Genomic DNA, 144,179 nt, shown 5'->3' on the forward strand with positions numbered 1-144,179 from the left:
TTATATGTACACTGTATGGTATACAGCATGCAGGGATAATGCATTTCATAAAAATTTGGTGACCCCTGAAAGACTTCCGGCGACCTCCAGTTTGCGCACCACTGTTTTAGAATACCATAATCGTAATGTAAGACACGTACTTCGTACAATAACTCTCCACACGCTAATAGTGAAAGAATGTGAAATATTACCATGGGTAGAGAGTTTTGCTCTACGCCACCTGTAGCTCATTTCGACCAATAAGGTTGCAACTCGGCAAATTATAAGGTTAACAGTTACTGGCTTAGTTTAGCTTTGTTTTCAGGAAGGAAATATAAATGTCATTGTAACCGTAACTATTTTATTGCGGTTTGTTTATTTGCGTTCCGCATCTGATTGTTTTTGATCTTTATAAAGTTTTGTAAAGAATTTTTTTCATTACTATCTATCAATCAGAATGGTTATGGGAGATGACTGTGAACTATTGTTTTTTGACACATTCTCTCATGATTCATGTGAAGTAAGTTAACATTTTCACGTTCGTTTCAAAGTGTTGTAAGAAATTTATATTAGTGAGTTGTTGATCCACCTTCACTCTTATCAGAATAAATCAATATATTAAGTGCTTTAATGTGAAATAAAGTAAATTCATCTTTAAAATAAGTTGTTGTTTTAAATTTTTATTTGAATGATACTCTTTAAATTGAATTATATTTCAAAATAGTTGGACGTTATTTGCCCAATTAATTTTGTTAACAGTTATTGATGTTCATCGTCTACTCCAGATTAACCTATCGTAGTGGATGCGAAATTTAGATGTATGATATCATAATCAAAGTGTTCAGATTTGTTCAAAGTGCTCAAAATTTAACAGTTTTCCCTTGAGAATCCGCGTATATTTAAAGCATAGCAGTTTAGTTAATTTCGGTAAGTTTGAAGGTATAAATTGCAATGTAATTGATGCTTAGAGATTTTGTATTTTGATATTTTGTGCAATTAAAGTTTTGATTAATGCAAATTTTAGGAGCTCAATCTTGATTTAGTCCAGTTCCCTCTGCCTGTTTATATATTTGAAATTAGAGTTGTTCCTCTTGGTGCAAGAGTTCAAGCTGATTTTCCTGGTGGACATCGTCTTGGGTAAATAATTTATGATATTATTTATGAATCATGATCTGTCGCGCCAACTACAATCGCCAAAGTGCTGAATAGATATTAAACTTTTAAAATTTTTTTGAAAGAAAGCATGTAGATATTTCCTTGGGGGTGGCTATGAGTTATACCCTTTGAGTTGATCCCTTTCTGTGATTTTTTTATAATGTTTTGTAGGCCCCTTCCCCTGAAATTGCCAGTCCTTGGCGATTTTTCTGCCACAGATCACGATACGGAAATCTCACCTTATTTCCATTATTCATTTTTTACTGAAATTCATTCATTTTTCTTAAGTAATCATGCATTACTATAATTCTTAACATTAAATATAACATCATAAACATTAAATTAATAAGTTTTTTCTGTGGGAAGTATTTGTTTTAAAGACACTACGATTTTCACAGGGTTTCCATGGTATGGAAATTTTTTTAAAGTGGTAGCAAAAGGGAGATGTTTTAATCTATCAATACATATATAATTTGAAAGAAATATATTTGAAGGAAGAATGAATAACTCTGGAATAATTTCGTAATTTACAAATGAAAGATAAATTTAGGTATTTTTCAGTGGTTTTGAAAAATCTTAGTAATTAAATTACTTATTTGTTTTTTTCCAGGTCATGGAAACCTTGTTTCAAAGTTTTGGATACAATATTAACTTGTTTATCAATAACAGACATAATAAGTTTTGATAACAAGTTTTATTCCAAATTCTGTTGTTCGTAAGAACTAATTATCTAAGACAAAATTAGAATAAAAAATCCTTAAAAGCAACCTTTCTGTATTAAATAACATAGAGAAAAAAGTTTCAAGATTGTTTTCTTTTAGGTTATTGTTATATACTTAGATTAATGAATGTAAATCTATTGTTATTGGTTTGTATCATTAAAAGGTATTTTCAAAGCTGTTATAGAAATTTGTTTTGTTACTTTTAATAAGGAAACTGTCTTTGAATAAGTAAATAAAGCTTACAAATTAAGCACAGAAAAAAATAATGCAACTAAAATTTTTGCATTTCTTAAGAAACAATAATTAATAAGTTATAAACATCAATTTATATTCCTTACTTTCTCAAAAATTTCTTAGTAGCCATCCATGAATGCAGGGTTTTATTGATTTTGTTAATCACCAATTTAATTTTAAAATTTTCCAAGAATTTTACTATTTCTGTTACAAAGTAAATATTTTGTGTTTAAGTTTAAAAAACTATTTTTTTTAAATTTACATAGTAAATTCCCTACTCTAGGAAACTGAATTTGTTGCAAAGAATTATTGAATTACTTTTGTTGGTCCATAACAGTGTTATCTATGAAATACATACATAACTGGAAGGAAATCCTGTGTTTATAATTCGTACAATCAAGAGTCACTTTGCATTAACCTCTTGCAATCCAATATCACCTCTAAGTGTACATCAAAAGTTACCACACTAAAATATAAATTTTTTATATCTTATTAATAAGTAACCACATTATTTTATAAATTATATAAAAATATTGTATTCTGTAGTTTTATGTTGTATTACATTAGTTAAAACATCATAAAGTACTCAGAGAACAAACAGTTTCTCTTTTCTATCTTCCATTTATTTAATTTTTTTGTTGTCGTTGGAAAACCGCCTTGATCTTAATATTTGTTGGGAGTAGTCGGAATTTAATTTCAAAACATATTTTGCATAAGGCTGTGATAGTAATTTAAATAGTAATGTGTTCAGATTCATTGTAAAAAGTTCTGTAAATATAATTTATTCATTATGATAAGAATGAAAGAAATATTAATAAAATCTGTTTTAAAGCTATGTTAAATTTTTTCTTTACACTTTTCAATTTAAGTGTATATTGATTACCAGGGCCCCATCTTCAAGAAGACCCCATTATAACAGTTAGGGCCAAAGAGAAAAATTGCAATTTCAGGTCGATGGCCAGTCTGACCCTAAATGAATAATGTAACGCTTGTTGGGAGAAAGTGGTAATCGTAAAAGTGATATCCCACATTTTTGTTAAAATAAAAATTTTAGCAGACTAAATGTTTTTATGCTTTAATTTTTCATTTTTTATTCCAAAATAAGTACACATCCAATAATGCTCATCAATGTCATTAAAAGACATAGCTGAATTTTAAGCATAACTTTGACTTATAGTTTATGGTAATGTCACTCACAGTTGGCTATATTTTTTGTTATCTCCTATTAAGACAAAAATGACAATGTTTTTACAAATTAACATTACTTAATGATGCTATTTAATCTTCTAAACTAGTTTTTCTGTAATTATACTGTAAATTTCTCAATCAAATAAATTAGTAAATTTCCTTAATTTGGGAGCAAAACTAAAATAATATAACTAAAATAAGTCAGTTAGCAAAATGAATGAAAATGTAATAGGAATTAATTACTTTTGAAATAAAACAGTGTTACAAAAATATAAGAGGCATAAATAATAATTTGAAAATAATATAGTATGTAAAAAAATAATGAATGAAAATATGAAACAAATCATTGAAATTGAAAGTAGTACATACTATTTTAAACCCCTGCAAATCCAATTTCCCTGCTTTTATTTCAGCAAAATGTATCAGCCCTATTCCACCCCCCCCCCCCCCCCCCGAAGTTTATTTGTTCTCATATTTCATGTTCATTGAACGTGAGTCAGGTTAAGTTGGTTCATGTGTATTGAGACGTGTATAGTTTAATTGGTGTTTTTTTTTTTTTTTTTTAAATTGATTTATCACTATGTGTAACAATTATGGTTATGATTAAAATTCTGAAACTATTTTTTAGAGCTACTAATCCTTCATCTTTTCAACTGGAGTTCTTTGTTAATGACCTTAGTAAAAGAAGTGCTTCTACTTTTGAAAGGTTAGGAAGGTAAGAGTAAAATTTTATTGACTTTTTTCTGTTCAAGATATTGCATTACACTAAATATTTTTTTTCTAATAATATTTGTAAAAATTTCTGTTGTGTTAAAAAGAGTACAGTTAATGTACAGTAATAAATCGCCATACCATGTTTATAATTTAAAAATTAGATTATATTTCTTTTAATTTTCACCTCAATATAGTTGCTAATATCCTTTTTCCAGCAAGTTTCTCATTGAGCCGAGCTGTAACTTCTATTTTTAGAGATATTTTCTTCAACTGTTTAATTAAATTTAAAAATCAGCTAAAATGAAAAATTATTATATGGTTGTTGTAATGTTTTGTTTTTATAAAAAAAGAAGACATTTTTGATTACATTATCAACACATTTTGAAGACTTAAGGCTAAAAAAATAGACCTTGACAATAATTTATTATAGCTAAATCGTGGATTCTTTACCCTTGCTTCATAAAAGTTCATAGTGTCTAAAATAACCGATATCTTTTTATAATTTCATGAAGACATGAGTTTTCTTTCTTTAAATTCATTTTTACTCAAATGATACTATAGTCTGTACATGATACAATAGTCTATATACATATCGATTTCTTGTGATAAATTTATATTGAATTTTTCTTTTATTTTCCTTTAGTCTAGATTACAAGCAGAATGTAGATATTCAATTTCCCGTTCCTAACAAGGTAAATTTTAATTTTATAAAGTTTTACTTTGAGTTGAATTTTAGTGTCTTCTGTGAAACTGTGTTTTTACCTTTTTAATAATGAAAAAAAAATGTCTTGTAAATTCATTGGTTTTAATTTTTAAAAAAAATATTTGTAGAATTTTTAATTTGTAGTTATGCACTAAATATTTTGTTTTTGTTCTGCCAAATTTGATCATCAATAATCTCATTCTGAATATTTAGCCAGGTTAGATTTTATACAAAAACTTAAATGTTTACACATTAATGTATGAAAATTTTTAAATGCTGACACAAATGAAATAAATATTTTTAAAAGCACTATTATCCAGAAAGTACATCTAGCTTTAAATTATAATATTTAGCCAGGTTAGATTTTATACAAAAACATATATGTTTACACATTAATGTATAAAAATTTTTAAATGCTGACACAAATGAAATAAATATTTTTAAAAGCACTATTATCCAGAAAGTACATCAAGCTTTAAATTATAATATTTACCATAGCTCATAAAAATTTTATATGAACAAGTATTACTTACAATTTTTAAAAATATGTTAGTGAGCCTTACATATTTTTAAAGGGTATATTTTTTGTACAAACATTATGTACCTCATTTTTTGATTTATGCAGTTAAAAACTGTAGAATTAAATTTAATAAATTCATTATGCAGAATTCATTTTAATAAATAATTTTTTATTGACACTGTGGTGAAAGTTTTTCAAAAATTTTATTTTACTGCTGTTAAGGGCTCTGAAGACATCTATAAAATATTAGTAATTCAATTCTGTTAATAAATACATTCTGTTGAGAAATTTTGAAAACACGCTAGTTTTTTAACTTTGAACGGTTATTTGAAAAGTCCATTTTTTGAAACTATAATTATTCCACTTGAAATTTATTATATGTTTTTATAATGGATTAAAGTTGTAAGTTCTAAAAAATAAATTGAAAATATCATAAAAAAAATTAAAATTTTTTAATTCAAATTTAATGGTGTGTTAATGCACTATAGGCCGAATGCATGAGAAATATTCAAAATTTGAAAACCCTTTTTTTACGTAAGGTTTCTGAGTTTTATTGCATATTCAGAGTTTTATTATTTTTATTGTGTTAAGGCTAACAGTGATCAACAAAATATGCCATTAGGAACAAGCGTCAAGCGTTCTGAAATTACTTAGCGTTGTTTCAAAACTTGAGATGCACAAAATTTATTTTGATAACTTTTTCTATTTCTATAGTTTATTTGAAATTTTGAAACAAAAGGGTTTCTTTGCATCTGGCACAGCTCGTGAAAATCACATAGCTGGTTGTGCATTGGATGACGCCAAAAATATGAAAGAAAAAAAAACATTGTGGTTCCTACGATTTTGTATTTAGCAAGGATGCAGAAGCATGTACAATAAAATGGATAATTGGGAGTTTACTGTTTTTTGTTTGTTCTTTTCACTTGTTCAGTTTACTATGAAAATGTTTACCTAAAAAGCAGTAAACATCAATAAAATATCTTTAAGTTTCGCTTAATGACTCAACTTGTGCTCCCTTATTTAATTTATATTAAAGCTATGTCCCTGTTCAGTAACCCGACTCGGTTCACCAAACTTTAAAGTTTGATGTATAGTTCCTTTCAGATTGCTTTGCTTTCTGATCTCATCTATTCAAAAATTCAAAATAAAATTATAATTATGTATTAAATTTAATTTGAAGCTTGAACTGAAACATTTTAAAAACTAAATTTACTTGTTTAATTATTAAGTGGTAGTAAATACATTTAAATTATCTAACTCGATAAAAAATTTTTTAAAAATAAAGTAAACATGTTTAAAAATTCAAATTAAGACTATTTAAATTTAAAAATAATTCTTTGAAAGTAAATGAAGATATGGAAAAGAGGTAAGAAGAGTCTGACTTTTCACATGCCTCATTTAAGTGAGTAAGGGAAGAGATAAACATTTTTAGAAACATATGAAGAATTAAAGATATTTGTTTATATAAAAATTAATATGTCCTGATAAAATAATCCAATAATTTTTTTTTTAATTGTAAGAAGAACATTTGGCTTTGGTCTTTCTCATACTATGGAAAAAATATCTTTCGTTTACCTTTCAGAATTATATAAAAAAAAATTTAAAATCTAATAACTCTGAAATTAAATCAAAATTTTTGAAAAAGTCAAAAGTTTTTTACCATCTGTCATGTGGTGTCAGTATGTGGCTATAAAAAATTAAAATTTTAATGCAAGTTTTTCTTGTACATAAAAATTTTTTTAAAACCTTTAAGACTAATTTGGAACTTAAACAAAATGAAACAAGTTACACATTTTATGCATTATTCTTGGCTGTAAAAAATTCACAATGATCATGCTAATAATTTGCGCTAAACTGATTTGCTGCGCATGGAATAGTGTTCAACTTTGGCATAAAATAACTTAAAAAATTATGCTGGCATTAATAACATTTTGATGTCAGAATGTTTTTTTTTTAACCATTTCTTTGAAAAGGTGCAAAATTTCATATTAGTTTTATCGAATAGTTTTTCATTTGTAACAGTAAAAAGCCTGCTCAGAAAAATTTTCTTGTAACAGAACTTTTTTTTTTATGGAGAGATAAAATGCCTAAAATACTTTTTTTAAAATTAATAATAATATAAATGTTTGAACTCTGCTTGTATGGAAGTTTTGAAGGAAACAAAATTGCCTATGAATTTTTTAATCAATAATTTATTGTTTCTTTATGTTTATAAAAAATAAAATATTTTTTAAACTATTTTAAGGTAAGAATACTAGATTTATAAATATGTAAAGAAATCTAAAATGTAAATTGAAAGCATAAATCTGAGGGGGACATGCAGTGATATGTTTCTTCCCTATAATTTCAGATCCCTACAGATGGATTAGTTTTACGAGGATGGTATAGTGCTGTCACTTTAGCTGTATATGGTGTACTAGCAAAAACAACTAGCAAAGAACGATCATCTCCGCCTCCCCCTCCTCCCCCACAAGCGACTTCTAGAGGATCTTCACAAGGTTTTACATCTGTTGTTTTTTGTTTTAATACAATACCTTTATTATGTTGCCTTTATTGTTAATATTATTACACAAATATTTTGGTGCGGTTTGATTCACATTTTTTTCTTTTATACTTATTTAATCTAATCCTTTTTTTAAAAAAAAATATTTTTAAAAGCTTTTTATGATAGTTTATGAATTTTTCATGAACTTTTGATTTCCAATTTACTATAAAGGCTTTTGTAACAAAAGTTTTTGACTTCTTTTGATGCTAATATACTCAGTACATTTTATAATCTTTAAAACATATTCCCATTACTGTGATCCTTCATAATACATATTATTCCACATGTTGGTAATTGTATTTTAATATCTATGGCAAGTGCTAATTCAACTGTTCTTCACTTAGAAGTAATGTTCAAATATTAATAAATTTTTTTTCAATCCCAGGAAAATCACTTGAAATTATCAATTCAAAAATTAGTTACCTTGCATAAAAATCTTAATGATTCTTTCTCTTGTACAGAATGTCTTTTGAAAAGGAGTTGAGATTTCAGATTAATACAGTGATTTTGGACTCATTAGTTTTGAAAAACAGTCTTTTAACTTCAGGAAACAATGCTATGAACAAAAATTTTTAATAATATTTTTAGCTAAAATAAATACACCATTATAATTTAGTAATAAATATTCATTATTATAATAATTTATTATTACACTAGGAGGCTCTGCCCCCTGCTTGCTAACGCTCGCCAACCCCCTGCTTGCTAACGCTCGCCAACCCCCCAGAATTGCTACGCAATCCTATGTGGTTCACGCCGTGAACCATGGCTCGCTGCGCTCGCTCGCCAATGAACACAATGTTCTAGCACAAAGACATAATATATTATCATCAAAGACATAGTATTTTATCATCAAAGACATAGTATTGTACTTATGTAGAAGAATTCTACCAATGTTCTTATTGGCTTTTAAAAAAGTATATTAGTTATTTAGATTGTACACGGGGAAAAAATCAAAACATTAGCTAAATAAGAAACATATTAGCAAAATAAATTATCAAATATTGCTTCACTAATATTCTGCATTTTAAAGCGTGAAAATTCAATGCATAAATAAACGCGAAATATAAAAAAATGCAATGCATTCAATACAAACACTTAAACGTTTTTTAGACGTTTAGGTAGCTCCCAGTAGAAAAATATCAATTCAACAGCGACCTTTTAAAGCATTCTCACTTCAATTAATTAATTAATTCCTAATTGAGTTTAAATTAAATATAGTCATGTTTTTAGTGCATGAATCTGAATTGAACAACCTGATAATGCTCACTCTGGTTATTGTTATCTGGTTGCTCACTACGTGCTCTTGAGCGCCGAATCCAATCAATTAAAAATGAAAACTGTTGCCAGCGCGAGAAAAGAAATATCATCGGTTTTATTGATACATATGTACGTATTAGCGTTTTATATAATATAGATTTCTTATAGCATTTTAATTAAAATTATTTAGAACAATAGAATTTCTCAGTCAGTGAATCCTTTCCTAAAAGGGAAACCTTTTATAAACATGCAATTTTCATGATCCTGAGGGTGCCTGTTTTACAAAGATTTCAATGTATATATGAATACTTTTTTACTTGATTTTGAAGCAAATTTTTTGTATTATAATTTTCATCTTTCATCAATTTTCAATTTTTCTTCTTAAATTTTTTCTTATGATTTGAAATCTTTAATTATTGTATATTGTCAAATCTTGATATTACAAACTGGAACTAAGTACACTAGAAATTTTGTACTATCGAAAATTCAGGCTATCAAAAATTAAATATTTTAATCAGTTATTGTCTGATCAGCCAAACAATACATAAACTTGTATTAACTATAAACATTTTAAATGTTGTTGAGTAGGCATTTATTTCCAAAAATATTTATCTCAATATCTTTGCTTTTTCATTTGATTTTGCGTTTTGCTGTTCTTTTATTTTGCTATAATCTTTTTCTGATATATCGCCTGATGACTTTGTTTCTTTAGATGTTCCTGATTTATCCCAATCACCACAATTTTACGGAAAGATTATTTTCCATTGTAACTATCTCCTCATAAATATTAGCTCATAAACTTAATTCATAAAACTTCTTGGAACTTTTTCAAGAATTGCAATTAAAAAAGGAATTTAAAATTTTTCAGGAATCAGGAAAAAAAGTTTTGCAATCAAAAATATTTCATGAAATTGAGGGTTATTTAAAAATTTATTCAACTTTAAAAAGTTTTTTTTCTTCAAATAGCTAACATGTTGGGAATCCAGATTTTTTTTGTGATGTTTAAAAAGTCATTTATTGAAATATGTGACATCGAGAATTAACTGTATTATTTGTTTTAAATCTTTAAATCAAATACTTGATTTAAAGATTTACCACTGAAAGTGGAAATTGAAAGAAAATTTAAATAACAAATTGAAAGAAAATAATAAATTCTAACATTGCAATGATATTTTTAGATTTATGTTCAAATAAGGATTTTGATTCACCAGCCGCAGATGGAACAATTAGTGATTGGGAGCGTAACTCCAGAATTCCAGAAGTGCCACCAGAACCACCTCCTCTGCCAGTTCGATCTCATTCTTCTGTTGTTGACACTCCTAGATTTGTAGATGTTCCCCCCTTAGGTCATCAGCCTGAACAACATGTAGCCTACCAATCAGAGATTCCAAGTGTCATTACAAACTTCTCAGAACCACCACCCCCAATTGTATATCAAGAATGTGTCCCTGCTCAAGTACCACAGGTTGTAGCAGCTCCTGCAACCTATGGACAGTATGAGTCACATTATTCTAAACCTTGGCCACCCCAAGAGGAGCAATATCAAGCCTCAACTGATCAGTATGATCATCAATTATACAATAGACCCACAGACAATAATATATATCAGCCACCACCTGATAACAGCAGACAATTGTGGGATCCTAAAGACCATCATGGTCCTGGTGATGCTCCTAGCCACGAGCATGACTCCTATCCTAGACCCGCCCTTCTTGAAATTCCCTCCTTACACAGAGATAAGGATAAGGATCGCAACCGAGATCGGCCTTGGGACAGAGATATTCACGATTATAAAGACGATGATATAAGGTCGAGAGATCATGATTCAAAGAGAAAAGACAGGGGAAGGAGATCTCGAGAAACTAGCTGGGAGAGAAATTCTGCCGATTTGGATAGGTACAGAGATGGCAGGGACAGAGATCGGGATCGAAACAGAGATCCCAGTAGTCGTGACAGAGATAGAGACAGGGATAGAAATAGAGATCGTCCATACGTAGACCGAGGTAATCGCAAAGATGTGAGAGACGTTAAGAGGCCTACAACGCCGCCGTCCCCACGAAAGACGAGACCGCGTAGTCCTCAAACGCCACCTGACACTGAAAAATTGATATCTGGTCCTAGAACTCCTAAAGAGGATGAACCAATGGATACGTATGAGGACAGAGGTGCGGAAGAAATCATTCATACCAATTATTTTGAACCTGTTCAGCGGGAGCGTGTTCCTGGGGAGCATTTATATAATTTATCCGAAGGTGAAATTCAAGAAGGTGATAACACGGAGGAAGATGATGGTTATGAAGAAATTGTGAGTGAAGAGGAAGATATGTCTGATGTTGAAGATAGAGTTGTATTAGATATGGTAATTTTTTGTATGCTTTATTTTTCTAGTTTAAAGTGTATATAATATTTTTACTTAGTGACTACAGTTATTTTTTTTTTCCAACAGTGTATATATTTTTACTTTTGCTACATTTAATTGTGAAATATTACAATAGTAGTTGCAAAAAAAGTAGTAAATTCTTTCAGATTTTTATTTAAATTTTGAAGTAAAAGAAGATGGTAAATAACTGCGCTTTGATTGGAATTTTTGATCGATATGCCAGTGGTTATTTTGTTTATATATTGTCATATTGAGAAATTATACATAATTTCTCAGGTAAAAAACCCTATGCATATACCTCCATGTGCATAAGTATATTTTAGAAATAAAAATTCTTAATAAAAATGCTTCTGTTGAAATGACGATAAGTAGAAAAGACTGCTCTTAAATGTAGGGTATTTAAATCAGTGATTTGTCAGTACAGTACAGAACCCGTTATCCGGAAATCAGAAAACCGGAAAACCAAAAAACCGGAACGAAATTCGCTAAATTTTCTCGCCATTTAAAAATTCCTCATAAGATTTTACGATTTTTCTTTCTTTTTTTAAAGATGTTTACGTTACCATCATTTTGCAAATAATCATTAGTGTATTACTTTATCGTTTTTTTTTATTTTTAAGATTATTTCCAAATATTATTTTTTTTAGTTGGGTTTAACAATAAAAAAAACTGCTTTTTGTAGCAATTCAGAAAACCGGAAAAACCAGTTATCCGGAATAGCGATGGTCCCGACCGTTCCGGATAATCGGTTCCCTACTGTATTTTATTCACTTGATTTTTTTTGTTGTTGTCAGAGAAAAAAATACATATATTAAGAATTTAGTAAAAAATATAATCTTTCTAAAATAATTTAAACATTAAAAGAAAGTTTATACAATTAAACATTTACTGTTAAAAAACTTAATAAAACTCTATATTAAATCTGCTTTTTTTGTACAATTGTAGGATGTTTGATTCAGGCACAGAAGTGTTAAAATCATTCTTAAATAAAATTTTATGTTTTAAAAACTTGTAAAAAAGTTATATTATTTTCATTCATGTATTTAAAATTAATTAGAATGCATGATCTTACAATTCTGGTACCTTTGATTATAATTTCAATTAAGATTATTCACCATACTTAGTGAGCTTTTTCCATGTGATTTTTGAACATATTTATTTAGAGATTGAGCTTGTTCAAACATATCTTCGTGCTTGTTGAGAATTTCTTACTTTGAGTAAGGAAATTTTCTTTTTTGTTCAAAATGAAAGTAATATCAATATGAAGTAAAATTTCCTTTAACTTTTGAGTAATGTAAGAAAATATTAATTCTATTTCAAATTTGCTGTTTAGTATAAAAAATATTGTGGTTTTCTACTCATAATGACCTTTTTTCATTTAAATTTTCAGCAGCTATAGAATTTCATTTATGTTTAATTAAATAAATTGTAAAGTTAGGTCTTTTTTAGTGTAAAAAAAGTATTAGTAATTTCAAGAATAAAGTTATTGTATATATTAGAGTATAAGTCGAGCCCTTAAAATTTAACGAAAATCTGGGTTTTGACTTATATATTAGTAATAAAGTTGAATATTCTTTGATTGTGAAATATCGGTGCATTATAAGCAATTATATAGGTATCAGTATCTCTGTATCAATTTACCTTTTTCAAGAACTATTTTTAATATGTTAATTAATTGATTTTGGGACCATCATCTGTTTTGGATTCAAAAATGTTCTCAGTGTCATCAGATGAATCACACTCTGCTATGGATTCTACATCATCCTCATTCGCTGTCTCCCATAAAAAAATTGTCTTCACCCTCATCCAAAAAATTTAAAATTCCAGGATTTTCAAAAATTTTTACAATAACATCTACATCCACCTTTTGCAATGTGCCTAATATCATTTAACGCATGATATCTCTAAGAGCAGTTCAGAAATCTCCTGTTTTTGTAAGCGTTTTTGATGCGATTTTTTACTTGAGACAATTTTTCAGACTTTTGAAAATTTTTTTTATGCATTTTAATTTCAGAAATTTTCCCAATTGGTTTGTTCTAGATCAAACCACTTATACACCTGACAGATCAGAAATTCGCTATCTCGTAATCAATAATATGGGGTCGACTTATGCACTGAGACATAGGGTATTTCATTATTATTAAAACAATAAAAAGGTTGTGTTTGAAAAAAAGGAAATATTAATATTTTTATTTAATCTTCAGTAATTTTAGCTGTTTTTTTTTATTACATTGCAGGCTGATATAGATTATGATTTAGGTGATGAAACAGAGTTTATGTCAAGCTTTTCACCTTATAATTGTGAGCTCACAGCTTCTCAAGTATGTTATTACTGAACTCTTTTTAAAATTTATTATAACTATGAGCTTGATTTCTTTTTGTTTTGCATTTTAATAATTTTATTAGGTAGTTATACTTCTTTAACCAAATATCTGTTGTGACTTGTGATTAGAGTTTTTCTTTACAATATATTTAGATTTAAAATGAAATTTTATTTAATTTTAGTTTTTTATGATCGATGTTGCAGTTGAGTTGTATAGATGTGTTTATTTTCTGTAATTGAACTCAATTAGTGTTATTTTTTTAGAAGTATAATCTTTTTGTCCTAATTTATGAATTTTAGCTAAAGTAACTGAGCCTCTAAATAGTTGCCTAGATTTCCAATTTTTTTTCTAATTCTTATTTTTTCAATGTGATTTTTAATAATTACTGCTTTCTATTCTTTTTTTCTTCTTTAAGCAAGCATATCCTTATTCTGTGGGCATTCTTCTCAATTCCCTAGGCCAATATTATGATATTGATTAATTTTGTTCAATGATCTTTCCTGGGTCCTAATATTGAAGATATTGCAAAATTAAAAAATAAAAAGTTGATTATTCTATATGATGGCCATCTTATCACCATGTCTATTTATTGTTTTTTATTTTATTTTAAACCAAAAAGAGAGATTTCAAATTTATTTCTTTATATTTTGGAAACTTTACAAGCCACTTGTTTAACTGAACTGTAATATAAATTTTGTTTTATTTAATTTTGAAAGAATAAAAAGGTAACAGAAGGTATTTAGTACTTTTATTGTTTCTAGTTTTTTGAAATAATTTGTGTTTTTGGAAGAATATTGTTTTCTAACCATTGAATTGATTGTTATTTAGTAATATTTCTGTAAAAGAAGCTGTAAGTTATAAAAAGTAACTCTTATTTTTTAACTTTTGAACACAATATTTTATTCTTTGAGTTTAATTATTAAATTTTCTTTGCATAATAGATATTTCAAAAAGAAAAAAAAGTATTTTTATTTGTAAAAAAAAGAAAAATTTGAAAAAAAAGTTTTATTTTTTCTTCACTTAACTGCTTAACAGCTTCTTTTTTCTGGCAAATTGGGTCAAAAAGTAAGCATATTTTTAAGAAACAAATTTCTGTTAAAATCTATTATATAAACTCAAATCAAGAGTCAAAACTATTACAATTATTGATTTTATGAAATAATTTTAATTTTTATTTAGAGCAAAAACAATTACATTTTTACTTAAGGTTGGCTTTACTACTAAGCTAGTGAAAACAAAATTCACGTCTTTTCCCGCATAAAAGAAAAGCGCCAAAACCTTTTGCAATCATACCTCTACTGGACTACCAGAGCCATCTGTTAGAAACATTGTAAACTAAAGAAAGAAAAAATTTGGGCAAATCATTGCAATAGAGTAAAAAAATCAGTCGCACGAGCGGCGCTCTGGCAAAACAGGGAAGACTCCTTTTCAAGTACCCAAACGGTGTTCGGGCAAAACTGGGAAGTTGTTAAACAAGCATTAAATTTTTGTAAAATTTTCGTACAAAAATTAGAAATTTAAAAAAAAAAACTATTTTGTCCTTTCCCAACTCTCTTTCATTCACTCAAATTTATTTTTTTAATAGCATTTTTCAGATCCTACATTATTTCTGTTTGAAGCTTCTGAGAAGGAACAGATTAAGAAGTCAGTTGAAACAGATCAAGTTGAAGACACTGAAAGCATTCTTGCACCATTCATTTACCCTGATGATCAACCTCATGATGAAAGGTGTCATATTTTTGATAAAATTATTTTTTCAGCAGTACTTATGTGAAAAGTGTTATTAATTTAAGTCAACTATTTTAATTCTGATTTGATTTTAATAAAATTTTTTAAAGCAAATCTGTGATTTAGAAGATAAAAGTAATTTTTTTTTTAACTCTTTCATTTTTTTGTTTTATTTGGGGATTCACAAAAAGGTTTCACAATTTCCACTTTTTTTTTATTGCTTCGAATATTTCTGATCTGAATTCTATTCAAATTCTCAGATACTCTTTGTAAAATATTGTTACTAAGTAAATATTCATTTCAACTTTTATATATTTTTTTCACCAGCTTCTTTTTTTATTTAATTTTTTCTGCTCGGTTCCTTTTTAACACCAGATTTTGTTTACAATATTGTTTGTTTAGTTTAAAATGACTTCTCTCTAGAATTAATAATGATTATATGACATGAAATTTAATGACTCTACTATAGTTATACTCTAAATCTTTCAACATTGAAATGTTTCATTGAAATATTATAAAAAATCACTGTTTTTTAGATAAATTTTTGTGAAACAACTCAATCATTTTTAATTTTTTATTTATTTTTAATTGATATTTTGAATTACGAAGTTTTCATTACTTTTATTAGGTGGGTTGATGTTTTAGAAGCAATTAATGAAGAATCTCTGTTTGGCTTATTAAGTTTAAAAAACTCAGAAAAAATAAAAGGTAAGTTTGCTGATAATGTTAAGAGTAATTTCTTAAATTCTCTTCAAAACTTGCTTTTTTAACCAAATAGTGATTTACTATATTTTCCTGAGTTAGAGGCATAAGAATAGATCTATCTAGTATCTTGGTTCCTCTTTAATACCTGTAACATACTTCTCATGGTTCATAATATATGTATGTTTGTGTGTGGCTAATTTTTTTATAAAGCTCACTACTAATCTTTGAAATATTGCTATCTGTATCAATTATTGCTTTATATATTTTATCAAAAATTATTACATTTTCATCAATTTATTTACAGTTTTCAAAGGATAATCTGCACACATTTTACTAGAATTTCTACTTTCCATAAAATTATTTTGTTTACTTATTTTATAAACTAAAGTCTTGTAAAGGACTGCCGTCACATTCTCATTTACACAGTAGCAATGCAGTCACTATAATGAATATGATAGCAGCAGTAATCATACTACTTCTGCTTCTTATATTCTTTTTTCATATCCATGACATTTGAGAAAAATAGATGACATATAATAAGGTAACATTGCAAATGTTTTTTGTTTGAAAAAATTTTTTTTCATTAATTTTTCAACTTATTTTGTATTTTAGAAATTAAAATTTTATTTTCATGAATTGTAAATTAATGTTCAAATAAAATGCGTAAATTTGAAGTATAAAATAGAGAATCAGTGTGCATAACAAATAGATTATATGCTTAAAATCAGGGTAATTGAATATGGGATTATGTAACAGCCTATAAAGACCGCAATTGAAGTTCAAAGGGAAAGAATGGTTTCTGTCCACTGTTTAAAAAAGTGACGTTTACTCCGAAATCTGTTGCATTTTAGGGATTATTAGGATTTTATTTTGGCGAATCAGAATTGTAGAAAATCAGTTTTCTCTAACAGTTATTACACAGTGAAAATTGGCCTAGGTAGGGACACAAGGTTATTTCCACCTTGAAATTCATTGTTTCACAAAATCAACTTTCATGAACATTATTCTTTTCTCTTGATCTTCAATTATTTTCTATGAAATGTAATCGTTCAATGTGACCTTTAACTTTTCCCACACATAAACTTATAATTTTAGATTTTTTTAAAACTTGCTCTAAACAATTATACAGAGCATTTCTATATAGGAAAATTTTTCTCAATAGATATCATCAAGGTGATTGTTGATTGGATTGTTGAAGGACTTGATTTTGATTTAGCATTGAAGCAACCCCAAACGGCGTACAAAGTTCGTCACCTGAAGGCAGGCATTCGATTAGCAACTTTAATGTTCCAAACAAATAAAGAAGTCATCAATATGCTTATGGTATTAGTTAACTGCGCTTCTGCATCTACCATATTTTTTTTTCCTTTTTTGCTGTTGTGAATCTGTAATGAACATTAAAAATGTGTTTAATTTAGTTAAAATGACTATATTAAATGTATTTATCATAAAATTACCAAATTTCAGACATAAGTATATATATATATATATTTAAATTTTCAATGTAAACAAATATTTTTTTAGCAAAAATATGTTTGTTTTGAGATTATTACTTTTAAAACTAAATCTTTTTTAATAATATTATGTTTTAAGTGTCCTAAAAAATTTGAAAATAGTCCTGATAAGTATGCTTACCTGCCAACTTCTGCACTTTTCAAATAAGTGTTTTCCTAGTGATATTCTTTATTTTATTTTATTACCAACTTACTACCTTATTTTATTATTCTGAGTTTATAACTATCAATGTTCAGCTCTGTAGCTGTGTAATTTTGAACCCTATCCAAATACAAGGGAACTCGTGAGTCAAGTATTGGGACAAACTAGACTTTCTGGAGAAATTAACCTGCAATTGCATTATATGGAAAGGAATAGTATGAAAACCTCCTACGGTTATCCCGACGGCCAAAGGATTCTAACCCATAATCCTTCTACCATTCACTTCTAATCAGTGCAAACAGGGAACGGAATTCGTATTGACCAGCCCACGTTGAGACTCAAACCTTGGTCATCTCATTGGAAGGCAGGCACTTCTTTCTACTGGTTTTGAAATGCCAATTGAACCAATTGCCTTGAAGTTATTCTTATTTAGTAAACACAGAATAAAATAACTAGCAGACTTGCTATAACTATGTTTAAACTATTTAAATCTAATGATAGGTAAAATCAATTAAAATTTTTTTGAAACTGGAAAAAAATTTATGTAGAAATTTCGTGTTACATTATATATAAAATCTTTCGTGAAATCCTGAAGAGTTGATAGGTATGCCTTAAAAAGCCGTAAATTTAAATGTTAGTTATTAGTGACAATCTTATTATTGAAATAATGTATATTTTCATTTCATTTTTTAGGAGAGAGATATTCCCAAAAAATTACTACAGTTATTTGATCAACCATATATGGTTCTGCCAGTCAAGCTGCTGATTTTACGAGGCATAGATGCAGTAATATCCACAAAAGCTGGACTTCAATATGTGGTTCACAAAACTTTGCAGATACCTCCAGCTAAAAGTTTTGCTGTGAAGCAAACAACTGAGATACCAAAAAACGGTTATTTTAATCATTTATATGTTTGTAATATCACCCATTGTTTTCCCACATTTTTATTAAAGATTTAAAAAAATATTTTGTAATTGTCTGTTTAAAAATTTTCTATGAATTTAAAATTCTGATTTAAATTGTTTATACTGTAAGGGAATTTAATACAAACCAATTGATTGTTTATTTGATAGGTTTAAAAAAATATTTGAACTTATTTTATTCAAGAGGTTATTTTTTTTGGTCTAATTTTTTGTTCCTTATTTTAAGTAATTTTGTTAGTATTTATAATTTAAACCTTCAATTATTAAGTGGATTTTAGTGGTTAATTGTGTTAATTGTTTTTTATAATCCTTTTTCTTCATATCTTTATATTATTGAAAATGATTAATCAGTAGTTATTTTATACAATTTTATTTTAATGACAAAGATTGCATTGTTTTTTAAAAATAAATTATTTTTAATTATTTGATATTAAAATTTCAACCTTTTTCTATATTTATGTAGTAGTTTCTATGCTCTTTAAGATATGATGTTTAGTAATATTAACTACTGAAATAGAAATTTGTTGTTATTAAAATTGTTCAAAGTAGTAAAATGAAGAACAGTTTATTTGTGTTGATAGTTTATCTGTATTTAATATAAAAAAAAGAAAGAAAATCAAAATATAGTGTATCTGTTAGCTTATATTTAGATGCAATAAAATATTTGTATATGTTTTACTTTTTTTAATTACCTTTAATAATTTTATGTAACTTTTTCTTTCATTTTCATTCTTTAGATATCACCTTGAATATTTCAACCAAAACATGCTATCAAAGGCTTTTGGATTTATTATTATCTAAACCGGTATGTATTTTAAAAATTTGAGTATTTAAAAAAGTTAAAATGAAAACTCCTTTTGTCTTTATTGGATTTTTTCCTTATTATTAATTGTTGTAAGTTGATGTATGTTATGTTACGTTTATTATTTCTTATATCACACACACATATCACACATTTAATTTCATACATATTCATTTACATATCATTTATTCATTAAAATCTTTTATTTGGAGGGGAAAATGGAAGAAATTTGTATTTGTTTATTTCATATTTGTTTATTTCAGATAATAATTGTTAAAGAAAACAAAATAAGAAAAATACTAATTTGTTCGCAGTTGAGTAAAGTTGTGTTTTATGTACTTTAAATCTGTGTTTCAATATACTGTGCTTGTATGGTACTAGTCTTTTTTAAAAAAAGGCAATATTTGTAGGTATTTGCAGTAGAATAAGTATGCTTTATTTATGAACACTAAAAGAGAAGTTTCCTACACAAATTGGTAATTAAAGATGAGAAAAAACTTCAGTTGTCTATACCCTAGTTTATTTGCAGCTTCGTAATTGTTATTAACTATGTAATTAAAAAATAATGTTCTGTTGTGTGCTTCTTTATATTTACTGAATAACTTTTTCTATTTAAAACTTTTTCCTGTTTAATATTGAATTGACTTTTAATATATTTTTAACCAAGTATGTACATAGTTTATAATTTAGCTTTCATTGTTAATTATTTTGTGAAAAAAGCATCGTTTAATATGGTTCTTTATTTTCAGTTAACAAGAGCTGTGGTATCGATATCTGCTTTATTGAATAAAATCCATCTTTATGAATTACTTATTGAACTATCAGATTCTGTAGAAAAGTTAGTATTCAAATTCATTAAAATTTGCATTAGTAGTATTGATTGTATATTTTAAAAGTTTTCTGCGATTTTCTTTTTCAATAGTGATTACATGCTATTCTGAGTCTTTAAAGACAAAAGTTTTTAATCATTGCGTATTACTAGAGCCCATGAATCATGTGGAAATATTTTTAAAACTATGAAACAAAGGTTTGGCAAATTTTTGAAATAATGTGGACAAGTTGCAAATGAGATAGAAAACAAGTAAAACAGAGCAAAAAAGGAAAACTCAATTTGAAAAGGAAAACTCAATTTCATATTCAGCATCTCAATAATTATTAAAGTGAAGTTAAGTTAGTAGAGAAGTTGAACATTAATTCAAATTTTGTTTTGTGAAATTCGTTCGTTACATGATACAGCTCTTTAAAGTTAGTATTTCTGAATCTAATTGAGTATAGTTCTTTAACATATTCTTTTTGAATAACAAATTGGATTTTTATGGATAAATCACTCATTCTTAGAATATTTTTAAGTACTTAGTTGCCCTCAATATTTAAATTAGCTGTTGGTTCTGGGTCAGAAAAAAGGGATCAAAAAACTGCAAGCATGACAGTTTAATGAAATTAGAAAAGTAGCAGGTGTAAACTTAAAGGCAAAAGCAGCAGATCAAATTTTTTGTAAAAGTTTGGCAAAGGCACCTTCATCCAGTGTTGGATTGATAATGGTTAATGATGATTATCATAAACTTTTCTAAGTTACTTTGCTAGCCTCTAGAGTATCTTTTGTTCACTTCTGTCTTTTAAATTAAGAATTATTTTGTGGTTCAGTTAAAAAGATGTAGTTTAGCATTGAAATAAATTTGTACCAAATTTTAATTTAAAAGCAATGTCTTAGTTTGTCAGGATATATCTACGATCCCTGTCAGTTTAATTATATTTCTGCATACAAAAATTTATATTGTAAAATGCATATTAAACCCATCTTTTTTTAAATTGGTTGTAATTGTTTTTTTCTGAATACATTTTCAACCTGAATATCCTTGATTGTAGCAAATTGAAAGATATTAGCCATAACATCACAGCTTTTTGACATTGTCCTTTTATTGATTTATACCTTTTACTTCTTACAAATTTTCTAAAATTACCCTTGGTAGAAATGATGATAAATAAATTTGATTATTTTAACGTTTTGTATTGTATTTCTTTTTTCGTTTTCTTTATTATATTGCTGGAACTGATTTATTTTTTGCTTTAAAATTATTATTAAGTCAGTGCATGCAAATAGTTAAAGTCATTTTATAAAGGAATGCTTAATTTGGGATATTGATGCAACATAAATGTAACTTAAGTAATTTTTCTGATGTATTCAAGCAAGTTATAAATTATCAAAAACCAAATTTTAAAATTTTATTTATTCCATGTAGTTTCAATTTTACGACTAGCCGCACAAAACCCAATGTGTGATAATATTTTTGTGTCTAAATTTGTTGAGCTTACTAAAATAACATGCTAAGCAACATTTTTAAACATTAAAATTTTGATTTTTAAGAACAAGTCATGGTTAGTTCAGTTAAGTTGTAAATCCTTTTTGGAAATCCTTAAGTTCCTGAGTTCCTTAATTTCATTTTCCAATTAATACTATCACGCTATCGTGCCACAGGTCATGGGTTCGATCGTCGAGGCCGGGCAGGGTTGACTCAGCCTTTCATCCCTTCAGTGGGTCAATAAATGAGTACCAGGCATGCTTGGGAACTAAACACTGGGGTTCCCCGTTCGGCTGACCACCTGACCGGAACATCTGCTCCTGCACCCCAGAGCCCAAGGTCAAGAAAACTGAGATGGGCACAGTAGTCCTTGGCCCTCAATGGGCTGTCGCGCGACTGAGTCTAGTTAAATTAATACTATCATTAAATGATTTACGTTTAGTTTTTTCTACAAGTTTACTTATAAACAATTTTAGTAAATTATTGTGAAGTCGTGAATAAAATAATGTGTTAAGTGAAGCTCTTGGAACTCCAATTGCAGAGTTTAGGAGCCTTTTATAGATTCTTCCATGCTTTTAAATTAATAGTTTTTAATTGAAAAGAATTGTTTTCTTAATGACTTCCTGATGTAACTACTCATTCCAAAGGAAATATCTTATCACTTATTTCCATTTACTAGAGTCATCCAGAGCACTCAATTACCTGAATCGAAAATTACTGTTTCCGAGGACTCAGTAGATGCGGGTGAGCCTAGGGCAGCTTCTGTTGAACCAGATTTAGAAGTTCTGGAAGCAGTCTCCAATTCTGGTGAGAACTTAATTCAGGTGATCGTGTCCTGCTTGCAAGAAATGACTTCCTCATATCATAACGCCTGGATGAATGTGGTTAGTTTTTTATTTCTTTACATTTAGATTTTATTGAGACCCAAGGCTGATCCAAAATTTGTTGTGTATAAATCCTCACTACTGAAAAATGACTATTGCAAAGAGAGATGTTTAGATTCTCTGTGCTAACTCTGATTGAATGCCCTAAAAGAAAGAAGTATAAATGCTGCAAGGAAAAAAACTAGTTTAGTTAAGAAAAATATTTTATACATATTTCTTCTTCTTGGGCACTACATCCTATGACAGGCCAAGGCTGTCCCAATAAGTACATATTTATGTACAATAAGACTTATTTCAAGGTAAATTTATTATTTCCCCTAAAATATTAAATTTTTTTTTTCTTCTTAAAAGAAATGAATTTTTAAATTCAAAAATTATATTACTTTAGGCAAATATTTCTTTGTTAATTTTTTTTAAAATTTCATAATAAAACAAGTAATACATTTAATGCTTTTTTGAGCATAGTCATCAATTGGATGCTAGGGCCGTAACCTCCACTATGCACCTCACTGTACCAAATATCATTAGCATTTATTTTTGATTATAAAAAACAAAGTTTTGAAATTAATAAAACAAAATGCAAATTTTAAAATAATTTATAATGTATTACAATAAAATATTATTTGCATGCTACCAAAATGTAACATATAATTTTATAATAAAAATAAAATATTAAGTAACTCATTAAAAAGGCAAACAAATAATAAAAAAAGAGAAAATTCCTACTATGTTTCATATTTTATCTATGAATCTTTTTTTTTTGATGGAGGGCAACCATTGCAATTCTTTTTATGATTATTCAAACAGTTTTCATAAAAATAGTAGGAGATTTTTAAATTTTGTTTTAAATTTCAGAAAATACATTACTATTAGATTTGCAAAGCTATGTATTATATTTGTAAACATTTTTATGAATGGCAACAAACAGCATACCTTGATTTCGGATTTACTGGTGTTGCTGTAATTCTGGTTAATCAAAATGTTACCACTTCTGGCAAGTGTGCGACATTTTCTCTGAGTAAAATGATGATGCAATTACCTTTTGCCACTAAAATTTATGTAATTTTGCATTGTTCAGATTTGGATTCTTCCATCTTAACATGACTTTACATTCACTTGTCAGCTAATTTATTAATCACATGTAGTCTAGGTACAATCCTTTTAGTTTCCTTTATAACTCTGAATGGTATCTCTGTCATTGCTACTGTATTTCTGATTCTATGACACCTGTCCTTGTCATTTGGGCAATCCTATTTATTTTTCATAAGAATCGCAGTATAGTTTTCTAAACATCTTTAAAAATAAACTGAATGTAGTTATCTCTCTCTTTCTTTTCTTCTTTTTTTAAATTTAATTTAATTTTATTTTTTATTTAAGAAATCCCACTTTATCTATGTATTTTAAGTTAATCAAGAAAGTTTAATTATTTGGTGTAAACTTAGAGTAGTTATCTCGCTTTCCTTTTCTTTTCTTTTTTAAATTTTTTTTTATTTTATCTATGTATTTTTAGTTAATCAAGAAAGTTTCATTATTTGGTGTTTGCCATAAACTGTCTTTTATTTAAGGCTCAAATGAAACGATCCTTGCCAGCCAGATCTCAGTTTGAATTTCAGAAATCTCCTGATAATCCTCAGCCTGCATTGCTTCGAATGTTTAAAGAAAAGTAAGTATTATTTGTATGAATATAATCTTTTATTGTTGAAGTTGTTAATTTTTAATGCATAGCATAGATATGTTTCTTTTGAATTCTGTAATGATCTATGTTTTAATGAATGTATAAAACAATAAATATGAAAATATTCATTATTTAAAAATCTGACTTTTATCGTTTATGATAAAAAAATTTATACAAGTTTTCTTTCTTATAAATATTTTATAAAAATTATGTTCTGGCTATAATAACTATATCAATTGCAAGTACTTAATTTCTTTTAAACTACTTACATAATCGACATTTCTTCTTTGTATAAACAAAATATCTATACATATAGAATGAGTTTTTGTATTATTAAGAAAGGCAGAAACTGGAGTAGATAGAAGAAAGAATAAATCACATAGATTTCTCTCTTCTTTTTTTGCTATTAAGAACATTTTGCTCAATTTATTCTTGATTACCAAATCTAACTTTAAATTTTTTTAAAATTCTTGCTTTTTTAAAATTTTTTTAATTTGTATAGATATTTTAACAATTGAGGTCGATATATTTTTTTATTATCCAGAAATGCACAAACTGGTTTAGACAGAAGAAATAATATTATGGGGACTTTTTTTCTCTCATTCTTTTAGCTCTTAAAAACTTTTAGGAATAAAGTGTTTCAACAATGACATCCAAAAATAATTTAGTATTAAATTTTTTTCTCCTGAGAAACAGAGAGCATTGATTGGAAATTTAAGGAATTTGAAAATTTAATTATAATGTCACATTTTGGTAATTTTTTCAATAAATCTGTTTCAAGCAAACACCTTTCTTAAACTTTGTTTATTATTTGAATTTAAATTAATTCTATACTGCAAGTTTTTCATGATTATAGTTTCTTTTTTTCCCCTCCCGTTTATAGCAAACTTCTAGAAAACATTTTTGTTTTGCTGTCTTCTCCAGCTTTGTCTGGACATCCATACGTTTTATCAGCTATAAAAGATCTTTTTCAAGAATTTCTTTCAACACAAGAAGGAATGTTATTTCTTTTATCGAATTCTGAACTTATGAACAATATTGGAAGAGCACTTTTGCATTCTGTTGTAAGTATTTACACAAAGCATTAACTAATTCTTGTGTTTAGTTTACTGTTAGTAAGAGTGGTCATTTAGTTTAGTTAAGTTATAGTGTTTCAAGTTTAAGGATTGAACTCAGTTTTACATTTCTAAATCTTGAATTAATCTATTTGAGTTATTAAGTTCTTTAACTGTATAGTGTATGTATATATATATATATATATATATATATATATTATAATCCTTTGATGCATATGGGACACTGATGTACTTTGTGTACTTTTCTGACACTGGAATTACAAGTAAAAATGTATTTATGTGTTTTGTAATTCTAAAAAATAGTTTGATGGATACTAAAAGCAAAGCTGTTAGATTATCAGAATTATATTTGTACAAAAATATAAATTCTCAAAAAAAAAAAATATATATATATATATTTATTTTTGTCATTTATAATTATAAATATATCAATAATGGCTTTAAAATTAAAGAAATTCAGTGATGAATAACTCTTTCTTTTAGATCTAAATAAGTGCACATTTGAAAAATTTGTATTTAGAAGTGAATATACAATGACAAGATTAAGAGACAACTGCAGCAACAAAAATAAAGATTAATATATTAAACCAACATCATTAAAAAAAGTAACATAAAATCTTAAGATCAAGTATGAACCCATATTGTTTTTTTTTAAATTTAATAAACTGGTTTAATTTTTTTTATGAAACAATGAGCAAGGAGGCTAATTGTGGATTGCACATATCTACAAATTTTAGCTTTGGCTAGTGAAACTGTAGTGACATAATAAACTATAATTTTTAAACTATGGAAAAATTTAGATTTTATTCTGATCTACAATTTTCATCAACATATATTTCTTTCATACTTTATGTCCAAATTTCATCTTTTTAATAGGATGAAACTAGAGAAGAAGGTGCTGAAGAAAGTGTTGCACAAAACTTAGGAATGCAAATCGCATATCATTTACAAACCTTATTATATGTAGATTCCTTACTGGCTTATCATGAACGAGGTATAGTAATTAATAATACTGAAAGTTAATTTTTTGACAATTTCTTGATAAAAATGATTCAAGTTTATATTTTTGTACTGTGGGCTATCTTTAATTATTTATTTTTATGCATCTCTAAGATTTTAAATATTCTTTACTAAATTTTTAAATTAATTTTGATTTTTAATCTTTATTTTTGAAATAGCTTGATCTAACATTTTTTAAAATTGTTGTTAATAATAATTTCATGTTTACAACCGGTGTGTTTTGTTAAATACATTATTGATAAATGTATATAAATTTAAAATCCTTTCACTTTCAAATAATCTGAAATATTTTCATAACATTTGAAATATTGATTGGCATTAAAAATGGGTTTGCATGGCAAGGATTAATGAATTATTTTTAGACATGTTAGAACTTCTCCAATAGTCTATTATAAAAACTAATAATAATATTCAAAAGAGAGTAACACATGTGTGCATTACACTACTACAATTTAGATAAGAAAAGTTGCTGGAGTTATTTCGTGGAATCTTCACATCGTGCAACCCAGCCATCAATTATGTGGACTTATACAACTTCTAAATCAAACGAAACATTATTTTAATACGAGTTTCAAACTACTAAATGATCAATTAAAATACTTTCTGATCATGCATCTAGCCTTTTCTGTAGGAAATTGAATATGAGAAGTGAACTGATTTGAAAGGGGAAAAAAATGTATCTTAGATTATGTTCTTCCTTTAATCAAAAATTTAGCTGCACTGTTTTGGTACTAATTTCGCACTCATTAAAATGTTTTTCTGATGTGATACAAAACTGAATTAAAGTCTCGTTTTGCTTAATAAATTAATTTCATGATTTGCTTCTCATGTTACTGTTTTAAAATTTTTAGGTGGTGTTAAAAAAGCACCCGATGATCCAGAAATTGTTTCTGTACTCCACCACATGTATACTATGATTTTCTCTCCTATCGGCCGTCCTGCTGTAGTCAATGTTTTGACTACTTCTGAAAACTTACGAGCACTTCTGCCTTTTGTGCAATTAACTGGTTAGTGAAATTTACTTGATTAATTGATTAAAATTTTCATTTATTATATATTTTCATTCATATATATTTTTAATGGATTATTTAATGGTTGCATTTGTTGCAAGGTTTTTTTCTATTTTATTGAAAAAAGAAGAATTTTTACTAATTGATATTTAAAGTATTAATTCTAAAACAAAATATTGTTTAAAATTTTTATATATAGATTTTTATAAATGTATCAATTCAAAATCTAACATTGAAGGAATAGGTGCACAAATATGAAATTAATTGACTAGAAATAAAAATGGTATTAAGCCTAAATTTCTACCCCTCCTGTTTATATTTTCAGATCATATTTTATTATTATCCTTATGCTTTAAAGCACAGTAATTATATATAATTGTAATTATTTGAGATTATAATTATTTATATGTATTATATTACTTACGCCATAACGCAGTGCTCTATTGCGTGTAGTATTCTTACTTTGTACTTTTGTAATGAAAATTTGCTATAAGAAATGCCAAAATCTGGAATTGTGGGAAATTACAAAAAATAAATTTTTATAATTGCCTTATCTTAAATATTTGTTGATTTCGTTTAAATTAGTTCATAAATAGTTGAGCAAATTAACCTTTTTTTTTGGCATTGGTGAAACTACTTTTAAGTTTGACTTAAAAATGCTGCATTTTCTATGAAGCAATGTTGCATGCATATTTACATTATTAATTGTTTGTCATTCATTTATTTTCAAATTTAAAAGTAACAGTTTATAAAACTGAAAAAAAGTGAACGCCTGCAAATAATTTCTGTAAAATTTATGCCCGAAAAAATAGTTCTGTTTTCATGATGTAATTTTTGAACTGTCTCCAAAAAGGTACTGTGGTCATTAATGCTTTAAAATATTTTTAAAATTAGTAACTTTTAACCTAACTTTTTTAATGTTTTCTTTAGGAGAAGAAAGCTGGGATTTAAAACTAAGTAAATCATCATGTGCTGGTTATGTGACTGAACTTTTGATGTTGGTAACTCACTACTCAGAAGATGTGCAGATTCTAGAAAAGTTTTCGGATGCTCTTTTTAACTTAAGTCAGCAAGGTAGTTCTTTTACAATTTGCTTTAATTTTTTTACTCTCACAAAAGCATTCTTTACAAATATAGATATTTTTCTATGTTTCTCTAATTTTTTCCTAATTGTCCTATTATTTAAAATTCATTCTGGCTGGAATTTTATTTTTGCTTTTGTGGATCATGATAATATTCTTCGATTTAGAACTTTCATTGAAATAATTTAAATAATATAAATTCATAATAGAGTGTTAAAATAAATTATTAAAAATACATTGAATGGAAATTATTTTCCATGCAGCTATAATTAAAGAAATTAATGGAAGAACATGTTATTCTCACATTAGACACTTAAATTAATTTTCATCCCACAGGTAGCATCACTTTGTATTTATGTTATATCACTGTTAACAATGAACGTAATGATACAATATTTGACATTGTAAAAATATATTGTCTTCCATTCGTTCACATAGGGAAAATAATATTTATTTCTTTTTATAACAGGGTTCCCAATGGGCAGGGAGCACAGGGAAAACCTGGAATTGTCAGGGAATTTTATTTCAACTCCAAAAATCAGGGAATACTCAGGGAAAGTTGAAATTTTTTTACAAAAACCTGGAAAATTCCTTCATTATACCTGAAAAAAAAACCAGTCTTAAAATTGCCAGTAACACTACTCAGTTGTAGAGATTCCAGTTAAATAATTCCAACATCTATTACAATTATTTATTGTTATAATTTCACATTTTAGACAAACTGAAATGCTTCCTTCCTCAGATAATAATATTTATTTTACATACAATATCTAATACTTGGCATTACAAATAAAAGAATCAAAATTTTCTGATGAAAAATTTCATAGTATAGATAAAATATGGTATTGATTTTCATTGAAATTTACCTGATATACCTGGAAAAGTCAGGGAATTTTTTTTCTCAAATTGAGTGGGTACCCTGTTATAATTTTCTTTAGGTAGTTTTGAAAATTTCATACCTTCATATTTTTTGTTTTAAAAATTATTTACCAGTAATTTTATAATTGTCCATAAATAAATTAAGATGCCTATTTTTGATTATTAAGTGTTTCACTAATTATTTTATTATTACATAATGTACTTCATAGAAATCACTCCTAAACTTCATGATTTGGGCTTATGGATGGCTCCTACTCGGGCAATTTCGAATTACACATATGAGTGTGTTAATGCATTGATGCCTATTCTAAAAGCACATAAGGATGATGCTGCTTCTCTACCACCAGAGTTAATAACTGCCCTCCGGATTTTGCAATATGTTTCTTTGCCACAAGGTAATCTTAAAAACTTTCTTATTATTAAGTGCAGAGTTGGTAGTTGTCCTTATATTCCTGAATTTTTTGAAGAAAAAAATATTTTGTCCTGATTTTTAGCTTTTTTTCCTGATATTCCTGGTTTGTGTGAGTGTTTAGAACATTCCATTTTCTATAAATGCAAATTTGGGTTTTTAACAATTGATATGCAGAATCTAAAGATTTGAATTATTGATCTAAATTTCTTTAACTTTAATTGATAATGCTGGTAATAATCGCAAAAGTTTGATTGTTCAAACTCAGGGACTGTTCGCTAATTACAAATAAATACTTAGTCCAGACCGTTGCTCTAATTGCAAAATTCATTATTTCAAACTTTTTTGGGAATTCAGTCAGTTTATGAAAACGAACAAATTTGCATTATCAAATTTTTATGTGATTGATTCAATTTTTGTGTGATTGATTGATTCTCTACTCTTATTATCAGCAAATGTAGTAACCAATATTGTAAAGTGTGGCTTTTTATTTTTTAAATTAATTTTTCCCTATCTGATATTAAGAAGAATTGATTCCAATAAACAATTCAAAAACCGTATCATGGAATTTTCAATTGGTTAATTAAGGCATCACTTGCAAAATTATTTTCACACAAAAATAGTTGAATGGCATATTCACTGTGTTTCTATTTAAAGATTTTAAAAAAATTGCTTTAAATTATTTGATAAACGATGTTTTGAACTCAGTTATAAAATTTAATTTAGCATTGGTTTGAAGGAATATTATCTAATTGATATTGGTTAATTTTATAAAACTATGAGTTTTTCCGCATTGATAAAATTATGTGAGAAATTGTAAAAACTTTTGTTCTTAACAAAGTAATTTTAAAATTTAATGGTAATATTTATTATTTCTTTCAGTTGAGTGTGCTTCTATTATTAAATAGAGCAATATATACTTATGAATTTTTTTTTTTTTTTTTTTTTGTAAACTGTTCCAAAAAATGTCCTGATTTTTTTGAAAAAATATTGTCCTGATTTTTCTTTAACCTATTACAAAGCCATCAATCTTTCCGCAAGTTTTGATGGTTGGATATTCCAATGCTAACTTCAATAAGCAAGATTATATGCATGTACATATATATTGCTCCTTTCTTGAAACCTTTATATATTTATACTGGTTTGAAAGTCGCATATGATTGAATATACATTTTTGATAAAACAACAAATGTTTCTAATTGCAACTGCCTGAAATAATTTTCAACCGCCATGTTTCAAAGATATTATATCCGGCAAGCAAAGTAAAAAATCAATGTTTTTTTTGCTGTGTTGTAAGAAGTACATAAAGATACATGAAATTTATTGTCATAATCCAATAAATACTACACATAAAGAAATATTCCTAAAATTAATTACAGTAAAAAAGTGGTAGGAGCCACAAATATCTTATAAACCGGAAACTCGTCTTGGTCGAGCCACATTTAAGTTGTCCTGGAGTCAGGTTCTACTTTCCCCATCTCTCATGTTAATGCATGGAAAATTATGTGAATACCGGTTCTTTGTTTATTCATTTGTTTTATCTTAGCTATCAAAATTTATTTTATGGATTTTCATTACCAAATATAAAGTTTTAAATATTTTTTTAAATTGAAATTAGTATAATAAGTTAAGTAAAGTTTGACAAAGTTTAGAAAAGACTTAAAACATAATTAAAATTTGGTAATTAGGTTCTACAAAATACATTTTAATGAATAAAATGAAACAAGAAATATTCCTAAATATTAGTTACTGGCCTAGTTAATAGGGAATTGGTATTCATGTATTTCACCATAGTTGAATGTGTGAGTTAGAGAAAACTGGAATCTGGTCTCCAGGACATCCTTAAAGAGAGGCCTCTGTATTGTAATATTTTTGTGCTTGAAATACATCTATTGCATAGTTTAAATACGTAACAGTTAAAAAATATCATCTTATGATTAATGATAGGTTATTAAATATTATTATTATATTTTAATTATTGTATAAATCTTTTACTTTAATTCTGGACTTAAAAGGAGATCTCCCAACAATGGCTTGTTCACTATTATGTTTTGTTCTCTTTGTGTAACCTGTTGGGGACATCTTCTCTTATTTATCTCTCTGTGTGATTTGTCTTGTATTATAATTTCTTTTGATAAATAAATAAGTTGCCGCTTGCTTATAATATGCAATATATTTTTTCTTTTCCATCTGACGAACGGTTTGTTTTTTTCTATATATTTTAGGTCAATTTGGTGATGAGCGTGTGGAATTAAAATACATGTATGCTGTAATTCAAATCGCTGCAAATGATGGAATGGATAGTTTAAAATGTATTCTTCAGGTGTGTACTGGGAATCTTCACTTTAAATTTTTTTGTCAGTACTTATAATATTTATAAATTCTTTGTGTAAATTGTATGACTTTTCAACCAAAATATTTATTGAAAATACATACTATTAATAATTATTAAATATTATAATTTTTGATCTTATTTAATGCTGACCAATTATCATTTAGAAATTTGAAAAATGTAACTAGTTTTCACGAAATCAAACATTTATACAATTTTATTAGACTTTTAATGAAAAATAAAATGCTTTGAAATTCAGCTCTTTTCCATTTTGTTAAAAATGTGACTAACTTTTGTCAAAAAATTAAATTTGTAAAAATATTCTTTTTTTTTTTAAATTTCCATCAGCATCATGTTTATTATTATTATTTTTTATAGATTAATTCAACTTTGTAATTTTTAAATGCTAGGTTTATTCCCAGCTTCATTTTGACTTATTTGATGATTATATATTTTTTATTTCAAATTTTTTATTTATTTTAAATATATATTTTTTAATACTGTGAAAAGGGTAGTGGCTCAGGGGATAGAGCGTTGGCTTGCCTAACAATTAGGTGAATCGGGTTTGAATCCGGATGACTGGTTGATACGAATTCCGCACCTGGCTCGCAATGACCAGAGCACAATACCCTCGGTGGTAGACGGATAATGAATGAATTAGAGTCCCCCCCCTTGCTGTCAGGCTAACTGTGAGGAGTTTTCGTTGTTTTCCTCTCCATGTAATGCAAATGCGGGTTAGTTCCATCTAAAAGTCCTCCATGAAGGCAAAATTTCAGAGATACTTTATCCAGGAGTTCCTTTGTCTTCTGGATTGGGTTCAAAATTACAAGGCTTCAGAGTTGAACATTAGTAGTCGTAAACTCAAAATTAGGTCGACTGTTCAATGACGGTTATAAAATACTGAGAAAATGAAGACTTGCAATCTGTACCTATGCAAATTTTTAGATTATCTTTTACTTCATTAAACATATTAGTTACCTTAGATAATACAATTAGATAATTTTCAACATTTCTTAACTTTCTCAGTAATTACTTAATTGGCATGTTTTTTCACACAAATTTCAAATGAATAAATGTATATTTTATATTTAAAAAAATATTTTGGCAAAAAGTAGACATGATTTCAAGGTAAATTTCATCCTAAAGAAATACTCAATTGTCTGATGTTGCTTTATTATTGTTTTTTATGTTTTCTTATTAATTTTTTACCCAATAGCTCAATAAATGAAACTAGACCATATGTATTCTATTGTTTTTGGTGACATTTGTTTATTCTATTTTAAATGTTATTTAAAGTTTTTTTGGGCTGTTATATAAGATATAGTGAGTTTAAAATGATGTTCTAAACAGTATTAAAATATAGTACTTTTAGAATAATTTTAATTTCTCCTTAAAATTAATTTGCATTACAGTGTAAGGTCGCGTATCCGGAATCGGTGGGACTTCCAGAAGTCCGTATAATAGATTTTTCCGTATAATAGACCCCCAAGGTAAACAAAGCTTAAAATGATTTAATAAACGATCTGAATCTAAGAAGCAAAAAATAAATAAACATTATTTTTAAGGGGAACAATGTTTTAGCATTAGAATATCTAATCAATCAAATATAAAATATTAGAAAATAATATTATTGCTGAAAATATGGAAAACGAAAAAAATTTAACAGTTATGAAAATATTAATCTGCCATTTTGAACTAGAACGATTCAAGCAGGAAGGGGAAATTCATGTCATTCATTAAGGTGGGTAGGTGGAGGAGAAAAATTATCCTTATTTGTGAAAGAAAATAAATGTAAAGAGGAGATCATTTAAGTTGAGGGTGGGGAAGTAACAAATTATTGTTTTCTCTCCAATCATTGGCTATCAATCAAGCATAAAGGCGGGGCACGCTGATCTGGTTCTCTTTATTTTTTCTTCTATGACTGAAAGAATCTGCTAAAGAAAGAATGTTACCCCCTTTTTCCCCAGCCTTCTAAATATTACATGGTATGGGGAAGAACGAATGTTTTATTTCTTAAGGACGTGTATCCTTTTAGACCTATTCAAAGTTTCCATTTTGACTCCCCCTCCACCTTAACGCTTGCCCCGTTTACCCTTTTCCACAGTATTTCTTCTTTCAATAAAAAGGTTCCAGGAAATGCCTCTTTTACTAGCCACCTGCATGGGAAAGGAGGGGGGGGGGACTCAGTAGCGGTCTTTTGAAAACAAATCTCCCTCTTTTCCTACATTCCAAGGGAGGAGCGTCACTAACGGTCACTCAATGGCCTTGGTAGATCTTCACTTCCCCTTTCTGGTGATTAATTGGTTCGATGCATAAATCAGAGGTTCAGTGCAAGCTAGAAAAAGAGAAAATGTGTCAAAAGACCTTTTTTTTTTTTTTTAAGGAAAGGGGGGAAGATGGAGATTGTTTATTTTGATTGTTAAAAAGTGTCCGGGAAATCGACCCTTCCGGGAAAGGGGACTTCCGGATATGGGACGTTACACTGTATTGCATTCTGAAATATAATTTATATTTTGCTTATACAAAAAAGTATTGTTTTATTTTTAGAATATTTGTGATACATTTCTAAAACCATCACACCAGTCTCCAGCTTTAGTTGGTTTGCAAGGCGTTTTAACTGTTGCCATTATAAAACCTTCTGTTTTCATAATGAAGTCAAATTTAGCTCACCTAATATCAAGTCGGGGCACAGAAGTAAGTTTTATCTAATAGAAATTATTGTTTATTAAATTGAGAATATCAAAACAAATTTGAATAAGCAAAAATTTTGTATGTAATAACTTCTGCATTTCTGTATTTTCCTTTTCGATTTTGGTACTGATAAAGGTGATAACATTATATTGGTTGAGTGTTTATGTCTCTGATTTTATGACATTATATGTTCTCTTTTCACATTGATTATGCTTTATTCAACTAAAATCAAACTATCAAAACTACATGTTATTTTTATTAAAAATTTTCTTTTTTTATCTGCATATTAGATTTTAAAGCCTCTTTTCTGGATTAAAATGTTTTTTAACCCACTGACAGTTCTGCACGTAAAAAGTCGCATTTTAACCTGCAGTCTTCTCTGCATAGCAGAACCGGTTTTTCCATGCTAATGGATAGGGGAGAAACATTCTCCCAATTTTGCCCATTTCCTTAACTGCCAGTGGGTTAAGCTGAACATTTAATTGTCTTGTTTTTCGTAAAAATAGATAGGTTGAGACTCAAAACACTGCTGAATAAATTTTGTTTAGTTTCAGAAACTTAAGATATTTTCTATACTATTGCAAGCCCTTGTCTTCTGGATTGGGTTCAAAATTGCAAAGCTACGGAATTAAGCATTGATAGTTGTAATCTCAAAATTGGGTTGACTTTTCAATAACAAGGAAAAAATAAATTATGCTGTGTAGCTTTCTTTATGGATATGAATCTAGTTTATGAACTACTGAGTTCCTTTAATTATTTGACTTAATTAAGGCTTATAAATTTATGTAATTTTTTAAAACTATCTTTGGTGCATATGACTATATCTGTAGTTTGCCTAATAAGTAATATGTATTACTTTTAGCCAAAAAGGCGTTTGCTAGAATTTACTTTACATTGTTTCCAATTACTATTCTCACATCTTAATTTTTATCAGTTATAATGCTTATTATTTCCTTTTAGATCTTAAAATAATCATACTCCAAACTTGAATGTTATTTCGTATAACTTTCTGAATATAAATTCTTATTTTTATAATCTTCTTTTGCAGTTCAAAGATTTAACAGCTGTTCCAATTCTTCTAAAAGTTTTTTCTCTAATGCTTCTTGTGCCACCTACATCTTTTTCTTACCAACTTTCCCAGATGGTAAGAATTTACTTAATTAATTTTACGATTAACTTCTTAAAACGTAATTGAGTATTAGAATATTGATTTATTTTTGATTAAAATTTTTTAGGTTCAAGCTGAAATTATTGAAGCACTTTTAACTTATACACAACCATTTTTAGGATCTGCAGAGTCAGAAGAAGGTATGTTTTTTTTGTTGATGTTAAAAATATTATGCACTTGAAAATAGTTTTTGCTAACTCATCTCTGGTCTCCAACAGTATTCTATAGAATTTTTTTTAATAAGTTTTTTTCTCCTGAAAAGTTGTTAATAGTTATTTAAAGTGAAAATATTAGCTATGTGTTTGTTTTGAGCTGTTTATTACTGATTATTTTTGTTTTAACTTGATGTAAAGTGATATTTTTTCTTTTACAGCTCTGAGCAAAAGTTTATGGACTGAAATGGTCCAGGAAGTGTTGAAGTTTATAAGTCTATCTCCTAGTAACTTTGTTACTGGTTTAACAGTATTGTCTGAACTGTTACCATTACCTTTGCCATTGCAGACAAGAGAGGTAAAATGTTTGTTTGGTTTTGAAATAAATTATTTTATAACATAAGTTGACCAAATAGTTTGGAAATTATAAAATATCAATCAAGAAAGATGAGCCAGAACAAATATCTAAAACTGCAAACAGGAAACATTTTTTAAAATTGCGTTCAATAATATCAAACTCAACCCCCCCCCCAAACTCACGGAATGGGGTTCGGATAACATAAAATCTTGAATTGTAACTGCTTTCTTTTAATGCAAAGTTGGATTCTATGGGAAAAAATACCCTAATTTAACTTGAAAGTTATTGCTGTTTGATTTACAAATAGCACTGCAATGGCAAATTTAAAGTGGAGTACAAACTGTTTCAAATTGAGGTATGTCGAGAAAATAGTATGTTTCAGATTGAAAAAATATGGAAGTGTTTCATATTTTGAAAAACCTCTATCTAACCTAATGATACCAAACTCCACTCCTGTTACTCTCTTGACGTCGGAATGCCACCAGGTGGAGTCAAGTGTTAAACAGGCCCTTTTTTGTTTAGAATACCATGTATAAGCAATATTCATTTTCCTTGTTCAATATCTTTAAATTTTAAGGACTTACTTTTGCTTTTCTAAATATTTATCTTTGCTTATGCATAATCATAATAAAAGAATTATACTAATTTGTTTTTATGCTTTCATTATAAATTAGCCTCTTTCTGATGACGAGATTGTTAAAATGGTTAATTATCGTAAGTTGTGGAGTGCTCATTTACATTCCCTGAGCAGCACTATTCAAGAGGTGATAGTTAGTTTAGCAGGTAAGTCAGTACTACTATTTTCATTCATTTTTAATGCAAATGTTGTGTGAATACCAGGCTGTTTAAAGTTCAAAGGTTTGTGTAGCAATAACATTTATAAAATCAAAGAACTATGTCCCTTTTTTTGACAGTGAAACCTTTTATATTAACTTTGCTTTGAGATCTGCAAATGCAAATGTACATTTAACATTTAGAATTTAAAAAAAAAAAAAGGCATAGTTGGCTTGTTTGAAACAAATCTGATTGTTAATTTCTCTTAATATTTCTCAGCATTTTGAATGTTTAAATTGTTTCAGCTACAAGCTGCCATCCACTACAACAACTTTTGCGACGTGTATGTGTTCAACTAGCTGATTTAGCTGCTCCAACAGCTTCATTTATTGTTAGGTTAGTATATTTACATTTTAAAATATTCACTGTTTAATTTTATTACTTTTTATTTTGAATTTTTAATTCTACTTATTTCAATTGCTTTTCAAAATCAGTTTTTTTTTTATTTTTTAAGTTAATGTTTCACTGAACTGCTAATTTTGAAAAGGTGGTATTTATTTATTTTTTGCACACTTTCAACTACCTCTCTCTCTTCAAAAATACAGGGTCCATAAATGGTCCTCTTTTTCCTCTAAAGTCCGTATTGTCTCTCTTTTTAATATTTTGTCCTCTTTTGAATGATTTGAAAACCAATTTAAGAAAATGTTTTGATTATAAACTTTTGATGGCTGCTAAATTTGCACATCAGCGGCTTTCTTCAATGTTCACATCATTGGAAAGCTCCATTAGTGGACTAATCTATTTATAGATCAGTACCACAATCCTAGAACTTGGATATAACTCATGAATTAAGTTTTCTCATGTGAATTCAAGATAGTCAACTGTAACGAAGCACCGTCACTTCAAAATTGTTTTGTCTCTTTCATTCATTTGATTTAATATAGATAAATCACTTTTCTGTAAATCCTATGAATTCTGCTTTTTTGTCTGCTTCCCATCAAAAATCTTAATTAACAATTCTAGAATTGCAAACTGTAGGACCATCCAAAAAGTGCACAAAGTAATTAAACTATCATATCAATTCTACCAAACTTGTTTCTGAATTTTAAGGACTCTTGTGAATTATGTTATAAAAAAATGAATATATAAATTTTCCTACCATGAAATTTATAAAGGTGAATCGGGTATTATGTACTTGATTACTATTTTTAGAAGATAATCTTCTATGATAAAAGGTTAGTTGCATTGCTCTGAAGACTGAGGAAACTAAGTTGGGCAGGGTTTGTATTCACCAGGAATTGTGAGAGGAAACTGTGATTTCCGTAATCTGAGGATTTGGTTTAAAAATAAATAATCTTCACAGTATTGCCATGTTAGTTTTTCTAAAATTTATTTTTGTTTCTCAATTTTCATTATTCTTGCTTATTTATGAAAAATAATTGTTTTATAATTACAGATAATGCCTGAATTATTACAAACAAAACTTTTTTTTTGTCATCTTCTATGTTTATTTTTTTGATATCTATTGAAGAAAATATCTTTTATTGAATGCATTCTGATTCCTCAAAGGCAATTTGCAATTTTTGCCTGATGTGGAATCACATCCGCTTTCATTAAAAATGGTTTTCTTTCATAAATAAAAAATGGTCTGTTTTTATAATATTTTTTTAATTCATTCATTATTTGCTTTTTTATATATCTAATGTAGAAGCAAACAATTATGCAGGTGTGATGAAAGGGAATAATTGTCATCCTAAAATTTTGAATACTTTTTTTCAAAAGGAGTTTCTTCACTAACAACTTTTTTTTAGCAAACATTTGAGACGCTTTCTTTTAAATGAATGTATTCTAATTGTTAAGTAATTATTATTCATCATTTAAATTTTTTTTCAGAGCTGTTTTAGATGCCTTGCTAGAAACACTACTATTGCCTCCACCAGATCAAAAGGAGAACTTGGATCCAATTCCTGCTACTATTCAGGAAGTAAAACCTATGCTAAAGACTCCCACTTCTACAACTGCCAGAATTTTAAATCTCGTAGCTTATCTTGTTTCTCATGCTTCATTTAAAGTACCTCTTCTGCATGTTATGAAAGGAAGGTATGTGACGCTACTTAATTTCCTATTCATATATTTGAATGGATAGAGGGGATAAAATATTAAAAAATACTATAAATTTTAAGCTTAAAAATCGAAACTAATAAAAGTGTAAAACTATTAAAAGTACTCTAAAATTTGAAAAATTCTATTTAAAGAATGAATCACACAACTTTTGTAATTGCATTTTCTTTAAAATAAAAATCATTTGAAAAATGTTCCAAATGAAAGGAAGCTGCATTTCTGAAATTCTACTTCAATAAATATTTAGATTTTGTAAAACGATAACACTGAGCATAAAATAAAAAAACTTAAACATTTGAATAGTTTTGGATTTAATGATCTGATTATCCAGTACTATGTTTGAGGTAATAATGAATGGTTGAGGTAATAATGAATTAAAGAGGTGTTCTCCTCAGACCATTTAAACCTATAGTAACAAATCTGTGCCATAGATTTTTTATGCTAAAAAATAAGATTTTAAATACAAATATTCTTTAAATAAAATGTTTTTTTGTTGATGGATTTGAGTTTTTGGTCTATCATATTTAAGGGGTATTTACAGCATTCTGTTAAATATGTTCACAGGGATTTCAGAAAATTTAAATTTTATTACATAATGCATGTTTTTTCAAGGAAAATTTAATGCAAAAATGTTAGTTTAAAGATTATTTATAGGTCCCTTTAATTTAATTTAATAATGAATAATACAAATTTTATTAAAATTATAATCTCAATTAATTTTCTTTTATAATATTTCATTTTAGTTTATGTATAATTTTAATTTTATGTTCTAATTACTTATTTTAAACTAGGTTAATTTTATACAAAATTTTACTAAATAACTTGTATAATTTCAAACAACAAAACACGATATTTAAATTTTTTATCTCACTTTTTGAGTGCAAAAAATTCCAATTTGTTAAGGGAAAAAAGGTTTATTTATTTAGTTATGCTAAGTACTTTTTTGTATCTGATTTCATGACTCGATATTATTTATATTAGTAAATTAGCATTTTTCGTATCAACCATGACGATAGCATGTTAGTCTGTGATAATCTTATCTCTAGATCCATAGTTGGAGTTTTAGTTTTTTTTATTTTGCGCACTGAAAAAATATTGAAGAAATTGATAGGAGAACTAAAAAAAAAAAAAAAAAAAACATTAAAATTTTAAAATTTATGTAGAAAAGCCTCCAAGAATGTGAAGCAGAATCATATACTAATACATTATACTTAAAAAAAACCATTAATACAAGAGTATTTAAAATTTTTTTTATCAAACACTATTAAATGTAATAAAAATTCAAAACGATTCAATTTTTTATACTCTTTTTAGCATAAAAACTGACGAAAAGTATCTTGACGTTTTACCTCTCATCTTGGAACTTTTCAATACACCATCTGAAAAGTCTTTTGTTATTCAATCTCAAGAATGTATTGTTGTAAGTATACTTAATACATTTATTTCTTTTTTTCAAAATCCCCTTTATCTGTTAGAGGTCACTCAAACTTTAAATTTAGAAATCTACATTTTTCTTTTAAAACCACAATATATGAATTATTAACTAATTTATTAAGAATTTTCGTGGAATTTTTTTTAATGAACTATGGTACTCAGCAAGTAAAGCTACTTTTTAAGGCAATCAGTTTGAGTAAGAGTGTTTACTCAACCTATGCTCTGGCATTTCAAAATCAATAAATGTTTTGATGGCTTAAGGATTATATATGATTTTTTTGATATTTCACTTCAGTGGTGAACTATAAAATTTTTTCTAATGACAAAAAAGTTAGCTAGTATATAACTGAAAGAAGTTTATAAAAAAATTAAAAACTTTTATGGACAAATTTGATAATGATTTGACAAAAATGACTCAAATTCTTCACAATGAAGAAATAAAGGTAATAATTGATTCATAACAGTTGGCATTATGTTTTTAAAGTTTTTGCTACTTATGTAGTATATGTTATGCTACTATATTATGATATTGTATGCGTTTATGTTATGTTTAACCATGTTTCCTAATTCTTATTTAATAAAAATTTTTCATTTTTTGACTATTATTGTATTTGGTACTTTTTTGTATTTTACTTAATATTTTATTGGTGATTTTTTAATATGCTATGAAATCGATTTTATTTTAGTCTATCTTGCAATCTTTTTGTGATCCAGATATTGGCTTCATAACTTTTGAAAGCGGAAATACTATTAATGAAGTGGTAAGGATTAGTTATTTCATAATGTTAATAATATTAGATACTTATTAATAAATCACATTTGCTTTTTATATATTTTGATATACTAAAATGATTAATTTAATATATTTTTCTTAAAAATATAAAGTATAACAAGAATTTTTTCATTTGAAAAATGTGTCAGTAAGAAATGGAAAAAATATTAAGCAAACATTACTATTCATTAAATTTAGCAAAATTTCCTTTAAGCTCTCTCTGGTATCTTTTTTTTATTACAAAGTCTCTTGAGGGATGCAAAAAATAAGTACCTTCTAGATCTTTAGGAATTTGAAGCATTGAAATCGAAGGATTTGAAAAAAAATTTCAGACTAAACCTTTGATTGTGCTTTTGAAAATAGTTATATTATTAGATTCTCTGCCCATTTATAAATGTTTCGAAATTTATACACTCTAATTTTTAAAGAGATACTTTTTCCAATTAAGGTTTCAAAAATTTATTTCTTATATGTATACATTTCATATCAAGTTAGTTTGATATTTTCAGAATTTAATTTCAATCTTTAAAAAAAAAAAAAAAAAATCCAAAACCGATTTTTTCTTGATCCGAAAGCACTTTCTGCCATTCCCATCCCATGTTTTCTCTTAAATTAGCGAGTTAACATTTTATTTATAAAATCATTTCCTAATTGGTACTTTTCACTTTAACTCTTTATTTCCCTGGGAGTTGATGAGAGACCACTCTGTGGTGCTGGATACTGTTTTCTATCTTTAGCTATCACAAAAGATGATTATACTGCTATAAAATAATAAATCAGTACTATGTATTAATAAAAAATGTACATATAATTATGTTTTCTTAGGTTACAGGTCATTCTAAGTTACAATAATAATTAATTAGCTACTGATTAATTAAAACTGAATTTGTTAACTAAACTGGTGGGTACGGAAAATAAAGTTTTATTAATAAATATCATTGAAAATTCTCAAACTCTCATGTGTTAAAATAGATATTATTTTATAACAATATCAATAAAGAAAATATCCCCTCTTAACTGGCTTACCTCTTTTCATCAAATTCTCTTTTTCTTAAAAAATTTAGTGCTGCCCGTTAGCAATGGTTAGTCAATCACTAACCAACTGTCTGATTTTTTATTAAAATGTATGACAAGCATAGTTGATTTTTATTACTAAAAAAATCTCTTTGATCATAACATATCTATTTATTTATTTTTTCTAGCTTTCCAGCAATCTACCTAGTAAAGAGCAAATGCCTTTAATTTGTGGTGCATTAATACAACATATTGGTTGTCATACAAATAGCTACTCTTCACTTCTACCTACTCTACGAACTTTAGTGATGCTAACAGAATACGACTATGGATATTATTACATTAAACAGTATGTTTTTCTTAATTTCATTGCAAAAAAAAAGAGAAAAAGACAACCCTCAATAGGTTGAAAAGATAAATTTATTTTTGGTATAAATTAATTCTTTATTTTTATAAATGCAAACACAATATGATTATAGATATTAATATACAATATTAGTACATAAGTCATCTGTATCTTTTGTTGTTATCATAGGCCATTAAGGCAAAGGGTGGGATTGTTCTTGTTTTCCAGTAGCGCCATCTATGGTCCAGAATTCAACTTGTGCCACGCCCATGTGTCATACCAGTCTTATAGGGCGGACCCACTCATATATCCATTCATTCCTCCACAGATCATAATTTTAAACTGAATCAGAGAACGATCAATCTCCAATTCAGTATACTCTGAGATATAATTTGTTATGGGAACATGGAGAACTTAGTGACTCGACAGATTTAACCTGCAACAGTCAGTATTTACAACATGAATCTTCGGCTGGTTGGATTCGAACTCGTGTTTTCACAAAAGTGAATCTAGCGCCCTGCCAACCAGGCTATCCCGGCCTTGTATCTTTTGTTAATGAATACATATGATAGTGTTGTTAATATTAATCCACTATAACACTTGTTAATGATGATCAAGTTTATAATAAGTAATGTGATTTAATAGCGAAATAACTGCCATATCTTTATTTTATTTTGTGTTTAAATAAAAATTACAGTTAGAGTATCATTAAGATCCTTTTTTGAGTGATCGATTTGGTATAGAAACTGTGGCAATGTTTATTTTCATAGGGGATTGGAACAACACCCTGGTGCAGTTTACTCTTTATTTACCCGGTTTAGTCAGTCTTTTAGTAAAGATTCCAGTGACTGTTTGTCTACTTTGTCAACTGCTTTAGAATTTTTAAGACTGATGGAAAGCAGTTTTGAAGATGGTGCTCCAAGTGGAAGAACCATGTTTTTATCTAGTGGAGAATTAGCAGATCTTCTAAGAGGTGACTGCACGCCAACAGAAGACAAAGAGAAAGAAGTTAAATTACCTGCGCCTTTCCAGCCTGTGACAGAGCTTGCTAAGCAGTTAGAAGTAAATGTTGATTTCTATAATAATTTTTTTTAGCTATTAAGTATAAATCTAATTGTTTTAAAAGATAGTTATGAATGTTTACTAAAAAAATAAATAAATTTTTTTTTCATTAACTTATACCAAAGTGTGAGTAATTGAAATAAACTATTTAAATCGGAATCTTAATTGCTTTTTTTCTCTTTTAATTCTTAATTTGAATTATTTAAATTTGAAAAGATGATTAGGATAAGTTAGAATATTTTTGAAGAAATTTTGTAAACTGGAAAGAAAAATAAAATCTAAGTAAGAAAAACTGTATGTTTATTTTAAAATGATGCAAAGGTAGTTGATATATTTAATTCAGAATTAAGTACCTTTCTTACCTTCAGAACTAGTCACATCGAGCAGGTGGCTGGTATGTTCTCATAAATTTACTGCTTTACAGCTCTGCATTGATTCTGCTGTCTTTAGCAACATTGCTTTGAGGTCTTGTTCTTCTCAAACTTTTTTGTAGTGTGAGTTTGAGAAGAAATTTCTTATTGGTCAGTCTCTCTAACAATTTTTTTTTAAGAATGGGGTTACACCTTTGATTTTACAACAAAAAAATCTATTGAAAAATAGTGCCAATCGGTGAGAGTGAAAATTGTAAATGGAACCTGCCATTTCACTGATCAGCAAAGATAAGCTCACCGGACAAAAAATTAGTCACCCTAGAGCGCAAGCACTGATGAATCATTAAGTTTCGTTAGATGACATAGTGGTTGGGTAGCGTGCTCAACTATGTGCACATTGCTTCAACGTGATCAAAGGCAAGTAGCTATCAGTGAGATATTTTTGTTTGAAGTGGAAATTGTGTGCAATTATGGCGAAGTATAAGGATGTGATAGAGTGGAAAAAAGGGGGAATTGTGTTTGGCCGTGCCGATGGTCATACGGTGAATGTAGTAGCTAAATTTGTTACTGTTTCAATGCGAACTGTTCTATGTGTCTGCAAGTAGTGGTGTAATACACGTGGTCACGAAAGACGTCAGAATTGTGGTTGGAAAAAGATCCTGCATGAAAGGGACCGGAGACGTGTTTCCCGACTTGTCAATCAAAATGACTTCTAAACCCGGCAGGAATTGCTTCAGTTAATGAATAAAGCTCCATTCCAACCTGTTAGTGTGAGAAAATTGCAACGGGAGTTGCATACAATGAACATTTAGAGTCGAACATCTCGTAAGAGGCCATTGCTCACACAGGCACATAAAGCTGTGCGACTTCAGTGAGCTAGAAGTCCTCGAACATTGACAGTTGTTGAATGGCGGAATGTAACATGGTCTGACCAATCACGTTTTTGTCTTTATTCAAAAGACTCACGTCGTCGAGTGCACCAAAGAGCAGACGAAGCATTTCATCCCTGTCTGTAGGGTCAGGTTCAAGCAGAGGGTGGGTTTGTCATGTTTTGGGGGCGTTTTTCTTATTATAGATAGTGCCCCCTCACTGAGGTGGCCACTAACATGAACCAATATATTTATTTGAAAATTTTGGATGATTAGATGCTGCCTTTCAGTCAACATCTTCATAAAGAGTGTCTTGTCAATACCCCTATTTTTAAAGATGACAACAGCGAAGTTTATCGTGATGGAAGAATATGTTACTGGTTTTATGAACGCTCTGACACTCAATTACATCTCGACTAATTGAGTGTCAGAATTACATCTCGACTAATTGAGTGTAAAATCATCTGACTTGAACCCCATTGAAAATTTGTGGGAAATGTTGGAATAACGGGTAAAACGCCGAAATCAGCATCCTCGCAATTTGGTGGATTTGCACGATCAAATCCTGAACGAGTGGCTTATACTGGATTTGACGTACCTGAAAAACCTTCTGGACTCACTTCCTACCCGAATCCATGTGGTTACCGAATACAGAGGCGGTGTTACATGCTATTAAATTATGTTTTTAATGATTTCTCTAAGGGAGACTAATTTTTTGTCCGGTGTACTTATGTAAACATAGTAAATTAAGAAAGCTAGAAGATAGTGTTCGTTAAAATTTTTTAAACATTTAGAATTCTTGAGTTTTATTAAAATTTTTCCACTCTTTGGCATACATGTAAAGTTTTATCATTTAAAAAAAAAAAAATTTCATACTTTTATTTTTGAAGTTTGCTATGAGTTGTTAAATGAAGCTTATTAGGGCTGTTTATTAAGGCTTTGCCATCATATAAAATAATGCTTTTTGTGAATAATATACTATTTTTATAATTAATGTGAGTTTTTATTTATGACTGTTAGATCAAGTTAAACCTATCTTTAGCCTGTGCCTAAATACTAGAAATGGTGCAAAACATAAATGGGAAGGATAGCCTCAATTACGTGAAAATGAAAAGCATTTTTGATCTAATTTGTTTTATCTGAAATTTTATAAAAATTTGCAAAAATTTAGAATTTATTGATTTTGATAAATTTTATCTAGGTGAAAAAAATTGCCAAGCGGTGATTTTTAAAAAAAGTTACCTTATAAAATATTTAAGCCACGAGTACTTTCCTAGGCTCTGATAATTCTGCATAGCAAGATAATGTATGGTAACATTGGCTCTAGTGTAAACTGTTGCTTTTTTATTTTCCTTGGTGGAAGAACTTCGGAAAACACTGTTAAATAATTTCATGCATTTGAAGAAATGTTTTTTTAGCAAAAAAATTTGTAGCTAAGCATTTTTATTCTAACTGTTTTTTTTAAAGTTCTGATCATAGCAGAGAATTATAATTTTTGTTTATATTTTATTTTTTAAGCGACATAAAACAATGTAATTACTGAATTATATAATTTTGCTGATATATAATATTAATTATGCTAATATTATATATTTGTTATAATTATTTCATCAACAAGAAAATTTATTATTATTTATTTGAAGGAATTTGGAAATGATGAAGATGCTGTTGAAAGTTTAATTGAAAGCAATTCATCTCTTCTCACGCTACTAAACAGCACTTTAACTAAAGAAAAGAAATCAGAGAAAGGTATTGTTATTAATATTGTTCATCTATTGCTTTCACCCCACAAGAAATTTAACCTAAATTGTTAAATACAGTGAAACCTCGGTTAAGCAGACATTCTTGGGACCGAAAAAATTGTCTGTTTATGGGAAAGGTACCCTAATAAAGAAATTTACCACTGTAAATTGTTTTAAGAATATTTTATAAGATAAAGAAATAATTAAATAATCTACAGTAACTGTCTACAAGGATATTTATTTAAACTTTAAAAAAAAAATTTTCTATTCAAAAAGAATTCTAGATGTAGCTACAGAAAAATTAATATAATTTTCCTATTAACTCAGATATTCAAGTTAGTCATATACTGGATAGAGCTTTTAGTCCTCAGTCAGTTTCAATAATTAGGTTTACACTCCCTTACAGCTACCTATCACTTGATAGGAAGCATTGTTAATACTTCCTTGAAAGTTAACCTCCCACAATTCACAGAAGAAAGCAAAGCAATGCATACTTGTAGGGCATGAGGACCTAAGGAGTTGATTATTCACAATTGATCATCTATGAAGTGTCTGAATAAATGTTTCATTGTACACGAACAACACAAAGATGATACATCTATTTTCTTTTTTCTACCCCAACTGTGTTAAGTACTACTTCGTCTTCAAATTGATAAGAAAATTAAAGAAATTTTCAGTGGGGAAGAAGCATTGAGAGCATTTAAGACTTCATTTCAACTTGCAGGTCTCATAACCTGTGTGGTCCAGATGAAAAGATGCCACTGTCCATATCATTTTCTCTCCTTTCTTTGTAAATATAAGGCAAGATGACAGAAGAAAGATTGATTCTTCAGTAGTGAAATAGCGTAACTATATTTTTAGTTATGGATAAGGAAAAAAATTTGTGTTTTAAAAATGGTGAAAAGTTGCATAGTTTTATTCTTGCAAGTATCCGGTTTAAAGAAATAGAAAATAATGTTTCAGGGCAAAAGTGTCTACTTTGCGGTGAATATACATAATGACTTATTCACAGAAGATTCCCTGGGAATTAAAAAAATGTCCGTAATGAGAGGCGCATGTTTTGCAGTAGTGTCCATAACAGGAGGTTTTTCTGTATTTTGTTGGATGTTAGATTATATTTTTCCTAACAGAACATAGAATCTTCAGCCAGCCCCTAATAATTGTAAAATATATATGGTATAATAGCATATAATTGTAAACTCATAAAGTAGCTGAAACATATTTTTTGCAAATAATTTTCATAAAATAAAGTTTTTGCTCAATTCTTTTTAGTGAAATAAAATTAAAAAATGACCTTGTTTTTGTTTATTTGTGAAATGGATATAGATTAATGTTCTGGAATATTTTTGTTTTGTATTAGGTACTCTTTTGTTTTGTTACTTACTTCATGATATATCTATTTATGCTAGTAATATGTATTCCTTTGTTTTTATTAAACAATCAAGACAATTCACTCATTGATTCACAGTATTTGTAAATTTGAGTTGACCCAATTTATTAAAAAATAAAAGCTATGATGTAAAAAAATGAACTAGAAAATGATCAAACGCAGCTTATTTTTTTTTTATTTCTTTATTTACACCAAATTGAAATAATTCATAAATTCTTTTTGATTGATTGATTTTTTTGGTGATCATTAGACAATACAACATGCACATAAAGAAATAAATTTGTACTAATGCCTATTTATTTTTAAAAAATTTGCACTTTTTTCTGAATATTGTTTTTGGGTGTGAATTGCAATTTTTTTCACAAAGTTATAATTAAATAATTTTCAACAGAAAAATTCTTCTTTGAATCAGAACCATTCTTGTAATTACAGGTTATTTTTGATGCTTTAACATTAAGCCAATAATTTAATAAAAAATTTTCTTGCTAAATGTTTTCTCATTAAATTCAGGTTTGCCGTAAATGAGGTTAACTGTGTTTTATTTGTAGTTGGCAGGTAAATTATATAATTTATTTGGGTATCATATAATGTAATGTTATGGGAATCATGTAATCTTTGGGTATTACTATTGGGATTTATAATTTATAGATTATACATGTATATCAAAGTAAATTTGTAGTTCAAATTAAATCTGTTTTTAACCTTACCTAATTATGTAACCATTTTTGTACTGTTTAGTTTGCACTTAAAATTTGTAAATTTTTATTATTTCAGAGGTTGTAGAACCTGTACTTCCGGCACCTGAAAGTCAGTCGGCACAGTTTTCCTCTCGGGCTATTTTCATGGTTGGTGAAGTGGAAGAAGGCAGACTAAGTCCTGCTTATTGGTTGTCTCTACCTGGAGCAGATGATGCCGATCAAGAACAAGAGCAAGTAAGAGTGCTTATAATTCCTTAATTATAAATAAAAATCAACATATGTTTCAATGTCACTTTTACCTTAAAACATTCTATGCACTAGAGAATTTTAATGTACTTTATTTTATTTTTAAATTTTTTTTTAATTGGGACAGTTTTATAGCTGTCCATTTATAAAATCACTGTGGCATATATGAAATCCATAAAGCCTTTTCTTATCCACCAGCCTTCGTATCTTAAGATCAAAGCTCAGCTGATTTTTTTAAATTAAATCTTTTTATGAAAGTTTATATCTTATGAAGTTCCATACATTTTTTTTTCTTAAGGGATCTTTAATTGAAATAAATATTAGATTTTACTTACATTTAGGTAAGAAACAATTTTATAACTGGATTTTCTAATCAATGTTCTTCAATTTTTGATAGCTTAATAATAAGCTTGATTTTGCAACATCTTATTACTCTGCATTTATAAAGTTTTGTTATGTTCACGATTTAAACATTAAAAGTAGAAGGTGTAATTTCTGGTAATTTTATATTTCATTTTCAAATTATTAGTTTCGACTTCTTTTGTTCACCTTCATTCTTACTTACTTTAAAATACTGCATTTGCTTCAACTTAAGGAACAATTCTTGGACTGCCATTTGCTCATCGTCTTGAAAGTTGTAGCTATTTTGTTAGAAATTACAAAAATATTTCTACACTTGTTTTATTATAAATAAACTGCTGTAGAAATACTATTTAAAAAGAACAATTAACTGCTATGCACTTTTTATTTATTATACATTAAATTTTATGTTCTGTTAAAATGAAAAATAAAATAAAAATATTTTCTTTTGGCCCTTTTAAGAATATTTCTATTAGTTAATTATTTCTTAATTCAATTTTGTAAAAATTTGAACCCTTCTGTAAATTTTATTAATTGTTTTATGTAGGTAACTGTTGATTTGGTATCTATTGCTGAGAAGAATATCTCTCCTGAATTTAATTTAAAATTGTCTTTAGAGAATTTATGCTTAAGTACAGAAGGTGATAACGATTTAAAGACAAAAAAGAAAGGCATAAGGTAAATATATATACATAGATTGCTTATTTGTTGATGAAGTTATATTACACATATCTTTTTTTAATTTTTTTGTGTTACAGCACTATTTGTGGAAAGAGAAAATATGCTCCCTTTATCAATCCAGCTCTTGTGGATGTGAACAATAAAAGACCATTTAGTGAGTTTATTTTCCATTATAATTTTCTAAAAATGTCCATTATAATTTTCTAAAAAAGTACATAAAAAAAAAGTCGAGTGTTACTACTTACTCTACAAGGGTGGTTATAGTTGTAGTATAGTGGTAATACATATCAAAATAGAAATAAATGAGAATAATTTTTGATTTTTAGAATAAAAGTTGAAGAGTAAAGTAACTGTTATTAAATATACATGACCTATCTTAAATGTTATCTCAGCACTTTCACTTTGTTATAAAGATACCCATGTTAAAACTATACACTCATCCTTATCTACACTCTAAAACAATCTTACCATTGTATCAATTTTCATCCTTAAGTCTTGAATGTCATTAGAAGTTGGTCCCAATGTAGTTACATTTATATGCAAAATTATTTTCTAAAACTTACAGGCCTGACCTTTTTTAAACATATGTGTATATATTCTTAAGAGTTTTTTTTTTCTGAGTTGAAAGGTTAATTTCTATACATTTGCTTTTAGTTTGAACAAAAGGCGGTTGAAGTTTTTTTGTTCACAATGAGTATGCAGATGAGTTATTTTTTGTAATTTGTAACGATGTAATCATTTTTATACAGGTTTTACTGATTCTTAACATTCTACCTATTACGTAAATTTGAGTCTTCTGAATAAAAATCTTGTGGTTTACTCTCTCTCTGACAATCTGAAGAATTATGCATTAGTCAGCTCTCAATTAAATTATCTTTTAATTTTTACCTACAATTTTGAATCAATTTGCACACATTTTTTTAATTTTTTTATTTTTATTTAAACGACTTAAAACTCCTCATGCACCACAAAGTATAGCATGAGGCTTACAGTTGTAAGTAGAAAACAAAAGGAGAAAAATTTACAAATTTACATTAAAAACAAAATTTCGCAAGACTTTCAATACTTTTGACCAGTTCTGATAAGACAGGTGGCCAACAAATAGAAAGACGTCTCAAATCAGTCTTTAAATTCATTCGGGCACTCGCATACAGACTACAGTGAAGAAGAATATGTTCAGCATCTTCATCAGCATCACCGCAAGCACAAATTCCACTGGTCTGCAGATGGAAACGAAATAAATATCTCTTAAAATTTCCATGGTTTGCTAAAATTTGGGTCAATTTAAAATCAGTTGCAAAGAATTTACATTGCAAACGGTGAAAAATGGTTGGAAAGAACCTTTTCGTCCAAAGGGACCGAGGCGAAGCAAGAAATTCAGCATTCCAGTCTGCAATGATTTTATCTCTAGCGATGCGCTTCCAGTGAGAAGCTGGAACAGACACCCTTAAGTCTATATCACCACACGTAGCTTCCTTAGCCAATTGGTCTGCTCTTTCATTGCCCAAAATACCGCTATGGCCACGAACGTAAGAAAAATGAATAGTTACGTTTTCAAGAGCGTTCAAAATCGAGTGAATTTCCACCACAAGCTTCTCAGTAGAAGTCGTGTCACGCAAAAGAAAAAGTGAAGAAAGAGAATCTGTACAAATGAGATATTTAAAAATTTGGTTTTCACTAAAAGAATTTTGTATCCATTTAACAACCAGGTTTATACACAAAAGTTCAGCCTGGAAAACAGTACATTCATCATGTAGTCGGTGCTTGGCAGTAACCTTCTCTGTTCCATTTTCATAAATTACAAAAGCAAGACCAGCCCTTCCATCAAGCACACATAGAGATTTAATTTTGAAATGTCTTAATTTATTATGGAGAAATCTGTACCATTATTACAGATCTCGAATGATTGATTTTGTAGCTCTATAGAACATAATTATATGTAAATTGTATTCAGAGTTGTACATCATCATAAAATCATTTGATTTAAATATCAAATATCATTTAAAATTTGATGTAATATGTTTGATTATCATACTTAACTATCGTTGCAAAAAATGTGCTATGCAACAAAAACATCAAATTGATCACAACATAACACGCTATTTCTTATACTAATATAGTTAAGAATAAATAAACATGTGGTTAATTACTTAAGTATATTAGTGATTATTATATATACAGCTATAAACTATTTTAAATGCATGTCATCAGACTTGACTTAAAGTTCATGAGATTTAAAAAGAACTACATTTGTTTATTGACATTTAAAAACTAACTTTTAAGTATTCCTAAATAACTTCGTTGTGATTTTTTATTTGTTTAAACTTTTCTTCTAAGTTGCACCAATGAGAGGCCGTGGCTTTAACAGAGGCAATTCCCACACATCGAGGGCCAACGATCCATTCAGATCTCGACCACCTAATACTAGTCGTCCTCCATCAATGCATGTAGATGATTTTGTAGCTCTTGAAAGCCATCATTCTGGAGGTACATCTCAAGCTCAAGTTAAACGACCACAAAAGGTATTTGTTTTACTTGAAAAATATTCTCAATGTTTATGAAGTATTACAATAATAAAGGATTTAAACTTTATATAATATTGTCCTCATTCAGTAAAAATTTTTTTTTTAGGAAAATACAAGAGGCAGAGGGCGTGGATTTGAAAGAAATCAAGCATTTTCTTCTACAAGAGGGGCTGGTGGTAGATTTTTTAGCCCACCAGGGCCCTATGGCAGGAGGGATAATAATAGAGGTGAGATGCTTATATAACATTTCATCAACTTTGAACTTAATATTTTTAATGTGTTTGACAGGTAAGGTAGTTAGATAGTTTATGATATTATGTGATTTAAATTATTTTAAGTATGAAATATCATTTGTAATTTGATGTAATATGTTTGATTAACATAACTAAAACTATCAGTGTTGCAAAAAATGTGATATGCAACATAACATCAAATTGATCATAACATAACACACTATTTATCTTGCAGTTTATTTTTTGACCCTGAGTCAAATTCTTTTCTCAGCCTGGCAAGAATAGAAAAGTGCCTTTTTTAAAACTAAATTAAATAATATTTTTTAAAACGTATTTCGTGAAGATAATTTTTGCATATCAATTAGTTTGTAAAAAACTACTTGCTAAAATTTATATTATAATGTATGTGTTGTATTTGGTGTTTGAGGGAATAACATTTGATTAAAAAAATATTCTGAACGTTTGAAACCCATTTGTATCGCAAGCATATAAATGTGTTTATTTTTACTTTGAAACTAATGTATCTTTGTCATGATGCAAATGGTTATGTTGACCATCCCCCCCTTCTAATTTTCCATGCAATTGAATGCTTTCATAAGTCCACGTAATTAAAATATATAGCATTTCCTTTTTATGGATAGTTTTTACATGAAATACCGAAAAAAAAATGGCTATTATTTACCTACAGTTTTTAGAAAAAAAAAAAGAAAATACGATTATTTGTGGCATTAAGTTTAAAATGAAAGATAGATCAGCTCTCCAAGTAAACAAAAATAGATTGTTCGGATATTTTAATGCTTAGAACATTAAAACAGTTCATGTTTTGTTAACGATAGTTTTCATTGTCAAAAACATTTTAGTTTATATGCAAATTAGCTTATAGTTAGTTTTGATTTGTTAATTTGATGCGAGACATAATGAATGTCTTAATTGTTGTGTTACTGCTACTTCAAACAACTTTGTAGATGAAGGTTTTATTCATTGGAATGGAATAATTTACAGTAAGTATTTTCGTGTTGTGTGAAAAGAAGCAAAATAACCTATTGTGTTAACATATTTATCACAGGAGGAAATCGTGGCAGTGGAAGAATATCTAATAATGCCTGGAATAATCGTTCTAATCAAAACTCTGGTCAAAAGCTGTCGCCAGGAAATAATCAAAGAAATAATTTTAGGTAGGATTTTCCTTTTTTATCTGTTAATTTTTAAACTCATTATAAAGATATATGATTGAATTTTGAAGTACAATATTTTATTCTTACAATTAGTTGTTATTCATCTGATTAATTTGCATATAACTTCTTGGCGATGATGGTAGATGGATCATGGATTAGCCTTTTTGTTGTTGGACTTATACTACGAGGTTTTTCTTTTAAGGAATAAGAAAAAAAAAATCAAAAATATATAATTAAAGAAAATATAAAATTTTTAACGAATTTTTTTTTTTTTTTAACAAATAAGACTTAGTGCTGGTGCTTGATTAAAGAGTTCATCTATCCTGAGTTAAAAAATATAAAGATATGGGGGTAAATATTATTATCTTAAACTTTCATATTAGGGTATGATCTTTGGCAATGATTAAAAACACTAGGTCTAATAATTTTTCTCCATAAAATATAAATGCTGCTCACTTGCTAAAATTCCTTTATATCTGCCTTGTTTTTCGTTAATGTAAAACAAATAATTGTAAAATAATGCATAATATTATTACTTGAATTAATTTCTCTTCTGCATTTCTAAACAATCACAAAAAATTTTTTCTCAGTACTTTAAATATATTTTGTGATATAGTTAGACGAAATTTAAATAAAACAAGAGTGAGTACTGCCAACAGCATAATAGTAGGAAACAAGATTACATGACAAGATACGAGGCATATATTCCATTGATGCTTTTAAATTACATTTCAGTAATTATTTCCTCCTTTTTGTTGTAACAAGTATGTTTTTAAGCTTGTGTGCATTGCATAAAAAAATATTATTTTTCAAGGTATAAGAGTTTGAAAAAATATTGCTTAACAAACATAATTTGTATTATTTAGACTTTTTTATCATGTTTGTTTTAGAAGTGATTATAATTCTCCATTTGGACAACAAGATTCCAGACCTGGTCAAAGAAATAGAGATTCTTATCCTGATATGGGTCGAACTTCAAATATTATTCCATTAGGAAGATTTTCAAGAGGTTCTAGAGTTGGAGGTGGAATGGGACAACAATCTCAAGGCCATTGGCAAGACAATCGAAACAAATCCCAAAATCAAAGGTACTAACACCGCTATATTAATTTGCGTATAATGAATTGAATATATGTGTTCAACTTCTCAGTGAGATTTAAACAGGGATTACACGTTTTTTGAAATTAAAATGTTTAGTTACTAACGGTTTTTCCTTCTGTTTTTTATTATTCATTTATCTAACATATTAAAGACAATATCAACTTGTTTTGTCAAGATAATTAAAGATAATGTCATCTATGTTTGGTTATCATTATGGAAAATATTGTAAACCAGATTTAATGTGAATTTTTAACAATTTATATAGGTATCATTTAAATGAAGAAAACCTTGTATACTATGGTATCAACGAGAGTAATAATAATAAGCAAATAAGAAAACTGTCATTTTAATTTATTAATATCTTAAGATCATTCATTGTGATTTATACTTAGGAAATCCGGGAATCTTTTTAGATTCCTTCTGCTAATTAATTAAAAATTCAAATAAAATTTTTATGGCTAAGGATTTAAAAAAAAAAAAAAAAAGTTGTGTGCAGTTACTGTTATCTTTATTCAAATTTTATTTTTTAAAAAAAAAATCCTGTGTATTCACAATTACCAATTAAATATTTTAGCTCATATTTATGTCATATATAAGTCTGGTTCTTGTACTTAAAAATTTTGATTGCATCACGGCTTTTCTGGAAAACGATGTCAATGACTTAATTTGAAAACACTGACTGGTGTGATTATTACAACACATTGAAAGGATTCATAATAACTTCCTCTTGTACTGATACATTGCCTCCTGTAAGATTTGAAGGTGATGAGGAAGACACTGTGTGCATTTTCCAAAATGTACTTTAAAGCTTTGCTGCAACCCTTTGACATTATCAATTCTCAAAACGATGAGAGCAGGTTTGAGATGAAATGTCAGGACTATAACCTGTAGGGCTGGGAAACTATAGCCACCTTAAAAGCTAGACACAAAGAACATGGAGTGGCAAATCTTTTTTCACATTTTTTTTCTCATCGATTGTTCACCACAATCTCTAGAACAGTAGTACTTCCTGAAATTTTTAATGCCTGTACACTCTTGTAATGGGCTGAGTTTAGCCACACACATTGAAATTTTATCTGTAGCCCTTTCAGTCTCAATTCGGCTTTGTCACTCACATCTTGAGGAAAATAAATAAATAAATGCCTTGTGCTAACTGTTGACTGACATCCTTTTTGGCCTTTGGATATCTCTATTACTGGAAAGTTTCCATTGTTTAGTTTCTCTTAAAATTAGATTGCATTCACATCTTACTAGTCAGATGTGATTTAAATTATTTTTTTGTATTTCTATACCATCGTCTGGTATTAATATTTTCAAAAATTTACAATATATTAGGAAATAATTAGATTAGTTTTTCTAGCAATTCAACTCGTAATATGTAAACTCATTATATAATCATTGGATTAAAAAAAACTTTTGTTCTGATGATAGGATATTCACTTTCTAAGACTTAATCTTAAGGTTCAAGGGGGTGACTCCAAATATGCTAAATTAGTGCAGATGTTTTAAGTTACAAAAATGTACTTTCTCTGAATGAAAAAAAAAAAACTTTTTTCAATTGATTTGCATTTCTGACTCCCAAAATATAGGGGATAGCCGCAATCTGAGAAATATTGGCCCAATAGTTCAAGGTCGAAGGACAGCGATAAGTTTGGACCCCTCAATTTCACTTTTAGCAATTCATAAAATTTGTTTAGTCAAAATTAACTCAATGTGAAAAACGTTAATAATTTTTTTTTTCAAAACGCAAAATTTGGACGAAATTGAATGAATAGTTTCTTAATAATCTAATTTTTAAAAGATTTATGTTTTAAGTTTAAATTTCCAAGAAAGTTTAATTTGACTGATTTTATATTTTAAAATGTAAAATCTTGTATGCCTCACAATTTAAAATTTCCTGTCTATTATTAAATAGTTATTAAAAATTATTTTACATATTAGTGTGAAAAAATTTTTCGATTCATTTAAAAAATTTTCAAGATATAGTTAAATGAGAAAACAAATTAACACTAAGAAGTAAAAACTCTCCTACGTAAACTATAAGGAAATTTTTAGACTTGTAGCTACCCACAAAATTTTGAGATCGCAAATTCAATTATCCATCAATAAAGGGCATAGAGAAAATCTGCTTACATATCTAATTTTGTAACTTAAAATATAGTCTACTCTAATTTATGGTTAGGCCCTCAAACCATTTAATCTTAGTATGAGAAATTCCAATCACTGCTCACTGTTTTTCGAACACTAAAAATTGCACAAAATCAGCAAAAATTACAGTTTGTATAGTCTAGGTCGGAGAGTTAAAAAATTTGGGCCTCTTAATGTTGTTTGTCCTTTCTGTGTATTTCTAATTAAGAAATATTTGAACACAATTATAAAACTTGTTTATGTAAAGATAATTCCATGCAAAATTTGTTTTTAGTACTTAATTTACTAATAGTCAAAAATATTTTAAGATATATTGATTTCTACAATAATATTTCAAGGAAACCGGTTTTTGAGGAAAGGAAATTTTAAAATTAAAAGACTTTTTGAACAAATGAAGAAATTAGCATTCAGTGGCGAAAACTTTCATCTGCCTAAACTATTGATACCATATTTTTCAGGATGAGACTAATTATGTTTTATTATTTGGATTTTTGACTCATTTGAATTTTGAGGGTTAAGAATCCAAATCTGTTAAAGTAAAGATGTGTTCAGAAAAAGTACCGTGTCCTCAAACCTATGAGTATTAATTTGTTCATTAGATCAAAATTTTATTTTTATTTTGAGCACTCTACGGTGCAACAAAAAAAATGAATCCATCTGAATAACTTTTGATCTAATGATCGGATCTTCACATTCTAGGACTCAATCTTAATGGTTCAAGAGGGTGACTTTAAATATGCTAATTATTTAGCGCAGATGATATTTAAGTTATGAAATCAGTCACAAAACATACTTTTTTTCCAGGCGGATTCAGAAATTTGACCCCCAAAATATAGGAGGTAGCCGCAATTTAAAAAATATGGTCCCCATATTTTGGTTAGGAGAGCGTATTATTTTTGCTAAGATTTAATGGTTTGAGAGCCTAACCTTAAATATGCTAATTAGTTAGAGAAGACTTTAAGTTACAAAATTAGATATGTAAACACATTTCTCTACATACACATGCCCTTTTTTGACGGATAATTGAATTTGTGACCTCAAAATATTGTGGGTAGCTAGTCTAAAAAGTTCCTTCTAGTTTAGGTAGGAGAGTGGTTGAAAGTTTTTACTTTTTAGTGTTAATTTTTTTCTCATTTTACTGTATCTTGACAACTTTTTAAATGAATCTAAATATTTTTTCAGACAAATATAATTCCACATCAGGGGTGAAAGTTTTCCATATTTTGATGCATTTCCATCTTTTTAAAAAAACCCTCACAAGACAGAGCGAAAAGCAATATTACTATAAGTAAATTCTAAGTTTGTTTTTTTAATTACATGCGATAGACGGATTCAGTGTGAAAATTCCCAAACGACCGATTCATTCTTTCTTTCTTTCCCCCGGTTCCGTATATAGGTTAATGTCAGAGGAGAGAACCGGTTTTCTCAAATGCGCGAAGGTGTGTAGGGGAACACGTAACTGCAACATGTGACTTCACCTTCCTGTTTAAGGTCGATAAGTAAGTTCCGCGCTTGCGCAAATAAATTTCCGTTTATATCTTTCTTTAGAAAAAAAATTGGTATTGGTTAGAAGTGAAATGGGGACTCACAAAAATATATAATTGTATAAATATTATATTTATACACTATATTATATATGAAAAGAATTAATATATAACTTTTTGTTTACTTAAAATTATTGGACGGGACGACACGCCACTTCTGATTTTGACATTTTCAGTCTTGACAATTTTTGAAACTTTCACCCCTGTTCCACATAAAAATTAATGTTTAATAATTATTTAATAATACACAGAAAATTTTGAATTGTGAGATTTTACATTTTAAATGACACACAAAATCAGTCAAATTAAACTCTCTCAAGAACTTTGAACATACGTCTTTTTAAAATTAGATAATTTAGAACTATTTATTCAATTTTGTTCAAATTTTGTGTAAATAATGTAAAATATTTTAGATTATTATGAAACAAAATAATAAAATTAATTAAAATTTTTCACATAGAATTAACTTTGACTAAACAAATTTTATTTGTGTACAGAACTTTTCAATTTGCATAAAAAGCTTTTGATATGCAGCCAAATATGCTAACAGTGAAACTAAGGGGTCCAAACTTATGACTGCTTTTCTACTATTAAAATAATATATCCCAGATTGGGGCTGTCCTCCATATTTTGAGAGTCAAAGAGCGTGCTTACGGGACATTTTAGAAGCTGCTGTACTTCGGCAATGTAAAAAGGGTTTTTCAACAAGACTCTGCACCAGCTCACAAGGCCAAACAGTTCTGAGGCAGATACTAAACCACACAAACCTTACTCTTGAAAGGAATCCCTTCAGCGGAAATGGGATAGATTTAAGGTAGATGACTTGTGGCTCATTACTGAAAATTTCAATAAGCATTTGTGCCTTTGAATCGCTGACAAAAGTATCCAGTTTGAAACCAAAAAAATTTATTATTATATTTTGTTAATTTTTTTATATTTAATAAAGGTATATTAAAAATTATAGGGCTTTTTTTTGTCCCACCTCGTAAAATATTTAACTAACCAATTAGCTTGCCCTCAAGCTGCTAACATTGAGTCTTCATTTGTGAAAAACTTTATTATTAGATCAAAAGTTATTCCATGTGTTCACTTCTCTTTTTTATGCAGGAAAGCAAAAAAGGTTACTCTAAATAACCTTTGGCCTGATGATCTGCTCTTTTGTCTTGCACACACAACCTATCTAATCAAGCTTTAAAGAGCCAAGAAGATATTCTTATCAATTACTTGAATACATATTTTTAGCTAATTCAGGTTTTTGACTCAAAATATGACTCCGCAGAGTCGTCATGTCAGCGCAGAGGTTAAGAGTTTAAATCCTTTTGTTAATTTGGCCATATCTGTATAACCAATTGTGCAAATCTTTCCGTCTTATAAAATCTTTGCATTGGTTTTAAATTTTGTTTACCCTTACGTCAAAAATTTGATTTGTAAGTAAGATGAAAGTTTTAATCAATAAAATAATTACTTTTCTCTGACAGTATACTATTTTAGGATTAACAGGTTTTAAAATTTTTTGATAGGCATAATTAGCTCCATAGATATAAAAAAATAAGTAAAAAAAAAATGTGAAGGAGTTCTAACATTTACATGAAAAGTCAAAAATAAATTAAATTATAAAACTACTTAATACTTATGAAGTCATAATCTTTTGCATACAAAGGTATCAAAGTAAACATAAATAAAACCCTCTAGCATTTTTTCTGAAATTTTCAAAAAGAAAATATATATCTTCTTTACATAAAATGCAGTATAGTACTGATAAAAAATATAGATTGCACTATTTATGGAACATTTTAACTAACAAATAGAAAAATATACCTCCTCATAAGTAGCACGAGTTTTAACTGAAGTGTGAAAAATACACAGTTCAAAGTCAATAAAATACTCCAGTCAACTTGAAAATATAGATGGTGCTTTGCATTAAGGAAATCTATCAAGTCAAAAAATTGTTGTTTGTACGTAACAGCTAGAAGAACAATATTTTTAAAACAGCATAGAAATTCTAGACAAAACTAATTAGTGTATAAACAGAAAATTAAAACGTAGAAGTAAATCTATGAAAAGCATAAACAAATCAAATGCAATTCAAATTATGTGATTTAAATATTAGCACTTATACATAATGTTGTCATAATAATTTTTATCATACCTTTATTTTTCAGATTTATAACACCAAATTCTGCAAACAGAGGAGGTGGACGTAGAGATATGAATAATAGACATAATCGTTCCTTCACTCGATAGTGCTGTTGAACCTTTAATGAACTTTAAAGATTTCATGATAAAACATCTACAAGTCACAAGATGAACAAATATGCTTCTGTTATAAAAAAGTGGTCATCTGTAAATTATTTTGTTGATATTCAAATAAAAATAAAACAAGTCATAACTTTCATTGGCAATTCTTTTTGAAACTATCTTAAAATAAAATCTGAACACTAGTGTTCAAATAAGTTATAGACAAAATCTAGTTAAACGTAGAAATAAAATCTAATTATGAAGTCAGAGCTAAACACCTTTGAGTTAGATTTAAAAAGTCAAAAACAAAACAAAAAAGGTGTTAGGAGCATGAAATGAATCCTGAAAAACATAGTAATAACTTATTGTATATTAATAAAAATCTGGCTAAGGAGTCATAGCTAAACATTTATACAATGACGAAAAATCCCCAGTGAGAAATTTGATACAGTGCATTTAGTTGCAAAAAAAAAAAAGTTAAGTAAAAAATCACGAACTATTCTCTCACATGTAACAGTATCAAAACAACATTAATCTATGAGTATTTTTTTAATAAAGTTCAGAAATAAAAATATTTAAAACAGCTAACATAATTAAAAAAGGACATCTTAGTGCCATATTATAATAAAGCAGAACACAAAGTATAAAAGTTCAAATGAAACATACTATTGTCTCATTACTACCAAAAGATTCCTTATCATCGTCGAAACGCAGATGATAATAGTGCTTGTACTAAAATAATTGTTTGTTTTAGCTAACTATGTAATTTTTGCATTTATAAGTCCCATTTCCTTTCAAAGATCTTTTTAAAAAAGATTTATTTAACTGCTACAATAACGGAAAGTTCAACTATAAATCTGAAAACAAAGAAATAATTATGAATGAATCATCCTCTCCTTTCATGTGGGTGTTGATCAAAGATAAATTCTGGTCCCTTTTGAAGGTCTGTATTTTGTATTTTAATCCAAGTATTTAGGTCTGTATTTTAATCCAAGCTAGAAATACTTTTATATAAAGATATACTAGGGGGCTTGATCCCCTGCTCCCGAACGTGCTCGCATCACTAACATACACGATACATTTAATATTACTGTTTACTATAAGACTCAACAGAATCTTTTCCCGTGGCATTTCAATACAATAAGTTCGTCACACTAACTCAATGCATTTTGCGTACATTGACCCGTCGGGGAACAGAGTACAATGCCTTGTATTGTACCGACTAAACCTAAAAACAAAATAAAACTTGTAAACTAAATAAAAGTAATTTCACAATAGTGTTAGCTTCACAAAGCAAAAGCACTGGACAAAACAGTAACAGAAGTAGCAAATCGGTGTAATTTTTTAATTCTTACAATTTTTACATTATTTATACTAAATCAAACATTTCTTTAAAAGTAGTAAAAAAGTTAATGAAAATTTTATCATGAGATTGAGCCTAAAACCTTTTTTCAGTAAATGCCTGTGTCGGATCTGGGTTCTTGGATTCAGCCTGTCTCATCTCAAATGCTTACGCGCGAGTTCCTAATTGCAAAAAATGTAATTTAACTGAATTAATAATTTGTATTTTATGTTTTTATTTTAGCATCTAGAACAATTTAAAGGTTTTGAAACAGGTTGGTAAAAGGTAATGTATTGATGCAAACCAAACAGAGTTTTCTTGTAATTTATTAGTTTGTATAAAAAGTAAATATAAACATGGAGCAAAGAAAATGTTACAAACGCAAAAATACCAAAAATAATGTACAGTTAAAAACAAAGTTATTGAATTATTTACAATCAGATCAAAATACACATAAAATTATATGAAATACAACTTATCAATACATAAAATAGTCCACCATTTATCGTTAGACTAATGAATAGTTAGTCCTTTAATGTTTTTTAACTACACAAATTTTATTTACATAACATACATATGAATGAACATGGAAGCATGAATAGGAAGAGATTTATGCAATAAGGTGAAAAAATAATAAAAAAAGTGAGAATATATCATAATGCATACTATATAATCCATAATGTTTATAAATAAGTCATCAGTGTAAGATTCAGCATGATCAAAAAAAAAATTTTTTTTTTTTTAAAATTCCAGATCTAGTGTTTTTTATTTTTATTTTTAAAAAACTAACAAAAAAACAATATTTATATATATCAGTCAAACTTCGTTTTTTTAAATAAACACTAAAGTATTTGAGACACAGAAAATCATATTAACATTGTGTTGGCAGTTATTTTAAAAACAGCAAAGTAATAATATTTTTATGATTAATATATCATCAATGATTTACTTACTTTTATGTCTTCATTCTTATTCCTTAATTTCTTTTGTTTTCATTGTATTCAGCTGAAGATATTATTAATATAGAAAATACATAGAGAATTGATATATTTTTTTGTGACGGAAAAATACACAAATTCGAAGTTTGGCTATGGGCATGTATATATATAGCAGAATAAAGACAAAAAGGATAAGAAAAAAGAAGAGAAAAACGAAGAAAAGAAAAATTATTAAAATAAAATATTTAAAAAAATAAAAAAATATACACATATTTAAAAGCCGGAAGACAAAAAAAATAAACAAAATGAAAAGATATAATCTCTTCATTAGCTCACACGATTATATCCACAAATAATATACTTTTTTTAGTATTTTTAGGTCAAATTTTGTTTCTATCAGAAAATCATTATCTTAAGCAATGGAATGCATCAATTAAAAATGAGTATTGCAGTAACTATTTCAGACATATTTTCATACATTGTTTTGTATAACAGTTAGAGTTTAGGGGAGAAAAATAAAGCATATAATTTTATAGTTAAATACTGAATAATCACAAAAAGATTAAATATGTATATATAAAAACAATTCTTTCATAAATAATACTAAAAAAAGTGACCACATCATGTTTGCAATCTAAAAGTATTGAAAACCAGATTCTTCATGGAAGAAAGTGTATTTTGAATGTCATATATTAACTTAGTCAAATGAAATATTAAGTATATTGCAAGATTCTTTTAATGATTGTCAAAAGTAATGTGTGATAGAATTTTGATGGCCCATAATTTATTTGTATCATAAGCTCATACGTGCACAGAATTTTTCTTGACATTATCACCTAAGAGCTGCACTAGTTTTTTGTGGATCATAGACACAGAATAGCAACAAGTACTAATTTTACCTGGTTGAAGTGTTTTTTCAAGGAAAAAAATGAAATACAATAATAAAATCTGGTTTAACTTTTTAAATAGTTTTTTGAAGTATGTATGTGCAATTTTATCGAGCTAGAAAAGAGCGTGAATTTTCAAACATTTCCATCATGATATGATCAAAAAAAATTTTTTGGCTATATGAGCAAATGTTTAACTTTTTGGAATGATTAAAATAAGTTCAGATATTTTCCAAAAATTCTTCAAAAACTGCATTTTTGGGAGGGAGAGAAATGGTATAATCATATAAAAAGTCTGAACATTGAAATTAAAGAAACTTGTAGGAAAAAAATCTTGAAGAATTACGCATGAAAATAAGTTATTTACATTCATCTTATTGCATATATTTAAGTTAAAGGAATTAACATGTACAAGAATACTAACATTCTCAGAATTGGTCCATTCATATCGGCCAAGTCTGAATAAATTACAAAAAAGAATTCCACACAAAACACTAATTACCACCAATTTTATGATTATGAGGTCTGAAAATTTTACCTACTTGTGGTTAACATTTGAACTTTTGGCTCTAATCACAGGCAATATTAAATAAAACATAAGAGTTATAATGCACTGCAATAACATCTTACAGTGTTAGATTACAGCTTTGAAAGTAACTTGTTATGGTTGAATAAAATTCTATTTGTAACTTCTTCAACTAATACATTTAAAACAAATTTCAATACTAAACAGATCCAAATCCAAACAAAATATGACATACTTTCAAAACTTTACTACAGTAATATCAATAGTTTGAGAAATAATGTGTGGTATGCATACAAAGGTTTATTAGCATTTTAAGTAAGTTTCAACTAATAACAAATTTAATAGCAGCTTTAAGGCCTTAACTAAGAGTAAATTTTTAGTAAGACAACTTTTTATTAAAAATACAGTTGCTAAATTAACACCCTTGATAATAAAATTTGTATTCTAATTATATCTAAATACTATCAGCATGAATAGTGAATTACTTACAACCATAAGTTACAGGCATAGAAAAGAAAAGGAATTACACAAATTCATGAAATAAATGCTTTGTTTCCTTTAAACTACAAATAATACAAACTAGAAAAAAAAGGCATAGGCAAAAATCAACACTACGAATAAAAATAATATCTTTTTTTAAAAGAAATATCAAAGCAATTCACGCTAAAAAGAAAAAAAAATTATCTATCAATGCTGAGTTCGAAGTTGTTTTGATACTCCTAATAAAAAAAAAATTTAAAAAAAAAAAAAAAAACATTTTGTCCTATTTGCCCTGATTCTTAGATTTTTGTCCTGATATTCCTGATTTTTGATTGTGTTCTGAACGTACGATTTTCAAGAATACAAAGTAGATTTGAAAAAGCGAAAGATTTGGAATTTTAATCAATCTTTTTTATATGAGATCGATTTATTAAAAATGCTGGTAGAGACAGCAAAACATTTAGCTTTACCCACAGGCTTCATTGTTTAAACTCTATGAAAAACAAACTTAATTAACAATTTTATGTTCCCAAATTTTCATGGTGATGAATTCAGAGGTTAAACCCTTATTAATTACATTATTATTACTATTTTACATGCAGTGACAAATCTTGTAGGATGAACTTTTGTAATTTCACCGATATTGATTGGTTTCTTTCATGTGATTACAAAAATGAATGCTTTCAATCAACAGTACAATAATCACATTATAGAATTCTTAAATGATGAATTGAGGGATCATCCACTAAATTACTTTTGTACAAAATGTTAAGTGGCATGTTCGTTGTGTTTTTGCATTTCAAGATTTTTGAAACCATACTTTAAACTTATGGTGAATGAAATCTTTAATTCAAATTCAATTAAATATTGGTATGAGGGTTTATCAACTAATTGATACTAGATTTTCTTTTGATGCAACAATACTATGAAAGCTTTTCATGAATTGATTTTATGCTATTATGTGTTGTTTAGTGCTGATAAAACTATACTAGAAGTTGTTAAAACAAAGTAATTCTGATATAAAAAACAAATCATAATTTTTTAACTATTTTGTAATAAAATTTGATTTTATTACACTTAAGTAGAGCAAATTATACTTTTTTTAGTTTGCTCTTAACAAAACTAGCCATATACGTATACTGTCCCAAAAAATGCCCTGATTTTTTGAAAAATATCTCGATTTTTTCTTTGGCAGACTACAAAGCCTGATTAATTTTTCTAAGACAACTTTTTAGGAAAATAAATAAATTAAAGCTGCAAAGTTAAAAAATGAATTATAAATTTGTGTTTGATAGCATTTTAATAAATGACTATAAATATATATATTAAATAAGCTACATTTTTCTTAAAATATGAATAAGTTTGATAATTATTACGAACTTTGTTTTCAGAAATAAGAAAAGGATTTTTTTTTATGAAGATGTATACTAACAAAATTTAATAGATTCACATGCACATTAAAAACATAGCTTTTAAAAAAAGAAAAAAAAGTATCATTCCTCAGCAAAAGCATTGATTGAAAACTATATAAAAGATAGAATTTTGCATAATAACACGATAAATTAAAAAATTTATTGAGAACTCTAACTGATGTATCACAAATACAAAGAAAATAGATGCGTCAATTAAAAAAAATAAATGCAAATAAATTAAGTATCTATTAAAATGTATTTAGATTAAAAGTACAGAGATTCATAAAATAAAAGATTTCTTAGAAATTATGTGAGATATTTCTGATACTTTTTAATTTTTACAATGCACAGATTCATTTTTACACAAAATTGTATAAAAATATTGAGTGTTTTTTTTTAGATACATAAAGGAAGGACTACAAGTGATTATCACATTTCAGATAAGAAGAAATTATTCTTCTAACTTTCTTCATCTCATTATAAAAATTGTTTATTATGAAATTTGACCCTAACAAAAGATTATATAATATCAAGAATATAGTTTAATTTTGTTCACACATCTTTTAATGTTCATAAGTTATTTAAGAATTTTTTAAAGATTGAGAGTGCATAATTATTGAGTTCTTTATAAATTACTATATAGAAAACTAAATTAAAAATATCAGTATACCTGAACTGAAATTATAGTTAAGTGTTTATGAGGGGAAAAATATGCTTATTAAAATTTGTTGATTGTGACAATGTGTTCATCAGGTAACAAATGTACAATGTAACTATATGATCAATATAGATTTGTGATCATTTGGCACAATTGTTATAAAGAAACTATTTTTTTAAAAATTTTAATTGAAACGTTACTGCTTTAAAATAGTAAAAAAGAAATACAATTCAAGTAACCAATATGCATAGTGTTTTCAAGATAATTCACAGTTAAAAGAATTCAGTGTTTCTGTGAAAATATATGATAAAAAAAAGAAAAAGAAACTTTTAAATTTTTTTGTTGATAATAAACAGTTAAAAATCCAAATTTAAACTGTTGCAAAGTTATTTATTTCAATTGGAAGAACACTCTTCTCAATTTAACTAAATCTTTTTCAAAACAAATAAATATCAGGGGGAAAAAATGTTTTATGTCCACATAAGCTGACTTTAACCACTGATCTAACTTAACTAAACTGGCTTGACCAATTTAAGTATGAACAGGAACCTTTTACACCCAGCATAGCCTTTTGTCACTGGGGCCATTTTTGTGAAAAACGGACAGAAACCGTTCTTCCCCCTTTATATACTATCTCAAGATGTAAATGCATAGTAACCAGCACGAAAATTTACAATTACAATAAAGATCTTAGTAGAAGAAGGTACTGAGTGGCAATCAGAAAAAGTGCAAGATTATGTGCTTAAAAAGCATATTATGGTTAGCTGTATATACTGAATTAAAATTTTTTGTGCAAGGTTATTAAACAACATACTTTTAATGAGAAAATATATTTCATAAATAGCATTTTGTTGTTGCCCTATCTTTCTGAAATGTTTTTCTCTAATTAGTATCACTAAAAACCTTCTTTTATTAAGCTCTAAAAATAAAGGCTGCCTTGGAAAATAATATCAGATCTTGTATTATAAAAAGACATTAAGATAGTGAATTTATTTGAAACATTTTTTAAAATATGTTTGCTTTCATAAAGGTTAAGTGTAAGGAAAAAATAAATATTTTCATTTGAAAAAGTCTTTCTTTTACTTTTTTTTTCTTAACAGCAGGTAGCTTTAACATCCACTTCATGAGCATCTAATTGATGAACATCTCTTTCAAACAATGATTGATTTTTCTGTACACGACTGCTTTTTAAAATGAGCTTTTGCGCAATCGTTTTGAACATTTCTTGAATCCCTTCCCCTATTGAAGGCAAGAAAATTTATGGTTAATTCAATTACAGAGATAATCACTAAAATATAACTAAAATGTATTAAGAGAAATTTTTTTTCCCCCAGGATTATTTTAATAAAGTTACTTTAAATATTATTCTAAAATCAGAAATTCTGCTTTAAATTAATTACACTGTTAAAAGTAATATAGAATGAATTATTTTTTCGCCCTTCATTCATTACAAACTAGGGATTTAATGAATAATCTGGTTCAGCAAATTATTAATAAGAAAAATATTTTTCGACTATAAGTTTTTTTGGGGGGTAAATTTGAATAGATTTAATGAAGAATAATCTAATTTTTTTTTTTTTTTACTCGATGTTATTATAAATAGTTTTAACACATATTTATTAAGTTCCAAAACTTGTTAATTTATGTACTGAAAGACAAATGGAAAAGGGAAATTTAAAGAACTGTAACTTCAGATTATTATACACTGAACCACGTGTTTTATAATGCTGATTTTGTTCTTTTTTTATTATGTTCAGGCAAGTCAATTTCGTCATTTTTTCAACACCTTATGTTTTAAAAATTTACAAACAAGTTCTTTACTTTGACAAAATATGACAAGAAAACTGTTTCAGAGAGATTACCTGTCTTTGCAGAAATGTTAAACACAATATCACAGTCATGGTGATGGGCAAATGCATTAACTTTTTCTTGAGCAATCAGACATTTTAAATCATTTTTATTTCTTATCAATGCTTTCAATGCTGAAAAATAATTGTGAATGAGTAATACTAGTTTATATATATTTAAGTTAAAAATATAGAGAAAACATGGAAAATAATAAAGATTAATCAAAAGAAAAATTATAAAATATTTAAAAAAAATATTTATAATATACATACATTAAAAAGCGGGGGGAAAAAAAGAAAAATATATTTCTGCAGCTTATGAGCAGTAAATAAAACTTCTTATTTTTCTTAATTCTCTTCGTTTTTCTTTATTGTGCTATGTTTTAGTGATCATATTTAATGCAGCTTTGGCACTTAATATTCTACGATTAACTTACTTTTGTTTTCATTCTGTTTCGTCTCTTAATTTGTTTTTCTAATTTTGTGTGTTTGGGATGTTGTTCTTTGAGCCTATTTTAACGGTTTTGAATAGTAATATCTAATTTGGGCAAATCCTGGGCTAAAAATCTGTGCAAAACGGGTAAATCATGTTTCTCTCTCTGTGTTTTTGTTAAATAAATGTTAATTTTTTAAAATTATTAAAATTGTGTAGTTAAATATCAACCTTATTAATTATAAACTTCTTTAAATTATTTAGTATAATATTATTACCTTGCAAACATCCATTTTAGAACCAATCCTTAGTAACTAACAAATCAAATACGGTTCAGTACTGCAGTAAGAAAGTGCCATAAACAAAATCCTTCCATTTAAGCTTCTCTTTTCATGTTCTGCAATCTGGCAATCTTATTACGAAAATATTTTAAATCATTCTTGAAAGATTACGAAGCATGTAAGTTCATTTGAATTTGCTACTCGCTCTACAGATTTCATTTTGTGTCTTGTTCTGTTTTTTCTTAACATTTAATTTCCTGTTTTCTGTGTAATATATTTTTGATTTAATGTGTTCAATTTCATTAAAAAATTTTTTTTAGTGCTCCTTACACTATTGTATTGATATATTTCGCTTTGGCTACATTGATACAATATTAGAAAGCACTCCTTTTCGCAGATATAATCATTTTATAAAATCATTTATCACAATATATAATTATTTTATATAATTGAATATAATAGTCATGGATATAATTGTTTTTTGTTATAATCATTTTATAATTTTTTAAAAATATTTTATTTTAATAATTTTTCTTCTTTTCTTTTCATTAATCTTTATTATTTTTCATGTTTTCTCTATATTATTAACTTATTTTAAGAGTTCTATATACTTGTAGCTTATGCTAAGTAAATAAAGCTTATTATTTTTCTTAATTCTCCTCGTTTTTTTTCTTTTTGTTTTTATTATAAATAAATAATAAATGTATAAGTTAATATATAAGAATTATTTTATTCAATATGTGAGTTAAATTTTATCTTGGATAAAACTTTAAATAAAAAAAATAAAAAAACCAAGTAAATTAAATTGTTAAACTATGCACATATTTTGTAAAAATTTTGTTATGTTATTACTAAATTTTTTAAATATTTACTTTTGACCTTTCATGTTGTTGAGTTGAAAATGCAACAATATCTCTGTTAAAATTCCTAATACTTAATTGTTAAATAAATTAATCATTTCAATCTTCTCTTAATATTTAATTATGTTTATAATGTGGTACACATAGTATTCAAAAATATTTAAAGAAAACATAAACAATGTAATAAGAAGAATTTAAGAATGTCTCAGAAAAATAATGAGCATACAAAGCAGGATTAAAATTTGACTCATTAATGGCTAGATTTCAGATAATATTTACAATTATTATTATTTAACATACTAACCATTTTCTGAAAAATCATCAGCATCTCGCACCCATTGTGTCAAGCTAGTGAGAGTCTCAGGCTCATTAGAGCTGAATACAATAAGACAAGCATCAGCATTCCGAAAGTAGTTCCTAGTAAGAGTTCGAAATCGCTCTGTCCCAACAGTATCCCAAAGTACAAGCTATAAATAAAATAAATAACTATTAATACACCCTCTCAGGACTTTTAAATGTAAAATTTAGCTAGGCTGATAAAAGCAAAAGAAGGAAACATGCAACGCAAATATCAAAAAGGTCGTGTATGACTTTTATTAAAAATTTTTTTAGAACAGAATGAGACTGGCTTTTGCTTGAAGAGATTATAATTTGTTTTTGGTGTACTTAGAAATGCAGTTTAATAAATGAATAGATTTAAGTGTCTTTTCTATTTTCTAATTGCAATATTTTCCATAATATTGATTGGTAATTCTGCTAGTTTAGACCCAGACCGGTGCACTATTCCCTGATGCAAACATTTAAACAAAAGTGCTTACTAAACATCAGCAGTTGAATCAAAGTGATTATATCTGACGTAACTAATTCATAAAAACTTTAAAAGTTACAAATTATATTATACAGGCTTTAAAGGTAAAAGAGATTTCTATTAAAATAAAAATAGCACTCTGTTTACTAAAAGTTATTTTAGTTGATAAGAGTTTTTTTTAATTCTTTTTTAAAAACTTTATACTATTGATGGAAAATTACTCAGAACAACAGCAATTTAACCAAAATGAGTACATAAAATGACTTAACTAATTCATAAAAGCTTTCAAGGACAAGAGAAAGAAAACGACAATAAGGGTATGACTTGTAGCCACCCTGACAAACCTCTAGATTTTTTTTTCTTAAAAAAATTTGCAAATTTAAAATTTATTTGGCCATTGTAGTTGACATGACAGATCACGATATATAAATATCATCATAATATTTAAAATCCACTTTGAAAAACGCACAAAAACATGCAACTTTCTATAATGCATCAACAAACTAACATAAATTTACACTTAAGTTTGATAAAATAAAAGTTGATTAAATGATATGTAAATTAGATAGAAATTTTTATTCTCTAATATTCACCTCTGGTTACGATATTAAAACTTAAATATTCCATCTATTGGTAAGATACTTAAGAAAAATTTTCATTCATGAGATGTTTAAAAAAAAAAATGTCTTAAAATTCATTTTGGATAAAATAGAACCATTATAAATATACGCTATACATCTTATACACGAATCAATTAGCAATTTTAAATGTCAATGAATAACATGAAATTTAGTCCTCTCATAACCAAGTTTCTGAGGAAAGTAAATAGTTTCCTAAGACAATAAATAATAAATTATATACTTCATAATCATAACTGTTCGCCTGAAGATATCTTTCAGTGGATTGTCAAAAGTAAAATAGTACAGTTTAAAAGGTTTCAAAATATTCATATTGAATAAAAATTAAAAGTTTGCTTTTTCAAAAGTTCTCTCATTAGAGCTAATTAAGAAAATGTGATAAATTGAATAACTATAAGGAAATAACTTAGGTCTTACGGTAACATTTTGTCCGTCAACTTCTATAACTTTTGAATAATTGTCGATTCCGACGCTTAAATTTCCACTTTCTTTGAACTCATTATCTTTGAATCGACGAAATATTGACGTTTTACCAACATTATAGTCTCCTAATAAAATAAGCTTGAAATAAAAGTCAGACGGCCTATCTTTGTTTACATTTTTGGCCATAATGACAACATTATTAATTCGTGTATATTGCCAATATCAAAAAGAAATGTTGCTATGGCTGTTTCTGGCAGCTGATCCACTTTTAATATAAAAGCTATAAGCTGAGTCACAAGCAACTCATCTACTGAGTCATACGTACTCAAACTTTTAAATCTTTTCAATCTTTTAGACTGATTATCCGTAGAAAGATTTAAATTTATGAACAAAACCTGAGAGATTTTATGAGTTTTATCTGAAAAGTTACTATTTAACGTACGAGTTTAGAGAATATTTTCATTTGTTTATTTTGAATCGAGGGTTGTTCAATCTACAAAATTAGACGAAATACTAGCATATATAATTATTGAGAATTAATTGATGGAGCAATGGCAAGCATAGATTAAATTACAGTTGAAAAATGAATAAAATTCATATTACACCTGAAAATATTTTTTATATTTGTGATATACGTCGGAAAAGTTATTTACAAAATAATTATCTCGAAAATCTGACGTTTACTGAGGATGAATATCATATGTGTGATGTCTATAACCAAAGCTTTGTTGTGCGTAGACTCGTAGATTGTCCTTATTTAGCTTTGCATCAAGAAGAATACGACGATAGCGATAATTCAGAAGAAAATTCAGATACGATTCAAAACTGCAATTGCCTCAAAGAGTATGAAAGTATGGCGTATGTTTGTAATAAATGTAATTTACGGTTTCCGTACCAATCAAGTCTTAATAGGCATTTTCAAAGGCCTGAACATTATAAAAGGACGTCAGTTGTACGAGACAAGAAATATTTTCGTGATCATCATTTAAAAACTTGTCATTTATATAAAGAAAAAGATCGCCCCTATCATTGTGTTGCTTGCGATAAAAATTTTTCCTCTAAGACTTCAGTAAGTGCTCACATTAGTAAAGTGCACGAGAAAGAGGATCGCCATGTGTGTGTTATTTGTGATAAAAGTTTTATCGATAAAGTTCGTCTAGAAAAACATTTATTTACTCATACTGAAAAATATAGGGAATGTGATGTGTGTGGTAAAAAGTTTACGAATGAGGATAAGTATCATAAGCATTATTCACTTCATTTAAATATGACTTACGTTTGTGCTATCTGTGATAAAAAATTTAACAGTCGAGGTCGTTTTCGGCGGCATCAGAAACGCCACATTAAACCACCCAATCATTGTGATGTGTGTAATAAAACATATACAAATAAATACTATTTCCAAAAACATTATCTTGCTCATTTTACAGATAAAAAACCTTATGAATGTGATTTGTGTGAAGGTAGCTTTTATGAAAGGCATATTCTCGAGACCCATTACCGTACCCACACTAAAGAGAAACCGTATGAATGTGATCAATGTCATAAATGTTTTGGTTTAAAATCGACTCTCAGAAGTCATTATCTTATGCATACTAAAGAAAAACGACATAAGTGCCCAGTTTGTAATAAAGGCTTTGGGCGCAGCACACATGCTAGAGCACATTATATTGCAGTTCACACTCAAGAAAAACCATTTCTGTGTGAATTATGCGATAAAACATTTTCTCTTAAATCTCATCTTTCTTCGCATTTTATACGTGTTCATACAAATCAAGAAAGGAAACATTTGTGTCCTATTTGTGGGAAAGGTTTTACACGAGCTCATAAAGTGAAAGTTCATCTTGTGACTCACACAAAAGAAAAATTACATATTTGTGAAGTTTGTGGTAAGAGTTTTACACAGAGAAGTTCTCTTAAGACTCATTATCGCATTCATGAAAGAGATAATACTTTGCCTGACAGAATACGGGAAGAGTTTAAAATTAACTGAGTCAGTCAAATAAAAGAGGGTTTACTTTGTGCTTAATCAAAGTGAATATAAATAATCAGTGTTTTCACTACAGCGCGAGAACGCGAGAATCTCGCATATTTTTTTCTTTTCTCGCATTAAAAAATGATTACCGCGAGAAATTCGCGCATTCTATAAATCAATTTCAAAATTCGCGAATTTCTCTCATTTTGGAAAAAGCTTCGAATTACGTCATTTAGAATAAAATTCGTTTCACTTTTCTTTCTGGATCTTCATTATTTTCAACACTTGCCCCGTTATCCAGCTTCTCTATTTACCAGTAGGCATTGTTCAGAACCTTTTCGAACAACAGAACACAACCCCTCCGAACCACGGAACCCCTTTCAGAACACATTTCTCTGCAACCACGTGTTTACTGTAGGTATGGTTTTTCATGTAAGATGTTCAAATTTTTTTATGCGCTAATGTAAGATGGACAAATACCTAGTAAAGGCAAAATCTTCTATGATGATGCAGCAAAAATATTCAATGCTTTAAAAAATAGAAGACGTTAAAAATGTATTATAACAAAAGAAATTTTTTTTCCAAGTCTATTTGTATTTTTTCAGTTTTTAGAAATCTCACTTAACTTTCTGAAATCTCACCCTGTTTTTGAGAAAGGGTGAGAAATTCTCACCCATTTTTTTTCTATGATGAAAACACTGATAATGTAAAAAAAGAAACACCCTCAAATTATGTCATGTAAACAAACATACAACAATTTTAGTATTTTCTTTCTGGTTAACCATCTTTAATCGCATCAGAAATCACCTTTTTTAGTTTAATTCTTTATTCTTGACAGTAAAGAAGGTGCAACTATATAATACAGGGCTGATTGTGCTTCGGAAAAAATCCGGATTTTCGGAATTTTCGCAAACAGTGATCCGGAAGTTTCCGGAGATCGATGGTTCAGACGTTTCAAAAAATCATTGATCACAGAAGTTTCTGGAAATGAAATTTTCAAAGATGGAGCTTAAAAACATAGTTTATTTTATTTGTTTGTAAGGGAGAGCCAGAGAGATACTTTATAAGCTAATATTCATGATTAATACTCATTTTTTATCAGTAAATAGTTGTTATAATCATAAACTCAAGAAAGAAAGGCATAATTGTAAATTTTAATTACTTCTCCAGGTCATCATAGGTATTTGTAAATGGTATTGGTATGTGTAAAATTTAAAATATATTTTAAGTAAACTAAGAGATATTGAGAAAAAGGAAAAAAACCTTGTTTAAATTTTTTTCTTATGTTTCAATTTTAACTGTTTTTTTTTTTAACTCTAGAAATTTTCCGGAATTTTGATTTGGGCTCACAATCACCCCTGATAATATCAAAACTATGTTATGTTTGTTTATGTGACAATATATGTGCCTTTGTCATATTTTAACTTTATTTAATTTAAATCATATTTTTGTTTCATGTTAGTGCCTTTGACTTTAGGAATGCTTAAAGTAATATTTTAGTTTATCATCATAACACATTTAATTGATTACATACTTTTTAGATTTTGGATTTACAGCATTTTGAATGAAGTAATGACATCTTAAGTTTATTTAAAATTTTTTGGGGAGAATTTGAACATTTATTTTTCGAAGTAATTGTGTTGCTTGTTTCTGTTGAAATTCATTTCTGTTAAAATTTATAAATTATCAAATGTTGAGATTTATCCTTATGTTAATGTTGAGAAAATTCAAATAGTAATTATTTAGAAATGCATTAAAATGCAGGACTGTAATTTTAACCCGTCAAAACTGGACCCTGGAAAAGTAGTCCTGAAGCATCTGGACAGTTAAAAATGGTCTTAAAATGTCTTAATTATTAATATTTCATTCTATTTCTTTCTTTGTTTATTTTTTGCATGTAAAAGTAATTAAATACAGTGGGTGATCAGTTAACGAACATAATCCGTTCCAAGACTATGTTCGGTGTCCGAACTGTTCGTTAACCGATCATCGATTCACCATGGACTTCTATGTGAAATCGATTAATTCGTTCTGGAGACCCTAAAAATTAAATTTTAAAAAATATATGATTTCTTAGTAAGTTTTTTTAAAAATAATACATACATATAGTCTTGCATATTAATCAGTCCTTTTCATTTTTTGCTTATGGGGCATTGAAGAACATGTCCAATGTCGATTGCTTTTCTCTCTTTTTCAGGATTTTCCGGAAGTAATTAATAGCATTGTCGTTGTAAAGATCCCCAACCCTACTGACATCAGCTTGGTTTGGGTGCCATTCTAAGACCATTGCTCTGACATCCTCCCACTTTTTCAAAAGATCTTTAATGGCAGATGTCGGTATTGGTCCTCTTTCGTCTTCCTCTTGTTCAGAAGGAGACACATTTCGCTGTGTTTCTTGGTGTTCTTCATTCAAAATTTCTTGGAGTTCTTCTGTCGTCAGTCATCTTCATGTCCCATTATGAGCTCTTCTAGGTCATCCTCATTCACCTCCACTTCCAGATCTCTAGCAGTTGTCAAAATTTCATCCATAATCTCAGGGGTGTTTCCTTGATCACATCCGTCTCCTTGAATGAAGGATGGACACAGCTTCCGCCAAGCAGAAATCAACTGTCGCTGTGTGACTTCTGACCGCGCCTTTTGAATGATACGAATAGCTTCTAGAATGTCAAATTTTTCTTTCCAAAACTGTTTTAAAGTCATTGTTGAGGAGAATTGGTATGCTTCAAAACATCGACGAAACAGCGTGCGAGTGAACAATTTATTGAAAGCCGCAATAACCTCCTGATTCATCGGCAGAAGAAGTCGTATTCGGAGGTAAAAACTGAACTGTCAGCCAGGGAAAGTCTGTCAACACATTATCTTCAAGATAATTTGGATGTCCTGGTGCATTGTCCAATAGCAGCAGTGCTTTCAACGGCAAGTCATTGGCATCAAGGTAGTCCTTGATGCTCGGGGTACAAACTTTAAATAGCCATTCTTTGAAAAGATACTGCGTGACCCATGCCCTCTGATTCGATCTCTACATTACTGGCAATTTGCTCTTAATTATGGAATTTGTTTTTAATGCTCTGGGATTCTCAGAGTGGTAAACGAGAAGTGGTTTAAGCTTCATATCACCACTAGCATTAGATCCCAAAAGTAACGTCAATCGGTCTTTCATAGGTTTATGCCCAGGAACACTTTTCTCATCTTTCGTGATGTAGGTACGGTTCGCATGCGCTTCCAAAACAAATCAGCTTCATCACAATTAAATATTTGTTGTGGACGATACCCTTCTGTTTCAATGAACTCTTGAAATTTGAGACAGTACTTCTCAGCTGCTTCTTTATCTGCACTAGTAGACTCACCACGCATTAATACATGTTTAATTCCAGACCTTCCTTTAAACTTTGTAAACCAGCCAGTGGTAGCCTTGAATTCTAACTCCTCGGATGACGAACCTGGAGTTTGTTCTTTCAATTTCTCAAAACTTTCTCTAGCCTTCTCTTGAATGATAGGCATACTCGATAGATGTTAGACTCGATAGATGTTAGACTCGATAGATGTATGATAGGTTACATCTCATTTCATTTCCCGTTCATTTATCCAAACTAAAAGCAACTTCTCCATTTTATCATGGATGGCACTTCTTTGTGTCGCAGATGTGATTTTCGTTACTCCTTCAGCTCCTCATAATAATAATTATTGAATGACCTTTAAATTCATTGTTAATTCAAATTTCATTTAGTAATTATTAATACTAGGCATGCTTTAAACATTTCACCTTTCACTGATCTTATTTTGCATGCAAAATGATGACAAATGTTTAATATTAATTTTTCTTCAGGCCGAGAAGTGTTCGTTAGAATTCGTTTTGTTCATTATCCGAATATGTGTTCGTTGTCCGAACTCAAAAAATATTTTTTGAAAGTGTTCGTTATCCGAATATGTGTTCGTTATCCGAACACAAAAAACTCTCGGGAAAGTGTTCGTTAACCGATTTGTTTGTTATCCGATCTGTTCGTTAACCGATCACCCACTGTAATTAATAAAAGTAAGAGTGCTGCTACAAAAATAAAACAGTCAGCCCTGCTTAAAGGATTGCCATTGGTTTCCACCAAATGTATTTAAATAAGTGGATTATTCGATTACAAGGAAAGTGCATTAGTCATTTTTAAATAGTATGTTTTTACTAAATTGTATGTAATTGTATAATGTTTTTAAACAATAAATTCATTTTAATGACCTATAAACAATAATACTTAGAGTTAATGGTGTTAGCACCATAAAATATTTATGTGATTGAAATTTATGTAAAAATTAATCAAAGCTAAAAGTACCCCATATATATACTATACTATTTATTTCCTTCCAAGTAATCTGTAATTACAGACTGTTTTGACATTTAACGGAACATTTTTTAAAATCGTGTGTGCTAATGAAGTGTGTCAAACAGGAGTAAAAAACCCTGTATTTTACTGTATTTTAAAATGGTTTATTAATAACTGCTGCTCTTTACTGTATAACTGCTGACAAGATTTGATTAATTTTTAAATTACAACTTGACTTGTTTGGATTTAGAATTTGACAGAAAGTTTCTCTTAAAGTGACCACATATTATATTCTCTTCTTAACTGGAAAATAGAAATTCTATCTGATGAAACATTTCTTTTCTTTATGCACATAAATAAGAACTGACAATCATAAATAATAATTTAAACAATGTAATTTAACATTAGTTTCATTAAAATTAATTTGGTTCCATTAAAATTTATTCCTATGAGCAGGTTATTCAATTGTCTGATATGCATTTATAGGTGGAGATGACTATACATTGACAAGTTTATGAGGATAGTTTATAAAATATGCTTATGCAATAAGTGTGTTAAAATTTACCAGGCAGCTATAAAATCTTAGCTAGTTATAGTTAAAACACGAGCTTATTAAATGGATTCACATCAAGTCTAATAAACTGTTGTACTAGTTCTTCATCAACAAAAATAGAATTTTTAAAATTTGGAATAATCTAAAATGAATTACAAAAATGTCTCAGTTTGAAAGTAACAGAAAAACTTGTTAGTTGTAATTGTTTTTAAAATTCAATACAAATTATGTTAAACAGCTTGTGTAAAAAAATAATTAAAACTGTTATGACATTTTTAAAAGCATTATTTTTCATCACATTTGTGAATAAAATTTATTTTATTAGTTATATAAGCTAAAAAGCATTATATAAGAAAAGAATTAGTATTTTATAAGCTTTATTTTTGCAGTCAAAATTAATATTAACCAGGATGATTAAAACCTGTCGAAACCACTGCTTTAAATCAATACAACTCTGAAGTGCATCAAATTATTTATCTTATTTTATGACAAATTCATTCTTAAGTTACATGGACAATGTATAATATTAATATATGACTTAAAGTGTCATATGACAGTGTTTATTCCTAAAAGCTGTCCATATCATTCAGGGATGAATCTACTTCTGTAGAAAGTTAGGCTGACATTGATATTTTTCATAATTTAACAAAACTAAATCAAGAACAATAATAAAAATATAAGTATCCATTTATGCTTTCTTTCTTTTTTCTATTTTAATAGAAATAAATTTGATACATGCACAAAAATAAGGACGATTTCAGTGGTTTGTGTGTTTTTTTTTAATTGGGTTGTATACATATCAGCCAATTAAAAAATTCACAAATTTATTCCTAAAGTCTGTCTTAGAATATTTTAGGTTTATTCTGCACTTTTTTATTCTTTACAATTCTATTTAACAGTAGGACCACTACTATAAAATTTAAATCTGATCATATGCTTTAAGTATATTTTATATAATTGGCAACTTTTCTCAATATAAATTGCAAAAAAAAAATTCTATCTAAAAAAAAGTTTTTTTTCTTCCTCCTTTTAAATTTTTTTATATAAATAAGAATTGCTGCATTTATTTCTCTAGTAATTTATTAACAAACTGAAAAAAAAATTATATCACCATGAAAAATTCACTTACCATTAAAAGTAATTAACATATACTAATTATCTTTTGTCTCAGAAATTTCTTCAAAATTAGTATACTAATACTTCAACTTACGAATTGTTTAGATATATGTATATGGTATATCTATTTATTGAAGCAGTAATTACACCAGGGCAGTTGGGGCCCCATATAAAGGGGAAAAAATTGGCAATTTTAGAAAAAAAAAAAAAGAAAAACAATTTTTTTAAAATCAAATTTAAAGCTATTTTCCAAATAGAAAACTTCATCTTCCTCTCAAATTAAAATGCGGGTTTGAAAAATGTTATTCACCCCTCCTGAAATTTAGACATTAGGGAAAATAAAGTTAAGTAAAATTAGTATTTAGCTCTTTTTTTTCTTCAAATTTAAAGCTATTTTCCAAATAGAAAACTTTATTTTCCTCTGAAATTTAATTGAGGGTGAGGATAATATGTGTCTGAAACTTAGACATTCGCTACAATGAAGTAAAATAAAATTGATAATTTTTGAAAAAGAAACTAATTTTTTTTCCCTACTTTGTAGCTAGTTTGCAAATAGAACCCCTCCCCAAGACAAATACTTCTGTTTTGTTTCAATTTTTTTTCTACGTATGCAATTTTTAATGTATAAAAATATTTTAATAAAATACTCCAAAGAAAAGGTGCAGTATAAAAAAAAAATAAGCAAGTGTTTAGAAAACTAAGGTAATTTCCACTCTTTTACATTTCTCTGGATAAAGTAATAAAATGCATCCTTCTTCGACAAAGAGATTTATTTTAAAGCATCCCTTGTCTTTTAACACCTTTCTTCATACCACTCACAGAGACAACTCTCAGTTGTATGACTCCTCAAAAAAAAAATCCACTACATTTTACACTGTGGGAAATTGCTTCTTTAAATTGCATTTATCATTTTATGGCCCTGAGCTCCTTTGTCCTTTTATAAAATGTCATATATTCACAGAACTATCTATTTGTTGAATATCTATTTATAAATTCTCTTAAACAAGCAATGATGTTCTACGGAAACAGAATATATGCTTTTAAAGGATCTAAGGGGATAATTTTTTCTGAGACAAAATGTTCCAATCACTCTCTGTTAAATTTAAATTTTTTAGCTCATTTAATTGCATCATTTAAATTAGGTTATTATTTTTAATTCAAATAGAAATTTTTTCTTAACTTTTATTTCAAAGTTAAGAAACTGAAGGAACTGAACATAGCTCAGTATTTCAAATTAAAATTTATATTTTATTGAGACTAATTAAAATTATTTGCAAATGCCTTTTCGAATTCCCAGTCTTAAAAAAGTTTTTCTTTGGATAATAAAAAAATGCGAAATAGATTAATTTCTAAGGAGTTAAGCAAATGTTTGCATTAAATGATTTAATATATTTAAAATTGCGTATTTATGTACTGTTAGAATTAGTTTATATGAATGATCATATAAAAATTGCCTTTTATTTATGTTCGTATATCAATTTCATTTATATAGTACATCAGTTCATGTTTTTACCATTTGTTATGTTCGTATGGATTTATATTTTATATTTTTAAAATTGTTAAGACCTTTAAATTTTTAAAACTGCAACTTTGGAGTTTTTTATGCTTTAAAACAACTTAGTTTTCATTCAAAAATCAAAAGCTACCTTTAGTTTTATAAAAAAAAATCACATTAAATTTAATAAAAAAAATCGCATTTAATTTAATAAAAAAAACTATAAACATTGTTTCTTGGAGAATAACAGAAAATATGTCATCATTTAAGGTATTTTAGTCTAAATAAATTTCTGTTTTTTAGCCAATAAAAAATGAAGTTCTTAGAAAAAATTATTTTATTTTGTTGTTTCAATATTTCTTTCGAATTTCACGAGAGACTTTCTTATATCAATTCTTTAAGATCAACATCATCAGATCAACAGATCATCTTTATTTTATTGAAATGAAACTAATTTCAATTCATTTGTTTTCATTGACAAAAAATTGGTATGTGTTGCAGTTTCATAAACTGTTGAGTTAAAAAGCTGGGAAATAACACGATTGGGTTGAGAATGCAATTAATCTTTTTTCAAATTTATTATTTTATTCTTAACTTATATGCTAACCGCGTTATGTAGAGCGGAGCTGAAACGCCAAATCCGTTACACATTTACTCTTTCTTATTTGAAATAAACCATATAAAATGTCTTTTATGCACCAGCAATAATTTATATAAACGAAGGCAATTTTTATTCTAATAGAAAAATTTAGCCTCAACTTGTACTTTAAACAACTGAAATAACTGTGAAATATTTTTAATGCGAAAGATTCATTGAAACATTGCATAAAATTTTATTATTACCAGCTCTCTTTAATTAGAAAAAAAACAACTTTTTTTTAAAAATTATTTTCACTAAAAATATAAACAATTTTTAAATGTTAGCACTTTGCGATCTCGTCTTGTAAATTAAATACAAACACGTGACCGATCGTGTACATCTTCCCATTTGGCAATAGTTAGATGTAGCTGTTGAAATAAGAGATGCCTAGCTTATACTCGGGCGCAATTCGTTCGGTCTACCAACTATTAATAGCTGTAACTATTAGATGTCTTGAACCATAAAAGAATGTAGAAATTGAAAAATGGAAAACATATATTGCAAAGTAATGATAACTAATAGTAAGGTTCTAAAGAACCTTATAATATGTAAGAAACTTAAAATAGAGTTCCCGTAGGGTCCCGACGGTTTCAATATCATATACACATTATTAAATTTCATTAATATGAAGAAAAAATATATCAGAAATACCATCTGTCATGTCAATTGTAACCTTAGTGTCTAACTCTCAATCTGTTATCCTCAAGTCAAATTCTGTTACATTTGAGCCGAAGTCTGTTATAGTTGAGTCAAAATTTGTTACACCAAAGTGAAACTTTGTTACTTACTCTTTAGTTCTAAATGTTCGGTCACCAATGGCGAGTTGAAATTTCGCACCATGGGCTAGATGTTTTGCAGAATCAGATAATTCGAATGAACCTTGTGCATGAATTTTTTCATTTAACACAAAGAAGTATAAGGATATCTGTACAATTATCCAAGAAGTTTGTGCCAGAATTTCATATTTTATCCACTTACAGTGACATTATTAAGATAATCTTTTGTCTGAGTTCAACTTCTACCACAAGTAAGTAATACCAAATGGTCGAAAGCAATTGAATCGTTCTTAAACGTTGATTACTTGTATAAATAAACAATCAAAAAATTGCAGGATCAGTTGTCAACTTTTACAACTTTTTGCTTAGGTATTCTCAAAATGTGACTGCTCCACTTCTACCTTCTTCTTTTGATATTATTTGTGAGTAATTTTTGCTGAAAATAATTTGTGACCGGTATATTTTAAAACATTTTCTCTAGCATCTATTTTGTCTACTATCAAATTTTTGTTTTGTACTTTCGTTAGTTTCGTTTCGATATAAATGTAACTTTCTTTACTATTGAATTATTTATGTTAATTTTTGTCTTTCACATTAAATTATTTAATCGCCAGATTTTTTTATAAATTTTGTAAACAATTTTGCACTTTTGATTTTCACATCGATTCTCCCTTCTTGTGAATTTTTGTTGCCAGATGTGTAAATTTGTCAACATATTGCTCTGCAGTTTAACTATTTAGTACAATTTTTTCATCTATTCTCATTGGGATTTCGCTTTATTAATATTCAATACTACAATTTCATCATTCTTTTCAAATATACTTGTCTTGAGTTTCAGATATTTAAATTTTGCTGGCAATGGTTGTTCAGAGGATAAAGCGTTCGCCTCCCAATAAGGTGAACCCGGTTCGAATCCCAGCGATGGCTGGTAGATACGAATTTCACACTCGGCTCGCACCGACCACAGTGCTGACGTAAAATATCATCAGTGGGAGACGAATCATGGGTTAGAGTCCCTTTGCCGTCAGACTAACCGTGAAGGTTTTTGTATTTTTCCTCTCTACGTAACGCAAATGCGGTTTAGTTCCCTCAAAAAAAAAAAAAAAAACTTATACAAAGGCAAAATTTCTTCCAATACTTGATTTTGGAATTCCCTTGTCTTCTGGATTGGGTTCAAAATTACAAAGCTACGCGTTGAACATTGATAGCCGTAAACTCGAAATCGGCTGTTCAACGACGGTTTTAAAATGAAAAAGTTGTAATTATGAATTATAATCCTTTCATGATCTTGTTTTACCCTAGTCTCGATTAAAAAACGTTTTGTCATCAGGCTTCAATTAACTTCTATGCAGCACTTTGATTCTTTGTAAAATTCTATAATGATGTTTATAAGTTTTTTGAGAATGTCATATATTTCCATAATATTGATAGAGTCAAAAATGTTCTGAAATTCAATAAAATTCATGCTTAATGATGCGTTAAATTCATGACTAGTTCAGTTGAAATTTTTAAAGAAATATTTTTCGATTTTTTTTCCACCTCCATTTTTGAATCCGACTGGCTCTTTATGTAATATAACTTTCATTATGTAACTGTTGCGGTGAGTGCGATTTTCTCTCCATTTCCAAACACACATATTGGTTAATTTAACTCCCAGAAAATCCTTTTATTGTTTAATTAAAAAAACTAGGCAGCATTCATAGGATACGAGGTACTAAGAAATACTTTTCGAAAACTTCGATACAACAATTTCATGGCAGTACATGATTGCGGAAAGTGGAAAATAAAAATATATAAATCCTCGAAGGCCGGGTATTTTATAAAACTCTTATGGTGGACCAAAATCCAACAGAAAAGTAATTACTTCCACTCTTTCTTACTGAAGTGGAAGGAAAGTCCAGGCCAAGAGTTGTTGTTTTCTCCATTCCGAAGAGATACAATAAAACAATGACGTGTGGCCGGAAAATGAAATAAAAGCTGAAATGAAGGCCTCCAAAAATTCGGCCATATAGGGGCGGCGAAAAGTCGTAAAGCTAACATGGCGTGGATTTAACGACTTCGCAGCTCATATCTTAGAGATTCCGGTGAAAGCATTTTATGGGAATGCCATGCCTGCCCTTCGATAAGGGAGCAAGAATATTGCACTTCTTATACTTAAAAAGCAACTCCCGATTCTTACACGAACCTCGTCATAGCCTCTCCCTTGAAGCTTTAGCCTCCAAGCTCAATTAACTTAATTAGTACTTTTGAATTGAAAGAGGTTAGTAAAGGAGAAAAAAATTGAGTTAGTGTGGAATTGTTTTAAAGTACTACATTCTACGAAATTTACAGAAAAAAACTGCCAGTTTGTGTTGCCAGTGTAAAACCGTTTATTTCACAGAAAAATGCTGTTATTTAATAACGGACACCTATTTTTTAGGAAGATAAGTATTTTAACAAGCAAACTTTGTTACTTTAAAGAAAAAGTAAACCCTCTATAAAATAACTATGTCAGTCACGGGGAGAGCCGAGAACAGAATTCGTATGATCAGTCAAAGCCGAGATTTGAACTCGGGTCACCTCATAAGGAGGCGAGTTTTCAGCCCCTTGAGAAAAAGGCAACTCTAGGGGAGAGTGGGGTCAATTGTAACATTTTTTACTTAACTATTTTTAACTAACATTAAATCCAATATATTATTAGTATTAATTGACAGACGAGTAAAGTAGACTATCCTTTACTAGAAGGAAAAATAAATACCTTATTTTAAATGTTATTATATTAGTTATTAACAATTTTTGACAGTCGTGCACTTGTTACAATTGTCCCCACTTACGGGGTCAATTGTAACAGTTCATAAATTCAACTAAAACATAGTTAATTATACATATTATCATAGTTGCGATATATTTTTTTATTGATCAAAATGGTAGTGATATTTTAGGAGTAAAAATAATAATGAGCAGAGACCTAAAGGGTTAAACTTTTAACTTCAAGGGGTTAAAAATTTTAATTTATGCTGTGAAAGGTGACAAATAAAATAATGCACATGCAACATAATATAAATGATATAGGAAACTATTGGTGGTAAAGAGTTAAGTAATGGTTTGTAAACATAAGATTATTTATTTTCAGCTGTTACAATCGTCCCTTTACTTACAGTTACAATCGTCCCCAAGACGCCAGTTCAGCTTCATTTGTTAAAAACTATACTAGTTAAATAACAAAACTAATCTTTTTTTTTTTTTTGAAATGTTAATTAAGGTGTCCACTTACATATTCAGCTAATAATTTTTATTTGTTTAAACAAAATTACTTTGCTATAATATAATATTCTAATACCAAAAAAAGTACTTACGAAGCTTGAAAATATCATTTGTGATGCAACTCTTTCAAAAGTACATAAAAATGGTTGCCAGCAGGGGTGTACATGTAGATTTTTTAAATACACCTCGTGCGCCCCCTAGGAACCAAATCTAGAACCCGACACTCGAAATTTTTGTTCTGTTACAATCGTACCCTGTTACAATTGACCCCACTCTCCCCTACTGTTTGGTTTTGAAGAAGAATCTTACATTTTCTTTACCTTAAAAGTTTTACTTATTGGAATTGTATTAAAGAGTAAAAATATTTAAAACTGTAGTGACCCCCACCTCTGTAAAAATGTCTGATAATTTAACTTACCGTAAAATTATATCTAAAGATGGATAATAATCAGGTAGAGTATCAATTTCACAATAAAGTCGATTCGCTTTTTTATTTACACTATATTTAAAACCATTAAATAATTTCAGAAAAATAAGAGCAAGTATAGAAAATAATCGCAAAATGATTTGAAAAAATAAATAAATAAAATAAAGTTATCTAACGGTGAGCAAAACTGCATGGCAAAAACTAGAATTTGAACTGAGAGTTTTAATCCGTTTGTGAGTTGGGTGACAAACGGATAAAAACTGTTTTGTGAAAAACAGTTTTGAACCGTCACAGGATAAAAAAGGGGAATTTTTTGCAGCTGGCGGATAACGATTAAAAACAGAAAAAATCCGAATTTATCTTGAAACTTTTTTTTTTCCTGCTATAAATATGTTTTTTTCTCTGTAGAATTTACAGCTATTTATTTAGTACAGTGTAACAACAATGATGTGTACTCTTAGAAAAATCGTTTTAAACGCGTTATTAGAAAATAATATTCTGCAAATTTACTGTAACCGTATCAATTTGTAAAGGTGAAAACATTTCCTTTTTTGTTGAATTATAATTTAAGAATGAATAAATAATTTATACGGTGAACTATGCACTTTTGTTCCCAATTAAAAATTTGATGGTTGAGTATGATACCTTTAATGAGGATCAGGAATGAAGAATATGTTTCATCATAAGAGAGAGAGAGACAAAAACACCTGATAATTTTTAGAACTTCTGCAGATTTTTCTCAACGCTTTAAAGTTATAATGAGATTAGTAATTTTGTTTAGATAATTCAATATTGCATATTTGTCTGTTTTTAATTTTTTTAATTTTATTTTTGTTAAAACTGAAAACAAACTGAATTGACGCTTAAAAGTTCTTCTAACATAAATTACGCAATAGCTAAGGATGATCTTCAAAACTCTTAACAGCAAGCAAATGTATAATACTAAATTAACTTTTTAAATATGTCTCAAACAGAATTATATTGATTTAATTTTGTTAGAAAAATCCATTGGAAGTCCCACTACATGTCCTTCAATCTAAATCAATGGCATTGTATTTTGCAGGCTTCAACTTACGCTGGATAAATAAAGATTGCTAAAATCATATTTTACATCCCCTCTCCGTTTACAATCATTTTGATTATTAAGTTCGGTCATAAAGGAAGATGTTTCTTAAAGTTTGCAGAAATTTGCGAAATCTATTGAACATGCTCATTATATTTTAACAGTATAGAAACTTAGTTCACGCATGCAGTATCATAAAATTATTGCACAGGTTGTTCTGCAAAAAAACGTCCTTAATATATATTTTTATCCTTATTATCCATATCAAGAATAAAAACAAAAAAAGCATTGGAGTACAAATTTATGATTTAAGTGAAGGAAAACAAAAATGCTATCAAAATAGCATAAAATACGATAGTGGTAATAAACATCAAAACAGGTTTAATTAGAGATTAAAACTGCTAGGTTTTTCTAATAATTGTCTTTTGAATTCTCTCTGCCTTCTTGTTTATAACATTCGCCCTCCTGTACTGTGATTGATCAGATTTCGATAGAGTTTTTGTCTTTTCGTCGGTTAAATATTCATTTGCGACCCCCAATGACTATTTTTTTGTTTTGTTTTCATAATTGATAAAAAACAAATCAAAGGTGGTCTTTACGGAACACCCTGTATAAATGAAAATATGATAATATGAATAGCATAGAAAAGTGAAAAGGATGATCTTGAAATTATTTTCTGTTTCCTTCAGACACTTAACACTTAAAATGTTCTCGTAATTATAAATTTTTTCGTTTGTTCCGTAAATTAATAAAAGCATATGCATTAAAAATAAGTGAATTGTGTTTTAGATGTATTTAAATAGTTTTGTTTAAATTGTTTGCAACATTTTAGCATTTTCCACATTAACTTAAACATTTATTGATTAGCTTATTATGCACTGAGGTTTAAAAATATCATAAATGTTTAGTATTTTAAATATTTATTTATTTTTTTAATAAAAAATTAAAAAATAACTTCATTTTTCCCACTCCCAACATTTCAGAATTACTAATTCTGATTGTTATAGTACAGTATACTGAACATTATCATGCTCTGAATAAATATAAATCTGAAAACAACTACGAATATTTTTTTTTCTTTTGCTCACGGAAAATAAGCTTGTAAATGCTTTAGCATTTTTAAATATGTTTTCCCTTAAAAGGAAGGAAAAATAGTTAGGAAATTTTTTTTAAACTATAAAAATGTTCTCCAACCATTTTCATTTAAAAAGTGTAAAAACGCATAGACTTTTCGAATGATAATGATTTAAATCCTATTAAACATGAATTGAGATCATCCAAAATAAGAACCTTAAGCTGGAAAAAAAAAATTATTTTTCTTGCTTGAAAGAATTAATGAATATATTTTGATGGATATTTCCATAAACACAGTGCTGTTAAATCTATGAGAACAATATTTATTCTTAAATCAATACGATGAAAAATTTTGTCTCCATATTTCGAAAAATGATAGTTTGTAGAAATTGTACTTATTTCTCTCAGATCATTTTGTTTCTAAATGATCAGCAAATGAGAAATATTTCTTTTTAACTTCAGATATTACCTTTTCTCTGTTACAGTCGTAAGGATTAGAATAAAATTACTACAAGCCACATTTTCAAATTGTTCAAGAGAACCTTTTTGGTGAAAACATTACGATTTGGCTATTACATGTGTCAGCGTATTATGCCATTATCAAGGAGTAAGTAAGGAAGCTTGTAAAGTACCTATCTAGAAATAATATTACGAATCAGTTAGTTGACAAAAAATGAAACTTTTTTTAAGAGTTTGACTTCTCGTTATATTATTCCAAAAAAGCGCTCAACTCACACAAATTATGATAAAAAAAATTTTTTGAACGAAATAAGTAATATTTAGAATGAAAGTGCTATTAAACATTTAAGTCACTGACATTATTATTTTCATAAAAGTATTTAGGAGATAGAAAGAGAGGGTGTAATAAATGTGGAGTGATTGAGAGTGTCTTCCTTTCGCGTAAATCGAACGAAATGGCAAAATAAATGGAAAAGCGAAAAGTTAAAGCGATTTTATTACGGGTAATTCCTCCAATAATGCGATCGGCTGAAATTGTTTACCGTGGTTTTGTTTTTACATCAGCAATTTTTATGGTTTCGCCCGCGTTTTCTTACTTTCCACGTCATAAACGCCGCCTTTTTATCACTTTCCCTAGACATACTTTTAGTTGACACTATTTCTCGCTAGATGTCGTTACTATAACATGAAATACAATTGATTATGAGAGAATTGCTAATGCTTTGGGATTTGCAGTTGTCCGAAAGTGCTTTTTACTTTATTCGTATTTATTTCAATTATTCAAATTAAAACAAATCCCATACATTTTTATTTCTCTTCTATAAGTATGATATGTTGTTCGTTGTATGTTGTTCGATAAACTATAAGTTTAATCATCCATTAGGTTTGATGTAATTTAAAATTAAAATATAAATACAGTATATGAAGAACTCAGATTATACGACACTTCGGTTTATTCGACACTTCAGCTCTTTTGATACGTGAAAAAAGCATTCCGACTCACGTTTTATTTTTACTTCAACCTATGGATTGACAGAACCGATTGGAAAGTTGTATCGATTAATTTTATTTCAAAGCTGTTATTATAATAATCAATGTTGTTGCATTTTTAAAGTCTTACGCAGCGGCTCGAATGCCACTTTCAATATAGCTGCAGGCAGAAAGCTTATAAAATATAATAATTATGTATAAAAGCTATTTTGAGACATAGTTGGAAATAGTTATAGTGGAACAATTTAGAAGAGAAGATGGATTAGGAAACTAACTAATGACGCGTTGCATTTTATTTCATTGTCATTGCAAATCCCGCAATTTGAAAGTACTTCTGGGGAAGTTTTAGGTTGGTTAAACTGGGACAAGAGTAATACGCATTATGAATAAATTAGCTGTCTCATGAATAAATTAGAGGTGAAATTGTTGGTGTCTTGGGATATTCATCCACTTTTAGATGCACCTGGATAATTTTTTTAAAAAATTTTTTCCTCACATGTGCTGTATAAAGCAACTACTTCAATTACTCTTATCTGGCGCAGTTTTTATTATAATTTTTTTAATTTTAAAGCAATAATTTCGTTATCAGTTTAAAATTGATTCAAACGCTTTGTTTAATTTTTTTTAAATATTTAAGCTATAGCAAAAGTGGCACTAGACCTAGTATATATTTCGGACATTTACCAAAGGTCTAGTCATACTAGGTCTGGTTAAGTGCTATTGCCCGGTATACATTTGCCCGGTATATCATACACTGATGTTTTTTTAATGTCAAGTGCCATTGCCCGGTATACATTTGCCCGTTATACCCTACACTGATGTTTTTTTAATGTCAAGTGTCATTGCCCGGTATACATTTGCCCGGTATACCCTACACTGATGTTTTTTTGGGGTCAAGTGCCACTGCCCGGTATAAATTTGCCCGGTATACCCTACACTGATGTTTTTTTTAAAAGTCAAGTGCCATTGCCCGGTATATATTTGCCCGATACTCCAAACACTGATATTTCTTTTAATGTATCGTCAGTAAGTATTAAAATATCGAATAAATGTAAATATATCCACGAATAAATTAATATCAAATCGGATGTAATAAATATTTCGGACATTCACCAAAGCGACTAATTTGATTGTCAACATTCACCGGTGAAAGTCAACAACCACCGATTTCGGTCATTCACAGTAACATGCACATTATTTACATAATAACCTCATCAGGACGATTATTTCATACTTTGCCTAAATAGCATCCGGCATTTCAAAAAATAAAAATAATTGGTTTTGTTGGCGATGATCTCGTAAGGCGATAAAGAATCATGCATAGTACAGGTAAGGAACTTAGAAGGAAAAGTGGATGAATACCCCAAGGAACCGAAATTGTTCAATGAGTATTGCATCAAACAGAATTTTAATCTAATAATTCAGACAGGCATGACAAAAGTAATAAGAGCATTAGATTATATCAGATATATGAGAAGTGAATCAAATATATGATAAGTGTATCAGATTCATGATAAGTCTGATGTTGATGCACTTAACACGAACAATTTGGAGGTGATGAATTTGTTAGGTATTCGTATTAAATCTAATGTTCTGAAACTAACGATTCCGACAGGGATGAATCAGTTAGTTGCACATATCATGAATATATTAGTGGCGATGAAATAGTTCAGTATGCGTGTTAAATCAAACATGAATTGGAGTTTGATATTAGTGTTGTAACTGAGACGAATGTAACCCAATGAATCATAGGTATTCCTCAGTAGAAGACATGTTACTAAATATGCTGAGTGGTTTGAAAATTAAGAACACTGATGTTATCCTATTACTATCGTCACGATGAGTCCCTAAATCTGGTTTACAGAAAAAGACGATTAAACATCAAACAGAAATATGTCACTGAGTGAAGTAAAAAATTTAAAGATGGCTTTTATTTAATACTAGCCACCTAAGGCGGCCAGCTGTCCGCCACGCTGAAGGTTTTCACAAATAAAGTTTTTTAAAACATAGCAGGAAATCTGAAGATTAGTGGACAATTAAAGTGTTCCTGTCCAGCAATTTTGTCTTCATATCCAGTTCTGCTGCAGATGTGTTATAGCTCTTGAGGATGCTTGAAATTATATAGCTACAACGCTTAAGAAAAAAAAACTAAAATGCTAAATACATGAAAAGAACACGAAAACGAATAAATTTTTTATGGTATCAATTTCTATTTCTATATAATTTTTTATGGTATCAAATTCTATTTCTATATCTGTTACGTCAAGCACTCAGGTATTATAATTTGATCTAGTTGTGCTTGTATAATTTTGATCTAGTTGCGCTTTCTACGTCATTTTGTTAACATCGTTTGGTTTGTTATTTAACATCGTTTGGTTTGTTATTTCTAAGTTAACTTTCAAAAAATTGGCTGGCATCAGCATTTTTATTCTTTAAGTTGTTTATTTTTTCTTTTGGAATTCGTTCCTTTTTAGCGAAATGTTTTTCAACCTAATCGAATTCTTTGCCGACTGTTCTCTGTATATATAAAGAAAATAAAGTAAATATTTTTAAAGTGTTGTGAAAAGAATTTTTAGTTGTACAAAGTACTACAATATCGCTATAAAAATTATCGTCTTCGCTTAAGAAAAAAAAAATAGAGCGTGGAAAGAAGAAGAAAAACTTATTATAACAATTATGAACAGCGACAAATATATCAAAGCGAAGCGTTCTATTTACGTATCGAATATGTTGCCACATTTTTAATACAAAAGTTAAACTTTTATCCACTTTAATAAATGTAAACTAATGCGAACTTTACAATTTAATTATTAATTCCTTCGTTTATTATTGGTTTAAGTTGTCGAAAATTAATATTTCAATTGTGAGGTTCGCATTAGCATACATTTATAAGAGTGGGGAAAAGTATATGCATTTTTTAATAGTTTTTTGAATATGGCTCTTTGAAGACGAAAAAGCAGACGAAAAGCATAGACTTACAAAATGACTGATAACTAAATAACTAATCAAAATTTTTGAAAAAGAAAAAAAATACTTCTTCGTTATGTCAAAACACAATTATGGGCCGAGTTTCGTGCCCGGGCGAGGCTTCTGGGGCGATATATTGTGATTACAGACACACACACAGACACACACACACACACACACACACACACACACACACACACACACACACACACACACACACACACACACACACACACACACACACACACACACACACACACACAGCCGCGTTTATTATTATGTATAGATTAAAAAACTTCATTAAATAGTAGGCTTTTTTATATGTGACGTCGTTATTCTTTATTTAATAATAATTCTTTTATCAATATTTCTTTCTGAAAATTAAACTGCAGTAAAAATTAAAATCTTATTAGAAGAATTATACAATAATATAATTCATGATTTTGACCAAATCACATTCAGTAGAAACATTCCTACTGAATATGGTTTGATCGTTCTACTTTAAATGAGCCAATCAAATTCTCAATTTCTGAATGTATATTTTATGTGAATTTTTTTTCTTGATGAAAAAGTGTCGTAAAAACAAAAAAAAATATTGTCGCTGTAGCTTTGGGAAATATTTTCTATTAAAATAAAAGTTTGTTTTTAAAATATTTAAATTTTACACAAAATTATTTATGTATAACAAGAAGATAAGGAAAGAATGTCTCCACTCTTCTCTAAAGATGAAAACCGATTAAACTTTTCGGTTTTTTTAGCATTTTAATTATGCATGCACATATTGTGTACAAAATAATGAAAAGTTTTTGATTGAGATTAGATCAGACAAGTTCCCAATTTTGATATTTATCTCGCACTTTATTTTTGTTAAATTTTATGTTCACAATATCGGTGTATTTTGCAAATTGTTAGTATTTCTTAATGCATTTATGACAAAAAATCTTCCAAGACAATATTTTCAAAACAGGGTTCGAATCCCAGCAATGGCTGCTTGATATGAATTCCGCACCCGGCTCGCACCGATCACAGTGCTGACGTAGAAATATTCTCAGTGGTAGACGGATCATAGGTTAGAGTCTCCTTGCCACCAGGCTAACCGTGGGAGCTTGGGGATAAGGAAAACCACGAAAGGGTTTTCCTTACCAAGTAACGCAAATGCGGGTTAGTTCCATCAAGAAGTCTTCCACAAAGGCAAATTTCTCCCAATAGTTCTCCAGTAGTTCACATGTCTTCCAGATTGGATTTAAAATTACGAGGTTATGCAGATGAGCATTGGTAGTCATAAACCCAAAATTGGATCGGCTGTTCAACTACGGTAATAAAATAATACAAAATTTGAAAACGCTGACAAACGTCTAAACTTTTGAAACATAATGCAAAAGTTTAAAAAAATTTCAAATTCTAAAATTATTTGAAAGAACTGTAAGCATTTTATAGATATTTTTCATTTTATTTCTCTCAATATTAAAAAGTCGTAAACGTAAGCCTCTGTTTTGGGTATTTAATTCAATGTTGTATTTTATTTTGAACCTAAACTACTACCTATTTTGAACCTAATCTACTAAGGTAATTAAAAAAATTGCTCAGGGAGTACAATAGAATTTTTTTTTTCATTCGATAATAAGTTCGAGCATTATTAGTTGTTAAACTTCATAATTTTTATTTTTTATATTTTTGAAATTCTTATCGTTTGAAATTTATGGCGAATATAACTGCTTTCGTTGCGATTTTTTTCTCTGTTTTTGATTTATGCTGTATTTTGTTTTAGTGCGGAAAAAGTGTATGACTTAGAAACTTGAATTCAGGAAGGTGTTTAATCAAAATTTAGATGCATTGTGATGGAATAAAAAAATTAAGATTCGATTCGTTCAAGATTCAATATTCATACTTTCGTTTGATGTGACTGGAAAGTTAAGATTAGACTGGATTCGTTCGTGAATTATCAACAGTTAAACTTGTTGAAAAAAAGTATTGTATGGGCTGATGTGAGGGCTAAAATATAATTAAGTTGAAATTTGAAATTAACTAGAAATTTTTTTTCTTCTTCAAAATTTTAATTTCTTCGAAAGTTTTAAGTAGGGAAGAGTTGGGTCAATTGTAAAATTTTTTACTTAACTATTTTAACTGACAAAAAATCCAATATATTATTAGTATTAATTGACAGACAAGTAAAGTAGACTATCCTCTACTAGAAAAAAAATAAATACCTTATTTTAAATGTTATTATATTAGTTATTAACAATTTTTGACAGTCGTGCACTTGTTACAATTGTCCCCACTTACGGGGTCAATTGTAACAGTTCATAAATTCAACCAAAACATAGTTAATTATACATATTATCATAGTTGTGATATATTTTTTTATTGATCAAAATAGTAGTGATATTTTAGGAGTAAAAATAATAATGAGCAGAGACCTAAAGGGTTAAACTTTTAACTTTAAGGAGTTAAAAATTTTAATTTATGCTGTGAAAGGTGACAAATAAAATAATGCACATGCAACATAATATGAATGATATAGGAAACTATTGGTGGCTCTTAAAGAGTTAAGTAATGGTTTGTAAACGTAAGATTATTTATTTTCAGCAGTTACAATTGTTCCTTTACTTATTGTTACAATCGTGCCCAAGACGCCATTTCAGCTTCATTTGTTAAAAACAATGCTAGTTAATTAAAAAAATTTAATCTTTTTTTTGTTAATTAAGGTGTCCACTTACATATTCGGTTAATAATTTTTATTTGTTTAAACAAAATTACTTTGTTACAATAAAATATTCTAATACCAAAAAAAGTACTTGCGTATCGTGAAAATATCTTTTGTGATGTAACTCTTTCAAAAATACATAAAAATGGTTGCCAGCAGGGGTGTACATGTAGATTTGTTAAATACACCTTGTGCGCCACCTAGGAACCAAATCTAGAACCCGACACTCGAAATTTTTGCTCTGTTATAATCGTACCCTGTTACAATTGACCCCACTCTCCCCTACTTTTTGCGATTTGCGATTTCTTTCCTCATTTTTTTGCTTTAAATAATTACTATTTATCCATTGTTGCTTAAACATTTATCTCTTACGCTTGATTTTATGTCAAAAGTGACACAAAAAATAATTTCATGTTGTAAAAAAATAAGAGAATGAATTATTAAATATTGCTACATGTAAACCTTAAGTCTTTTATCGAAATTTTAAAAAATCTGAAACACTTAAGCGAGGTAAAATATGGTCTGAAATTTTAACTGTTATACAATCTAAGGTTAATGTTACATAGTTTTAACAAATAAAATTACTTCTCATTTATTGTTCCTTATTTAATCACATATTTTGTATTCTTAAATTTAAATATTTTTTCAAGTTAATTTTTTTTGAAATCCAAGCAGTTGTTCATTTCTTTCCGATTAGCATATTAACAAAATGGTATTACATAAAATTCTAAAAATTATATATTTTCTAAACAAAATGATTTTTTTTTATAAAAAGAAATATCAGTTTTGAGAGGAAAAAGAAACACAATGATTAATGCCAGGAAACCATGTGGGTTGATGAGCTGAGCCTCCTAGTGGTAGTAAAACAACTTAGAAATTAAGTTTAAACTAACTTGCTTACTTTCGCTTATTTCCCAATATAAATTATTTACTAAAAAAGTTCGTTATGGACAGTAATTGGTTAAAAGAAATTAAGATATGTTTAATAATCGTTTTTAATAAATTGTATAATTTCCTATTAATTTTTGCGAATATTAATTTCATTTGAATAACATTACCTTTAAAAGCCTGTATTCTTTGATTATCTTCTATAATGAAGCATTCTGAAGGGAAATGGTAATCTCTGATATATAGACAAGCAATCTAAATTAAGAGTGGATTTCTTGGTTAACCGCGTAGTGTCCATTGCCAAACACAGATGCATCAGCAGGAACTGTCTTTTATTATTTACTCGAAAGTATTTTATATATTTTATTCTCGAGAAGCTGCCCCTATGCATTTATTGGTTAAAAAAATAAACATCTGTTTAATATTTAGTATTTTTAATAAATTATGATAATTGAAAATTCGTTTTACATTATTTTCACTTGACATTAATTTCACTTGAAAAATGTATCTTTAACTGTCTACATTCTATACCTATCTTCTCTATATAATGAAAAGTATTTTGAAAGGACATGTTAACTTCTGAATGTATAGGTACAGACAAACAATAAGCTATCTAAATTAAGAGTGGCCTTCTTGCTTAATCACGTAGTGTCCATTTCCAATGCATTAGCAGGAACTTTCATTCATTATTTACTCGAAGTTGGTCTATGCATTTTATTCTCTAAAAAGCAAAGTTTGGCGTTAATAAGTTGAAAAGATTGTACATGTATAGGCAAACAAAGATTGTATATGTATAGACAAACAAAAACAATTTAAACTAAGAGTGGCCTTCTCGCTTAACCACGTACTGCTCATTGCCATTCACAGATACATTAGCAAGAACTTTCATTTATTATTTACTCGAAGATATTTTATGCATTTTATTTTCTAAAAAGACACTCTAGTCATTAATTGGTTAAAAATAATTAAGATCTGTTTAGCAATTGTTTTTAGAATAAATTATGAAAATTATTTATTAGTTTTACGAACATTAATTTCATTTGAACAATGTATTTTAACTGTCTGTATTCTATGCTTATCTTCTATTTATAATGAAAAGGATTCTGAAGGGACATGTTAACCTCTGATTGTATATGTATAGGCAAACAAAAAAACAATCTAAATTAAGAGTGGCCTTCTCACTTAACCACGTAGTGTCCATTGCCAATCACAGATGCATTAGCAGGGACTTCCATTCGTTGCTTATTCGAAGGGGTAAAAAGGGCATTAAGTTAATCACTGGGCTGCAAGCGAGAAAGCAATTTCATCACATCGCACTCAGCACTTTGGGTGACAATTCCAAAAGCGAACGCCTTTTTATTCTGTCGAGAGAATAAGACCTTTTTCTTCTTATTCTTCGTTTCAATTAAGAATGTATTCTGAAAACACTCTTAGAACAATGACAATGTAACTGATATTGTTACTCAGATATTTTCTTGCTAATCTCTAAAGATTATTTCGTCTATAAATATTAGTTAAACGAAACAAATTCAGAAAAACTAATTCATTTAAATTGATATAATTTCTAGTACGTAAAAAGAATTGAATTTACTTAGTATTGCTTTTTTAAATGTTTGGAGAAGGAGATATTTTTTAATTCTTTTCTCATTTTTTTACCCTTTTTGCGGTGAGGACTACATTCTAAGACCATTTAACTATTGTTTATTTACAAAACGGTAACGGCGTAAAATAGTTTTACCCTCGTTCCTTTACCTAAGGAACAGCAAATTTTCATTGCAAAATTTTAGTCAAGAAACACATTAGCAACTGTGGCGTCAGACAGGGTATTCTTATAAAAGAGGCATACTTTATCTCTTGGTTGCTTAAGGAATAGCGGGAGCTAAAAATTAATGAACGCTAAGAAACAAATAGTTTTAAATTTCTAGTGCTCTGAAGGCATTTTTGTATTAAGTTTCGCCAGTTGGCAACACTGCTTTGGAAGAGGTAAATGTTAGATTTAATATGATTTTCGAAATCTTTATTGGCTGTGATATAGACCTGTCAAGGCATGGAGGGGGGGGGGCTAAACCCAAGCTTTCCCGCAGGACTCAGAGTCTTGTAAATGGGAATTGTAATTTATATTTCACAATCAGGAACAATTGAGATAGAAGAAGAACAGTGGCCATATAACTCCGCAGTATCCGTTCAAGTTTTTTTTCTTCCTGATCAGATGGATATAATTCTTTTTTCACGATAATATGAGACACTGCGATTAGCTACAAAGTTGTGATAGGCATTAAGTAAATATGAAAGATTTTCATACAAAATTTTAGGTGTTATAATAATTAGTCTAAAAATATTTGAAATGTTATTTTTCATCAATCCAAATTGTCAATTGACCGTTAAATTGCGATCTGAAGTAAAGCGATCAATATTTCTGTCATTTCTTCAGTTTTTCTTTAGTTCACTAGTAATAATATACAAAAGTAAGATATTACGTAGCCCATTTAAAAAAAACAACTTAATATATTTTACATTAAATATCAATTTTACAAAAATAGGTTTAAAAAATTTTTTTTTTGATTTCTTCTATCCTTTTTTTTTTCTTCAAATTTTGTAATGGTGTAGTGTGGCTTAAAACATTGTTCCCCAACCTTCCTATCACTGCAGATCGGACAATGTTTGATAATTTCACCGCAGCTGCAGAGGTGGAGACGTTGATTGTTTATATTTTAAATTGCTTTGATTTAATAATCTTAATTTAATTGTATTTAAACATGCCTTCAAAATAAAATACATTTACAAGCGCGGTATTGGTGCGGCCTTAGGTGAAGTCTCTCAGCTCCCGGTTAACCCTTCGTCTATGGGAAGTCGTACAAAACAGAGCGAAATAAGCCACACTAAATAAAATGATAATAATTTCATGTTCGGCCCGTTACCATTTGATCTACGGCCCGGGGGTTGGAGAACATTGGTTTAAAGCACTTCTACCCAAATACTATCATATTGTCTGCTGTCTAATAGCAGTTGTAATATAATAAATGAAAAAAAAATAATGATAACAATTTTAAAAATTAAAAATATGTAATGAAAAATATGTTAAAAGATTTCAACGCTATTGGCAAGCAAGACGTTTAATGGCCTAATGGCTAATGTAACTGGCATTTGACAAATAAATATGTTAAAAGAAAAAAACGATGATATTGGTTCTGAATTTCCGTTTCATTTTAAAAACGAAATTTTATTCATGAATTTAAAAATTGTGTTGAATTTTCAAAACTAATTTTTGTTCAAGTTACAAATATTTTGCATTGTAAAATATGATTGTTGTAAAATCTATATAATTTGGTCATTTTGTGATGTACCAATTTAGTCACGTGGTCAACTTATAAATAAGTGATCTAACTATTTTTTAAAAAATTTGGTGCTTGATTACTAAGAACAACTTAGACAGGTGATGAACTTAACCAGGTTAGAATGTACCAGTGTAAATTTGACAAATAAATAAACTATTTTGCTGTATATGTATGAATCAGTAAAATTCTATTATTCTATTCCTATTCAGTTATTTTCTTTTTACATTCTATTGCACACTATTTTGTTCAAAATGAGATGAAAACCTTAAAAAATAAGACTAAATTATAATTAGTGGACTAAGGGAAATATTTTCAAACTTTCAAAATATATGAATTAAAGCAAAAAATTTTAGTTCAATTAGCATAACTGATAATTCGTTCTTTAAGCGACATTTCAAAAATCAGAAAAGAAAAGATTTTTGTCTTAACTAAAAGGAAAAATGGATGATGTTACTCTTTTCCGTATATTTAAACTGATCAAAAATTCGTTTGCTTCAATTTGATTTTTACCCGATAATTTTTCAAAGGATCATTGATTTATGTGTTTGACGTTTTAACGATTCTTATTTTAAATGCTTTTTTCTACGCCATCAACAGTCTAAGAAATGAAGCAGTAAGGAATGTACCAGGCATAATATATATATATATATATATATATATATATATATATAGGTTGCCGAGTGGAAGGATAGAAACAGGTCTTAGACAGGAAAAGAGGGTACAAAATTTATTTATTAATTATTAGAGTGAGAACAGCTATAAAAGTGGTCACGATATTGTTGTGCTTCTTAATATATGTTAGGGAAATCTTGCAAAGTAAATCCGTAAAATGCTCCGTTTTAGGGAATAAGGGAAATCTTAGTAATTGTAATTGGTTTGTTAAATAGGTCACGCGATCCCCACAAAGAGTAAAGGGGAGTAGAGTAAAGAGTCTTTTAATTAATGCATACTTGAACCAAAATTAGATTAAGGACAGGATGTGAATTTGAAAGTGTCAGAAAGCGTTTCGTTTTAAATAATAAATTAAGAAAAGGATTTACTCCAGAGGAATATAATATATATATATATATATATATTACGGTGTTCCGTGATAACCACTCTTAATACAGATTTTTAGAATCTTTGCTCTTATTAGTCCCGATATTGATTATTCAAGGTAGGTCTGGTAATATTTTTCATTCACATAAATATTAGATTGTAATCTTTAATGCAAGTTTGACTTTTATCTTTTACAAAGATTCTAAACATGTATATTAAAAATGATCATTACGTAACACCCTGTATGCATGATATGGACACCGCTAGAAATTTTCGAAACTTGCTGTAGAGAACACACATAATGTTCAAATTTGGCTCTACCTTAATATGGTGCTCAATTATATCAAATTGTCATACTTCTTAGAATTGTTTACATGATGCCGTGGCTTAACTCGAATGTGGAATTATGATTCCCTTTAACACATTGTTGTCATTGTTGCAGTTGCAGTGAATGTGTACGATATTATAGTTCAAGGTAGCGACGTAATGGTTTAAAATTTAACTGATTTTTTTGAGTGTGTAGGAGAAATGTGCTGAAGAAAACTAATTTGCTTTCCAAAATGTATGCTTTTACTCAGACCGAAATAAAATACCCTATTTTATTTTTAAATGAGCAATTTCAACCTTCTTATAAATTAGTTTATACTACAACTATTACGTGACATTGCGAAGTCTTTAATAAGAATCGCAAGCAATCAAGCGTTCGGGAATCGAAAGTTTACAAAAGCAACAATAAAAAATGGTTCCCAAAAAGAAAAACGAGTTTTTTTTTTTGCTTGGAAAATGCATCTGCTGTCCACGGAATTCAATAAGAGAAATTTCGCTCGTTTCTTCCTTCGTCAAAATACCTGAAGTTAGGGACGCCTTCAGGCTACAATTGCGCAACGCCTTAGATAGTACCATCCGCATAGGTCAAACAAAAGAAAAAGTTATAAAAATTCCTTACCATCGGATTCCAAACACACACACGCAACGAAAGGAAGAGAGAAACAAAAAAGCAAAAAAAGGATAACAAACTAAAAGTCCCCTAAAAGCCGATAAACACAAGAAAGTCATCTTTTCACTTCCACCCCTCTTCCCCTGCCATGCCTTAAAACTCTCTAAAAAAGGATGAGATTGAAAGGGATGGAGAGTTGAGAGTGAGGGGGGGGGGAATAAAAAAGAGGGACGATTCTGTACTTTTACTTCATGGATTAGAGAGTGAAAAAGAAACTCACAGTTTGAAGATCCCGCAATTAGTATTCTCCCGTGAGTCTTCGCGGTAAACAGTTGGCGCGCCATCCTTCGGACTGTGTTGACATTAAATTCAATTTGAGGCCCTGGGGAATTTGAAGAAGTGTCCTCAGGGTATCTACCAAGGTGATGGGTGGGTGATGTCCAGAAAAACGAAGAATACTTCGCGCCCCTTTCCCCTATTTCCTATACGCTGACCGAAGTTTTAAAATGGAAGTCCTGACTCCAGATTCTGTCATTTCTGAAAAGAAAATGGAGGCTTCTGTAAATCCTGTCCACTTAATTCCCTTCCTATTTTCTGCCATAGTTTTCTTTTATTTCAGATAAGAATAGCATAAGAATATAGTGTGTTTTGGTCGAGATCTAAAGTCTGAACAGGTTCAAATAAACAAAAAAAAAAAAAAAAAAACAAAAAAACTGTATCAGAGAAAACTTTATGGATGGTCTTTAGAACTCAACTTCTCTTGAATGCTTTTTTGCACTCTTTTCCTGAAATACAACTTTCGTTCACATTTAAAAATATCCCACTAAGTTTAATCTTCTATAGGGTGAAAAAGCCATTTATTGAAGTTATAGATTGAAAAGATATTTCTTAGAAAGTAAATTTACGTTTAAAAATATTCCACTAAGTTTACTTTCTTATAGATTGAGGAGCTTAGCGGCCAGTTAGCTAAGTTTAATCTTTCATAGATTGAAGTATTTTGTGGCTATAGACTGATAATTTATAGATTGAAAAACTGTTTCTTAGAAAATAAATTTGCATTTAAAAATATTCTTTGAAGTTTAATCTTTTATAGATTGAAGAGCTTAGCGGCTATGGACTGAAAAGCTGTATATTGAAGTTATAGACTGAAAAGCTATTTCGCAGAAACTAAATTTATATTTAAGAATATTCCCCTAAGTTTAATCTCTTATAGATTGAAGACCTTAGTGGCTATAGAATGAAAAGTTATAGATTGAAAAGCTATTTCTTAGAAAATAAATTTATATTTAAAGATATTCCACAAAGTTTAATATTTTTTTAGATTGAAAAACTAAGCAGCTATAGACTGAAAAGCTATAGACTGAAGTTATAGATATAAGAGCTATTTCTTAGAAAATTGAAATTACTCGGTTAACGCTCGGTTGTCTCCTTTAACCGAACAACGTGGATTTGTTTATCCAAGCCAATACATTTCAAAGATTTCAGTAAATAAAGGAACTAAGTGGTAAACTTTGCGCGTTTTTGAAGTTGAAGAAAGTTACATGTGCACTTGGCATCAAAAAAATCAACATGTAGCCTTAGAAATCCTTTCTTCAAGTATTTGGCAGTAAATTAAAATACCAATTATGTGACCAGTATTGCGATAGTAAATGTTTAGGATTTAGCCAATTGGAAGAAATAAAGGTATAATGCATTGAGTTTTATTATTTCATACACAAAACAGAGAAGTGTAAATTTAAACCTAATTTACACAATTGAACTAAAATGTCATTTTAAACTTTCATTCCCACAGCTCTTCAATTATCATTACTATTTTAACACAGCATAACAGACTAGTATTAACTGATACCGGTATTTTCCACAAAAACTTCCTCTTATTCCTCTTCCTCTTTCTTACCTTATCTTTCTCTTTTTTAGATCTTCGAAGCACAATTTTTTTATCTATTTCATTTTTTATTTCAAAATATACCACCTCACAGCACTATTCCTCTTTTTGTTCCAACTATTTCTAATCTCTGCTTCATCTAATTTTTTAAAATTTTTTTAAAATTCTCTGCAGTCTCTATTCTAGTCATAATTTTTCATAAGCGCCTTTTTCAGTTACAACTTCATACATTGCACCTTCTCTACTTTCTACTCTATCAAATGTTTTGAATATATCTCTAGTTCTTACACCAGCCTGGATATCAAATACACATTATCTAGGTTCTATTTAATTCAGACTTGGAAATACAACTTCGTCATTAATTTCCTAATATACACAATATCTACTTATTTTTCATCTAAAAGTCTTCCATCAGACTTTGGAATGAAATATCTACTTTTGCTTCAAATGTAGAATGTGACTGTATTTTTCCAATTCATCTCAATCATGTTGTGATGCCATTATGGACATTATCTATGTCCAAGCTCTTGCATTTCTTTCATACATTTATATTCATGTTTAATCATTCCCAATCTCTTTTTAAATAAGTGAATCAATTAACTTTTAGTCAATTTTACAAAGAGCGAATGTAAATATATCAATTCTCGATAAATGTAACAGCCAACTTCTTATTCAGGACCGGACTGCGTAGGGGTCAGGGAACTGGCCTTGCACCAGAAAGGTTTTGGGTTCTAATCCCGGACATGGTATGGATGTTCTTTCATTCTCGATACTATCTATCCTTACAGTGGGAGCAATGTTGGTCCACCTAATATGTTGCCCCTGAAAGAGTGGCCGAAAAATCTGCTCTAATACTTTCCCTAATACATTCATTTTTTCACACTATGTGAGAAAAAAAAGTAATGATTTTAAATTCTTGTGACCTATTCTGATTAAATTTTGAATTACCTTTCTCAAACTTTCTACCATTTTTCTCTCTAAATTATAGACCCTATTTTTCAAATTTTACATAACTTTTAGAGTAAAAAAAAATCAAAATTCGTTCGGGAAATTATGTTATTTTTAGAAAAAGTACGCTTTAGTATCTAATTTTGCAACTTAAAACATCGTCTGCCGTAATCATAATGGGATGTTCGCAAGTGACGTAGTATGGGTATCTCGATCCTGATTGATTTTTGAAACGTGGCAATTTTTTACGTTAGTAACAGTTCTTTCCATTCTATTTAAAGTAAGCCAAGCTTGTCAAGTATTAATTCTCTTAAGTCTACATTCCTTATTCTTACTCGAAGGTTCTTTCACAAAGATTTCAATTTTTTTCACTACATATTTCTTACTTAACAGAAAGACAAGCATGAAGCCACGCAGAACAAGAACAAACTAATTCTGGATCGAAATTGCCAGGTACACAAAACAAAAATATGTCACGGTTACAATAAAATATGTAGACAAATAATAAATCTAAGCTAAGTAAAAGACGTAAACGAGAAAGAATTATATTTCAACAAATTTGATGTGCGATGCGTCGCTGTATTTAATTAACTTTAACTTAATTAACATTCTACCTTATGTTGAGAAACTTAGCTCAACTTTAAAAAGCCATTTTGCTTATAAACGACCAGATGGCGCTGACGTCATAAGTCTCATGCGTGAGTATCCGTGATCTTCTTCGTCTTGAAGCTCAAGTAACTATTTAGCAGATTTAAGTTCTACCATTCAAACCAATCGGATTGCAAATTAGTAATTATAAATCTGTCCATCACATCAAAAGTTATTTTGGATGTTTAATTTTTTATTGCGTATTAAAAAGCATTCTATACATTATTTAAAATTACATTAAATATTTGTATTAAATATCCGTGTTTACTCTTTTTATAATGATATATTAAAAGAACAAAGTAATATTAAATTCACGGAATTTGTGATATAATTTTAAACACAATGTGAGATGAATTATTACAAATTAAAAGATCCTATTAAAACATGTGTTATAAATACCTGCATTTTCTGCGAAAGAATTAACAAGTAGAATGCTTTTTTTACAACATAAATAGTAACAAAACACCCACATAAATGAATATCGTGTTCATTTTTAAGTGCTTTCCATTTTATATTATCTACGCTCTTTCTAAGACTACAAACACGTTTTCCATTGTTTGTACACTCTCGCATATAGCTAGCGATGAGTATGTAAGTCAATATTTGACGGAAGGGTTGGAGAGATATTTATTTTAAGTGCAGAGAAGGCGAAAGGGTTAAAACAGAGAGGTTATGCCCCCTAATTAATATTCCCTTCACTCTTTGATGCATTTAATTAGTTTTTGGATATATCTTGGACACTTGTTGGTTGTTAAAAGGGTTATATAACTTGGCAGTCAAATATTTGGCGATCAGATGTGAAAAAGGAAATTATTACCAGTCCAGATGCAATGCATACATTCATTATAAGATAAAAGGGATGTTTTCTTTATTTATACCAAGTGATGTATTCTTAGTCTATTAAGTTATTACCTAAAAGTATTACTGATTTGATTAAAAGAGATCATGAACTTTTCGAAAATCATATATTTCTTTTTCCCATTTGCTGAAAGTTTACAGTGAGTAAACATATATTAAAATGATTTACAACATACTAATTTCCAATTTCAATCCTACAAACGGTTTCAAATTGAAAAATATAGTACCAATAAATACTGAAAGTTTACAGCGAGCAAACATATACTAAAAGGATTTTCAACATAGTAAATTCCAATTTCACTGCTGCAAATGGTTGCAATTTTGAAAAATGGTACCAGTAAATACAGAAAGTTTACAGTGAGTAAACATATACCAAAATGACTTCCAACATAGTAATTTTGAATTTTACTGTTACAAATAGTTGCAATTTGGAGAATATGGTACCAATAATTTAGTCAAATTGTATAAATATGCTTCCAAAATAATATAAAAGCATTTAAAAGTTAAACACACCCGGCGGAAATTTAATTCGTGCTATCTTTACAATATATCTTAGAATTATTAAGCAAAAGGTTATAGTTCTGTAGCCTTACTGGAATCTTCTTAGACTTGGTGACATATTTCGATAAACAAGGAGAGCATTCGTTTTTTTTTTTAAAAAAAACTATATGACGCTGAATAATTGGAGATGCAAAAGAATTGGATTTAATTCTACCACTAAAAATGGCCCGTCTTATGCTTACATCCTCTTAACAAATAAAATGCGTAATAAAGAAGTTTATTTCAATGTAGAAAAAAATCATCTGCAAGTAACAATATTTATTTTTCTTTCATCAGTTTCTTTAAATACGAACAGAAAGACGTATATTTGTTACGATTCTTAGATATCGTTATTATTATTTCTTATTACTTGTTAAATGATTATTGTTGTTAACTGTTATTACTATTAATAAGAAAGCAAGCGAAAAAGAAGGCTGTGCATTTCAAAATTTCGTTCCAAGAGTTGGCGATATTGACATACGTTCTCACTGAGAGCTTGGCATCCATTCTGTGTGCACTTAGATGCAAATAAGCTCGGTCCATAGGGACGATGATTTTTTTCTTAACTTACAACAGAGTTTAAACAAAAATAGATCTATGTCCAAAGAGTGAAGAAGCGATCTTGGATTTCAAAGTCATCAGAAAGGAACAGCGAAAGCAGTTACAGTTTGAGTACCGCAAGCTGAGATTGGCACTAAATCCGCCATAGATAGAGACTATTTTTTTTTCTTAGTACCTTAAAGGCTTTTAATTTTTCTTAATTCACAAATAGAAAATTAACTAATAGTTTAATTCTCTAATAGTTTAACTTATATTTTGGGAATATTGAACTCCACTTTATTATAATGATGTTTTCGGAGGAGGAATTGTCTGGAGTTCGCCAAAGAAAAGTAAGTGTTTAGAAATGTATGAAGATACTTTCTTCCTCTCCCCCCACCTGAATCCATCCCCACGAGAAAAGGTTGCATTAATAAACGCATCACGAACTATTAAAAAGTCGATTCATATGTTCACTTTATTTGAGTAAACAAGCTCTGGTGCTCCCCTTTATTCGGGGTGGTAAGACTCCTGGGAAAATTTTGGAAGACGGGATGGGGAAAAGACAGCAAATATTGTAATAGCAGACTTTGTTCCAAAATTATATTCTCCGTATAGGAGAGGAATACCGCCAAGTGTGTTCCATTTGGCGACCAGCTCATATAATTCATCCATACATAAAAATAATTATTTACCTATAACAGTAAGATGGTAAGCAAATAGAGAGGTTTAGTTTTATATTTTACCTAAATCCTACAAGATAGAAATTTCAGCCACGTGTTAGCAAATGTAGATCACGGTTTCTGAGAAAAAAAAATGATGGACAGGTTGTGTTTTTAAATAGCATGGCCTGTCTTCAATGTGTAATAACTCTCAGGTAGAATAAATTTTCCTGCTATAAATTTTCCTATGTAAGAATCTAGTGATCTTCAAAACGCGGCCGATGAATTTAAAATCGTCATTTTTGTGAAAAATAGATGAACCGTTCTTTCCCTAAGATGTTCAAATGTTTTGCTTTCATTATTCAAAATCAGGTGATAAAATTTTTAGCGATTGTAAATATATGTAAACGAAGATGATAGATCAGAGAATTGAACACTTCAATGAAAGGAAAGTGTTTCTTTTGTTTTTATTTACAATGGTTAGGTTATAATTTATTTAACTTGGATGTGATCAGCAGGATTAGTATTGTATTTGAAATTAACAGCTTTCGATAGATTAGATTCTATAATTTTATAAGAACTTGGAGGCTTTTTAATTTCACTCGAAAAATACACCTAGAAGACAAGTTGTTTATATGATTGTCTATATGTTGTTTATATGTCATTTGCAAGATTATGAAAATATAAATGTTATTACGTCATTTGGGGTGCTTCGGAGGTTGGGGAGCAAGAGGCACAGCCTCCCGTATACATAAATACTGAATTTAGATTATTGTTCATATGATTTTATTTTTTTGAAATAAAACTTTCTATCTCATATAGTTCCATTTTATAAAGAAGTCTTCAAGATATTTATTCACAGGTTTTTTCTAGCTCGAAAGTCAAATTTTGTTGAATTTTATGTTTAAATCAGAGTTTCAGTAAACAAGTTAATTTAAAAATTGTTCCACTTTTTTTTTTATGTTGATTTGGCTGCTGACATTGGATCGCATCCTCTAAGAAAAGTTGGAAAACCTTTTTCTAAAACAGTGGTTCCCAATTTTTATCGGATATGGAACCTAAAAGATTGGTGTAACCCCAATTCTTAATCACTCAACTCATAAATAAATTAAATATTTAATGATTGAAATTTTATTGATTATTTCAAGAAATGTCTAATTAATGAATAAGAGCCGTGGTAGCGCGGGGGATAGAGTGTTCACCTCCCATTGAGGTGAACTACGTTTAAATCAGAGCCATTTCTGGTCGATACGAATTCCGCACGCGGCTCGCACCGATCACAGTGCTGACGTAAAATATCCTTAGTTGTAGACAAATTATGGGTTAGAGTCCCCTTGCCGTCAGACTAACCGTGGGAGGTTTTTGTGGTTTTCCTCTTCATGTAAAGTAAATGCGGGTTAGTTTCATCAAAAAGTACTCCACAGAGGCAAATTTCTTCCACTACTTGATCCAGGTATTCCCTTGTCTTCTGGATTAAGCTCAAATTTACGAGGCTGAACATTGGTAGTCGTAAACTCAAAATCGGGCCTGCTGTATAAGGACGGTTATAATAATACAAAATGAAATTAGTGAATTAAAAACGAAATTTTTTATCTTATCATTTTATCAATGTTATTATGTCAGGCAGTTAAATTTTCAGATCTGGAGCGGCATTTAGTCTTCTCATTCGATTTAAAAGTATGTAGAGTTAAGACTTGATTTTCATTGAAATAAAGACGAAATAAGACCAAAATAAAAGCCGAGGATGGTTATTAGACAGATATATATTTTTTTATTGCTGAATTAGGTAATTTTCATTCTATGCAAAACACAATACAATTTTTCTTAACTGTGTCCTTTTCATTATTTATTCAATTTATTGTCAGAATTTTTTTTTCTCAAATTTTACTTTCTTTCTTCACAAGCATTTTAATTAAATAATTTCCTATTAAATAACGAAAATATGAAATAAATAATTGGTAATTAATTAGATGTAAATTTAATTGCGAGTTTTACAACTTATAACTGGTAAAAAAAGTATTAATTCTCGGAGCACTTGTGCTCCTACTACAGAATTTTAAGGTTCACAGAACATGATTTGAAAACTGTCGTTCTGGAGTATATGTCTGTCCCACAGTTAAGACACGGTTCCCAGCAGATCACCGAAGTCAAGCATCACTGGCTGCGGTTACTGTGCGGGTGGTTGACCACTTGGATCAGTCTGAGTAAGAACCGAGGGTGTGCGGTATTGACTCTCGTTAAACTGTTCTACCGTAAAGTGCTCGACTTCGCGTGCAGGTCGTCGGGCTACCGAAGCGGGGGTGCCATCCCCTCTGCAGAGGATCAAAATTGTGATGGCATGTCTTCGGATCATCCTCAAGGATGTTTCCCAGACCGTCGCCAATAGCCCATTGAGCAGCTCTAGTGTGACGTAAATGAATATCAACAAAGTATATGTCTATTTCTTGTTAACGGAAATTTAAATTATCAAAACGTAAGAAAAAATGTATCATCTTTTCTTCTACAAAATTTTTCCCGTGTTATATTTATGAAAATATGTTGGCAGACGCAATTTCAGATTCTCAAAAGTACGCCAAAGCGTAAAGACCATTTATATTTCCCACTGTCCTTGTAACCCTAGTTAAAAGGGGAATAAGTAATAGAGGGAGGGGGGGAATAAAGCTTCGGAGAACATGTCCGGGCTTTTGACTTTGAAATGATTTCACTTCACTCTTCTCTTCATCCAAGTGTTAGATTGTATGGTCAGCGAATAGAGATCGAATGAAGTCCACTTTCTCCCAAGTTTCATCTGTTTTATTTACTTTATCGTTTTTTTTTTCGTTTTCTTTCTTAAATTCATTCACTTTCGTCGCTTAAGAAGAATTGCTTTTTACTCGATGCTTTTAAAAGTTTTAGCCAACAATGGATAGAATACTCGAATTTTTCCTACTACTTCTGATTATGACAGAAAAATCCTTCTTATCTGTTTGCTTTAAGCTGGCGTTCTTTAAAGGAGGGATTTATCAAAAGTTCTTTGTTTTTCTTGTTCTGAATTGAGATTTTTGGTCGAATTAAAATGAAGCTCGTCACACAAAAACAATTCAAATAAAAAATATTATTTTTATGATTTTAGAGCAAATGTTTGAAAACCAAATGTAAGAAAATAATTTTCATGGAGATATGTCTCGTTGGCCTGCCCAGAAGGACACAATGCGTTGCCCCCTCCAAACTAATTTTATGCCTCCTCCAAAGTTTATTTAAATCTATCAATTGGGCAAGTAGAAAAATCTAAAAACTAGTAAAAGAATTTATAGAACAAAAATTGCTATTGGATACTGTCAAGGTTTAAGGCAATATTAAAGGAAATAAGTAAATAATCAGAAGTAAGGTTGAGAAAAAGTTTTTAAAAAAATCCTAATGTCAAAAAATTAATTTTATAACGATATAAGTCTAGGATTAAGTTATTTCATCATTTAGGATTAAGGTATTTCATCATCTGAAGAGTTTCTAGAGTCCCTAAGTTATCGTCTCGTTGTTCTCGCTAATTTGTTTGGAATCTATAGCTGTAAAGCATCTTTTTAAGAACTTCAATCATTGTACTTTTAATGTTGCATTAATGGTTTGGTGGGTAGTTATTTGGAAAAGCTTTTCCTTAATATTCTGTCATGTATTTGAGAAAACAACGTAAGTGCTTCATAATTGAGTCCGAGAAAAGAGGCTTGACAACTATATTCTTTCTATTGCTAATGCTATACAAGCTAAAATAGAATTTCAAAAAACTGATAAAAAAGAATTTTTTTTTGAATTTTTTGTTGTTGAAATATGTGGCTTACGGTACAAAAATGATAAATATATAAAAATCTCAATTTTGAAATTTTTGTCGATTATGTTGATTTTTCAATTGCACGGCTGTATTCTGGTAAAGTGGGCAGTTAAAAATGACGTGTTAGTGACTTCCAGAACATTTAAAGACGGACAGATTATTTTCATAGTAATATTTTTTTAAAAAAAGAATTTTAGAATCATTGTAACTGAAATGTAATACTATAATTTAAGAGTTTTTAGCTTGATTATGAGTGTTAACATTTCGGAAGAATCACTTACCTTGCTTTTTACAATTGCTTTCTTTATCTATAAAATTACTGTCTTGATTTCTCTGAATTCCTAGAAAAACAAGTTTAAATTTAAAGAAATGGAGTAGTTTAAGAATGTAGTTACTTTTTGCAAAAATGCATAACAATCATATAACTTGTTTTTAATCACTCTATCCTCAGTATTGAAAACGCGTTTCCTGCGAGAATAATATGTTTTGTTTGAATTTTTACATTTTTGCATCGTAGTTATATTTGATTATTTATTTCCATACTTTCGTTTATTTGAAATTGAAGAATTGATGTAAAAACTCATAAACAAAAGTCAGAAATTTTATTTTATTGTTGTTAAAATAATAAATATTGTTGCTATTATAAAGAATTTCTAAAATTGATTATTTTTGTTCTTAATCAAATGATCTTAATCCTGACTTGTTTTGAAAATGATTGTATAGTTCGAGCACTGTAAAAAGAATGGAAAAATAAAATTATATCGTCAAAGGTGTGAATTTTAGATTACGCTACCCGACTCCCTTTACTTTTTGCCAATTTAGACTTAATCATCAAATTTTAGATTTTTAGATATAATAAAAGAATTTTTTCAACTCTCCAAAACCATTTGAACTTTAGTTTGATACCAATTAGAACATAAGTTATGAGAATTTAAAGAACAATATACTTATTAGTATAAAGCGGCTGCCATGTGTTCAACCTTAAATCTCGAAATCTTTTCTCTCCTCAATCCTTTGACACAAATAGGACAATGTTGTCCCTTTTATATACTTTTTTCGGATAATTTAATTACACGAAAAAAAATATTTTGGCATTTTTAAATAGTTAAAAACTATTTAATAGTTACTAAACAAATCTTTTAGATCATTGGAATTATATGTGTACTAAAATCTAAAATATGTAGTTTGAAATTTTTTTTATCATTCATATTCAAACATTTATCAATAATTGATTCTGTAAAATGAAGAAAATTCATTGATAAATAATTGTTTCTCTTAGATCCAAATAAGAGCAAATCTGAAAAATTATTGTTAGATGAGAGCCGTGTTCGGAAGATTCGACCTTTAACGCAGAAAAAGTCACTAGTGTTCCATGCTGTATTTCATAACCATAAATTATTAAAATGCTAAATATAATATTTTTCTCTTTTTTTGGCCTAAAATAATACAAAATAATGAAAAAACTATGAAAATACATTTAATAAAAATTCTGCGTGAAAGAGTTAAACATGTTACTTTGCGCAGACAATATTTTAAATAATGAAATAAGATATGCCATTAATGTAATGTCGATCCTTAAAATATAATTAGATCTTTGTTTCTCCTCTAAATAGCATATAAAAAAGAAAACTTTTGGTGGAAAACTTTTTGAATTTCCTATCAAATAACATTTTCAGTCAATTCAGAAAAATTCGTTGAAACTAATAGATATTAAGTATCCTCATGTTAAAAAAAAACTAAGTAGCATGAAGTAAGATTTGAACAAAAGATTATCTTTTGAACACATATAGAAATGACAAAAGAAATTCATGCGCGTTCATATTGTATTTCCTGTCACAGGGGAAAAAAACCCTGTTAAATGATACATCTACCAGAAGTAAATGAGGAAACAAAGCGATATTGCTCGAAAGACAAAAAGCGAAACGAGAAAAAAAAAAGTTTCGATGATCCCTTCCCTTATAAATACCCGAAATAATAACTAGATAGTGTAGAGATTATGCCCATCAAGATGCCGAGAATGTGAGAGCGTGAAAAAAAAGATTATATACCCGTCAGTTGCCGGCTTTAGTTTCTGTCGTTTCATTTCTCCCCCGCGTCATCAAACGCGAACGAAATCTGAAACCGTAGGAAGAAAGATGTTATATAGATATAGAGAATACAGAAAATCTTTTGCTAGCGGACGGAAGTTATGGGGAAATAGTAATTTCCGCTCCGTGGCGTCACCGTAGCCCAGATGGCCTGTTGCTGCTGCCAAATTTGCTCATGTAGAAACCTTAGAAATGTTTGTGAACTTTGATGATAGAATTTGGGATTGTTTTCCTTAAAAATTGGGGTGAATTTGAAAAAAAAAAAAATATTTTCAATCACTTTTTTGATTAACTGTTGAAGAAATAATAACTTTTATTGAACTAAGGAAGAATAATGGTATGTGCTGGGTTGTTTATTACAAAAATGATATTAGTATATTCACTTAAAACCTATTTCTTCAAAAAATGTATGAAAAAAAGGGCGTTGTTCAAAGTTTTTTGTCAAAGGAAAAAGCAGAAAGAAAGTTAAAAAAAAAAAAAGCTCGAAGCTTAAACTCGAAGCAAGTCTTCAATTTTAAACTATGTTGTTTAAAACATTTATTTGGACTTAAATGGTAAAACATAAAAGAAACCGTTAATTTGCCTCAATTTTTTACCAACATAAAAAGCATTAAAATCAATGATTAATTCTCAATATTTACATAATTTTATTAGTTCAAACAATGCATTTTCAGAATAACTTTTCATATTAAAGAAATAAATAAATAACAAACTATTTTCCTTTTTTCAAAACAGTGGATTTTTTTTCACATTGAAAATTTGCATCATTTTTATAACTGGCACTGGCTAAAGATGGATAAAACTATGCCTAAACTTAACATTTAACAATAACTGTCGCAAACTCATAACAGTTTAATGGCAAAAAGTGCAATTTCATATGACGACTGAGCTTCCGAAGAACCTGTCTTAGTACAATAATTTTCATTATTCTAATAACTTGCTTATTTTTATGCAAAACAAAACATAATGGCTGAAGCACAGTCTACTAAAATGCTTAAGCATTTTATTAGACTGTGCTTCAAACCAGTAGCGTATGTGTTTTAATTACTGCATTCAACCAAAGCTTCTTGTCCTTGTTTATGTATAATTCTCTTCTGATATTATTGAATCTATTATTAAAAAAACATTAGTAATGCAAAATAATTAGTATAGGTTTATTAACTTACGTCAGTCTGGTAAAGAGGTGATATAGACTTTAACTATTATTATTTCCTAACAATCATCGTTTAATAATTTGCAATGAATAGCGCTTTAGCATAACAACCGTTACTGTGAAAGAGTTTTATTATAATGAGAGAATAAAGTTATGAAGGAACTACTGCAACAATGTAGTAGTTCTATGTACTCCCTTACGCAAGTGTAATTAATAAACCGTATACATTATATCTTTTTATTTATTAACATACTAAGCATACTACTCCATATATTTTTTCTCAATATTTAACAATGTATTTTGTTATCGTTTTTACTTTATCCGTTCAAAATTGGTGGTGATTATCAACATTTCTAATCACTTCTTCCAAGTATTGAACTAGTGGAGGAAGTTAAAACTTTGTTGCCAGTTTGCAAAAGGCATTTCTATCGGAAATAATGACGTAGACAGACAGACGGACGGGCAAAGAAATTCGATTAAAATCAGCCTCGAATGCTCCCCCTCTCTTTCTGAAAGTCGATTTCGCGTTGCCTTTAAATTAATAAGGACTCGTCGTTAGCTCGTGATTGAGCAGCTTCTAGAATACTCTAAGATAATAGAGTTATGCTTACGGGAACATCTCGCATATGTCTCTGCCTGCAAAAGGGACACCTTCCTCAGAAGGACAGTGGTTTGAGTCTTGAATATACTTGCGATTTTGAACTAAGTCAGAATGCCGGATTTTAAACTAGACGACATCCTGAATAATTTTTATATATCTTTTGGGTTCGGTGGTTGTAATAGATTTATTTAAATGGATTTTAGTTAAATGTTTGTTAATTATGGCAGCTTTATTTTCCAATGTAATTAACATCATCAAAAAATCAAATTTTCTCCTATTACCCAAAAATCCAGTTGTAATTTATCTCATTAAGTAGTACATTAAAGAAACTAGGCAATTTAAAAACTAAATACAGTAATTGAAATGGATTTCGAATTTTTATGATATAAATACTTAAAGCTTGTCAGTTCAGCGTTAAAGTTTACTTAAAGCTTTTCAGTACTATTAAAAAATAGAAAGCGCTTTAAAAAGATGATTATTAACTTTCGTAATGCCCTTCACAACAGTAAGAAAAGAAGACAATTTTCCTGTATTACCGAAAAAATCAGTTGTTATTCTATTTTTAAGGAGTATTTTATTTACTCTTCATTGTAAACCAGGTGAAAGACGAAGAATATTTCACTGCACTCCTTATTTAAAAGAATATTTTTTTGCCCTCCATATTTAATTGAATTAAAAAGCGAATTCCACGAACATAAAGTACTGTTGCTTTTCACCAAATTATTATTTTTATTTTTTATTTTAGTGGATTTGAATTATTTTTGAGTAGCAATAAGGGAAATTTATGATGTTGTCGAAATTATCGAAAAGTGGACCAAAAACAAATTGTAAATTAATTGCTTAAAGAAGTCTTGCATTTTGAAAGGTTTATGGTAAAATGAAATATATGATAAAGTTTTACACATTTTAAGTTGCATTTTAGAATTGAACAATCTATGTGAATGTCTTTGTGTACTAGAATCGAAATGTAAACTTTATAAGCTTTTGAATTAAATGCAAAAAAAAAAATAATAAATAAATAAAAGTGTTAAAGGAGGTTTCCAAATTGTTTTCCGAATTTGTGTTATGATAGCTCGCAACTTAAAAATGTGTCATTTTTTTAAAATTTTAATTTGATTATCTTTTTAAAAAAAATATTTCTCCGAAATAAGTTCCAGATATAACATTTACCTGTTCAAGATATAACATTTTGCAGTCAATTTACTATTTTATTCGAAGAGACAATAAGTTGAACATTACTACAAATTTTTTTGTAAGGTCTCTTTTAAGCTCATGTTCCTTCATGTTTCAATTCATTTTTTATATAAAGAATTCGATATTATAGGTAATAAAAGGAAATAACCCGAACCCTAGTGGCAGTAATTTCCTGTTCTTTTCTTACATTCAGTGGACTATTACTCAACCAGTCAGTTTAGGCTGAGTCTGTCAGAAAAAACGATGATAACACCTATGGAGAACGAAGAAAACTCATTTTCTTTCGCAGGTATTGTTTTCATTGTCAGCATTATTACTGAAAATTATTTGTTGAACTCAAAGGGTTCAGCGTAGATGTATGCATTCAAATCATTTCATTTATTTGAAATTCATGAAGATGAACTTAGCATTTATAAATTACTGTTAAAGGAGAGGTATTTACCATTAAAGATATTAAGACGGGAACTAAAAAATCAAACTTGAAAGTTATAATTAATCTTATTAGAAATAGGAATAGAAATCCAAATATAAAGAAGAAGATTTTTTTGAATTTTTATTATTTTTAAATTTTTTTACTACCAGCGTTTATCAACCAATTCATATTGGATCTCGTAGTTTCGTAGTTTTGAATCCAGCCCGGAAGACAAGGAAATTTCTGGTTCAAGTATTGGTCGTTACATGGGGAGGAAAACCACAAAAATGCTTCATGGTCAGACTGACGGCAAGGAGATTCTAATTCCTGATTAGTGTACCACTGGGGGTATTTTACATTAGAACTTTGGTCGGAGAAAATCGATCTTCTATCACCAAGATTCAAACCTGGGTTACCTCATGGGGGGACGAATACTCTACCTAACGAACTCAGCTTAATATAGATTGTCGAAGTTTTGAATTTAAATACTCTTTTGACATTAAGGGAAAGCACAAATATCCTTAAGCGATATGAATCTACAAAAGCTTTCCTTTCCAAAAAGACAATTGTTATTTAATCAAAAAAAAAAAAAAAACGTGAATAAAACACAAATGAAAGTACATAAATTGACATACTACAGTTTCAGTTCCATAAATAAGAACTTTCCTTAGTGTCTAAATCTAAATGTTGAATTTAAATACTCTTTTGACATTAAGAGAAAGCGTAAATATCCTTAAGAGATATGAATCTACAAACGCTTTCCTTTCCAAAAAGACAATTGTTATTTAAGAAAAAACAACATGAATAAAACACAAATGGAAGTACATAAATTGCCATACTATAGTTTCAGTTACATAAATAAGAACTTTCCTCAGTGTCTAAATCTAAATGTTGAATTTAAATACTCTTTTGACATTAAGAGAAAGCGTAAATATCCTTAAGAGATATGAATCTACAAACGCTTTCCTTTCCGAAAAGACAATTGTTATTTAAGAAAAAAACAGCATGAATAAAACACAAATGGAAGTACATAAAATGACATACTATAGTTTCAGTTCCATAAATAAGAACCTTCCTCAGAGTCTAAATGTCAGAAAAAGGATTTTTGAAGAGACAATTTCTTTTCAACGTTTAGACATTAAGGAATGTTCTTGTTTATAGAACCGAAACTATAATACGTCTATTAATGTATTTTCATTTGTGCTTTATTTACATTAACTTTTGCTATAGTCTACATACCACAAAACATACCCTTTCCTTCGTTACAATTGTTATTATTTTAAAGTCGAATAAAATTGGAAAGGTCAATTTTTTCGATGGCTCTAAGTTTTTTCTCGGTTTCATCGCATTTGAGTAACTGCGAATCGACTGTATCTATTTCAAAGCATAAAATGTTTTATTTGTAAAAGATGTGACTTAATCTTCTGTTCTTCTCAGCCGACCAGTTGTATACCTTTAATTCGTTTCAAATACTTGCAGCTGGGAGAGGGTGCACTCATATTCCTGTCTCTCTGGTTTTGTTTTATTGAATTCACTTCACTTCAGAGGAGAGAAAATAATCGGAGAAAGGGAAATATACGTGTTATCAGCTCAGAGGGAAATTTAAATGTAGCAATGATGTTAGTCGTCTGATAAGTATAACGGGAGAGAAAAGAGTCGTTACGCTTGTCAAGAGAGTTACGCTTGTTAAGGAGGCCAATTAAAACTTCTCAATGAATATTTGTTCAATTGAATTAGGGAATAAAGAACTTTCTTTTCCGCATTAACGACAATCATTTCTGGTTTCCTAATAAGAATTATTTCATAAGTTTTCTTATATCGAAAGTTTGACTGCTTGTAACATAGTGTTTTTATGGTGGTGAATTTTAATTGCTTTTTTTCTTATCTGTTGTAAAAGGAAAAAAAATTAAACTATTTATTTAATAAAAGAATTCAATATTTATTAAAATATGAGAAGCAAGCAGGGTGATCTGTAGTATTGAACATCCTTACTGTGTCCATTTTTAGAATCCCAGTAAAAAATGGAATAAATTTCGCACGTTAAGGAGTTGCGAATTGATATTTAATCAAGAAAGTAACTGAATCCCTATTGAAATTTACAGAATTTCTAAAGCGGAAAACGGAAGCAAAAATATCAAAACCAGTTTGATTGCTGATGAAAAGGAGATTATGGGAGTATCCAATTGTCTTTTATTGACTCCTTACAATTTTACCATAATATCTTTTATTTATTCCTATAATCCTTCTATATTGGTGTTTCCAATTATCTCCTTCTAACTTTTCTCTGCTTCCTCCGGCATTCAAACAGGTTTTGATCGTTTCAGTTCTGCCTTTCCCAGTATTGATTCGGTAGATTTCGATAGTGTAATTGCGATAGTGATCCCTCGCATAAAAATTAATTTGAGACACCTAATGCGCATATTTATTTGACTAAAACCTCTCAGAAACACATATGAAGGACAGCCATTATAGAACACCCTGTGTAATTTCTAAGATACTAAGATTAAGTTAAGATACTAATTGCAAGGAAATTTTAAATCATCCGATTTAAAAATGAAAATTCCAATGCGCAGCAAATCAGAGAAATGCAATGAGATTTAATTTTTAAAGAAATCTTGAGATTAAACTTTTGATTCTTTTTAAGGTTAAAAGAACAACAAAATTTTAGAACGATCCCCCAAAATATTTCATTCATGCAGGAATTCCCGCTAGAGTTTGATCTCCAGTAAAGATTATATTTCGAAGCTTTGTTGCCACCCACATTAAAGGCTTGACAGCAAAAGAAGAAGAAGGTTACTTTTCTTTCGTATCAAAATATACTCTTAACAAATGCTGAGGGATAGCATTCGTAATTAGGTACTTCAAAAGGTTACCTTTTTTAAAAATTTATCTTTCATTTTGGCAGCCACATGAAAAGGTTCAGCAAAAATAAAAGCACTTCTCGAATATCTAAAAAATCTATTTAACCTTTTATAGGACAGTTTTTTTTCCTAGTAAAGTTGTGTTAAAATATTTTGGGGATTGAGATTTGTTTATGAAAAGAAAATCAGCTAGTTTATTACTTAATTATAATTTGATTTTTAAGGCTATATTTTGGTGATAAGGTGGACAATATTCCCAAAATTTTACCGAATTGGCCATAAACGTGAACTTCTCTGCTTATAAATAACTGGATTTATAAACAAAATTTAAAAATCAACTCGATGAGAAATGATAAAATGAACAAACGTATAAAGCGCAAAAGAAAATAAATTTCCAGTGTTGGACTCTCTTCTTGACCCCAGTCAAACCTTTATTATTACCCACATTTACGTAAATAAGCCCTTAATTGGGACTTAATATGTTTTTCTGGTGTATTCAGCAAATGGCCGAACAAATCATAGAGAGAAAATATATAGGTAGATAGGGAAAATTGGTATATTTAAGAATTAATGAAATTGGTATGAAGTGTATTTCCTAATAAAAGGTTAACGCTCTTAAAATTACTGAAAGCATGAAAGAATTTTTTTACAAATGAAAGTTTAATTAACATTACAAACAATTCTTTTCAAAATGAATAGGATACTTAGAAAGTTTATAAAAATTTTTCAGATTTAGTGAGCAATTAAATAAATGAAAACACCTTATTAACTTTTGATTCAATGATGGGATTTTCAAGTATTTAGATTCAATGGTTCAAACGACCTATGCTAATAATGGAGCTAGCAGAATATTATTAATTCATGCAAATTGCAATATAATTTAAGTTGAGAAATCAGATTCATGCACATTAAAAAATTTTTTTTTTTCGGAATAACCGTAACTTTTACTCGACGAACTTGGATTCTTGACCCTCAAATGGAGTGAAGTAACCCCAATACGAAAAATATGCCCTCAATCTGTTAGGCAAGAGAGCAGCCAAAGGTTTGGACTCTTTGATATAAATTTAAATTTTTGCGTATTTCACCATAGCTCGGAAACCAATGAAGAGAATTAATTTTTTTTTTTACTTTCAGTTGTAAAATGTGCTTACCCAAAGATAATCTCCCACGTTATGTATTTTATAATTGCTTATTAATTTTAATTATTTAACTTATTAATGGTAAAAAAACTTAGTAAAATGTAAGGTATACAAATTTTTACGCTAATTTAAACCATCATTTTAATTGTCGACATCCGAAATTTGAAAAAAATCAGTTAATTAATTCTCAAATTTTTAAGATCCCATTTTCCCGATTGCGGCTTCCTTTCATATTTTGAGGATCAGCAATCCAAATTCGCAGGAGAGATTGCATAGTCGGGGAAAGTAAGTCGAATAAATTTGTTATTAAAAAAGTATGTTTTTGAATCTGCTTTCGTGACTTAAAATGTAGTTATTTAGCACAATTAAGGTTAGGCTGTTGAGACATCAAGATTAAGATCTGGTATGAAAGTAAAAAAGGATCCTATCTTTAAACCAAGAGTTATTAAGATGCTTATTTTTGCACACCGTAAAAAGTTTTTACCTACAAAACTAGTTGTGATGTTTACAGCGCAATGAGCAAAATCAGTTTCCACTGTTTCTGTTTACCTCATGACCAAAGGATTCCAATAAAGGTTTTTTTACGCTACTGAAAATGCATCCTAAAAGTTTCTTTTAAAAAATATTAAATTTTTATGGTATTTTCATTAGTTATGCGTACTAGTAAGCAGTTACTTGTACAGCCTATGAAAAAAATGTAACTAAAATTCAATAAAATATATAAAGAAGCAAACAATGAAAAAATGAAAAATATGACAACTGAAGCTGAAGTTGTCATAAGTGCAAAACCTGGTGTGGTTTTTCGTTAATTTCATTTTAGTTGAAGATTTGTAGTGTGTTGTGTGCTATGGCCTTAGGATTTATTGTTTGTAAGTAAGTTTTTGAACATTGTTTTTTTTTGTATTAGTTTAAGTATTATACTTTTGTATTTGGTTTTTGTAATTTGTATTTTATCTTCTCTCTACCTGGACTTTTGGCAAAACCTTTGGGGTACAGAGAGAGCAACTTAGACATTTGTCGTACTCTCTCGATAAAAAAGGTTTTGCATTTATGACTTCTAGGGCTGGACGTCAGCTTTGGTTGTGATATTTTTCATTTTTTTCATTGCTTACTTCTTTACATATTTTATTGGTTCTAATTTTCTTATGGAATTTCTGCTGCATAGTGCATTTTTCCACTGGAAATATAGTTTCTAATTGCTTTTTTTAATAATTTTGATTTATCTTCTTATAATGCAACAAAGTTCACTTTCTTCAAGTTGGATTGTGTGTCTAAATTTTTGTGTTTCATTTTTCATTCATTAATTTTTTTTAGTTATAATATTCCATTTTCTTTCGTAAAAGATTTGCATTCTTAATTCATTTTCGCATTTACTCATTTATGCATTTCACTCTTCTTTGGAAGTATATCAACCTGAATTTATTTCTAAATATTTGTGAAACTTGAGTTTTTCTGTTTTCTCAAAGAATGCATGTCAGTGAGTTCTTGTACGCATGCCACCCTTGAAGACTCTATTCAGCAAACAGACTCAGTAAATCACATCGTAAATATCATCATTTCTAATCCTGTTCATTTTATTACATTTCTGGAATTGAATTAAAAAGGGAAAGACTTATGATACTATTATTAGAAATTATTGTCTAAACACGAACTCCAACTTTAGTTTACAATAATCACAGGAGTAGTCTAAAAATATATTTCGTGGTAAGTACCTCATTGCTCTTAGAGTCCCATTGACGTCATGGGAAAACTATTTTTTTCCCCAGTCACCGCTAGTTAATACGTTAAATACTTTAGTCTTTTGAATGTTAAAGAATTTTAAGCTGATTCCTTTATGATAACATTAATTGATTTTCCCCATTGAAGAAAACCAAGTAAAACGTCTAGACTAAAGTTCCAAAAAAAAGGGGAGGCTTTATTTGACAATGCAATTATTTTAAGTCAATTGATGCATAGTAATTTGGGTACTTAAATTTGATTGAAGTTATAAGCATAATAAAATATTAAAAGTTTCAATGCAAATAATGTAGTTTTTTTTCTTTAGCTGTCTTTTTAACTTGAACCCCGAACAGCACCCTCCGAGAGTATACATATGCAAAGGAGCGGGAGGTGTTTCCCATAAAGCCTAATTTCATTTAAAAATTCATATAAAATCATTACTTCATTTAAATACAGAGACAATTACAGTTTATTTTCATTGATAGTACCTGAATATAGTGTAATAAAATGTCCACGATATTTAAATAAATTACAAAACTGGCCTAAAGCATACAAAATAGTACTATCAAGTAAATCCCAAACTGCAAACAAATCTACACCATCAAAAACCAATAAGCATTCTATCTTTTTGCTACCACATCAGTTATAAACACAAACTTAGAACAGGGCTGTCCAACTGGAGGCCCGCGGGCCGCATGCGGCCCTCCAGCACATATTGTGCTGCCCGCCAACTTTTTATTCAGGCTGATCGGCCTTAGTTTTCCCATTAAAATGTAAGCAAATTGTTTCATAATCCTTCTGTTCCATTGTTTTATAATTAATAATCCTACTATTAATTGTTATTGAATAAGAGGTAAGAGGTTATTGTTCAACTTTTTCAAACTGCGGCCCGCCAGGTGATCAGTGACCGGAATTCTGGCCCGTGGGCTCTTCGCAGTTGGACAGCCCTGACTTAGAACGCAGTTATTCATGTGCAGTTTCTTGCATTGAAATAATAATAATAATAATAATAATAATAATAATAATAATAGTAATAATAATAATAATAATATTAATAATAATAATAATAATAATAATAATAAAAACACCTTAGAACCGAAAGCGCATATTGTAGGTTAACCCTTTGCAAGACATTATTTGATATTATAATGGACTTCAATCACCATCTAGTGTTGTTTGAAAATTGAAATTAAGCATTTCAAATGGAAATCACGTCCATGTGATCATGACCTGCTGTGTCGGAAAGGCTCGTCTCATATATGACGCCGTGAACAGGAAGGGAGATTTGGATCATCCAAATATGTGATCACGGCTCTGAAAAGATTAAACGCAAATTCTTATTCTTTCGATTTGCTTTTTTCACAAGCTAAGGTTTTGAAATAAATTTAATAAAGGGCAAAATGTACGTTTGTCTATACATTCTAACCTCTTTTTTACGTTTTGTTACATAAGTGCACAAATTAGACCTAAAATATAATAACTTTTTCTAAAAAAATTATTTTCATTATTAATGCATGCTAGAACAGTCTTGTGTGAATGTGATATTTATTTATAAGCTACCATATTTAAAAAATATATTTTTATTTCTTTGTTTTAACTTCAAGTTTGCTTTAAAGAACAAATAATTTGTTTTTAAATAAACCTTAGTTAAGTAACTTTGAAGTTCGTCCCAAAGTATTTCTATGCACCTATAATTTACTTCTTCAAAAAGGAATGACGAAGTGCCTTTCAAAATATATATTGTAGATAAATATTTTTTTTAGCACTTCTAGGCTTTAATGTGTACTTTAATCAAACATACGAAAAAATTAATGAGTTCAATCAATTAATATTTTTTGAATATTTCTTAATGGAATAAAATTTTTCTTAACTTTTATTGTCGAGACGTTGTTGGGGCCAAAAAAGAATTAAAGGAAGAAAATAATCATTATGTTCGAAAGTTTACTTGTATCTATTTATATAAGTGTAACTAACGTATATATAAGAAAGTTTATAAAAGTACAACTGTTCCGTGCGTAACTTTACTCTATAGAACTACATTATCTAGAAATATGTTCATCTTTTATGCCTGGTGTGCGAAACTAATGAAGTTTACCCTTGACAAATATACTCTATCGCAGGGGTTTCCAAATTTTTTTCGGTCATGGCACCCTGAAGGATCGACTTTATTTTGGCAGAACTCCAAGAATAAATGAATAAATTTCGTTAGCGATTGTTAGTAGATTAATTAACGAAACAATATTAATTATCTAAAAAAAATGTTATGTCCTGAATTTTATTTATTATTTTGTTAATAGCGAATTGATGGAGAGCGAAATTTATTCATCATATTGGTTTATCAAGATAAATCTGAAAGTTGGGTTTAATGTCAGATTCGGGGGTGGCATTTACTCTAATTCTTGATATTGTATGTCTGAATTGAAAATGAATTAACTGAAATGAGGTTCTAATTGAAACAGAAACGAAAAAGGACAAAAATAAACATAGTTCTTAGTTGAGATTTGGTTATTTTTATTCGTTGTGAAAGACTAATAGAGTTTTTTATAAAATGCTTATATCCTTTTCATAATTCATTCATTATATTGTTACTGAAAAAAAAAATCGTTTTCAATTTTCTTAGTTCACAATAATTTTGATTAAATAATTTCACAAAAAAACTGAAATATTAAATATATAATGCGTTATTAATTCGATACAAATTTAATTACAGGTTTTGAAAATCATATCTGAGATAAAAAAATGTTCCAATTCTCGGAATGTATATATATATAAATTTATTAGCACACTAGTAACTAGGTTTACTAATTATCCCAGAGAAATGTCAAACGCATCTAACCGTAACAAAAATTAATTTTGAAAAAGTAGCCATCACCCTAACGCATTTAATGAAAACATCTTACTAGTCCGAATATATTAGCAGTTACACATTTCGGGATGGATCTTATTTGCTTTTCTGAAAAACTAACTGGTCTTACTGTATGTTATTCAATAGAAAATCACTTTTCAGATGAAAATTTTTGCACAAATTTGTTGAAACTGCTTACTAATTAAAGGGTTGATAATAGAGAAACTTTTATTTTTTAATATTTTAAAATAATACGCTTAAAATATTATATTGTTTGTGAAGTGCGCAAAAAAAGAAATGGATCACAATGAATTCCAAGAAATTGAATTTTAAAGAAGATGTATTTTTAAAAATCAATTTCTCAGAAATTATTCGAAAATTTTGTATTTTGCCATTTAAAACTACATTATTTAAAATAATGTGAAAAAATTTATACTTTTACAACTCAAATTGTTTCCGGTGATTATTAAATAAAATAATAAAAAATAATAAATATTTACTGAAAGTTATATTTTGGATTGAATTATCTTTAAGTAAACGAATTTCATAATTGTGTGAAAATATTTTTCAATTCACGTAAAAAGTTCTAGTGGTGAAATATGCAAAAAGTAAAATTAACATTAATGGACCGAAACTTTGGACTGCTCTCCCTAACAAACTTTCGGGACCACATTTCCCAGATTGCGGCTAACCCCTATATTTTGAGGGTCGGAATCCAAATACGTCAGAAAAAGGTATGCTTATTTAGAGAAAATACATTTCTGTGTCTGATCTTGCAACTTAAAACATCGTCTGCACTAATCAATTAACATATTTAAGATCACTCCCTCAAACCATTAGGATAGAATACGAAAAAGTGAAAATCTGATCACTAGATCAAAAATTATTCGGGATGGTCCACTTTATGCTTTGAGCACTGTAAGGCAATGCTTAAAAATTTTGTCAACTGCATTAATAAATGGACAGATAAAATAAATGACTTAAACTTATTTTTTAAAATTATTTATTATTTATAAAATTTCTACTACACTCTAATTTCATCTATGTTTTCCAACATTTTCGGTTATTCTAATTTTCCCAAAAGTACCGCATACGAAATTTGGCATCCAATCTGTCGCCAAAGTATAAATCCCCGACACCGGCAAATTTGTAAAATTAAATTTTCTTATATCCTATCCGTTACACCTCTTAGACACTCCATTTTCTCGGTAGGATTTTATGCATCTGCATCACGAAAAAAAAAAAGCACACACAAAAGAAGAAACTTCCGTGGCACAAAAGGCGGAATAAAAAAATATATTTAACGCAACAAGAAAAGAGTTTGCATCTTATTTCAATTTCCATACACCTCCAAAAAGAAATAAGGTGGAGGGAGTGGGGAAAAATCTTTGCGAATATACAAATCTCAAATCCTACTCTAAGTTTAATGCGTCAAGTATTAAAAGCGATGGCGTCTCTTTGAAAGCAAAACGAATTTCCTATGCCCTATTCGCGCCAAACAAATAGAAGCCTCTTCTTGTAGACGTATATAATATACTACAGTGAGAATTGACCTGCATTAGGGGAAGGGTACCTAGAACCATTGGTAGCAAGTGACACATGTAAATGCGATTGGGGACCTTAGCGAGTGCAGCGGTCCCTGCCGGAAATAGCGGGAAGCCGACATATGCCTCATAGAATTACCGTAGACGCGTGGCGTTGCCAGTTTCTGAGAATCCAATTTAGTTCATAAGCGCGAGGCATCATTCACATGCAAATGAAACGGAGATGAGCGCCAGGGCCTTGGCGCTTTGAAATGGGGGCGGGAAGCATTGTCTACTATCTTTAGATATCGTTTGATGCAGCTCGCTTGTTCTCTGGAATGGAGTGAGCTACATACATTAGAGTTGGCTTTAGATTTATGCGATGGAATGTTCGAGTACCATCATTTCCAAGTGTTATTGGGACATGATGAGTTTTTGGTAAATTAGAAAGTCACGGGGAAAGTTTATGAATTCTTTGTTATTTAAAAGCTCACCTTTTAGATGTTTCTGCACCAAGTTATAAGCAACTTATTGATTATTTAATGGATGAAATAGAGTGCACATGGTAGATTAGATCTCATATATATTAAACAATGCAAAGAATTCTGCATTATAAAGAAATTGTTTAACAACTTCTCTACTCTCATACCTTATTTAATTTTCTGTACACCAAAACAATTCAATCTTGAATTGTTAGAAAATTGTAATGTACAACAAAAGTGGATAAATATGAATAATGTGAGATAAGAAACATTCCAATTATTTTATTTTGAAATTATCCGCCATCGACGCTGATTAGGATCATCTTTTAAACGTACTATATTCATGAGAAGAAGAGAGATGTGTAGTGAAAAAATGTTGATCGCACAATTATTTTTTAAAATTTACTTTTAAATTTCGTTTCTTGACTATAAAATTGAAGAAATATAGTAGTACTTAAAAAAATAAAAATAAGAAAAAATCGCTTATTACAAGTTTTTTAACAATATATAGTAAATTTTTAAAAAAATGGAAAAGAATACAATCAATAATTTGAACAAAATTTAAAATTTCCTTTCATGCAGTGAGAATTAACAGCGATAAGAAATATTTACTGTATGCAGTGCACTTGACAGCGAAATTTTGAGCTTAATGACTATTCATGGTCAAGTACATCAAGTTTATATCATTAACTGACACACCTGTAACTGATGTATGAAAAACTGATATTTAAGTTCAAATGTTATAAAGAATAATAAAGGTAATTAGAGAAAATTTTTAAAGGCAAAGTTATCAATGAAAAAGAGAATTTCGTTGTTTTCTGCATAAAACATATTAAGCAAATCGACGAAAAAAGTGTGTATATATATATATATATATATATATATATATATATATATATATATATATATATATATATATATATATATATATATATATATATATATATATATATATTTATATATATTTATATTTTACATATATATATATATTTATATATATTTATATTTTATATATATATATATATTTATATATAATATATACATACATAAATATATATATATATATATTTATGTATGTATTTTAATAAAGATATTTAACTTTTAAAATAAGGGGTTTATTAGTAACTAAATAAAGGGTCTACACAAAATATTTCTTCTTAAAAACAATTAAACAAATGTATTCCTAAATACTTTTAATTTAAAAACTTTAGAGTGCACATTGGAATATACATGCATTTTCATTTATTTTTATTTATTTATATATTTTTAAGGTATCACGAATGAATTGAAATAAAATGATACTTAGATTTCGATATTTATACGTTATAATCTAATCATAGTCAAGAAATAAGTATAGATTTACTTTTATATATTGAATCAAAATTAATAAATATATTTAAAAAATAACAAGTAGCATTGCACCAATATGACTAATGAAATAGTAGATTAGTGGAACATTTGACAAAGCTGATATTTAAAAAAACAAGCTTTACGTTAGAATCTGTAAAAGTGTTTCCCTGCAAGGCGAGAGATGTGGCAACAAAGCATCTTATCAGAAACTTCGTCTCTGAACTGAAGTTCTGTCCGTTTTTATATTTCTCTTTCTTCCAAATTCCTACAATTTTCCTCATTACATAATTTATTACTATATTTTGAAAGCGTTTTTTAAAGAAATATACATATGAAATTTTTAAAACATACCTCAGTAATGAAATTAGTTTCTTACTAATACATTTTTTCAAAACGTATATTAGTGAAATGAATTTTTTAAAGATGGATTTGTAACTTTTTAAAAACATATATCAGTAATGAAATGACTTTTTCTCAAAGTAAAGAAAATTTTGACGATTTAATTTAGCACCGAATTATAAAAAAAATTTTACATAATTTTTTTAAACTTCATATCAAAATGATTTCATTTTTCATTGATTTCAAATATTAAAATACACTCAGTATTGTGAGTAGTGGTTATTTTTTTTTCAATATCTGTACTCTTAAAGGCTCTCGGTTTGCGAAAAAATTTAGACTTTTAGGCTACATAAATATGAATTTAAGTTACGTTTAAGTATATTTCATTAAAGTAGTATTTTTTTAAATTTTAGGTTATTAATTTTCAGCATTAACTCAAAGGTAAAAGATGATTTCTTAAGAGACAGAAATTATTTTCAAAACCTATTTTTTTCCGTATAATTTTACAGTGTGCGTGGGAAGATATTTTGCTGAAAATTAAAGCTGAAATGAAACACGGAAATAACACAGATAGAGGAAATAGGCTTTCAAGAACTTTAATCATTGTTTTCTTAAAATTATACTTCTTATTTTCACACTCGCGAAAACAACTTTCTAATTTGAAGAGTTATCCATGCAAATGTAGTTTATGTTGCACTAAAGATTTTTTTTTTATTGCTTTAATAGTTTTTGATTTATTTGATCCCACTTTTAGAGTTTAATAAAATTTTCATAATTATCTAGCTGAACCTGAGAACTCATACTTCAGAAATATACATAAAAATGAGATATTTAGGGAGAATTTTGAAATCGTCTAACGGTCTAAAATATAAGATGCATTTCTTCATTTACTTCAATGTCGTTGGTGCTGCCATCTCTTCAAGAAGTAGTCAAACTCTTAGTTGTGACAAGTTTTTATTTTTCATAAAAATTAGAAGAAATAGAAACATTTCATATTAAGAAAAAACTATTTTATAAAAATTGTAATGAAATATATTATAATGATTGTAAATTAAAATTATATGGATGATTTTAATTGGTGATTGAAAAATTTTCAAAATTTTTAATGATTGTTCTCAGATTATAATTTCGTTCTTAAATGTTATAAAATATATTGCAAATATTTCAGCATACATTATCTATATTAAATGTTAATATATAATTATACATAATAAATATAATTGAAACAGAGCAAATATCACAAATATCAGTGATTCAAAAATTTTAATAGCTTTAAACAGCATATTTATACCTTTACGCCAATTGGATTTCAGAAAAGACATGGAACAAAAAATTATCCCATATCTGAGATAAAATATTATTTGATTCTATTTGTTTTGTTATTAATATCCTATGAAAATCCAAGAAGAAGAATGGTATTTGTCAAGTTTACGCAAACATGATCATTGGATCCCCATTTTGTGCATTTTGAGGATTACGCAAATCATTTTCACAAATCAAAATCGTTAAAAATTGGTTCTCCTCTGAAGTTACACTTTGAAGATAGGTGGTGCTGGGAAAAAGATGGTTTCTGTTCATACGTCGATCAGTAGAACAAGGAATAATACAGTGAAGAGGAGGAAGGGTAGACTAGTGAGGAAGTATTAATTAGGAAAGAATTTTGAGGAAAAGTAGTTCTTGTCCAACTCGATCTTTAAATTTGTTTTTTCTTAGCATCAAAAATTGCATTTAATTTTGAAATTTTCAGGAGATGTAAATAAGTGCGTGAACTCGTATATGTTTTTATGATTTCAATCGAATGCTCGCTCCAGAAAGTTCTCAAAATTTGAAATTCATTTTTCTCAAAATCAGTTTTCAGCGACGTAAACTTGGACTACAATGTTGGAACAGGTTAATTGTAGAAATGCTGTAAAAATATTTCCATCATTTTTTAATAATTTCATCGGGAGATTTTACTAGTATCAACTTAAAAATTGAAGTAGAAACTTAAAAAAAGACGTAGGCGAGAAAAAATTGCATTTCAACAAATTCAATGAGCGATACGGCACAGTATTTAATTAACTGCCCTTTAATTAACATTTTAACTTATGTGGAGAAACTTAGCTTTAACATGCCATTTAGCTTACAAACGATCAGCTGACGCTGATATCATAGATCACATCTGTGGGTATATGTGATCTCCTTCTTGAAGTGCAAGTACCTAATTTAAAATCAATTCCTGTAATACAATTCTTCATTCAAAAGGCGTCTCTATGTATTTTTTTAAAATTAGTACTTATAAACTACTTTGAAGTGGAAAACTGAATAAAATTTTTTTGGCAAATGATTATAAAAATTTCTCATACATTTTTTTATCGTTCGATAATTTTTTATTCAAAACTTTATTCTCTTTTTTGTTGGAATAGCTAGTTACTTGGGTTCAAATGGCGTTTGCCTATTAATCATGAAGTTTGGCTTTGAGGTGGAATGAATTACGATATTTAGTGAAGTTTTGATAGTAATTATAAAAAAAAAACAAAGAAATAAAAGACCTCATTTCGTATACCTAACCTCGTAGATCAATACAATGAAAGAATTGCGTTACTGTAATAGACAAATGCTATAGGTCAAAAAGTTTTCTTCCAGAGAATTTCCATATTCAAATAATTTATTGAAATTAGTCACATTAGACCTGATTGTTTTGTTGAAGAAGTATTTATTATTTTTGGCAAAATAATGATGGAAGAAATTAACTTTCAGGTCTGTTTAAATATTTAAATTTTTTTAATGTTTCTGAGTGCTCCAGCTCTTTTTTTGAAGTGTTTTGTTTCGGTATCTAGTACTTCTTTTTATCTGAATTTCCTTCATGTTACATCATGAAGGGGGTGCATATGAAGGAATTTGCAGAATCATGGTAATGTAAAGTAAGCGTTTTAGAAAAAATGAAGTTTAGGATTTAGAACCAGGAGCGATACTGTGGCAGCACTGGCAGCTTTGATTAGAATGTGATATACGTAGTGATTTTATGTGAGCTTTGTGTTGAAAATAATCCAAAGATAGGATGCTTTTCTTTCAGTTGGTACTTTTCCATTAAATATTTTTTTTACAGTTTGCAGCTGAATAAAATAATATTTTAATAAAATCAAAACATATAGCCACTATGTAACAATTTTCGAATTCTATGCTAATGTGTTAGGCAGATGTAAAGGGAATCTATAAAAATAGATTTTATTTAGCACTCAATTAAAGATTGTAATATAGGAGATTGCCGATTACATTATTGATTTTTATTTAGATTTTAAATATAAATATATATACATACATATATATATATATATATATATATATATATATATATATATATATATATATATATATATATATATATATATATATATATATATATATATATATATATATATATATATATATATATATATATATATATATATATATATATATATATATACACACACCGAAGAGCCATTACATTATGACCACCCTGCTAATAACATGTAGGACCACCTTTAGCCGTCAAAACTGCTAGCACCCACTGTGGCATTGATTCCACAAGGTGCTGATAGGTAGTCTGAGGCATCTGGTGCCAAGCACTCACCAACTGGTACTGCAATTCCCTCACATTGCGAGGGGGTAGCGTAGCAGCACGAATTTGGTTTTCCAAGTAGGACCACAAATGCTCTATTGGATTAAGGTCAGGTGAATTTGGGGGCCAAGACATGACTTGAAAGTCACTAGAATGTTCCTCGACGATTCGACCCTTATGACATGGTGCATTATCCTGTTGGTAAACACCATCCCCCGCAGGAAAAACTGTTGCCATGAATGCGTGAACCTGGTCTGCAACTATGTTCAAGTAGCTCACAGACGTCAGGGATTGTTCTATGAGGATTATGGGTCCTAATGTGCCCCATGAAAACATTGTTCCTGGGAGAGCCCATTGTTATAGATGGAGGGTGGTCATAATGTAATGGCTCTTCGGTGTATATATATATATATATATATATATATATATATATATATATATATATATATATATATATATATATATATATATTTATATAAAGTTTTCTCATTTTCAGCATTAATTATTTTCGTTGAATAAAATAAAATATTTCAATAAAATTTATGAGAAACAAGTTGCTCAATAACAATAACTTTCAAAATGCAAAAAATTTGCTTTTATTTGTTTTAAAATTAAAAATGTAGAGTTTTATTAGGATTTAAAATTGAAAGATAACAGTTGAAAAAAAATCTAAAATGTATCCAAATGTTTTTTTGTACATATTCCATATTCTCTCAACTCTTGCAATTTCTGATCCTCTCCCTATGTAACCGTTCCCGTTCACCCAGAATGCATTGGACAGGGACTCTGGTCCCTAACTGAAATATCCGTACCGGAAATTAATGTTCCTGTGAGTAATGGTTAACAGGCCTCGATTCAACCAGACAGCCACTTCCGGTCGATGGGGAGAGGAAAAAAAAACTTTTTACTTCTTCGGATTCTGTTTTGCAGAGCTGGTTTCGAAGAAATGAAAGTAAAAAAAACATGGAAAAAATATCGGAGGTAGTGGATAAATAGGATCACATTTGGGTTCGTGTGTTAAGCAAACAATGAAAACACAAGTCGAATATAATTTCATCGATGAAAAGAAAAAAGGGTTTCCGAAATGGGCTTCGTGCCTTGCATGGAATTTAAAATTGCTCACGACTTGTTCAGCATGTGCTGATTCAGAAAGAAGGTATCAAATTAGTTGGCGATGTGAAATGGAAGGGAGTTAGAATTTGTGTACAATCCAGCAAAATTCAAATAATTTTCTTTCTGACTTGTTGGTAAGATAGAAAATTTTAGTTGAAATAATGATGGTTTTATTTTAAGTTTCCCCTTTCAACTTTTTTATTTAGAAAAGCAGGATTTTTTTCCCTTCACAATATTTTTCACGTTTTCCGTCAGATAAACAGTATAAGTCGATTAAGAAAGAATGTATGGAATTATTAGTGATGCGAAAATAAATGAAGTAGAAATAAACTTCAGAATTGAATTTTTTTTAAAACAGATTTTAAAATCTTTCTACACTAAACAGATCAAAGCATTTTTTTCCTTTCTGAAAACCTCGTGTGAGACATTGAATGAGTATTAGGATACGTTCTCCAAAATATATTTTTGTTGAAATAATCTACTTACATTATCTGTCCAAAAGGAACTGGACACCCATTGTTGCGTACTCTACTTTACTTGCTGGGTCAAATACTACGTATATCGTCATAAAATAATTTTTATCACTTTTATTTCTGTTGTATTTACACTGAATTTAAGTATAATTATTTCTATATTTGTGATTAATATCATAATTGACTATTACAATATTACCGGTTGGGAAGTAAACCTAAAATACTCTCAGACCGTTAAGAGTTAATGTGATGTAAATCTCTCTTTAGTGTTGATTGAGGACAATCAGCTCATGCCTGGAGAAGCGTTCCACCAGCTTGTGATAGCTGATCATAGGAATTGACTTACAGACGTCCATCACAACTGGGATTGTGGAGGATGGAATCTGTGATCTAATTCATCCCGAATGTGTTTTATAGTATTTATATCGAGGCTCTGAGAAGGCCAGTTCAATTATTGAACACCCATTTTGTCCAATCATGGCAGTGCAAGCCTTGATGAGTGAGTGGAGCTGCTAATCTGCTGGAAGAAAAATAGGCCTTCCCCGAAATAGTATCACGGAGTTAGATCTACAGCATTGTCCAAAATGTCCACATACATTTCAGAGTTCACGCAGAAATTGTTGGACCCAGACCAGAGACCAGGAAAAACACCGGAATCAACAGCCATTTTCACTTCCTTAGATTCTTTTAACCAGATATTGCATAAAAAAGTGATATGAAAATAGTTGGAGCAATTATAAAGGTAAAACATGTCAGACTTTTTTGATTGAAAGCGTGCTGTACTACAAAGTCTGTAGACTTAGCTTCGATTTCCAAGTTCGAGCATTGACATTTTTTTCTCTTATTGTCTCTTCTCCTTCTTTTCATCTGAGACAATGCGAATGATTTAAGTTTTCATATAAACAAGGTTGTGATCAACTGGATATGTGAATATAGCCCATTATCTCATTAACTGAAGTGTGGTCAAGTGGCTATGTAAATACTGCCTGCGATTTTATAAATTGTTTCGTAAATATGTAATTGAATGTATGTACATTACCACGGGTATGGCAAAAATATTTTTGAAGCTGATAGTAAAATATTTTCAAATTGGTTTCCAGTAACTATGTAACTTCATGTAACCGTAAAAATAACTTCTGAGCTTATTATACTCTGTTGTGAGCTAAGAAGAAATCATTTTCCCCTTGGAGAGAGCCTGTTTGCATTTAAGTGCACGCTAAATGGATGCCAAGATCCAAAAACGAACGAATATCAACATTACAAGCTGTTAAAACGACGCAGCACGGCCTTCTTTTTGTTTTTCAAAAAATAGCACGAATTAAATCCCTGTCCGACGAGTTCAACTTTTAAAAGCTTTTATATTGGTTTGAAAGCATAATTCTGTAATTTGATAGGTAAATAAAATGGAGCTACGTGCAGTTGAGGATGATTACTTAAATCTTTCACTCAATGATCTTTTCTTATCTTGCAATGGAGTATAGTTCTAGCAACTTGGTTTTGTGTCATTCAATTTAACATTAACCAAGCGAGAACTTGCTTCCTGTGTTAAGTATTCTATTTCTTTAATGTTAAAGTTTTAACTCTTTTCGACTCCCTCATTCTTTCAGTAAGTTTAAGATTACTGCTTAATCTCTCCTAACCACAACTTTCAAATTTTAAAACAACTTCCACCTTTTCCTGAATTATTTGAGTATTCACGTATTTTTGCATACGGGAACTGACTTATTAGTAAATTAGAAATTATTGTTTTGCCATACATTTTTAAATTATTGAAATATTTTGCAAAATACTTTGGACAGTCCGGTAAAAAAGTAATCTCAGAAACATGACATTTACATAACTAGTGTTTATACTTGATAAATATACTTTAATACAAAATATGTAGGTCCACAAATGAAAAGAGCGATATCTGAAACATAAAAAACCAATTTGATTGCATGATGAAGCTTGGAAACTTTTCTAATAACTTCCTTTTAATTTTTATCTATTTCCTTCAGCAATCAGACTGTTTTCAGTATTACCTCCCTTAGTAGTGATTCATTAGAATACGTTTTTCCTCGATTTAATATTAATTTCTGTAATCTAATGTATCTATTTTTTCTAATAATTTAAGTATTCTAATAAAACATATTAAGAGTGATGATTATAGAACACCCTGGATACTAAAGTGAAATGCCTTTTCATGATTATCTGAGAACTTTATACGAAGATTTGATAAGCACAGTCTCAATGGTTTATTAAATAGTTATGTTCTTTTTCTCACTTTAAAATATTTTTTTAACAATTAACTAAAACAACTTACAAGTTTTAAAAGTTTCGAAAATGTCTAGTTTAGAAAAAATTGAATTATTTTTTTCACAATAATATAGTTGCTAACTGGGCATAGTTTTAAAGTTAACGTTATTTTTTTCCGGTGGAAAACGTTAGAATACAGTTTTCCCCAGCTTTAGAGGTTTAACATTAGCTTTAAGTCAATTAGCACAACATTTATTAGAAACATTTTGTCAAAGAAGAACAATTAGTTAATGTTCGTATAAACGTAGGAGGTAAAATATAAAAGAATAGCGAAATATACAAGTTAAAATCAGCTCAATGATTTTAATTGGGAGCACCAAAAAGGGTCGAAACATGCAAAATAAACATTGTTCCCCTTAGAATTTTTTCTTTTGTGTGCTGCTAAATTAATTTGGAAAATTTAGAATCTTCAATTTGACTGCGAAGAAAAAAGTTCTTAACGTTTAATTGCTCATTTTAGAAGAAATTGCGCCAAACTGGAATGGCGATTGAAGTAATTTCTTTTATCTCCATACAATGGTTGATTCATTTCATTATCATTTGCACTTTTACCTTTTATTTAACGTTTAAATTATTCAAACTTTTAGTTCATTATAAACTTTAATGGGTGATAAAAATAAATTGTTTTCGAAGTTTTTACGCTATTTTAAAGAAGTAACAATAGTTTTATCACGATTCTTTAAATTTTAAATAAATAAGTATTGGTTAGCACGTTGATAAGCTCTTCATGTCTAATGTTCTTTGATTGAAAACAAAATAAAATTACATTATTATGTATATGCTATGTTTAAGTGCATTTGTTACAAGATGTTTCATAGTATTAACGATACTTATTTTTTACCTATGTTCAATTTAATTTTTAAACTTCATATAATTTAAAAAATGTTTTTAAAATTTGTAACGAAAAACACGTAACATGAGGTTTAGTTCAATAATATAGAAAAAAAATCGAACATTCATTTAAATGTCTATGTGAAAAATAAATAAATATATTATGCATGCAAATAAAATTTAAAGGAAATATTGGAGTTTTTAAAGAAGTTCCTAATCACTTACAATTTTATATGATGCTGCATTGTTTCCTTGGATTTCAAAGCTATTTTTTGTACTGTAAATTTCTGTTGCTCTTTTGCATTCTATTGCTGGTTTCTTAAATCATATTTTATTTTTTCTTTGTATTGTATTTGGTTTATACCGTACGTAGTTTTAATAGTGTATTTATGTTATCATTATATATATATATACTTTTTTTATTTTTACCGTCGCAAGATGTGTCCTAGTATTAGAGATATTTATTTTCCCTACCAATGTTAATTTTAATTATCAAACTTCATATTATTTAAAAATTTTTTTTTTACAATTTGTAACGAAAAACATGTAATATGAGATTTAGTTCAATAACATAAAAATAAAAATTGAATATTCGTTTAAATATTTAAATAAAAAAAAATAAATATGTTATATATGTAAATAAAATTTAAACGAAATATTGGAGTGTTTAAAGAAGTTCCTAATCCCTTACAGTTTTATATGATATTGTATTGTTTCCTTGCATTGTTAAGTTATTTTTTTTGGTACTGTATATTTTTGTTATTTTTCATTGTATAGCTGTTTACATATTTTTATCGTTGTGCATTTTTTCATATTTTACTTGTGTTATCATCTTTTCTGTATATTTTTTATTTTACTAAATTAAATAAATCTATAATATTATTTCAGGTATTAAAAAAAATCTGAGTATTAGTAATATAAAATATTTTTAGAGTTCACTTAAAAAATTAACTTAAAAAATAAATAATGTGAACATGAATTTCTTTCTAAATATAAAATACATAATCTTTATAACATGCATTGAGAGCAATATTTTATAGCAAAAAGGCAAACTAGAACTCAATATTTGTAGCAAGATCGATTAAGACGCGAATTAGCGAAAACAGAAGAGATAAAACCCGCACTTCACTTTACTATCTAAGCAAATGCATTTTAACCTATTTATTTGTTCCATTCAATCTATGTCGAAAAACTCACCTTTTCATAAATATATATATTTATGCTTTAGTAGTTATAGAAGATTTTTTGCTATCACCACCCTTAATGTATGTTTTTTAAATGCTGGTAAAAAATTTGCACTTTACTAGTGGTAGAAAAGGACATATTTAAGAGGAAAAAAAGTAATTGAATCTCATAAAACATTGTTGAGATCAATAAAATTTTTTTTGATTGTAGTGTCTTATTTGTTTATAAATACTGAAGTTTATTTCTAATTTGGTTTTTCTTGTAGACACTGAGTTTTTCAGAATTTTTTTTTTGTTAATACGATATTTTTATTTCGCTAAAAATTACAATTTATAATTTAAAAAAAATATAGTTTATATCGCATAAAAAATCTTCCTTCAAACTAATAATACATTTTCCGAAATATTTGATCAATAGCATTTACATGAAAATAATTGAAATGCTGTTATTCAAAGAGGTGTCAAATGTTTAAGAATGACTGCTAGCAAGATACCACATATAGTACTTAATTGAGCTCCTGAATGAAAAATATAAAGAGGAAAACCGAAACTGAAGAACAGAAGAATCACATTGGAAGAGCGGCAGTGGGGAAATGTCAGATTCTTCTGTCCTTTTCTTAATCTAGATAAGATAAACTTAATCGCACAAAGAGGTTATGTAAATAGGTAGGTATCGATTGTACTACTTCTATCTCAAGTTATAACCTATGAAACCTTGGCTTAAAATTATTAATAAAATTCCGTAAAGTTTCGATTAAAGTATTTAGAGAAAATTAATAAAAGAAAATGCCGAAGAATACACCTTTCTAGCGCAAGTAATACTCACTTTTATAAACTGCCTCAGAAGGAATTATATATTTTCTTAAAGCTTTGATCAGCTCATTTAAAAATATTTTAACAGTTTTGATGCAAAAAAAAAAAAAAAAAAAAAAAATTCTGCGAAAATGTTATTTTTATTCCAAATTATAAATATACAGTTGACATTTTCTCTTTGGAAGCTTTAATCATTTCCAAATTTCTTGACAATTTAAAATTTTCATGTAGCACTGTAGGAAGTTATAGTACTGTTCTTATAGAAATACAGTGTTATGACAACAACAATTTACATAGAGTTCTACTAACTTTTATTGATTGCTTGAAAGAAAGATTATATCAGTTAGTGGATTATATCACTATCCTATTTTTGTGAAAGGCTGCTAGAATTAGATAGAAAAAAAGTTTAATTTGTGTAAACACACATTTAAAAAATTTTAATTACAGTATTAAGTTTTGAAATTCATTTTGCTTATTTTTTTATGCCAAGTCAGTGTTAATGTAAGTATTAATTTATCAGAATAAAAACTTCGGCTGTTTACATAGTATTTTTTCAGAAGTTCAATTTTCATTTTCTTATTTTTGAAATGAACTATTAAAACAACTATACTATTTCCTTATAAAATGAAAACTCTAATTATTTCATTAAATAGATTATTTAATTGATTTTAATTCATGGGAATTTTCATTTAATTTCAGAGAATTTCAAGAATTTTTTTTTTAAAATTTTATTCATGCATTCTCCGAGAAAAAGTTTTTATTTTGAAAAACTAAAAACAGCGACACCAATAAAAGTACTCGTAATTTCCTCTTTTATAAAGAACAGAAATAAAAAACAATTATTTTTAAGGCTTTTGATTATTTTCTTCTTTTTTATAACGAACAAAAATTGAATTAAAATAAAAACAAGACAACACAAAATAATTTCTAAAAAAAAACTCCTGAAATGAATTAGGATTAAGAAAAAAATGTCGGAAGTTAATGATTCAGTTAAATGATTGATGAAATCGTTAACCATAAGAATATTTGATTTAATCTACGCAAAGTGTTAAAGTTTAAGTGTTTCTTCACTTTTCCCCCCATAAAAAATTCTAGCAGATATCGAGCGAAAAATACCTGCTAAAGATATTAGCGAGATAAAAAAAAATATCAACATCTCTTTGTGAAAGCGAGCATTGTGCCAAATAAAATTCCCTTTGGCATTCACCCAAGTAAAGTACTACATATGAAGAACAAAAGAAAACAGAGAAATTGAATGTTTGAAAAACTTGGCAAAAGCCTTGCCTATTCTTTCATGCTTCTTTTTTCAATCCGTCAATGTTCGCGCCATCTAGTGTCACGTGGGAGCTACAAAAATAATGATCCTTCTTCTAAATTTCCCATTTTTTTATCCGTATCCCTCTTTTTGCAAAGTTTCGGCGAAATACAAAACCAGTTTAATTCATCATTGCGGTGTCATAGTTAGAAGACTTTCTCTGCAAAAATCTTCCCAATGGTATTCTCCCCCCCGGCCCCTCAAGGGGGGCATTAATCATCATTAGTGGTAGATTAATACGCATGAAAATGAATCTCGCACCAGTTTTAGTTGCTGAATGTAAGAGTAAAGTAAAACAGAAGATAAAAAATGTGAAAGGAAAGGATAGGGTGGCTGACGGTATTTTAGAAAAATTTGATGAAGGTATGTATAGGTGTAAAAAAAGTCATTTAGCTAAATAAAACTCAAAAACTGTTGGATGAAAAGTGATAATTTTCTTTTCCTGTTTTTATAAAAAAAAAGCGAATTGTTTGTTGAGGGATAGAGTAAATATTGCGCCGTCAGTGTCAAATAAATAAATAATATATGCCTTAAATATTAAAGATTTTATTTTATTTTACATCCGTCGTTTAACAGCAGTCCCAATTTTTGGGTTTACGACTACTAATGTTCAACTCTGTAGCCTTTTAATTTTGAACCAATCCTGAAGACTAGGAAACTCCTGGATCAGTACCCCCAGAGGTATTGATTTGTTATGGGAGCATGGAGAACTTTGCGACTCAACAGATTTAGCGTGCATCAGTCGGTATAAATATTAAAGATTAAAATTTGCTATGTCTTTGACCAGCCATAGCGATTAGTTTGAATCCAGGAAATTATTTTTCGCTTTTAAATTTATTTATTTGTGGGCTATGTCACGGATAGAATGCTCATAATTTTGCAATCATACTAAAAATAAAGATTTATATTTCTGATGTTTGTTTTAAATATTTAAATGCCGTTCAACAAAGAAAAATCGATTAAAAATCATGTAAACTGAACAAAAATAGAAGGTTTGTGTACAGTGAGAAACAAACCACCTTAATAACTTTTGATCTAATGATTGAATATTCTGGTACTAAGATTGAATATTCATGATTTACCTTAAATATGTTAATTAATTTATGATTGACAATAATACAAGTTACGAAATCGGACGAAAAAAAATTTAATTATTCTAGCTGAAAGTGCTTTTTATTTTTCGATGGATTTAAATTACTGACCCTTAAAATATTGGGGTTGCCTACAAAACCTTAGAAGCACAAGGAAACATGGTCCCAATAGTTTAGATAGGAGAGCAGATAGGAGTTTGGAAACTTTAGATAGGAGTTTGGAAACTTTAGATAGGAGTTTGGAAACTTTAATGTATATTCCACAGTAAGTATACTTCACCTTATCTCTACAATTTAACATATTCAAATAATTTTTGCACACATTTAGAAAGCTCGTTTTTCCAAAAATAGTTTTATGTAAAGAATAATTTTTTTTAAATATTTATTATATTACCATTTATTTTAATAATGGTCCAACGATTTTAAAACTATACAAGGTACACAAATTAAAACATTATTTTTAACTATGTAAACTTAAAGGACAAAATCCAAACTTTGAAAGGTATTGATAAAATAATTCTTGAACAATGATAGTTTAAAAATACCTCTTTTTTTCATAATATTCACTGTTGAAAACGACATAAAATGTTAGAAGTCCCCAATTTTTGACCACTCTCCTACCTAAATTGCGTATTAAAGAAAGTACGTTTTTGTGCGCGATTTTATAATTTAAGATATCATATGCACAATTTCGTATCGTATGTAAGATATCGTATGTCGAATACTTAAGTTTTTATCCCTCAAATCAGTGAAATTTCATTTTTGTGCAAAAGAAATCGGTTAGTTTAAAAGTTGAAACGGATTTTTTTTAAAATTTTTTATTCTGTACTCTTGTTCACTTGGGAAATTAAAAAAAATTACACTGAAACTGATTTAACATAGTATTAACTATTTACTTTTTTTAATGTTCTCTTTTAAACATAGATACTTAAAATTTATATCTAAATGTTCCTTTAT

At 28.6% G+C, this 144,179-nt stretch overlaps 2 protein-coding genes across 2 annotated transcripts; one reads left to right on the forward strand and one right to left on the reverse strand.

The window, feature by feature from the left end:
* Positions 1-290: 290 nt before the first annotated feature.
* Positions 291-61,573, forward strand: vir (VIR_N domain-containing protein). Its single transcript, XM_016048954.4, has 41 exons — positions 291-499; positions 1,004-1,116; positions 3,907-3,993; positions 4,636-4,684; positions 7,566-7,713; positions 10,196-11,376; positions 13,635-13,718; positions 15,307-15,449; positions 16,078-16,157; positions 17,317-17,477; positions 18,504-18,702; positions 19,472-19,539; positions 20,286-20,374; positions 22,516-22,720; positions 24,286-24,383; positions 25,279-25,459; positions 26,348-26,465; positions 27,343-27,498; positions 28,432-28,575; positions 29,672-29,857; positions 32,097-32,194; positions 34,751-34,897; positions 35,943-36,038; positions 36,130-36,202; positions 36,436-36,572; positions 37,247-37,355; positions 37,652-37,742; positions 39,240-39,446; positions 40,782-40,887; positions 41,588-41,662; positions 42,876-43,036; positions 43,804-44,095; positions 46,979-47,084; positions 49,242-49,399; positions 50,319-50,449; positions 50,530-50,606; positions 52,790-52,974; positions 53,084-53,204; positions 54,277-54,385; positions 55,276-55,473; positions 61,341-61,573. The coding sequence occupies exons 1-41, from the start codon at positions 437-439 to the stop codon at positions 61,420-61,422; spliced, it is 6,312 nt and encodes a 2,103-aa protein (XP_015904440.2). The 5' UTR covers positions 291-436; the 3' UTR covers positions 61,423-61,573.
* A 6,052-nt stretch (positions 61,574-67,625) lies between these two features.
* On the reverse strand, positions 67,626-73,174 carry LOC107437069 (ras-related protein Rab-43). Its single transcript, XM_016048952.4, has 4 exons — positions 72,944-73,174; positions 71,385-71,547; positions 69,522-69,641; positions 67,626-68,898 (listed from the first exon to the last, which is right to left on the reverse strand). The coding sequence occupies exons 1-4, from the start codon at positions 73,133-73,135 to the stop codon at positions 68,753-68,755; spliced, it is 621 nt and encodes a 206-aa protein (XP_015904438.1). The 5' UTR covers positions 73,136-73,174; the 3' UTR covers positions 67,626-68,752.
* Positions 73,175-144,179: the final 71,005 nt, after the last annotated feature.

This window comes from Parasteatoda tepidariorum, chromosome 3 (genome assembly GCF_982258835.1).
Source record: "Parasteatoda tepidariorum strain Cologne lab strain chromosome 3, Ptep-v5.0, whole genome shotgun sequence".
Lineage (NCBI taxonomy): Eukaryota > Metazoa > Arthropoda > Arachnida > Araneae > Theridiidae > Parasteatoda > Parasteatoda tepidariorum.

Bases quoted from the DNA above. Each gene is read 5' to 3' on its own strand.
- vir (XM_016048954.4), top strand. From the start codon at position 437: ATGGTTATGGGAGATGACTGTGAACTATTGTTTTTTGACACATTCTCT. The intron at 500-1,003 runs GTAAGTTAACAT...TGCAAATTTTAG, and splicing joins TCTCTCATGATTCATGTGAA to GAGCTCAATCTTGATTTAGT. The intron at 3,994-4,635 runs GTAAGAGTAAAA...ATTTTCCTTTAG, and splicing joins ACTTTTGAAAGGTTAGGAAG to TCTAGATTACAAGCAGAATG.
- LOC107437069 (XM_016048952.4), bottom strand. From the start codon at position 73,135: ATGGCCAAAAATGTAAACAAAGATAGGCCGTCTGACTTTTATTTCAAG. The intron at 71,548-72,943 runs GTAAGACCTAAG...TTTTATTTATAG, and splicing joins TTGACGGACAAAATGTTACC to CTTGTACTTTGGGATACTGT. The intron at 68,899-69,521 runs GTAATCTCTCTG...TGCCTTCAATAG, and splicing joins TAACATTTCTGCAAAGACAG to GGGAAGGGATTCAAGAAATG.